Source organism: Panicum virgatum, chromosome 3K, assembly GCF_016808335.1.
Source record: "Panicum virgatum strain AP13 chromosome 3K, P.virgatum_v5, whole genome shotgun sequence".
NCBI lineage: Eukaryota > Viridiplantae > Streptophyta > Magnoliopsida > Poales > Poaceae > Panicum > Panicum virgatum.
In genome coordinates, this window is record NC_053138.1 from 4,668,361 (window position 1) to 4,790,849 (window position 122,489).

General features: G+C 45.8%; 10 protein-coding genes, 2 long non-coding RNA genes and 2 pseudogenes across 24 annotated transcripts in view; 3 read left to right on the forward strand and 11 right to left on the reverse strand.

Moving 5' to 3' along the window:
- The window catches only part of LOC120696959, a 2,730-nt gene extending 2,697 nt beyond the window's left edge, over window positions 1-33 (reverse strand). The window contains exon 1 of the mRNA XM_039980033.1: window positions 1-33. This exon is cut by the window's left edge and continues 2,697 nt beyond it. The gene's annotated coding sequence lies outside the window, so the exon portion shown is untranslated.
- A 16,994-nt stretch (window positions 34-17,027) lies between these two features.
- LOC120696962 lies at window positions 17,028-18,010 on the reverse strand. Its single transcript, XR_005684331.1, has 2 exons — window positions 17,860-18,010; window positions 17,028-17,388 (listed from the first exon to the last, which is right to left on the reverse strand). It is a non-coding gene; the product is annotated as an uncharacterized LOC120696962 (long non-coding RNA).
- Window positions 18,011-18,130: 120 nt separating this feature from the next.
- Window positions 18,131-19,958, forward strand: LOC120696961 (cytochrome b5-like). The gene is made up of 4 exons (XM_039980035.1): window positions 18,131-18,447; window positions 18,564-18,630; window positions 19,405-19,709; window positions 19,754-19,958. Exons 1-3 carry the CDS (start codon window positions 18,358-18,360, stop codon window positions 19,689-19,691), a joined length of 444 nt encoding a protein of 147 aa, XP_039835969.1. The 5' UTR covers window positions 18,131-18,357; the 3' UTR covers window positions 19,692-19,709; window positions 19,754-19,958.
- A 1,931-nt stretch (window positions 19,959-21,889) lies between these two features.
- LOC120696960 (diacylglycerol kinase 2-like) lies at window positions 21,890-26,296 on the reverse strand. Its single transcript, XM_039980034.1, has 8 exons — window positions 26,146-26,296; window positions 24,467-25,601; window positions 23,867-24,242; window positions 23,674-23,750; window positions 23,350-23,469; window positions 23,104-23,268; window positions 22,857-22,994; window positions 21,890-22,529 (listed from the first exon to the last, which is right to left on the reverse strand). The coding sequence occupies exons 2-8, from the start codon at window positions 25,562-25,564 to the stop codon at window positions 22,377-22,379; spliced, it is 2,127 nt and encodes a 708-aa protein (XP_039835968.1). The 5' UTR covers window positions 25,565-25,601; window positions 26,146-26,296; the 3' UTR covers window positions 21,890-22,376.
- A 20,689-nt stretch (window positions 26,297-46,985) lies between these two features.
- Window positions 46,986-48,884, reverse strand: LOC120700841 (xyloglucan galactosyltransferase KATAMARI1 homolog). The gene is made up of 2 exons (XM_039985058.1): window positions 48,349-48,884; window positions 46,986-48,252 (listed from the first exon to the last, which is right to left on the reverse strand). The coding sequence occupies exons 1-2, from the start codon at window positions 48,840-48,842 to the stop codon at window positions 47,127-47,129; spliced, it is 1,620 nt and encodes a 539-aa protein (XP_039840992.1). The 5' UTR covers window positions 48,843-48,884; the 3' UTR covers window positions 46,986-47,126.
- Window positions 48,885-52,061: 3,177 nt separating this feature from the next.
- On the reverse strand, window positions 52,062-59,068 carry LOC120696963 (protein ENHANCED DOWNY MILDEW 2-like). The gene is made up of 13 exons (XM_039980036.1): window positions 58,955-59,068; window positions 58,678-58,842; window positions 58,251-58,297; window positions 57,212-57,311; window positions 57,005-57,118; window positions 56,508-56,755; window positions 56,296-56,435; window positions 55,279-56,207; window positions 54,748-54,974; window positions 53,250-53,296; window positions 52,618-52,714; window positions 52,423-52,530; window positions 52,062-52,142 (listed from the first exon to the last, which is right to left on the reverse strand). The coding sequence occupies exons 2-7, from the start codon at window positions 58,774-58,776 to the stop codon at window positions 56,306-56,308; spliced, it is 738 nt and encodes a 245-aa protein (XP_039835970.1). The 5' UTR covers window positions 58,777-58,842; window positions 58,955-59,068; the 3' UTR covers window positions 52,062-52,142; window positions 52,423-52,530; window positions 52,618-52,714; window positions 53,250-53,296; window positions 54,748-54,974; window positions 55,279-56,207; window positions 56,296-56,305.
- Window positions 59,069-59,295: 227 nt separating this feature from the next.
- Window positions 59,296-61,977, reverse strand: LOC120696969 (mannose/glucose-specific lectin-like). Its single transcript, XM_039980051.1, has 7 exons — window positions 61,859-61,977; window positions 61,484-61,690; window positions 60,898-61,272; window positions 60,615-60,812; window positions 60,182-60,523; window positions 59,893-60,090; window positions 59,296-59,754 (listed from the first exon to the last, which is right to left on the reverse strand). Exons 3-7 carry the CDS (start codon window positions 61,099-61,101, stop codon window positions 59,506-59,508), a joined length of 1,191 nt encoding a protein of 396 aa, XP_039835985.1. The 5' UTR covers window positions 61,102-61,272; window positions 61,484-61,690; window positions 61,859-61,977; the 3' UTR covers window positions 59,296-59,505.
- Window positions 61,978-64,687: 2,710 nt separating this feature from the next.
- LOC120696972 lies at window positions 64,688-67,485 on the reverse strand (annotated as a pseudogene).
- A 2,070-nt stretch (window positions 67,486-69,555) lies between these two features.
- On the reverse strand, window positions 69,556-72,359 carry LOC120696967 (agglutinin-like). Its single transcript, XM_039980048.1, has 7 exons — window positions 72,219-72,359; window positions 71,834-72,034; window positions 71,370-71,666; window positions 71,049-71,246; window positions 70,558-70,929; window positions 70,187-70,441; window positions 69,556-70,097 (listed from the first exon to the last, which is right to left on the reverse strand). Exons 1-7 carry the CDS (start codon window positions 72,219-72,221, stop codon window positions 69,849-69,851), a joined length of 1,575 nt encoding a protein of 524 aa, XP_039835982.1. The 5' UTR covers window positions 72,222-72,359; the 3' UTR covers window positions 69,556-69,848.
- Window positions 72,360-74,797: 2,438 nt separating this feature from the next.
- Window positions 74,798-77,907, reverse strand: LOC120696974 (annotated as a pseudogene).
- Window positions 77,908-80,395: 2,488 nt separating this feature from the next.
- On the reverse strand, window positions 80,396-89,357 carry LOC120696968 (la-related protein 6B-like). Of its 2 annotated transcripts, XM_039980049.1 has the most exons (10): window positions 88,709-89,357; window positions 88,027-88,108; window positions 87,407-87,501; window positions 87,197-87,268; window positions 87,033-87,112; window positions 86,854-86,950; window positions 86,011-86,058; window positions 85,854-85,922; window positions 81,527-81,667; window positions 80,396-80,963 (listed from the first exon to the last, which is right to left on the reverse strand). In XM_039980049.1, the coding sequence occupies exons 1-10, from the start codon at window positions 89,102-89,104 to the stop codon at window positions 80,610-80,612; spliced, it is 1,434 nt and encodes a 477-aa protein (XP_039835983.1). In that variant the 5' UTR covers window positions 89,105-89,357; the 3' UTR covers window positions 80,396-80,609. The 2 variants fall into 2 exon arrangements, with proteins under 2 accessions (XP_039835983.1, XP_039835984.1); XM_039980050.1 differs by lacking the exon at window positions 85,854-85,922 and having other exon boundaries at window positions 88,709-89,279.
- Window positions 89,358-90,429: 1,072 nt separating this feature from the next.
- On the forward strand, window positions 90,430-102,873 carry LOC120696970 (outer envelope pore protein 37, chloroplastic-like). Of its 2 annotated transcripts, XM_039980053.1 has the most exons (7): window positions 90,433-90,904; window positions 92,353-92,499; window positions 93,975-94,064; window positions 94,409-94,579; window positions 94,659-94,753; window positions 94,976-95,096; window positions 102,539-102,873. In XM_039980053.1, exons 1-7 carry the CDS (start codon window positions 90,509-90,511, stop codon window positions 102,668-102,670), a joined length of 1,152 nt encoding a protein of 383 aa, XP_039835987.1. In that variant the 5' UTR covers window positions 90,433-90,508; the 3' UTR covers window positions 102,671-102,873. The 2 variants fall into 2 exon arrangements, with proteins under 2 accessions (XP_039835988.1, XP_039835987.1); XM_039980054.1 differs by lacking the exon at window positions 92,353-92,499 and having other exon boundaries at window positions 90,430-90,904.
- On the reverse strand, window positions 102,854-107,897 carry LOC120696964 (protein FAR1-RELATED SEQUENCE 5-like). Of its 11 annotated transcripts, none has more exons than XM_039980041.1 (7): window positions 107,749-107,897; window positions 105,471-107,631; window positions 104,949-105,145; window positions 104,719-104,854; window positions 103,527-103,600; window positions 103,288-103,447; window positions 102,863-103,197 (listed from the first exon to the last, which is right to left on the reverse strand). In XM_039980041.1, the coding sequence occupies exons 2-3, from the start codon at window positions 107,556-107,558 to the stop codon at window positions 105,095-105,097; spliced, it is 2,139 nt and encodes a 712-aa protein (XP_039835975.1). In that variant the 5' UTR covers window positions 107,559-107,631; window positions 107,749-107,897; the 3' UTR covers window positions 102,863-103,197; window positions 103,288-103,447; window positions 103,527-103,600; window positions 104,719-104,854; window positions 104,949-105,094. The 11 variants fall into 11 exon arrangements, with proteins under 11 accessions (XP_039835981.1, XP_039835980.1, XP_039835978.1 ...); XM_039980045.1 differs by having other exon boundaries at window positions 103,288-103,321; window positions 103,412-103,447; window positions 103,527-104,854; XM_039980047.1 differs by lacking the exon at window positions 103,527-103,600 and having other exon boundaries at window positions 102,854-103,197; window positions 103,288-103,321; window positions 104,719-104,835.
- A 7,656-nt stretch (window positions 107,898-115,553) lies between these two features.
- LOC120696976 lies at window positions 115,554-116,966 on the forward strand. The gene is made up of 3 exons (XR_005684334.1): window positions 115,554-116,113; window positions 116,175-116,265; window positions 116,955-116,966. It is a non-coding gene; the product is annotated as an uncharacterized LOC120696976 (long non-coding RNA).
- Window positions 116,967-122,489: the final 5,523 nt, after the last annotated feature.

Below are 122,489 nucleotides of genomic sequence, written 5' to 3' on the forward strand. Positions count from 1 at the left end.
AGCTGCGTGGTGTGGCATGCATGGATAATATATATATGACCATGATTTACATATATATATATAAATATACTGGATGCATATATATATATATATATATATATATATATATATATATATATATATATATATATATATATATATATATATGGACCGACATCAGCAGCTTGTTGTACCCACTGAATTCATGCACCATAGGAATTGGAATCGCGTGAACGCCAAGAAAAATTTCAGGAAAAGAAAGTGGAAAAAGCACTGGTATATATATTTATTGCACATGGCAGCATGCATGATCTTATTGTCATCAGTATCTTCAATCTTTGTTTTGTACGTGTCTCGATCTACTTTTGCTTTCTGGCAAATTCAAAGTCTCTCTCTCACACACTCTCATTGCAAATTTGCATGTGCTTAGTACCTACTCCCTCCGTCCCACAAAGAATATAATTTTAGCATTAAAATGTTGTACAACAAAGAGTGTAGTTTTAGCTTGTAAGGCCACTCCCAATAGGAGTTTCATAGAGATTTCATGCACATTAATTAGCATGCCATGTAGCATTATATGATGACATGACATAGAATTTAAGAAGAAAGAGAAGAAATCAGTTTCATCTAGATGAAACTCTCTCTACACAAATATCAATACTCTATAAGTCTTGAAATTAAATGTAATATAGACCATAGGAAACTACAACATGAAACTATGCAATGGGAGAGGTAGTTTCAACTATTGTTTCATAGTCTTCTTGCTTATGTGGCTACCTTGGAAACATCAATATGAAACTCTCCACTGGGATTAGCCTAATGAGATCCATCTAATTAAAGTAATACAAAGTATCAAGAAAGCATTGCATAGAAAAACGCACAGAGCCAATCAAATAATTAGTAGATATTATTTTTCTAATTCCAATGCATATGCATTCATTGGGGGATTCAGGCCAGTCTCAGTGGGAGTTTCATGGACACAGTTACCTAGACTGAGAACTATATAACTGTGCCAAACGAGTTTCATGATGATTAAACTCTCCTCATATCCCATGAAACTCCATCATTTTCTCTCCTTGCCATGTCAGCAAAATTGATGGTATTTAATGTCATGAAACCCTCCATGAAACTCCCATTGAGACTGGCCTCAGAAAAATCAAATAAACAACACGGTTTTCAATCACAATTGGTCGAAGTAATTAGGAGTAACAAAGTCATTTCTTTGAAGAGTAATGTGTCTGAAATTCTAAAACTACACTCTTTGCTGACGGAGCAGTAATCGATATCTTTCTTTATGGGGATGTCTTTCTGCTTTGTCTAAATATAGTATATTACTTTGTCTTTTGCGAATTCCAAGGAGCCTTGTTTCATGCTTCCCCCGATATGTCCGGAAGGAATTTGCTTTTATTTTGTTCACCTGCGAGAAGAATATCTGTCACGTGTATACCATGTGCTGATTTAATAATTTTGTTTACTTTTATCTTTTATCTAAGAGGAAAGTGGTCAGGGAATCAAATAAAGCGACCGTGATGCTTATTAGATATACAACGATCAGTACTCTTGTTACAAAGGAAAAACACTATCAATGGGTTTTTTTTTTGAAGAACCGACCGTGATGCTTTGATATATATCACTGTTAATTTATAATATATAAAACCTATCACAAGTGTTTTTTAAATTGATGAACCAGGAGCAAATTAAACCTGAGCCATGGACCCCAAGCCTTTGATTTGGTTCCTCAACAATTATAAATGACATCTTATTTTTCTGGATTTATTCCAAAATTTAACCGGTGCTATTCTTTCACTGATAGGCGACCTGCCTGTCGACAGTGAGAGGCCAGTGGTGACTTCCTCAATCTCGAGGATCTGTCGGCTCAGTCTCTTGGAGGTGCTCATAGGAGTAGGGTCGCGTGGGTATATTCAAAGGAGTAAGTGTGTGCACGTTTGTGAGCGTCTGTATTTGTACTGTGTTTCGACAAAAAAACTTGTTATCGTTACAAGCATATATAAGTATGTTTCCCTAACACATGACTGAATTTATTTTAGAATTTAAATGGCGCTATTGTTACGGTGATAGGTGACATGTCTGTCGATAGTGAGGCGCCAGTGGTGACTTCCTCAATCTCAATCTCGAGAATCTGCTGGCTCAGTCTCTGGGAGATGCTCATAGGAGTAGAGTTGCGTGCATGTATTCAAAGAGGTGAGTGTGCGTGTGTTTGTGACCTTATGCGTTTGTACTGTGTTTAGCAAAAAAAAACTTATTAGTGTTACAATCATATATAAGTCTGTTTCCCCAACACACGACTGGATTTATTTTAGGATTTAACTGGCAACTATTCTTTCGTGCCTGTCGATAGTGAGGTGTCGGTGGTGACTTCCTCAATTTCAAGGATATACTGACTCAGTCTCTTGGAGGTGCTAATAGGAGTAGGTTGCGTGCGTGTATTTAAAGGGGTGAGTGTGTGTGCGTTTGTGAGCGTCTGCGTTTGGAATGTGTTTAGCAAAAAAATACTTATTATTGTTACAATCATATATAAGTCTGTTTCCCCAACACACGACTGGATTTATTTCAGGATTTAACTGGCAACTATTCTTTCAGTGGTAGCCGACGTGTCTGTCGATAATGAGGCGTCAGTGATGACTTCCTCAATCTCGAGGATCTGCTGACTCAGTCTCTTGGAGGCGCTAATAGGAGTAGGTTGCGAGCGTGTATTCAAAGGGGTGAGTGTGCGTGCGTTTGTGAGCGTCTGCGTTTGTAATGTGTTTAGCAAAAAAAACATTATTGCTACAAGTATATATATATATATATAAATCTTTGTTTCCCCAGCACACGAACGTTGCTGAAACAAACAGGGTACAAAAATCACAATTTGACAAAGTACATATATATACATATGTAGTCGATCGAAGTAAAATGAAGGAACGAAGAAGAAATTATAGCTGCTGGTATTAATAAAGTACACCGTGCACGCGGCGGCGGCACAACAGTAATGTGGATACATATAGATGAGAACGTATTAGGTGCAAACCAATTTTTTTGTGCAAATTATGAAAACTTCAATCTGGATCATGATGCCGTGCAATCGACTTGGTCGGTGGCGTAGATCCATTCGTCGTCCATGAGGCCGACGGTGACCGGCTGGCACGTGTAGCTCTGCGCCACCGTGTGCGTCTTCTTCCCCAGCGGGAAGGATGTGACCCATGCGTTGACCTGCACCATGACGCTGAACCTGACCTCCCCGGGGTAGTTGTCCCAGATGTAGCTGGCGTTGGCGCTGAGCCGCTTCTGCATCGTGATGGTCGTCTGCGGCTGCACGGTGAAGTTGCCCAGCTCCAGCTCGCCGATCACCCCGTGCGGGGCCTGCACGTCCAGGAGCCTCACGGTGGTGTTGCTGCAGTCGATCTTGGTGCGGCCGCCGGGGTTCTTGGCGATCAGGATCACGCGGAGGTTCGTCGCCTTGGCCTTCTTCAGCGTCACCTGAGCAGCAGGCCGGCAGCCGAGGGAGCATTCCTTGGGAAGTCCGCCTCCGTTTGATGATGATCCTATATTTGGTAGGATGGTCGGTGCATGCTCTGATTGGCCAGAAGCTACACCGATGGGGAGATCGTCACCGGGGTCGGCTGATGATGATCCTATATTCGGTGAGATGGTCGGATCATCTTCTTCTACCTTGTTAATGGAGCTGCTTGTTGGCTGATTCTCATTCCCTAATGAAGCCGTCCGCCCCCACAGGTTGTCGGCGCCGATGAAGCCGTTGTTGACGGAGAGGCGGACGTCTTCAGAGCGGAGCACGGCGTGGATCACCAGCGCGATCACGGCGATGGCGAGCAGGGTGACCGCGCCCGCCATCGCGTAGCGCACCATCGCCAGGCATGGGAACCTTGTGTAGTGCTCGTCGTCGTCGTCGTCGCCTGCGGCTATAGTATACTTTACGTCACTCATCTGGCTGCGCACTCGATCTTGGCTCTTTTAACTGCTATCTACAAGATTGTAATCAGCAGTGAGCAACGGAGGAGAGGGAAGAAGTGTGTGTGTACTCATGCATGCTGCAGACCCATGCATGCATACTAGCTCTATAAGAACTAGGGGCTTCTTGCTTGTGCCATACAAAAGTAGCGCTAGACATTGCTCACGCAAGCATATGTGCATCATCTTTTTATAGGGCAACAAGAACTGAGTACCTCACAAAACCATGCATGCATACAATGCAAAATTAATGGACAGAGGGTACTTTAAGTTTGAGTCAGCACCAAGCAACGGACGATGCTGACGAAAAGAAAAGGGCAAAGGGATCTACTCCCTCCGTCCCTAAATAAGTGTTGTTGTTGGTGTGCGTGCCATAAGTTTGACTCAATTTGAAGAAAATACGCACAACATTTGTAGCTTCAAATAAATTTATTAAAAAACTAGATTCAAAGATCTTTCTAATGATATTAATTATGTGCCATAAGTATTAATATTTTTAATATATATTTTGTCAAAGTTGTTTCTCGGAAAACGAAAGCGACAATTATTTAGTGAGGGAGGGAGTATGAATTTAAAAGCATACTACTACTTTATTCATCGTATTCTTCAACAGTAATAACAACGAACTTTATTAAATCAGATGGCATTGATTCGGCTACTTTATCATCATCTAAAGCTGGCAGCCCAACTAATCCACATAGTGATCAGTTGGTTATGATCTGATTTACTTACTAATCCATATGTTGCCGCAGATGTTATCATCATCTAAAAAAAATTCCCTCACTGCTATTAGATTTCTGTGGTGCTAGCTTCCAGCCGGTGAGCCTCCAAGTCCAGCTGCTAGTGTATATAAAGATAGCCAATGCACTCCCATATATAGTATATATATAGTTGCTAATGACAAGCAGCTAACCTAGGAGTGCATCTACTACCTCTGCCATGAAGATTTTTCATATCCCTCCTCCAAAAAAATGGAGCCACAGGCACGTCATTCTTGTAACCCTGGTAGGATCCCTGGTGGTCATCGCCATCACCGCTGCCATCTCCATCAGCCTCTCCCCAGCCCACATCTTCTTCTCCATTGAAGACGCGACCACCAACAAAACCGATCAAGAAACCAAGGTCTATAACTTCACCCTGGTGGCCGTCAACAGCAGCCCCCGCATGGAGGTGCACTACGGCGCCCTGAGCGCCGAGCTCTGGTACAGCGACAAGGCATGGGTGCCGGCCGTCGTCGACCGCGGCGCGCTGCTGGACGACGGCACGACGCAGCCGCCGGGAAACGTCACCAGCCTTGCCGTGTCGGCCGAGTACTGGCAGTCGGAATCCAGCACCCCGCCGGCGCCACCAAGCTACGGCGGCGGCCGCGACGAGAAACCGGGGGCCCCGCCGCCGAGCTCGAGCGCGCCGCCCGTCGCCGACACCAACGGGAACGGGACGACGGCGGAGTGGTCCAACAGCACGGTGCTGGTGACGGCCAGCGTGTGGTTCAAGTCTAGGTGGTGGATCAGCACGAGGTGGTACGACGTCAGGGCGATTTGCCCGCAGGTGAACTTCGGCAGTCATCGTAACACCAGTAGCACCGTCCCGTGTAAATAATTAAGTCTGATGATCTCGGCTTGTTTGTTTTTTCCCAGTTATGTTTTTTTTGGAATTTGTTTCTGCCTTTCTGGTCATCATTTTTTTTAATTTTTTTATCCCCATGTCCTTGTTTTGATGCATTGCTTGGAACTTCACAGATCGTTGTTATGAGCGATGTATGTATGTATGTACTGACACAAATGAAATGGAACACATGACGATTTTCTTTAGAGACCATGTGGACCTGCTTTATTTTAGACTGCTAAATTAGAAGGACATGAACTTGTGATACAAGGGAGGACATGGTTCCTCTCTTGCGACTCCCATCTGATAAATGGTACTATTATAAGATGTAGCTGTCTATGGAGCTTTACATACCTTTTTGTTGGGATCTCAGCTTTTTAGATACCCAAACAGGAAGCATGAACAGTATGAAAATGGCAATGAAGGTAGACACTTAATTCTCCAGCAGTAACCAAAAAATTCAACCCTTTACACTGTGGAGAGAGGGGGCTATTTATACCTCTAGCCCTCGGCCAGGTTTTTCTAAATTTCCCCCTTCCAACTCATTTACAGCTCACTTACAATCGGTTTTGGGGTAAAATTACAAGGTTAAAGGTGTACAAATCCGACCTTCTCACGTATTCAGGTGTACAAACCCGACCTTCTCACGTATTCACGTTTTACACGCACGCTTGCTTCAAAAGAAGGTCTTCGTTTCCTTCGGGAAGCTCCGGAGGTCACAGCCCTGAAGGTTCCGTCAACGAGCAATCGGCCGTCACCTTCGTTCCCGAAGGCAATCCCCTTACCCGAAGGTCCTGGTCTTCGAGCTTGTGCTTCTGAGTAGCCATTCGTCACCTTCGGCCGCCCGAAGGTGAGATCATTCATTCACCGAAGGTCTTGGTCTTCGAGCTTGTGCTTCTGAGTGACCATTTGTCACCTTCGGCCGCCCGGAGGTGATATCCTTCATGACACCGAAGGTTTTGGTTTTTATGCTTGTGCTTCTGAGTGACAATTTGTCACCTTCGGGTATGCTCGCCTTCCTCTCGTTGGAGCCCTGCAAATGAGTTAGGGAGCATTTCCGAGGGTGGGGGCTTGACCCGAAGGTCCAATCCCCAACAGTAGCCCCTCGAGGGCGAGGTCCGAAGCTGACGGTCCGAACCCGCGTTAAAGAAGAAGATTGCGTGTAACCTTCGGGAAGCTCCCGAGGAAAAACGTCTCCCGAACCGTCGGCTGCAACGGTCGTTTTTGGTTGTGCACGTGTCAGACTCCGATTGTGTCGCTTGGGCGGCCGACTCCTCGATTTTACCATTGGTACTGTTGCTTTCCCCCCGCCTATATAAGCGGAGGGGTTGGGGGGTAAAACATGTGCCCTCTCGAGCTTTGCTTACCTTCGACGCTTTCTGCTATAAAGCGCTTTTTCCGAAGGTTCCGCTTTGTGCGTGATCAAGCTGCTCGTTTTTCTCGGTGTAAGTAGGATAGTGGTTCATGGCTCGCACTAAGCAAACAGCGAGGCTGATCGAAGGTTTGTTTGAACCCTTTTTTCTAATATGCCTTTCTTTGTTTTCATGTAGATATGGCATTTATTAAGAGGGCGGTTCTCCGCGCAGACTCTGATCCCGTTGAGCACCCCGAAGGATCCGAGGCTTCGCGTCCGATAGTACAACAAGAACAGGCCAGCGGAAGTCTGTCTGGGGTTTCATCGAGTGTTTCCGACCTGATGGGTCCTGAGAAGCGTAAGACCTTGCTCTTCGAGCCATCTGTCGTCTCTCAGAGTACAATCAATTTCTATGTTTCGAAAGGATATTTTCCCGAGGGGGTGTGTCGCCCTCCTGGCCCGGAGATTTTCCCGGTGCCTCAGACTGGAAAGGTGGTTGTTTTTAAGGATTTTTTCGCCGCTGGGTTGCGCATTCCGATGGATCCTGTAGTTCCGAAGCTACTGGAGCCATTCAACGTGAAGCTTCACCATTTCACCCCGAACAGGATAGCAGCATTGTCAAAATTTTTGTGGGTTGTGAGGACGTTCGGAGGTGGGGTGTCCGTTGATGCCTTTTGTAGGCTGTTTCAGTTGCATTGTCAGCCTCGGAAGGTTTTTGTGGATGATGATGAGAAGGAGAGTGAGGTGCAGAATGGGTGTTGCACCTTCGTCCCTCGCAAGTCCAACAAGAAGAAAGGCTTGACGAAGGTTGTGATTGCCGCAGCCCAGAGAAACAAATGGGAGGGGAACTGGCTGGTGTACCGGTTTTATGCCAAAATCAGTTTTCCGGATCCCGAGGGTTCAAGTGAGGAGAAGTACCTGTTAGCTTCGGATATCGAGGCGTTCGATCACACTTATCAACCTGCGTACAACAAGCGTGCGCCGGGCTTTAAGCCGTGTGTGGAAGCCTTCATGATAGCTTGCCAGGTTTGCGGTGGTAGAGATGTGGTGGAAGAGTTTTTGGCCGCGGGGATTTGGCCTTTGTCCGCTGGTTGGGCTCCTCGAGGGTTCAAGCGAAAGCGTTTTGCTGGGATGGAGTATGACTTGACCTCTCCAGTTTTTGGGCTTCGGAGGCCCGAGGGTTCGAGCGATGAGGTGATTGTTGCCGAGTTGGAGTGGGAGGCCTCGGAAATCTTGGGGCCTTGGAATAGGAAGGAATATCTTTCCTAGGTCGAGATTTGCAAAAGGAACCTTCGTTTGAACAGATGTTTGGCGGAGATGGGCGTGGAGTACGGCTCCAAGGGCAAGGCTAAAAAAGAGGTGGTGGGGACTTTTGGCGAAGGTGGCGGGGGTGGTGGTCGGGGTCGCGGGAGGGGAGGAAGCCTTCGAGCTCGAAGGCTTCGGTTGCGAGGGCCGAGAGCATTAAGAGGAAGGCGCGAGACGAGGAGGTTTATTCGGGAGATAGTGGTACGCCCTCCTTTATGGAAGAGATCATGGGGACGGTGGGCGGGGAGATTGTAGTTCCCGAGGAGAGGCTTTTTAGATCCCGTTATGATCTTAGCGATGAGTACGGGACCATGCTTTTTGGTTCCGGCCGTCGGGTTGAGGTGGCGAGGGCACTGATTAACCTTTATTGTCCCCCCCGAAGGTATAACGAAACGTCGGAGGATCCAGAGTCTCGTTAAGACTAGCGCCAAGTCTTCGGACCTTCCGAAGCCGGCTCAGTCGAGACCCGCGGGGCCTGCGGCCGGTGCTCCGAAGGCTCCGGCGCCGGTGTCGGTGGCCGCCATTCCTACCCCTTCGGCTGGCGTCGAGGAGGGGGAGGTTTTGGTTGGTGAGACGCTGCTCTCTCTTAGGGGCGGGGATATCCCGGGTGGGTCCTCGGCTCCACCTGTGGACAACGAGCTGGAGATGCTGGAGGGGTTGAACTTCGATGAACCCGGTAAGCTTCGTTACTTTGTTTTGCGTGGGTGCTTGGTTTGTTTGAGACCTGAGGGCCCCCTTTTTGTTGTCTTTGTAGTTGTGTCTGCGTCGATGCAGCAGCTTTTGGCCGTGTTGCACGGGACTGGCACGTACGGTATTCTTCCTCCTGAAAAGGGTAAGGCGGGACCTGACTGCGTTTGGCTTTTGTTCAATTTGTGGTGTCCCCGAAGGTGATTTTGTGTTTGATTCAGAGTTTATTGCAGCCGTGGCAGAAACATCCACCTCCGATGCTGCCTTCATCGTTGCTGACTTGAGCAAGAAGCTTGCCCAGGCCAGCCGTATTTTGATGCAGAAAGCCAAGGCGGATGCGGACCTTCGGGTCAAGAGCGCCACTGAGAGATTGAGTCTGGCGGACAAACTGCGGCGGGCTGAGGCGGAAGTTATTGCTCTGAAGGACGAAAACAAGCAAATGAAGGCCAAGTGTTCGAAGCTGGAGACAACTGCTTCAGACAATGAGAAGGTTCTAGAGAGCCTTCGGAAGACTGTGGAAAGGGACGCGAACGAGAAGGCTGCCCTCAAGGGAAGGATCGCCGAATTGGAGAAGGTTCACGCTAAAGTGGGTGAGCTCGAGCAAGTCTTCGCTGAGGTCGCTTCGCGAGCCGAGGTAGTGTACCAAGAGTACAAGAAGGCTCTTGCTGCTCTCGGAGCAGAGCCTCTGCCCTTGCCTGAGCCTGCCGAGGGTTCTCAGGTTATCCTTCAGCTTTTGGACTGGTTGCTGTCGGAGTTTGAGGGGCTCGGGGAGGTGATGAGCGTTGCGAATGATAACGCGGCATCCGTCTCCTTCGAGGGGCTTGTAGGGAACCTTCTCCGCGCCGGCGCTGTCGACCTCTTTAAGCTCGGAGGGGGCTTTCAGTACGTCCCCTACGAGGGTTTGTCTGAGGAGGTTAATAGGATTCAGGATGTCAAGATTTCATACTTCGAGCGTTTCTGGGAACCTTCGGGCAAGGTCGCTGTTCGGACCCTCGCGGCTGCTGCGACAGTGGTAAGCTTTTCTTTCGGCTGGCTCTGTGTTTTTTGGTTTTTTGCTTTCCTGTGTTAAAACTTTGTTATTTGTGCAGGAATTAAATCCTAATCAACCTTCTGGGGTCTGTGGTACGCCCGAGGCCAGCAAGTCTCCTTCGGGACGCGACGCGGACGGAACACTGAGGGCTCAGGTGTAAAGATTAGCTTGTAGGGATTTGTTTTGGGAGCTTTAGAATTTGTTTATAAATATTCCCATGCTGCAGGACGCGAACAACTCTAAAGTATCGATGAGCTGGGAGGCTTTCAGCCTTGCTCGTCCCGGATGCAGCATTACATAATACTTATGCTGGTCCGGTCGTGATTCATTGTAACCTCTTTTTCTCTTTCGTCCGAAAGTGACCTTCGCGATGCTTCTCGACGTGTATGTATTCTCGCGATTGTCTTTCCCGGGGCTTCTTATTGCGCATCATTCGGGCTTCCTCTCTGTGTGCATCCTTCGAGATGCCTTTGTGCGGGCATCCTTCGAGATGACTATTTGAATGCGTCCTTCGAGGTGCTGTACGTGTGTGAATACTTTGGGGTGTTTTGATGTGTGCATCCGTCGAGGTGCCTTGTTATGTGCATCCTTCGAGGTGCTGTGTTTTGTGCATCCTTCGAGGCGCCTTGTTGTGGGATTTGCGAGGTGTCTTAAGAAAAACGTCTCCGCCCTTTCTGGTTCATTCCTCCTGGAGGTTTGTTAGGTAATGTGGTACTGGGCGACACGCGAGGTTTTTGTTTTTGGAGAAAAACGTCTCCCCCCTTGCCAGCATGTTGTCCCAGGGGATCTTTTCGAAGGTTGCTTTTTGCAGGGGCAAGTTCCCTTCGGTAAAAATTGGTCGGCTTTTGTTGGTTGATGGACGTGTCCTTCGAGAAGTTGTTGTCATCAGAGGGACACTCGTTAGGGTTGTGTTTCTTTGAAAAATGTCTCCCCCCCTTCCTAACGAGTCGGCACTAATAGATAGATTGTTTGCTAATCGAGGCAACGCGCGGAAATTTTGTATTTTGGGGAAAAACATCTTCGAGGGGTTTTGTTCTTTTGTTTCGGGTAGATCAAATGATTGCTGCCGAGGGTTCAGATGGAAACATATCTCCCCCCTTTCTGGCATCCATCTTTCGATTCTTCCGAGGTTATTTTTGGTTCGGACCTTTTGAAAGGTCGAGGCCCCTTGGCTTTCGTTTCGCACTTTTTGTTTCTTTTGTGCCTAAGGTTTTTTGGTTCAGACCTTTTGAAAGGTCGAAGCCCCTTGGTGCTCGTTTTGCACTTTTTGTGCCTTTTATGCCGAAGGTTTTTTGGTTCAGACCTTTTAAAAGGTCGAAGCCCCTTGGCGTTCCTTTTGCACTTATTGTGCTTTTGGTGGCGAAGGTTTTTTGGTTCGGACCTTTTGAAAGGTCGAAGCCCCTTGGCGTTTGTTTTGCACTTATTGTGCCTTTTGTGCCGAAGGTTTTTTGGTTCGGGCCTTTTGAAAGGTCGAAGCCCCTTGGCGTTCGTTTTGATGAGTATGCAAAGTTTGCGAATTCTGCATGCTTTGCTAACTTATTGTCTTATACAGCATGTAGATGCTGGCCGAAACTTGCCATTTGGGTTGCTTAGGCGAAGGTGACAGTTTGTTAGGGGGAATTCATTGCATTGAAATAGTTTACAATGGGTCCGCCTCGTCAAAAACCTCACATCCGGTGTGGAGTTCCCCCTGTGAGGAAAAGAGTACGTCCCTTTTATAATGTAAAAAGAACTGAAAATATCTGCGAAGGTCCGCAATCGCTTATAGTTTCGCGATGTGGCCTTTTTACAAGCTTAAATGTAGTACTTTTTTAGGCTGTCCGCATTCCAAGGATGCTGCAGCTCATTGCCTTCGGCGTCGGACAGGTGATATGACCCTGGCCTGTTGCTCTTGATTATTAGGAATGGCCCTTCCCACTTGGATTGAAGTTTGCCGGAGGTTTTGGCGTTTGGCTTTCTTTTTAGGACCCAGTCTCCGACTGTGATGCTCTTTTTCACAACCTTCTTGTCCCTCCACTTCGTGGTTTCTTGTTGATACTTTTCTAGGTTTTTCGAGGCTTGTAGGATGTCTAGCTCCATGAGGTCTTTGTCATCCGAGGGAACGGCCTCAACTTGGTGGGTGGCCATTAGGCTTCGGTTTTTAAGTTCATCCGGTGTCATTGCTTCGGCACCGTAGAGTAGCCTGAATGGGGTGAACTTGGTTGTTCTTGATTCTGAGGTGTTGTGGGACCAGATGACCTTCGGGAGTTCATCAGCCCATTTGCCCTTTTTCTGATCAAACATGCACTTTTTGATGCTGCCGAAGATGATGCTGTTGGCTCTTTCTTCGGCCCCGTTGGATTGCGGGTGGTACACCGAGGCAAATATTACCTCGTCTTCTCTCCTCATCCAAATCTGATGGTATCCGAAGAAACAATCCAGCAGAGACATCAGTTGACTGTTTGCCACATCATCGACGACTCTGTCGATTCTTGGCTGCGGGAAGTCATCCTTCGGGCAGGCTTTATTGAGGTCAGAGAAATCGATGCACATGTGCCACTTGCCATTCTTCTTTTTGACCGTCACGGTGTTTGCCAGCCATGTTGGGTATTTGACTTCTCGAATAACATTTGCATCTAGCAGTCTCTGGACTTCAGCATTGACTGCTGCAACTTTTTCATCTGCCATTTTGCGAAGCTTCTGCTTTTTTGGCTTGATGTTTGGGTTGATGTCCAAGCGATGCTCAATGATATCTCTGCTGACACCCTGTAGGTCACTGGCGGACCATGCAAAAACATCTTGATTCTTGCGGAGGAACTCAAGAAGCTCTTTTTCTTCCTCGTGCTCGAGGGTTGCATTGATGGTTACCATTTTGTCGGGTAGATGTACGTCAAGGGGGACCTTCTTGACTTTGCAGTCTTCCTCGAAGGTTGCTTTCTCATGGTCTCTCTGCTGCTCTTTGAAGGTAGGAGACTTGGATTCAGTCCGAAGGTTGTGGACATATTTCTGGCCTGGGGTGTATCCCCGCTCTATGTCCCGCGCAAGCTGCTGGTCCCCGCGGACGGTGATGACCCCCGCGGGAGCTGGAATCTTCATGCACAAGTACAATTGATGAACGATAGCTTCGAACTTGTTGATTGTCCCCCTTCCTAGGATTGCGCAGTATGGGTAGGGCATCTCTACCACATCGAAGGTGATGTGCTCTGTTCTTGCGTTGGCCGTGTCTCCGAAGGACACAGCGAGTGACAGTTTGCCGATTGCGTTCACTCTCTTTCCTCTGAAGCCCATTAAAGGGATATCCGAAGGCTGAAGCAGGCTTCGGTCGATGCCCATCTTGTCAAAGGTGTCGGAGAAGATGATGTCTGCAGAGCTGCTAGTGTCAACTAGTATCTTGCCAATCCTCCAGCCCTGAATGTTTGCCTCGATGACAAGAGCATCTGTGTGTGGGTAGCTGATGAGGTTGACATCTTCTTTGGAGAAGATGATCGGAGAGTGTGACCACTGGGTTCTCTTGATTGGATCTTCGGAGACGATGCAATGGACTTGCCTGAAGTAGTCTCTGCACTGTCTCTTGTTTTCGAAGTCCAGGGTGGATCCTCCGGAGATGGGCATGATCATCCCGAAGGTTGGTAGTGCCACGGGTTGGCTATTTTTGGTTTGGTTTTCTTGTTTTGGTGGGTGGGCTGGGGGCGGTGGTAGCTGCTCTTGTGTTGGTTGAGCTTGGGTGGTGGGTTGACTGGGTTGTGTTTGCGGGTTTGGCTGCGGCTGCCAGTTGTGGTTGTAGTTGAACATGGGTGGGCGGTATGCTTGGGTAAATGGGGGGTGGAACGAACGAAGGTTGTGTGTACTGCATTTGTTGAGGAGCTTGTGGAGTCTGAGGCCATGTAGTGTGCCCAACTAGCTTGGCTTTTTTCTCAGACTCCATTCTGTCAAGGGTCTTCTTTTTCTCCGGGCATTGGTTTGTTCTATGGTCGGAGTCAGACCCGTGGAAGTGACAGAAGAATTTTTTGGGCTCACGCGAAGGTCCACGACCTCGGCCCCTTCCTCTGCCGCGACCTCTGCCTCGTGCTCCGGACGAAGGTTGCATGTCATTTGAGTGTTTGGTTCCGACACTGGTGGTATCATGAAGGGATTGAAGGTTAGGTGTTCCTCATCATCTTGTGAGGGTTCCACAGGTAAAATGAGTTGCTGAGCTGGCTGTTTGTCTTGCTGCCATGTTTGCTGATTGTATTTTTCTGCCTGACGCATGATTCTTCTTTGCTCTACCCTTCTGCGGTGGTCAGCGTCTGACTTCGCGTATTCCTCTGCTTCTGTGTAGAGCTCCTCTAGGGTCCTCGTGGGCTCTCTTGTGAGATGAGAAGCAAGCTGGCCAGGCAGGAGACCTTCGCTGCATTTCTCGATCGCATCTTTCTCTGGGAAGTTTGGTATTTGAGCCTTCTTCTGAACGAACCTCCGGAAATAGTCATAGAGAGGCTCACGGTTGTGTTGTGGGCACTTGAAGTCTTTCACAGTGTTGGTATTTAGCCTTCTGAATCCCTGGAAGTCCTGGAGGAGCCTTCCTTTCAGCTGATACCAGTTATTGATTGATTGTGGGGGAAGATATGAGTACCAGTTGGCCACAGAACCTTCGCAAGCCATGACAAAGGACTTGGCCATGGTTGAGTCGTCACCTCCGGCCGAAGCGATTGCTTCGTAGGCCATGAGGAACTGGGTTGGATCAGTTGTTGCATTGTACTTGGGGAACTGTGTAGGCTTGTAGCCGAGCGGCCATGAAGTTCGCTGTAGAGCGACTGAGAGTGGCGAGGTCGGATCATATGGGAGGTTGACCGGTGGAGGCCTTCGGTCTTCATTGTGAGTGAAGGTTGTCTGGTGGATGATGCGGTTTTCTTGTTGGACAGAACCTTCGGGCATTTCTTGGTATGCCCTCTGCAAATTCTCTACTTCTGCCTCCATTTCTTCTAATTTGCACCTGGCCTTGGCTAGCTTGTTTTCCATGTCCAGTGCCCTCTTTTTGGTGGCGAGCTGAACTTCTATGTTCCTTTTCTTCATTTCAAGGGCCTTGAGCTTGAGTGTTGTTTCTATGAGCTCCGCGGATTGGTTTTGATGAGCTTCGGTGTTTTCGGTGTCATCAACCGGATCTCCATGAAGAATAGCTTCGTTGTTGATGTCTTCAATTAGTGTGTTGGCTTCTTCGTGCTGCTCGTGCTGTTGCTTGTGGTGCCGGCGGAGGCTTTCTTCTTCGCTAGGGCCATCAAAGATTATTTTTCGAGCTGGAACGGTGGGCGCCACTGTTGGGATCTCAGCTTCTTAGATACTCAAACAGGTAGCATGAACAGTATGAAAATGGCAATGAAGGTAGACAATTAATTCTCCAGCAGTAACTAGAAAATTCAACCCTTTATACTGTGGAGAGAGGGGACTATTTATACCTCTAGCCCTCGACCAGATTTTTCTAAATTGCCCCCTTCCAACTCATTTACAGCTCACTTACAACTGGTTTTGGGGTAAATTTACAAGATTAAAGGTGTACAAATCCGACCTTCTCACGTATTCAGGTGTACAAACCCGACCTTCTCACGTATTCACGTTTTACACGCACGGTTGTATCAAACGAAGGTCTTTGTTTCCTTCGGGAAGCTCCGGAGGTCACGGCCCTGAAGGTTCCGTCAACGAGCAATCGGCCGTCACCTTCGTTCCCGAAGGCAATCCCCTTACCCGAAGGTCCTGGTCTTCGAGCTTGTGCTTCTGAGTAGCTATTCGTCACCTTCGGCCGCCCGAAGATGAGATCATTCATTCACCGAAGGTCTTGGTCTTCGAGCTTGCGCTTCTGATTCTGAGTGGCCATTTGTCACCTTCAGCCGCCCGAAGGTGATATCCTTCATGACCCCGAAGATTTTGGTTTTTATGCTTGTGCTTCTGAGTGACCATTTGTCATCTTCGGGTATGCTCGTCTTCCTCTCGTTGGAGCCCTGCAAACGAGTTAGGGAGCATTTTCGAGGGTGGAGGCTTGACCCGAAGGTTCAATCCCCAACACTTTTGCTGCAAAATGAAAGAAACGATTTGTACTAGCTCCTTCACTCAGACTATATATCATCTGGTAAAGAAAAAGATAAACAAAGAATAAAGTAAAAGACAGAGCAAAGCTAATAGTCTTGCTTAAAGCAAACAGATCCACACAGCTCTCTTGTGTGCTCGAGAGAGAAGGTTATTGCTTCCTGACTCGCCATTTCTTCAACGAACAGAGATATCCAAGGTAGAGAACACACTGATAACGCAGACAAGACCTGGCAGAATTTTGACAGAGGCACCAGAACTAAACCTAACAGGTAATGACCATCATGACAAATTTTGGAACACACCAGGGAAGCTACCAAACTACGCTACCAAGTTCATATAATATATCCGACCGGTGTCTGGTAACCACCGGCCTCCGGTACCGGTATACCGGTCCGGTTTGGCCGGTTACAGGTCGGAACCGATGGAATTCAAATTTTGATTCAAATGGCGCAGTTCAACCGGTTTGTACTGGTATACCGGCCAGTTTGACCGGTTTACCGGCCGGTTTGACTGGTAACCGGTCGGTTTGCCTGGTAACCGGTCAAATTCAATTTTTTTTGGGTTTAAATTATGCCCGTAAAGTATACTAAATAAATGTTTGTATAACATATTCTAGACTAAATGAACCCTCCAACCCTCTTTTATACTACTTTTATATTGTATTTGTATATTTTTGTATACACATTTTTTTGTTTAATTTCAAATCCCCGCAAACTATACTAAATGAACGAATTTTTGAGAAAATTTAACACCATTAGATTCGTCGCACCTTGAAGTATTTTTTTAAAAAAATTAGAATTTTTTCATTTTTTTGAATTTGGATTGGTTTGGTACCGGCCCAAACCGGAACCGGTAACCGGTCAAACCGGACCGATTCCCACCGGTTAGGTAAACCCTGGTCTGAAGTAGGAGTAGCATCCATTCGGTCCACAGATCCAATGGATACGGTTGGATCTGCCGTCAGCAACATGAACTTGCTATAGTTATAACCAAATATCTCACAAGAACTCGAGGCATCATTCTGCCTTTACGGCTTCCTGTCTTGCCCTTACTGCTTCGTCATAACCCGGTAAGAATCGAAGCATACCAAGAATTTTTTCAATGTTTGCATTCCCTGGGCCAAGCTGTCGCTCCGCCCATGCCTTTGCTGCTATACAGCAATCCACAGTAACCTTAAGGAGCTCATATTCCTCTTCCTCGTCGCTTTCTTCTTCATCATATTCGGTGAAGAAATATATGAGCAAGAGAACAACAAAAGCGAAGACACTAATCACATAGCGCTCCCTTGCGTTTCTTAGTACGAGCCCATCTTTCTTATTTGGGTATGCACATGCCCGAGAAGACTTTCTTTTCTTGTTCCTGCTAGCCCTGACACCACCTCCATCCGTGCGCGAGCACGCATCTGAAGGTTCGTCCGCCATTTCTACAAATAGAAAGAGCTACATGAAGATTTATATAGGTGGTATGTAGATTCCATTCCCTTCGGCAAGATGATGACTAATTCCAGTAAGAACTAAGAACTGAATTTTGCACCTATACTCACATACACCAAATATCTAGAACACTAACAGTAATGGGGAACCATTCTAAAATAGAAAACCTTGCCTGTTCAGGTAGGAGATTTGGACAAAATCGTATAGATTCCCACAGCAATCCCCAATGGCCTACTTGGAGAGGGGAGTTGCTGTACAAGTTTTCAACTAAACACAAGTACTAGTAATGGAGATCTGTAATCAATCTAAAAGACTAGAAATTTGAGCGCATTCCCATGAGTAGGGATTCGATTCGATTTCCGTAGCCCCTTAGTGCGATGTGACGGGCCGATTGCAACACGGAAGAATCAGTAAAGCAGATACGAGCCGATGAACAAACGCGGTGAGGGAGACGCACGTACCGGGTCAGATCTCGGCGGTGGCACTCCGGCAGGTCACCGGCGGCGACGGCGGCGATTTCGATGCGGGGAAGATTCGAGAGGCGCCTACTGAGAACTTGGGGAGCCAACCGCGCCAAGATTTCCCCTTTTTCAGAGCAAGCCGCGGCAACTGACGACCGCAGCGGGCTGAAGTGGGCTGTGGGCCTTTGACGTCACGGCCTTAGCCCACGCTCGAAATGCGGCCCATTAGCGGCCGGACGGGTGGGCGCCTCGTCGTCTCCGACGAGCCAACCCCAGCGAGGCAGAGGCAGCCACCATCTACCAAGTACCAACCCGTGACCAACCAGAGCAGAGGCAGCTCTCTTGGCGTGCTCTGCTCACCTCAGCTCAGCTTACCTCGGCTTGTTCCAAGATTTTCCCTCACCTGCTCGATATCTGTCTCCTTCCCCCATCCCACCGTAAGGACAAGGGGCGGAGAAGCAAGAAGGGTACAACAAGAGCGCCCGTCGGCGGTCGTCCATGGCGGGGGAGGCCAAGCAGCTCTTCGACGCGTCCGAGGTCGCCCTCCACTCGTCCAGGAAGGACTGCTGGGTAGCCATCAGCGGAAAGGTCAGCGAGAAGGATACCTTTCTTGTACCTTTCTCTTGGTTCACTGGGGGAGACAGAGATCTGATTCGACTTTGTCAGACTCTGACGATTTTGCTGGCCTGTCTTGTTGGTTTCAGGTTTATGATGTGACCAAGTTCTTGGAGGACCACCCTGGGGGAGAGGATGTGCTCCTCCATGCATCAGGTAGGCTAAGGCTGTGCTCCCTGGCTCCCTGCCTTTGCTTTAGTTTTCTTTCGTCTGCTTCATTGTCCTGCATACTTATCTGTTCACAGAAATGTAATCCGTGTACCAAATCATTTTGCTTTCATCATTTCTTATTACTGCTTCAAACTTTTACGCAAACTGAAGTACTGAATTTGATTCGGAAGTTCCCTAACCGATACATGAGAAGTCAGGTTGTAGAACATCTAACTTCTCCTTAGAAGGTGGAACTTGGGATGGTCCAAAAAATGTGCTAAATACACTCGAGTCGATTGTTTGTGTTCCTGGACCCCTGGTTACTCTAAAAGGATTTAACCTCTTATGATATGTTATCACCATGCTGTCCATGACAAAATAAGAATCAATAGCTGGCCGAATTCAAATGTCGACAAAACTAAAACTCAAATCTGAGTATGTCAAAGCTGCTTGCCAACAGTGAGACTAGTGGGTCATGTTGGAACTATGTTTGCCTAGAAGAACAAATGCCTGAAAGTTAACATGTTCTTTATTTCGAATGTTGCATGCATCTAGGTCAAATCTTCAAGCCTTCCAAACTGTGCTAACTTTGTCTTCCCAAATGAAACCAGTGCACTGGTTCCACTATACTTGTTCCCTTTAGATTACAAATTTTATCTGAATTTAACTGAAGAACCAAAACTGTAATGTTTACACTTACTGTATCGTTTTGAACAAGATACTTCCATAACTGGGATTATGCTAAGCTTGGTTTCCTGTGGCTGTCATAAATTCTTGAAGCCTCTGGGGATGCCACGGAGGCATTTGAAGAGGTGGGGCACAGCACGTCAGCCATCAGCATGATGGACAGCTTCCTGATAGGAAGCATCAAGGGCTACGTGCGTCCAAGTGCATCAAAGGCCACAGATCCCTGGGGCCTGGATGCGCCACCAAATTCCAGGTCGATGCAAGGGAACGAAGGCCCTCCTAATCCGAATACATTCCTGGACTTCCTACTCCCGTTATTTGTGCTTGGCCTGGCATTTGCAGCTTGGTATTACCTAACCTTCGTCTCCAAGAACTATTAAGCTCAGTGAGGATTGTAATTATTGCTCACTATTAGATTGCTAGGGTTATATAAGCAAAACATTTAAAGAATGTAAACCTTGTCGTACAGTAACTTGTACTTGAAGAGGTTACTGGCTATGTTTTAGAGAGACAGAGAAGAGAAAGAAATGATTGTATTTTGCTTAATTTTCACGAAGCTGTAGTTTTCTTGGAAATCCTGTTCTTGCATGTAACACCTATGTCAACACACAGATGTTTGAATGAGACAGTTTGTCCTTATTTTTGCTTGGGGTGCCTTTTCTTGTGAAAAATCTTAGTTTGTGGTGAAAGATCCTGATGATATTATATATGCACATTGTATGTATCAACTCATCAAGAGATCACAAAGATACTGTATGTGCGCATGAGGAGATAATGGTTGTATAGTTTTTTCTTTTTGGGCCAACTATGAAGATTAATAGCTGAGAGACATTGTCAAACCTAGGATTTAGATCAGCTGAAGAGTTGCTTTATGTAAAGGCTACTCCAAGAAGGTAAACACTTTCAGATCCTAACTAGTCAATAATCCAAAATGCATTAGTTGCATAGTCGTTGACCTTGACATAGTCATCTAAGCTTTCTTAGCTCATTTACTTGAAAAATGCATGAGGTTAAGAATAATATAGGTTGCTATGGTCTTTGAACTATTTTCCCTCTTTATCTGGATCCCCACTAGAAAGGATATTCTCTCCAAAAAAAATAGAAAGCATATTTTAATTACTTCTTACTCCATGAATTTCCTCATGCCTTGTGCTGTGTATTATCCTTATCACCTGTCTGTCATGACACATCAGAAGTTTTTAACATATCAAGGTAAACCTGACCAGGTGCGAGGTTTGAGGTAGTAAAGAAAAAAAAATCCGTCCATGTCAACCCTATAACAATAATGATATACATACAACTCATTAAGAAGCTATAAGAAAGAGAAATGAAATTTGTCAAAGGATGCGCTATGCAACACATATAAACATTTGTCAATAATGAATGGTTTCCATTACAGTTATTATAGCAAACACTTTCTTTATAGGGAAAATTCTATTCATGCCACCACAACTCCGTGAAATTGGGTTTCATGTTCAAAATCATGCCACTCAATGCATGGATTTCAACATGAAATCCAATTTCAAAAAGTTGTAGTGGCATGGATCCAACTGACCCTTCTTTATACCCTATACAGGGCCGTGCTTACCATCACCAAGAGTTGTCCCAACTCCCAAATACTAAAAAAATTTACTTTGAACAAAAACCAATGTATACATGGCATCATATGATAGAAGCTAGTTGCTGACGACCAAGCCCCAAGACATTCTTTGGCCTCGTCACTTGCGAAACATTTCAAACGACATGCCTTACAGACTTGTGCCTTCCAAGAACATCCTCCTCTTCCTCTCCCTGGCTGGTTAATTATTCCTCCTTTGCATGAGAGCAAAAATGGATGGCCTCATCCCCTTCGTCCTCAAGGCTCTGAAGAAGAAGAAGAAGGCCATGAAGCACTATCGCTCCCTCTTCTCCGACCACCTGGCGCACTTCGACGTCACAGAGGCCCTGCCCCAGGGTTCCCTCTTCATGACGCCTCAGCACCCCAGGGCGTCGAGATGGCTTGATGATGAAGGCGATGGCAATGGTGAGCCGTCTGCTGCTGCTGCAGTTCCGGCGGCCTTGGCGCCATCAGTGGCGTGCGCCAATAGCAGCAGCACGCCGGCGGCTGCTCAGCATGGAGCCGCCGCCGCCGCTCACCGCTGGCCATGAGCGGGGGCTCAGGTACGGTGGGAGCTGCCAGGAGTTTGGGCTTGCTTGTTCATGGAGATGGTTGGTTGCACAGTTGGCTGGCAATCCAATAGACAAGAAAGGAAGCAAAGTGCGCTGTTTTGTTGCACTAAATGTTGATCAATTGCGTGTCTCTAGTTTCTGGCCTTATCTTTAACCAATGGTCGCTGACCTGGACTAATGTTCATCTGGTTGTATCTTGAATAAGCATCCTTGAAGCTTAATTCGAAAGTATCATGTTTTGAAGAGATCAGCGTAGTTATATATCGCTACTAGCTATGGCAGGAAAAGGATTACTGACAGTTTATATTATGAGCTGACAGTAATAATTAGAAAAACATCATGTTTAGTATCTGTTTAAAAACATTGGATTGGTGCCAGTTATAAACAGAGACGCAGAGTGCTGTAGCAGTGATACAGGAGGAACACATCCATCAAGATTATGTAACTACGAATTTCTCCACGACAGCACAACAAAATATCACCTATCAAAGATAGCTAAATTACAGATCTTCTCAGAGAAGTCTGGTTACACTTTGTATCCATATCTTCGGAGCAAAAAAACACTGACACACTCTAGATACACTGCTCATTGAGCCCTATTTGTAGTTACAAAGTGTTCTATGCACTACAAAACTCTTTGTGTGGACTGGCACTCTCTCAACTTGACAGCCACTTTCAACTGCTGCTCAGATGAGCCAAGCCACAAAGAAGCAGAACTATCTTTTAGGTACAGTCAAATGAGAACGTGGGAAATCTTCTATTTCCTCTTTGTATTGTATACATCAACTCGGCCATATGTGCTCTGTGTCTGTGCAACGGAAGCGATTCATCATGCTTGGTATCAGTCAATATAACATGGCGTTAGCTTTTGTCAGACAAGAGGAGCGGACAGTGTGTCAGGAGGATAAGCGGAGTGCTATCTCATGGAGGAGCAATCTCTTCTGAGCTGCGTCGATCACACCATTGCACTCAGCATTGACGAGGACCTCACTCATGATTGCTGCGGCATGCCCAGCGGGTTCTTCAGATGTCCTTCTCAACATGAACATCTGCACAACATTAAGACAGTCCATTAAGCTGTTCTATTAAGTTTACACAAGGTGCTCAAGTTGACATGTAAGTTTATTAGCCAGTTGCCCAGCTTCTACTTTGATTAACCAACTAATAATTGAAGAAAAGCTGATGATTTAAGTTCCCACAGTACGAGTTGATGTTTGGAAATTAACGGAGATTACAATTTCAAGAGATCCCTTGAATAAGCTCACACTAAATCACATTTAGGTATTTCTTCATATAGGGAAGCATCCTCACATGCAAAATGAAAACATATGCAAACTCTACCATGCAGATCCATAGTTACTACAGAGGCAAATTACCTGTCCACGATGAGAAATCTCAAGGCAGCCAGGTGGCTGGATCCATGGTTCACCATCAACCTGAACAGGGAATGAACTGTGGAGGTGCAATCTTATAACCTTTCCTTGGGCCAACCGGTGTGCCCTTGAAAGTCCGACCTATCAACCACAGAAGAAATTATTGTATAATGCTACTTAAGGAGCAGCGGTATATCTAGAAAATGGAAGACAGAATAATTGAAACATTTTAGAGGATCAGTATCAGTACCTGCAGTTTGCCTAGATGCCATGTCCCCGATATACAGACTACCTCAAGCATTTTGTCATGGATTGATTGCAAACTGAAATCATCATCATGGTCATTGTCGTTTTGCCAAAGATCAACACCCCCCATGTAGCTAGGGATATTCATAACAATCACACCTTCTGCATCCTGATGAGGATGCCATATAAGAAAGTTCCTCCAAATCTAAATAACAAAGCTGTGACAGATGAAAGATATAAAGTAGTTTACCTCTGGGATTTCAATGTTCTTTCCATCAACTTCAAGGCTAACATGCCATGGTAAATCAGAACATGATCTGTCCATCATATCCTTAGCACCTTCTCTAGCATATATCAGCTTGTTGACAAACTGCATGGAGAAAATTAAAACAATTATGTTTTCAACCAAAATATATGGTAAGCATAGAAGATAATATATGATCACAACTGTTAAGAATGCACAGATTTCTCAGCAGTTTTCCAGGAATTGAAATAGTTCATTTCCTACAGAAATGTTCAAACATGATCATATCATAAGAGTAAATTGTAAAAGAAAAAAATTGTATTCCCCTACCTGGCTGCAAAATTGATCTGGTTTTTCCTCCCTCGTGGTGTGAAAGTCATAAGCAACCTTTGCATCACATCCGATACCTACAGGACAAAACAAATAAATAATATTCTTTAGCATCTTCTGACTGCAGTAATACATATAAGCATTAACACTAGAAACTGTTGAGTAAGATGGTGGAGTTGAAGGACAAACTTACCTAAATAATTAGTCATAAATTTTACTTGCTTAGTGCATTGACCTTCTGTTCCATTCTTCTCTTTGATGGCCACATTCCAGCGATCAAGCACTGTAACTGCTGCATGGTCAACATCATTTAAAAGTGCACAGACTCCTCCTTGTCGTTCAACAGAAGATAAACCCCCACCCCAGCGCATAACACGCGATAGGTCATTTCCTGTTCCCAAAGGAAGGATGGCAACAGGGGGAGGAGATTCATAGTTCTTCTTTTCAACAGCATCAAGAACCCAAGCTACAGTTCCATCCCCACCACAAACAAGGATTCTGAAGTGTTTCACATTGTTGAACAGTTGCAATCCAACTTCAGGCCCCTGAGAAGCGCTTAGCTCAAATATCTGAAACAAGGATTGGAATAATTAAGCAAAGCTAAGAATATTAATTCTGAATTGCAACATTCATCCAGAACTACTGAACAACCCAAGTAAATTGATGGTTACATCATTTCTGATGATCTATTCATAAAAAGCTAGAACTTGTGAACGAGTTTATTTCACTCAGCAGCTGACAGAATTAATTCTCTACCTTCTTCTAGTAGCTAGATAATAGAAAGATAGATTACCTGTACAGGATTCAACAGCATGTTCAGTCTTCTTCTAAGAGAAGGTCCATTTCGGCCTCCACTCTTGGCATTGATGAAAACCAGCAGTGGCCTTGAATCTTGTGGTAAATCAACAAGTTCATACTTCCTTTTTGCTCCATTAGGAATGCCAGATCCATATGTTTGGTTGACAGAATTTTGAGATAATTTAGGCTTTGCCAGTGCATACTTTCCATCCAGGCCCTGCAATCTAGCAAATCCTTCAAGCACTGAATCAAGGATTGAGCTGTTTGTGGGAGTCGGATCAGTCTTGCCACCGGAATGGTTATTCATGCGCTTCTTGCTGCGTGGCCTCCTGTCCCGACTCCTACGTGATGAATTGACAAGCCCCTCCTTGATCGAGTTCAACACTCCACTGATTGCTGGGCCTTCACTAATTTCTTTCACCGACTGGGGAGGAACAATAAGCCTCCTGAGAAGGCCAAGATCACAAGTGTTCCCGGTCTCCTTCAACAGCTTTGCATGGCAGTCAACATGGATCTGCCGCTGGCACCACAGGCAGCGCCATATAGGAGAGACGCCGAGGAACGGCACACCGCACGGCTCGTCGCAGTAGTAGCAGAAGGAGGATATCTCCGGGTTGTCGTCCAGCTCGACCCACCTCTCGGACCAGTGGTGCAGCAAGGGCGACGCACCCGCCTGCGCGACGCACTTGCAGTCCTTGTCGGCGCCCCTGGAGCAGTAGGAGTGCGCGGCCACCCCGCAAACAGAGCAGCGGTGGACCACGTCGGCCTCGGCGGCCCTGGAGCCCACCACGCCCTGCGCGGAGCCGAGGGACGACAGGCACGCGCAGCACGTCGACGGCTGGCCGCCGCGGAAGTAGTCCTCGGTCCAGGTGTGGCTGGAGCTCGGGCACCGCAGGGTCTTCCAGGCGGCGCGCTTCTCCCTGGCGGCCGCCTTGGTCCAGTAGAGCGAGGCCTCGCGCTGCAGGCGGAGGAGCGCGTAGATGAGCGCGGCGAGGCCGAAGGAGCCCGCGGTGATGAGCCAGCCGAAGAACGGGAGGCCGGGGGCGTCAAGCAAGCCGGCCATGGCCACCAGCAACGGTCCCACCAGGTCCATGGCAGGTCGCCAGGCTTCCTGCGCTCAGGAGCAGAACCTGCAGCAGCAGCAGCAGCAATCGAAGGAGCAAGGTTAATCCGCGAGTCGTATCGCAAGAAGCTCGCATCGCGGGCATACAAAACTTGCGTGCTACTGCACCCTACGCAACAACGCGCTGTCGGATTTCCCTTGATTGATCCGGTGATGAGGAAAGGAAAGGCATATTTGAACGGGAAGCGATCCCCTCCGGTTCGGCAAGCGAAATCGCATCCCCCCCCCCCCCCACGGATCGCGCCTGGAAACAGGAGCGAAATCCAGGTCCCGCCGCTAATCCCTCGATCAGCAAATCAAGCCCCCCTCCGATGAATCATGAGAGGAATTCAAGCACCCCCGAATGATGAACAAGACAAAACAAATCAGACCGGATCCTAACAAAAAGGCGGCCCACCAAACAGCGCGGCGGCGGGGCTGGATCCGCGCCCGCGCGATCCCCGCCGGGATCCCGCATTCCCCGTCCGACGCCGCCGCCGCCGCCCGAGGATTGAATCCAATCCAAGCCAAGCCAAACCCCGCAGATTTGGAGGGACATCGCGAGCGCTCACCTCTGGGGGGGTGTCTCTGCGGTCGGGTGGGGGCGAGCAAACAAACCCTTGCTCCGCTCCTGGGTTCGGCGCTGCGGAGGAGAGGGGGAGGAGAGTCGGCGTCGTGGCGTGCGTTTAAAAAGGAGATGCGTCCGCGGCACTGGCAGGGATGCCTCGCTCCTGGGTCTCCTGGGACCTGGGGAACCGGAGCTCCACGCTTTACGTCACTCGCAAACATTTTTTATAGATATATGTTTAATTGTAAACTGCTCACACAGATACAAGTCTTCTAGATTTATAAACTAGTTTTTCCTTTTTACTGTGTATATACCGTGAACCAATGAAATCATATTTTCGATGGAATCAAGTGCAAAGCATACCAGAGTGCGGATCGGAGCTTCTGAAATTCAAAATCTAACGCCAGGCTACTACCACAGGAGTCGACGTCGATCCACGCGTGACCTAGTCGTTGTTGAGTTTTTCCATGCCCGCTGGCGGGCGTCAAACCAGAGCATCCAACTTCTCTGACTTTACGAAGCGAAGTCACAAAGAGAAATAGTGTTCTGAGTCTGGATAAGTACTGTAGCGATCGATCATATCCATCCATCTCAGAGCGGACAGTCTATAGAGACTCAAAATTCACGAAAACAGTATTCCCTGACTTAGCATTCAGCAAGTCAGGGAATCCAGGTCCGGAGTCTCCGCCGTCGGGCAGCCAGCCCAGCCAGCCACCTGCGACCGCTGCTCAAATGTGTTCTGTTTCTTGTGTGCCGCATTATGTTGCTCGTCTTCTCTGTTATCTCTCGTTCTATGCTGGTACGTCTTTCATTTTAGCCTTAGCTTGCCCGGTGCTGATGATGACGGTGGCTTGTCAATTACAGCATGAGGTAGCTGCGGCTGTTCTGGTTAGCGGTTGCGTGATCGATGTGATCAAGGCAGTGATACCTCTGGGTGGTTGTGGACTCGTAGCGCAAGTATTAAAGAGATCTCTGTCAAGCAAGCAGTTTTATCACTGTACTCCCTCCGGCTTGGTGAAGGAAGTCGTTTCGGATATGGACACGGTCTCTAAAAACATCTTTGATCACTATTTTTTGCAATAAAAGATTTATAAAATATAGTCAATATATATTTTTACGAAACCACATTTCATGATGAATCTACTTGCATCGCTTTCATATTTTTCAAACTCAACTAAAAAAATTTATTTATAGTCAAAGTTTAAAATGTTTGACTTAATACAAACTCAAAACAACTTTTGTTACCAACACCGAGGGAGTAGAATTCAGATGTATTGCAAAAGTGTAATCTCCATCGATCTCATGGACCAACAAACTAAAACGCTAAAAAGAACACAAACATGCCGCTAATCCACTCTCAGCTTTCTCTTCGCTTTCTGGAGGGGAAGAAGCCACTGTACATACATCTATGTATTACAGAAAAATTTGAAGCGTACGTGCATCATGAGCGAAATAAAATTACTAATCAAGAGTGCTTCTGAAGAACCACTGTACATGTGCATATTTTCAGCTTATCTAAAAAAATGTGCATGTTTTCAGAATTAATCAAAAGCCGCCTAACCAAGTGCAAGTGGAAGTGGAAGTGGCCCTTTATTTAGCAATCATCAAAAAATTGTTTTGTTTTCTCAATACGTACATCATACATGGGGAACTCATGAACCCCAATGTTCCCGATTCCCAGCAGGCAGATCCAGCGCGTGAAGAAAGCGAGAACTTTATTTTTTGCGGTGGAAAAGCGTACACGGCGCGGTGCATTCTTAACCCCTAAGACTTTGGAGTCTCGCTCGATTCCTTCTCCCAAATAAATATCCAGCGGCTCAAGTAACCAGTCCCTACCACTAAGCCAAAAGGGTAACATCGATCATGCAATTAAATTAATTAATTAATTAATTAAACGTACTCTCCCTATGATCATATCGATCTCTCTATCTCCTTTTGCACCGGCACCGGCTTTTCGAGGTTACTACAAAAGTTGGCTTAATGATTATTTGTTGTGGAGAGAGAGAGAGAGAGAGAGAGAGAGAGAGAGAGAGAGAGAGAGAGAGAGAGAGAGAGAGAGAGAGAGAGAGAGAGAGAGAGAGAGAGAGAGAGAGAGAAGGTGCAATGATGAAGTGGGAAAAATAAGGGCACGGGAGAGCATCTTGATGAATATCGTTTGAATATAAAACATCCGCAAGTAAGGAGGTCCAGACTACTCCACTTGTATCAACCATACTGTACCCACACCGTACATATAAAGGCATGTCTCTTAGTGTATCCTTATTTCTTGGCAAACACTCTTGAAAGCTTAATAAAGTGATGAAACTTAATTTTACTGACGACGACGACCATACCTGGTTATTAGCTTGCTATAAATAATCACTCCGTTGAAGATCATTCTCCAACGCATGCAACGAGTATATACGTCAACTAGCTTAGCTACTAGTATAGATTCATACGAAACAAACGGAGCGCCGTACGTGTGTATGTGTCAAGAAAGCAAAATGGCTGGAGAGCCAAGAGCTTAGCTAATTCTGCAGGTTGCGTCACTCCTCGGCGAACCATATGAGATTTTTTTATTATATAGGAGTATGATTGAACTTCTTAAGCTTAACCTTCAAGATTCAGTTACCAATGCCGCCGTAATATATATAACCTGCAGCTCTTGCAGCAACTTATTAAATAGTACAGTACGCCATAATTTTTTTTCCTCTACAGATATTATTCCGATCGAAGGCATCAATAAAATAAAATAGATGCTTGAGGCCAATCTCAATAGGAGTGTTATAAGAGTGTCATGGACATTAAATTTGCTAATATGTACTAATAATATGAGGAGAGGGAAAATATGAGTGTCATGAAATGTGAGAGAAGTGTTATCACCATGACACTCTACTGGCACAGTTTTTAAAATTCCAGTTTAGGTAATTGTATCGATGATACTCTCACTGAGTCTGGCCTGAAGCGTTATGATTGCACATGAATGTGGCTGCTCCTACCGGCGGTCTCCGTCGACGGTGTCCACTTTGATTGATGTGCTATAAATTACCGGCTTAATTAAGGTCGCGGGCATCTGTCCAACTGTGCGGTGGGCCCGCGCGCGTGCCACCCCCTGCGCACGAACCCAGATCCTTCCAGAAAGATCCTCCCCCTTTGACTGTGGTGCTGGACATGCTCCCCGCGGTCCAGCGTGTCGCTGTCCGCGTGCTGACGTGTCACGTTCGCGGCCCAAACTGGCGCCCAACTGTCCGTGGGCCCGGCTGCGGGTGCGGGATATTTCCGGTTTCCGGGCGATGGGGACCCTGTCGCCTGTCGGCAAAGCAGCCGCGATTCCTCCACGTGGCGGGCCGTGCGTACAGCTATAGCTTGGGGATTCTTCGTTCTTCCCGTTTGGGTTCTGGAGATTGCCGCTTGATGTGGGGATCTGAGATTCCTTGCGCTCATCATCACCCCATCCGAGACTTAAATTGTTAGTTTGTTACTACAGCTGATGAGGAGGGAACAAGGTCATGCCATGGATCAAAGCAGTTCAAAATGTTGTGCTGTACAATGTACACGGTGGCAGGATAGATAGAATCATGCATCAAGGTATACTAGTATAATTGAAGGCGCCAAGTGATCATAAGGCTAATCCCAGTAGAAAGTTTCATGTTGATGTTTCCAAGGTAGCCACATAAGCAAGAAGACTATGAAATAATGATTGAAACCACATCTCCCAATGCATAGTTTCATATTGTGGTTTCATGAGATCTATGTTGCATTTGATTTTAAGACTCATAGAGTGTTGGTATTTATGTAGAAAGAGTTTCATCTAGAAACTGGTTTTTTCTCTTTCTTCTTAAATTCTATGCCATGTCATCATATAATCCTACATGCCATGCTAATTAATGTGCATGAAACTCCTATGAAACTCACATTGGGAGTGGCCTAATAATAATTAAGAAGAGATTAAAATTGTGGCGGCCATCCGCGTACGGGGTCCCTCCCTCCTCTCCCATGTGGCGGCGTCGTGGGACGGAGCGGACCCATCGGGGATGACGGTGCGAGCGTTTGACCTGAGCTCGATGCATGGACCGGCAGCTTGAACGTGCTCGATAGATCGTAATAATGATCGATGTGATCATGGAAGTAGTAGTATATTTATATACTACATGCTACTTGATGGGTAGTCTTTATATATATACTTTTATCCTGGATGCACATGCATGTGTGTAGAGGCCGGCCGGGTTGACGAACGCAGCACCATTGGCGAAATACGGCGCATGCATGTGGCGCCAACGTGGGACAAGGTCAGGCGATCGATATATCAAGCCCACGACTCCGGATCTGAGATGTATGGATGATCATGATCATGCGCGTGCGTGCAACATGCATGCATGCATGTGTCGTCATAGAGTATGAAGCACGGGCGTGCGTGCGTGAGAGCCTGAGAGGTAACCACGCTGCTGTGGTCGAAGCAGGGTTAATTAACCGCGCGCCCAATTGCGATCCAGACCAGCGTGTCGCTGGTCGACCGGCGCGCCATCCACTCGGGCATCTGGTGTTGACGTGCCGGCCGCTGGTTGGATCGATACTAGTCGTTAGATGTTAGTACTAATTAATTCAGTCCAACAACCGCCCGAACCTGTCCCAACTGTCCGGCCGATTAATCGTCCATTATCCAGACGTGCGGTGCGAGATGGTATGGTAGATGTTTTCCTAGCTTATACTCTGCCGATGGCCGGCGCTTTGTGGAGACCAAAGCAACAGCAACAGCAACAGCAACAGCAACGATTTGATGGGATTGGGGAGCCGACCCTGCCTGTCGGCAAAGGTGACAGCACCGTTGATTCCTCCACGTGGCGGGCTGTACGTACAGCCTGCTCGCTGGGGATCCAAAAATTCGTTTACGTACATGGTTTGGGGTGAATGAGCTGAGCTCTGCAGATTCGTCGTGTCGTGGCTATGGATTCTCTGAGCGAGCTCTGGATCCAATATAATGGAGACTGGAGAGCTTGCATTATTGCATGGTGATCGAAGATCAGACTCAAGGGTTGCATCGATAGAAGCGGACGGACGGATTCGCTCCATCTCATTAATTAGTATAGCTAGCTAGCTAGCCATGCCATCGGATATGTATATGATTGAGGCCAAACGCAAAAAAAAAACACGTCACATCAAATGTTTCGACGCATGCATGGAGTACTAAATGAAGTCTATTTACAAAACTTTTTGCATGGATGGGCTGTAAATCGCGAGACGAATCTAATGAGCCTACTTAATCTATGATTTGCAACAGTGATGCTATAGTGACCATCCGCTAATTATTAATTAATTATGGATTAATTAGCATCATTAGATTCGTCTCGCGATTTATAACCCATCTGTGTAAAAAGTTTTGTAAATAGACTTCATTTAGTACTTTAAATTAGTAAGATTCCATCGCAAAATTTTTTACAAACCATCTAAACACAAACACGGCCTGACGTACTACCACCAACCTCCAACCATGTTCTTCTGACTCAACTTATGTAGCCTTCAGAGAGCTGACGGGTACGTGTTGCGGGGATGCGCGCTCCGGTGCCGACTTGGCGGTCGGCCTCAGCTCCCATCATGATCATGCGGCGGCACCGTGGGAGCCACGCGATGCTGTCGAGAGGATCATGCATGCATGCATCTCAGTGCTCGATCTCATCCAGTCATCGAACCAGGAGCAGCGGCGTTTGACTTTCAGCTCCATCCAGTCAACGGCGCATGCAGCAGATGATCGAGCCCCCATGGCCGGGCATGGTGGGCCCCACCACCCACCATTGGTGGGTGGTGGACTCTGGTGGTGGTGGCATGCACGGCACGGACCACCCACCTCTCGCCTGCGTGCTTCCTTCTATCTAGCGCCCAAACAGACTTGGAGGCCTTCTCTGACATGTGAGAAAGGCCGGACGGACGACCCTCTCATCCTCTGAACTCGACAGGGGGATTAATTATATTACATTTGTGCATGATGCATTTCTGGTGTGATGTTTGCGGGCGTCTCCAAGGGGTGATCGATATTATCAGGTCCGGTCAATCTGCGCCGACGACGTGGCCACGGAAACTTTCCTGTTCGTTACGCACGGCGGCGGCTGCAAGCGGGCAGATGGGAGATGACCGGCCGGCCGCGGCTCGTCAGGGACTAGACCACCAGCTTTTTTTTTTTGAATCATAGACACCACCAGCTTTTACCTTCTCATCATCAGTCCGCAGTCCGTTTAATTTCCAGCACATTTTCATTCCATTCTCGCAGGCCAGCTATAGCAGCACAATATATATTATCTGACTCCAAATCAGCTGGCAAGACCAACTGACCAAGTATAGTTATCTGGTAAGTACACGTGTTAGGAAGCAGTCTGCCTGGCTTATGTCATCAACGCTGAAAAACTCTTTGAATCCGTTCGATGGTCTCCGTGCCCGGCCACCCACTACCACTAGGTTCGTCTCTCCGTCTTTCTAGAACCTCTATCTACTACTCCTAGGTCTTCTACCCGTCATAATAAACTGAAGCAGAGGAAATGTATGCTTTTATTATATTTGGATGCTCATCAATTCAACAACCGTACCTTCACTTGTTCACTAGAAAGCCATGCGCAGCTTTGCTGCGCAGTCAAATTATTGCACCAGTATGTAATCAACGTAGAGCAGATTAGTTCATGTATTTTTTTTAAATGCATATGACGTTTTGGTATGTAAGCTATGTGATTGTTTTTAGTTTCGAAGTAAGTTGGGTTCATATTAGCTACTTGGTCTTTTCCAAAATGTAGGTCATTTGATTTTTTTAGAAACATTGTATTTTCTATATATCTAGACATAATGTCTATCTAGATACATAGTAAATTGAATGTATCTAGAAAAGTCAAAATAACCTATATTTTGAAACGGAGGGAGTACATATTAGCTTATATTTGGACTCTCTATTGTCATGACTCTATTCTTTAAGTTGGGTATGGAAATAGAACTATCTTTTTTTGTTATATTTGTTGTTTCTTGTTGTAGTATTTGTTTAATCATTTTAAAAAAAATATCGTGCAGTAAAGATTTAGGTTATAAAATTTTGAGCAATGTTTGTATTCAAACCTTATTTTTTGACGTAAAGACATTTCAGTCTCCGAATCATAGGTAGAATGGATCCTACGTAAATATTTATGCGGATGAACAAATTTAAAATTGCAGTATGTAATAAAGCTAAAGATTTTGAAATTCTAAGCAACTTTTGTTTTGAACACATTTTGATTTGAAACTGTTTTGGTGTCCAAATCGTAGATACAACAGATCACATGTAGCCATTTGTGCAAACTAAGTGCGAGAGCATTTTGAATTTTAAAATTTGATCTATAATAAAACTGTAGTTTTTGAATTTTTAATCATATTCTATATTGAACAACATTTGAACTCGACATGTTTGATATTCAAATCATACATATAATGCTACTCGTGTAGAAATAATGAATAGAATGGGTTGTGGTTTGACTTAATTGAAAGCCGAAGGTTTTCCTAAAAGAAATCCTAAGAAAGGATCAAGACGGCGGGTTGATTTTATGGAAACTTAAGTTTTTCTTTGTTAATTTTTCAAAACCGGGTAGGTTGGGCTGCGGGTTGATTTCGCTAAATTAGGACTTTTTCAAAAAAAAATTACCTAAGAGAGAAGGTACCACGAGTTGATTTCACTAAAGTTCAAGGGCTTTTGGAAAAATAACCGGGAAATGCAAGATCTCGGCCATCCGTGCGCTCGATCAGACTGCTGAGAAATGCGGACATGGATGACGGAAGGCATACAAATTGACTAAGCACTATTAACTTATTTATCTTTGAATGTTTTCACATGGTATGATGGTGATTTGGTTAATCAACAAGCAAAAATATATTTCTATGAAGTAGAAATCTATAGATATCCGATTAAGCAAAATACTTATATCAAGTAGAGAAATGAGGTGAGCAGTTTGTTTGCCGTTCGGTAACAGGGAAATGGGGCTGAGGCTGTTATTGTTATGTTGCTCAGACACTAAGAATCCCCTGCCATGCTGGGGGATGATTTGTATGAAAGGAAACATAAAGAAGTTTCCCAAATCAGGCATCCAAACCATTAAATGACCCAAAAAGGTGCCACGGCAAAGATAAGTACTTTATTTGATTCATTCTTTCTTTCATGGTAGCCTTGAGCACATTTTTCTTTCTGTTTTTGCATCAGCTACTTCTTAACCCCCTTGAGTTCCTGTTGAGCTATGCAAGCCAGTAGGACATCGGACTGCTACGCCACAACAACTTGACACTCAATCAATCTTGTTGAAGGAGCACACATATTACAGTAATGCGATCAGATTGTTTTCATAAATGCTGAGAGATAATATGTTTAACTATCCTGTTTCACTGACATTGCTACTGTTAACCTCATCCAAATATAAATTCACCTTGTAACGTAATAGAAATTACAGAAATGGCTTCTTTCATCCAAAAAAGATTAATGGAATAAGGATTCATAATGTTGATAATTTCTATTTTTTTACAAGGTGAAATATAAATTCACCTTGTAAAAAAATAGAAATTATAGAAATGGCTTCTTTCATCTAAATGGATTAATGGAATAAGGATTCATAATGTTGATAGTTTGCTTTGCAAGAGCAGAACAATATCACATTGACAGAATATTTGAAAGAAATGGGTTGGGGTGATGGGATTATTGGCACAGCTTGACACCTATACTGTATGCATCCAATTTTTAACTCAATAATGAGAATTGGAGAATAGAGAAACTGACAATTTTGGATATGGTAGAATAAATGTGACTCCTGCTTCATAATGGTATCTCTTCATTTTGCATTCCTATATAGAATTCTCAGGGCCAAAGGTGGGCGATTCAACAGGCTCAATCTTGCCAATTCTTAATCTGACAAATCCAAAAACATATAGAATGTTAGCTTTGAGCTGTTGCAGGTAATGGTTTGGAAGCCACTTCCCTTCCTGTCCACCTTCTGGTGCTGCTGCAGGACATTCCAGCTCCTGGATGGCCATATCTTCGTCACCATGTTGTCCTTCAAGTGCCTAAGCACACTTCATTTTGCAGATGCGGTGCCACAATTAAATCGACACTTGTGCAATTCATCGAATATCTACGGGACATATTATATATTCAGCTTCAATTAGATAATGCAGTAGACGAATAAAAAAGAACAGCGAGAAGCACACCCAGCTGGAAAGAGAATCTTGCGACTCGTGTGCTGCCTCCAAGGCTCCAAGCTGGTGCGCCCTGCTGGGAGGGGCGAGGAAGGCGACGAACGCCAGGACAGGGGCGGGCAGAGGTGATGAGGAAAGGGTGGCAGAAAAGTTACGGGAATGAGGTAATGAGGTCGTGGGTGGTGGTTCCACACCCACGCCATGATGGCCGAGAACGCCGCTTCCACAGCGCCACCGTGCCTGCGCCCGCCGCAAAATCTGGGTTGCCCGGAGCCGCCATGCTCACACAGCCGGCCGCGCCGGGTCCTAGGGTCACAGCGTCCGTACCTCGTTGGGGTCTCTGGGACCCACCCGCGGCGGGATGGCCGTGAACACCGCACCCGCGATGCGCCCTCATCGGGAGGATGAGGGAGGTATGGCGGTGGCGGCGGGTAGCGGGGAGACCGAGTCGTCCGCGAGCGGGTTCGCGAGGAATCGCGAGCACGCGGGTTGACAGCTCAACGGGTGAGAGACCCGCTACGATCCGATCGAACGGTTCACATTGCGTTTTGGCAGGATCCAACGGTTAGCGAGTTAGCGGGTGACGTGAACAGATCCGCCGCCCGCGAAATAACCCAGGTTTCGATTCTTTTTTCAGTGTCAACTTCAGGTACAGTACTGCTTTTCTCGCTGCTTCCGATGCTAACAACCTGCCTAGTCAGGGGGACCTGCAAAATAGTCGTGGTATGAAATGGGCCGTGGACGGCTGGATCTGGCCCATAGTGGGTGGGTTAGGCTAACCACACATTAGATGTTACTAGCAAATATGCTCGTGCGTTGCTACAGGAAGCCATATAAATATATTGATTCAAATTCATTGGATTCAGATAGTTTTTTTTTCTTTACTGGTCTAACATCTGAATCGTCAACATTGTCTGATTTAATGTTAGAAGAATTCATTTTTTTCTGCAAAAATATAGCAACCTAAATTGTGTCAAATCATAATAATCATAAACTACAAATATATGAGCTTGTGCGCTGGTTGCAGGGCAAAACGAATCTACCAACCTTGTGTGCTGGTTGCAGGGCACGATGGAGGGGATCTCCGAGCTGCTCGTGATGGAGTTGTGCCAACAAGGGTTGCAAAGCTCCAGCAGCAGTTCGTGGATGGCGAGGATTTTCATGGACGGCGAGGAGCTTCGCTGCGGAAACACGTCGGAGATTGCCCTACTGCAATTTCAGATGTCTTTGATTGAAAACGATCCTGGACCCCTGCTACTTATGGCAACAACACCACATCGATTCGCAAGGACCTATATTCCGAGTCAATGCGCACCTCGATCCCGACCAGGGTTTGAAATTTCGGCGAAATTTCGCCGAAATCCGGCGAAAAATTTCGTTTTCGCTACTTACCGGGAAAAAAAATTTCGGTATTTTTCGGAAAATTTCGTTTGAAAATTCAAAATTCAAAAAATTTCGGCCAAAAGTCACCGAAATTCGCCGAAATTTACCGAAATTTCGGAACGAAATTTCGTTTCCGCTAAACACCGGGATTTGCAACGAAAACGAAATGGTTAACCCTGATCCCGACACGCAGTAGATCGATGCATCCGTTTTTAATTCCAAAGTGAGGTGCGTGCCGCCAGCAGCACTGCATGCCAGGTCCGGGAACCTTGTTGAAGGCGGGCACGCCGATGCCAAGGTGAGGGGCCGCCACCGCCGTTGTCGCGCACCAGGGACTGCCATGGACGGTGGGGGGCGGCGAGACGGCGTAGACATGGGCGGTGTGGGGTGGGGGCAGCGGCGGACGCAGGCGCGGGAGGTGCGCCGCCGCAGACGAACAGCATCGAGGCGGCGGAGAGGATAGCGTTCCTGCGTGGGAGAGAAAAAAACAAAAACAAAACTGGACAGCGAGGATCTTGGGCCAAAAACAAAAGAGAAACAGGTAGTAGGCCGGGGAGGAGGCTGTGATGAGTTTGGCCCACGAATAAAATTCGGCCCAAGCCCAAAACGGACCAAGAAAACACTCTTTGCTTTAGAAATAGGTAAAGATCTGACTGCGGGACCCAGATGTCGGTCACCTTTCTTTGCCATTTCTGGTTTCTGAACTCTGCACATCCGCAGCTCCACAGCTCTTGAAAACTAGTTTTTTTTCCCCTACGGCCACAGACGACCAAAGCGAAGAGGTTTCCTACCTATAGACGACGAATTTCAAAATGAAACCAACTGCTGCATTGTGTACATGAGTACACTATTAAAATTCATCGTATCATCTCAAGGACTAAAGGTTCTCACACAAACGGAACCTTTTTCCCCCATAAAAACTTAGGCTGAGCTCAGAGTTTCTGGTCACCTAACAACGTACAGCTGCTTCAGAGCACGGAGAAGCCCTGGGTAAGGCAGAGTGAATCGCCTTATCGATGTCAAATTTGGCAATCCAGATATCTCATTTTCTCCAGCTTTAATTTACTCCTTAAAACCTTAGCACAGTGGTGTTCCGAACTACTCTAGTACATTGCAGATTTGGAACAATAAGAACGTAGTAGAGGCAATCAGATGCTCAGAAGAGTTCACAGACATGGCCAGCCCTAGGCATGTTGACTACCAAATTCAGATGTCAATCCTGAATTCGTGAGACCAAGCCATTAGAACTCGTGCTGCTTCTCATGTACTCCCTCTATTCTAAATTATAATTCATTTACCTTTTTTACCCCAAGTTTGACCACTCATTTTTTTTTTCAAAAAAAAAACTGTACAAAATATCACTTCTTTTATCGTGACTTGCTTTATTAATAAAAAATTCTTCAAGAGTGACTTAAATTTGACTATGTTTGCACATTTTTTCTCTCGATGCATTCCCTCTGTTTCAGGGCATTGTTTTTTTTTCTTAAAAGAATTCAGGTGGCTAAGTCATGCTTGTACAGTTCGACTTTTTTGAAGCTAAATTTCTCTCAATGCTTCAGAAGAAGACGTTCAGACTTGGATAGCAGAAACTTAATCAGCATGGAAGAACTTTCAGTACATTTGCCATGGAATTTGACTTCAGGTTTCTCTGTCTCTAAATTTTGCTCCAGTCACCTTAACCCCAAATCTATGTGCTTGAAGATGTTCAGACTTGGACAGCAGAGAATCTCTTGCAAGTGCAAGCTTTCTTCAGCAAATTCAGAGAGCAGGTGGCCCAACAAGAGTACCAGAAAAAAGGAATGAACAACACATGGCTTTTGGCAGACAAAAGAGACCAATGTTCAGGAATCCATAATCATCACTGTAACGTTTTTTTTCAGACAAAAGAAGTCTGAAAAATGCAGAAGCCCTTGTCATTTCTTCAGAGTCAAGACTGAGATGACCATTTTTAGCTGCTTTTCTTGAATTGCCTTGTAAAATATCAGAAATTTCTCCGGGACATTTCAACCGACTTTCACTCCATGGGAGTGCACAAATCTTGGGAATAAGAAAACAATCAAACATCGACGGACACCTTCATAGTGAGGAAGAGAAGACATTCTTCTGTACTTCTTCGCAATTTTCAGTAAGCAGGTTCAGTTCAGATTGAATCAGTGCCTGCTTCTTCCTGCAATTCCAGCCTGCACAGTGACTGTACGCTGTTGGGGTTCAGGCTTCATCGTTCAGCTAGAAGAGAAGGGGCGTTCCTTTAGAAGCGAAATCTTACGGCGGTGCTGAGAGCCTGAGACTAGTGAAGCTGCTGACGCCCGCGCTGCCGGGAGCCGGGAGGTGAGATCAGCCGGTGTGTGTAGCCGCACTCCGGGTAACATGCCGCCGCGTCGCATGGAAGAGAGGTGGGGCTTTCCCCCGACGCCGGAGCAACTTTGGGGTGGCAACTACGGCGGTGACGGTGAGTGGTCGCGGCGGCCTCGGGCGCCGCGGAATCCATGGCACAGGGGGGGGGGGCAAGGTGATGCGCAGAGGATCAACTTGTAGACCTTGCGCGCGGGTTGCGACGGCTCCGGACGGGTGTGTCGCAGCCGGCCGATGCTGCCCTCCCCCCCCCCCCCCCCCCCCCCCCCCCCGCGGCTGTCGAAGGAAGCAGCACCACCGCCGTCCTCGAGCAGCGCCGCCGCCGCCGAGCTCCGCCATCGGGCTCCCGGGATCGGAGACGACGACCAAGCCAACTAGCCTGCGACCCTGTCAAATCTGGGCCGCACGTGTCGGATCGAACGGGCATCAGTGACTCAAGGGGTGGACGGTAAACGAAATACCGTCCACCACCGACTCCACAAGCGCTTCCTCTGCTTGACGCCCCGGCTCGCCAGAGCGCCGCCGCGTTCAAGGCCCTAGCCGCCTCCGTATCCTTGCTCCCGGTGGTCGGATTGGGCCCGCTTGCACCGCCTCCCCGGTCAAGAATTAGGCCGGCTTGCTTGGGCGCACCATGGATGAGCCACGATTCGTCGTGAGATCATGGACGACGCCTGCGTGGCCGGCGCCGTGGACGACGGCGTAGAGAGAACACTTCCTGCTACGATTGAAGGGACGACGACGGAGTCACCATGGAGATGGGCTGGAGCTCCCACGGAGCACGCCGCCCCACGCGCCATGCTTGCGCGACCCACCGCGCCATCAGGCCCCATAGAACGACGACGACCAAGTCAAGGCTCCAACTCTGCCGAATCCGAGCCGCACATATCCGATCGAACGGCCTCATGGTACCCAAGGGGTGGACGGTAAATGAAATACCGTCCACCCCCGACCTGGGTTCGTGACTCCGTTTGCCAGAGCGCCGCCGCGTTCCCACAGTATACTTGCTTCCGGAGGCCGACGTCCATGGCGGACCCGGTTTCATTGGCCACCAGAGCGGTTAGAGGCGCAAGCAGTGTCCTGTTCCTCGCGCCATGCATGGCGGGATGCTGCCTCGCCATGGCCGCCGATGTCGTCCTATACTATGTGTTCGGGCACAACGCCGATGCCGATGAGATGAAGCACGGTGTTTTGCTCCGGCCGCTAGAGCTCGGGGGATCCGGCCGTGTGTCTAATTCAGCGCTGTTCACTCTCGATTGAATCGAGATCAGAGAAGACATCAATGTCGTCAAGTCATCAGCGGAAGCATGCCTTTTGGGGAAAATTGGCTGCGATTGAAATTTCAGCGCCAGATTAGCTGCAATCCCGACCCTGACTGGCATCTGTAGCTGGTTCAGAGTTGAGACCCTAACCATTGAAAATTCAGCGCCGGATTAGCTTGCTATTCATGGAGGCATCGGACGCCGCGGCATCCACGGCGCAGGGCAAGGTCGCGGCGCGGCGCAGAGGCTCGTCATGCAGGTGCCCAGGTCCTTGCGTGTTGCCTGTTGCGTTGGCTTTCGTCGCCTTTAACCCGCCCGAGTGTCTGTCGAAGAATGCGGCGGCGGGACTGCCGGCGTCCTCGAGCAGCATGGCCGCCGCCGTCGAGCTCCGCCGCTCGCCATCCTGGCGCGATGCGCTCAACCTTCGGCTCTCGAGGCCAGAAACGACCCAGTCAAACTGTGATCGTGTCAAATCTGGGCCGCACATGCGTGATCGAACAGCCACCAGGACCCAAGGGGTGGACGGTAAATGAAATACCGTCCACCCCCGATCCCGGATGGCCGTCCACGAGCGCGGCCTCAGCTTCGTGCCGCGGCTCGCCACGCCGCCGCCGCGTTCCCGCCGCCGTATCCGTGCTCCACTTTCTCTTCTGCGGATTCTGGCAGGCCCTTCCTTGTACGCAATCCTCACCCTGAGCGACCTGTGCAGTTCGTTCAGAGTTGAAGACGAAGACGCCCTTATTCATGTGCTGCAGGGTCTTCAACGTTGCTGAGCTCGCAAAAGAGAAGAGCACTACAGAACAAACTTGACAAGCATTGGCATGATGCAGAAGAATCCGATCATTGCTCCTTCTGCGCGCTGAAACGATTTGCACAAACTACCTGAAAGCTGTGTTGCCGCTCACCATTGGTCATGCTTCAGCTTGAGGAGGGCGTTCCTGGTCCAGGCATGGCCTCTTGGGGTCGAGGATGACCTCGAAAACCAGGCGAGCTCGCTGGTTATGGCGGCCGGCATCCACGGCGCAGGGGCGCAGAGGCTCGTCATGCAGGTGCCAAGGTCCTTGCGTTTTGCGTCCGCTGTCGTCGCCGTTGACCCGCCTGAATGTCTGTCTAAGGACTTGGCGATGGGACTACCGGAGTCCTCGAGCAGCGTGGCCGCCGTCGAGCTCCGCCGCTCACCATTCTTTTTCCGCGCCATGCTGTCCTGTCCGTTATGCATTTCCGTGCCGTGCGTGCGTGCCTGCCTGCCTGCCGGATTCGGTTTCAGTTTGCTGCAGAGCGCGCGCTGAGCACCAACGAATCAACAGCCTTCTGCGACGCAAGCCGAGCAAATCGCGCGCGCTAGGAATAGATGCCTCCGCGATTTGGGTCTATTTGTATATAGACCTCTAAACATTTTCAAATAACCCTCTAATTCGGACTGGTAGTGCCTGGGTGCGGTAGTGGGCGTAGTTGTCTGCGACTGCAGCCTGCAGGATGCCGACGCGCGTGTACTGTTCCTCATTGCTTTTGGATTTTCAGACTTCGCCGCCAGTGTGTGTCCGATGAAACCTTTCCCGTTTTACTCGATATCTTGACGCACGCCACTCGTTGATCCCCTTTAATCCGCACCTGTCATTCTGTTAACATGCATGTGCGTGTACGATCAGTCTTAGTTTCTAGTTGTGATCTGCTTCATGACAGCCTCAGTTCCTATTCCTACTGAATAGTAGACACGGGGCAAAATGCAAGGCCGTTCCAGAATGTGTAAGCCTGAAAGTCGTGTTCAATCTCATCAAGATCAGGAATTGGCACTAGGAGATTTAATTTTCAGTAGCAATAGGAAATCCAGGTTCAATCATATCATATCTTAATTAGCTGATCCAACTTCTTCTGATAACAGATGGCTCTGAATCAACTAGAATCCAAACATGCATTTTTCAGCCAAGATGCGCTTCATTGCATGTTCTTCAGTTGAAACGCGAAAAACCTTTAATCTGACTAAGGCCTTGTTTAGTTCCTGAAATTTTTTGGGATTTGACACAGTAACACTTTCGTTGTTATTTGCCAATTAATGTCTAATTATGGACTAATTAGTCTTAAAATATTCGTCTCGTGCTAATCAGTTAGACTGTGTAATTAGTTATTTTTTCAACTACATTTAATGCTTTATGCATGTGTCCAAAAATTCGATGTGACGGGTACTGTAGAAAACTTTTTGGGAACTAAACGGGGCCTAATGTTTTAAGCTGAGTAATGTTCTTCCATCCTGCAGAATGTTCAGGTTTCAAGCTTCATTCTTCAGCTAGAGGATCGGAGAAGGGCGCTCCTGTACAAGCTTCAGAAGCGAGATCGATGGACCATACCTGACGCGCTGCTGTTTCGCTCATGGTTGCAAATGCAACTTGCAGACTAGCATCGGGGCTAGTGAAGCTGCAGACGGCGCATGGACAACACCGGTCAACAAAAGCCGCGACGCCGCCATGAGGAAGTAGCTGGAGTGACGCGGCGAGATCAGACCCTGCTGGTTACGTCGGCTGTCGACTGCCATCGCTGACGGCCGACGCCGTGTCGTCGCGGGGACGTCGCGTGGAGGGCGGCGTTCTGGGGAGGAGCGGAGGATGCGTTCGTTCGCTTCGTTGCTGCTCCAAGCGGCGTCGAGGCGATGGTGGCGACGCGTTCCACGGACTGGCGAACTGCCATTTCCATTCGCCGCGGCGTCCTCGAGCAGCGCCACCGCAGCCGAGCTTCGCCATCAGGCTCTCGGGAACGGGGACGACGACCACGCCAGCTAGCCTGCGCCCCTGTCAAATTCTGGCCGCACGTGTCCCATCGAACGGGGATCAGTGACTCAAGGGGGGGACGGTAAACGAAATACCGTCCACCCCCGACTCCTCGAGCGCTTCCTCCGCTTGGCGGCCCGGCTCGCCAGAGCGCCGCCACGTTCAAGACCCGACCCACCTCCGCATCCTTGCTCCCTGTGGCCGGCTTGGGCCTGCTTGCACCGCCTCCCCGGTCAAGAATTATGCCGGCTTTTGGCCGCGCCATGGATGAGCCACGGTTCGTCGTGAGATCATGGACGACGCCTGCGTGTCCGGCGCCGTGGAGCATCCCAGGCCGCGGCGGAGTTGACGGCTGACAGCGGCGTAGAGAGAACCCTTTCTGATACGATTGAAGGGACGACGACGGAGTCACCAACGCCATGGAGACGGGCTGGAGCTCCAAACGGAGCACGCCGCCCACGCGTGCGTGCCATGCTTGCGCCACCCACCGCGCCATCAGGCCCCCGAGAACGATGACGACCAAGTCAATGCTCCGACTCTGCCTAATCCGAGCCGTACATATCCGATCGAACGGCCTCCAAGTTACCCAAGGTGGACGGTAAACGAAATACCGTCCACCCCCCGACCTGGGTTTGCGCCTCCGCTTGCCAGAGCGCCGCCGCGTTCCCACCGTATACTTGCTTCCGGAGGCCGACGTCCATGGCGGACCGGTTGCGTAGGCGGCCGGAGTAGTTAGAGGCGCATGCACTGGCCTCCAACACGGGCGAGGGGAGACCATCCTGTACTCCTCGCCATGGCCGCCGACGCCGTCCTGTACTATGCGTTCGTGCACAACACCGATGCCGATGAGATGAGCCATGAGGCACGGGGCTTTGCTCCGGCCGCTAGAGCTCGGGGGTCCCGGCCGGGTGTCTAATTCGGCGCTGTTCGCTGTCGATTGAGTCGTGATCAGAGAAGACGGCAATGGCGTCATCAGCGGAAGCATGCCTTTTGGGGGAAAATTGGCTGCGATTGAAAATTCAGCGCCAAATTAGCTGCGATCCTAACCCTGACGAAGCCTGAACCATTGAAGACAGCCTTGTTCGTGTGCTGCAGGGTCTTCAGCGTGCAGAACGTGGCTGAGCTCGCAAAAGAGAAGAGCGCTACTGAAGAAACTTGACAAGCATTGGCATGATGCAGAACAATCCAAGCATTGCTCATTCTGAAACGATTGAAGCGTGTCCGGAATCGATTTGCACAACTACCTGAAGCTGTGTTGTCTCTCACCGTTGGGCACGCTTTAGCTTGAGGAGGGCGTTCGTGGTCCAGGAATGGCCTCTTTGGGTCGAGGATGACCTCGGAAACGAGGCGAGCTCGCTGGTTATGGCTGCCGGCATCCACGGCGCAGGAGCATAGGGAAAGGTCACGCGCAGCGCAGCTCGTCATGCAGGTGCGCAGGTTCTTGCGTTGTGTCGGCTGTCGTTGCCGTTGACACGACCGAGTGTCTGTCCATGGACGTGGCGGCGGGACTGCCGGCTTCCTCGAGCAGCGTGGCCGCCGTCGAGTTCCGCCGCTCGCCATCCTGGCGCGAAGCGCCCAACCCAACCTCCGGCTCTCGAGGCCGGGAACGACCAAGTCAGACCGCGACCATGTCCAATCCGAGCCGCACATGACGGATCGTACGGCCCACATAACCCAAGGGGTGGACGGTAAATGAAATACCGTCCACCTCCGATCCCGGATGGCCGTCCACGAGCGTCGCCTCAGGTTGGCGCCGCGGCTAGCCACGCCGCGCCGCGTTCCCGCCGCTACCCACCTCCGTATCCTTTGCTCCCAGCAGCCGACATCCATGGCGCTGCGCCGTCTGCGGCAACGTCGACAGCTCACAAGACAAACACGGCGCTGTTGGTGCAGCGGCTGCGAGAGGCGAGGACGAAGGCATGGCGGCATGGCGCCATGCCAGTGCCGAATGTTTAGCTCTAGACCAGACCTCCGCACGTACTCATGCGGTTCCGGCGGCTCGATCTCTGCTCGCCAAGCTCGATGGCTTAAGGGCATGTATAGTGGTGTAGACGGTTGTTGTCTGTAAATGTCTAGAACACCGTATACAGACAATAAAAAAGACAACATGTACAGTGGAGTGTCTGTGAGCCTATCTACAAGTTATTTAATGCAAACTTGGACACATAATACAAGATGATCAAGTCTAAATTGGATCTTTGTATGTTTTTTTGTTGCATGTACAAAATAATACTACGAAATAATACTTTGTGAACTAAATGAAATGAATTGTGCTGTCTGGTGCACGTAAGATAGAAAACACAAGAACATAGGGGCGATCGAAGTACAATATTCAGTTCAACTGTTCAAGAGTAACTAGCTTCACAGTCGCCGGCGAGGGGGCGGTCGAAGCGGAGCTGCGGCCGGGAGTATTCCTCAATCGCCTCCTCCTCCCTCTGCATCTCGCTGCCTCCGCCTTGGCTTCCATCTCAGCAGTCTTGCTCTCCGCGCCACCAGCTGCTGCGGTCGCTGCTTCCTCCGCCACCGCTGCTATTGCGCGCTCGGCTCTCGTCCGGCTTGGGATTTCAAGGGGTTTCTGCCTCTCTTCCGGTCGTGCTCCGCGGTTGCAGGTAGAAGCTTCCGTGGCGCCGCAGCCTCCTGCCGCTGCGTCCGTATCGCTTCTTCTGCTCTACCGCTGCAACTGCTCCTCCGGGTGGGATACGGTGGAGGGGATGGATAGGGTGGGAAAAGCGCAAGCTCACGGGAGGTTTTTGCTACCATCGACAGATTCGCAAGCGCGCGCTGCCGCGGGGAGCAGGGGATCCTCTCGTCGCCATCGCTGGGTGGAAACGGATGCTACAACGTGGGAGGAAACGTCTGTATAGCGTGGGAGCACGAGCCGGTGCCGTCGTCTCGCTAGACGACGGCATCGGCCGGTTCGGCATTTCAGCGCGTGGAAAAACATAAAAAACCAAACATAGCCGGCTCATTAATCAGCGTTGTACATGCCCTAAGAATAATGAAGTCTGATTCTGAAAACTGTGCAGGTAGGGAGCTGGGGTTGCAGCACAAGAACAGGGGCGTCATGCCTCTCTCGCCCCTCGCAGTCCGCGGCCGCCTGCGCTATCAGTGGACTGAATTTTCAGTTGCAACCAATCGTGGTTCGTCAGAGGACTAGCGAGCCACGGCATGCTACTCAAGCTCGCAAAAGACAAGAACACTACAGAACAAACTTGACAAGCATCGGCATGATGCAGAAGAATCCGAACATGCATTGCTCCTTCTGCGCGCTGAAACGATTTGCACAAACTACCTGAACCTGAAGCTGTGTTGCCACTCACCATTGGTCATGCTTCAGCTTGAGGAGGGCGTTCCTGGTCCAGGCATGGCCTCTTGGGGTCGAGGATGACCTCGATAACCAGGCGAGCTCGCAGGTTTTGGCGGCCGGCATCCACGGCGCAAGGGCGCAGTGCAAGGTCACGCGCAGCGCAGAGGCTCGTCATGCAGGTGCGAAGGTCCTTGCGTTCGGCAGTCTTCTCCGTTGACCCGCCTGAATGTCTGTCTAAGGACGCGGCGGCGGGACTGCCGGCGTCCTCGAGCAGCGTGGCCGCCGTCGAGCTCCGCCGCTCACCATCCTGGCGCGATGCGCCCGACCTCCGGCTCCCAAGGCCGGAAACGACCAAGTCAAACCGCGACCTTGTTGAATCCAAGCTGCACATATGCGATCGAACGGCCCTCAGGTACCCAAGGGGTGGACGGTAAATGAAATACCGTCCACCCCCGACCCCAGCAACGCCGTCCACGAGCGCCACCTCAGCTTTGTGCCCCGGCTCGCCACGCCGCCGCCGCGTTCCCGCCGCTACTCGCCACCGTATCCTTGCTCCCGGCGGCCAACTGCCGTCTGAGGATGTTTCACATTGCTGGTTGCGTCGTATCTTCTTATCTTATCAAACTGCAACTATACGATTAATAACTAGCATAATACACATAACGCATCACAGCAACAAAACTACTACTTCTACTACTACTCTTGTACCATCACATCACATGAACACACACACACACACAAGAAGAAGTTTGAGCCAATGTCATGAATCATTGGCACCCATAGCCTCATCACTGTCGTCGCCCTTCAGTGTCACATCCTCCCCGTTCCTGATCCTCCTCATCCTGTCCATCACCCCGTCCATGGTGCTGTCGAAGGCGTCCCTCATCTCCCCCTCGAACCTCGCCCTGGGGTCCCTGTACAGGAACCTCGGGATCATCCTGATCACCTCCTCCCGCATGGCGGCCACCTCCTCGTCGCTGTACCTGCTCAGCTCCTCCTCGATGTCCACCCTCCCTTCCAGCACGTCGTCGGAGTTGAGCAGCACGTAGTACCTGCCGCGGTGGCCGCTCCTGCCGCCCGGCCCCGGTCCCGCCGGCTCGTGCCACCGGTACTGCGCCTCCAGGGTGGAGGCCCGGTGGAAGAAGACGGGGATGCACCCGGCCATGACGCTGTCGATGGACGAGCGGCGCATGAACGAGTCCCCCCGCGGCTGCAGGCAGAAGCGCGCCGAGGTGAAGAGGGCGACGAGCTTCGCCGCCGTCCGGCAGGTGATGCTGCCCTCGAGGCCATGGCTGCAATCCACCAGCCCGCACCGCCCACGCCACGCCGCCGCCTCGCACACGTCAAAGACACGGTCGCGGATGACCAGCTGCCCCTTGAGGCGCCGCGCGCCGGCGAACGCGAACAGGAACGGCCGCGGCGCCGCCCGCGCGCGCGCCTGCCACGCGGCCACCTCGCCGGCCGACGACGGGTGGAAGTAGCTCGGGTACGGCACGGCGATGTCGCGCGGCGCCCAGATGTTGGACTCGTAGGTGAGCACCGTCATGTTGCCGGTCTCGGGCTGGCCCAGGAAATTGTTGCCGCACCCGTCGTCTCCCCCGCCGGGCTCGCGCCGGAACATCCACGTCGTCTTGGCGGCCACCATGAAGTGGTCACGCCCGCCCAGCGCCGCCCACGTCGGCTGCGCCGACAGCCACCGCAGGAACGCCTCCGACGGGCCGTCGCGCGCCGTCGTGTTGAACCCGCACAGGTGCTGGTGCAGCTCCAGCGCCGGGTAGTAGGGCACGTACACCGCCGTCGCCGCCGCCGGGTCGTCGGTCAGGCAGTCGTACCGCCGCATCCAGTGGTGGAAGATCACCTCCAGCGCGTACTGGTCCGTGCTGTACCTGCAACACATTTATTTGTAATTTTGTACACACATCACCGACAATTAATGTGCATCGATCAGTACAACGTGCTTGCTTGAAGAAGCTTATTATTACCATCCTGTGCTGGGGATGATGCCGGAGTCACCGTCGCTGCCGTTGCCGGTGGCGGGGACAACCTTGGGGCCGAGCCCGGCATTGACCGTGATCGCGCACCAGCTCCACATGTCGTCGAACAACGGCGAGCCGGCGACGCAGTCCCAGAGCATGTCGAACCGAGACGGCAAGTCGAGCATGTACACGTACCGCCCCTCGCACGACGGCGGCGGCGGCGGCGGCGGCGATGACGGCGAAGGAGACGCCGCCACCGGCGCTGCCGACCACCGCTTGTCGTCAGCCTCGACGGCCGGGGCCGGGAGGAAGCTGGCGTCCAGCGCGGCGGGGAGCACGACCAGCGCGGCGCGGCGGGGGGCGGCAATGGAGGAGGAGAGCGAGAGGTGCATGTACTGGAAGTGGAGGAGGCAGGAGATGAGCCATGAGCCGGCGATGAGGAGGCAGTAGAGGAGGTACTTGGGGTAGTGAGCTTCCATGGCTGGAACTGGAAGATGCATGGACGCCTCCCCAGCTAGCTCTGGGGTTTAGTAGGGGGGCTAATGGAGGCTTAAGGTCTGAGCTAAGAGCTTACAGCCCCATTGTGTGCTAGGGCTTTGTGTGACGATCCATAATTTTTGTGACCTTTGACCATGGACGTAAGCCAGCCATTAAGATGCGTAGCAACAAGCCTACAACCAGTGATGCATGTGTATGATCTTCGGGCAATGGCCCTAATAACTATCTGTTTTTTTTTTGTATTTCTTATTAAGTGGAGTGGTGCAGCATGGTACATTGGATCCAAGTCTGACCTTGTCCCTCTTTTTGGTCTCATTGGTGCCTCCTGTGTTTCTGCAGTTCAATTTGGTTGTCAAGCATTGTTTATACGGTAGGTCGATTGTTATATGTTGTGTGTGATCTATGACCGCTCGTGTGGAGCATGTTGACATCATGCATGGCAGCACGGCACTTGTGGACTAGCTAAGATTACAGCTGCTAGTATTTGATATGTAGTGTTTTACATTTGTATTTGGCCATTTCATCACAATCTCAGTGGTTTTTTTTTTGTCGAATTGGAATGTTTGAAGAATATTGTTGTTAATCACTTCTGATATTCCGTATTCGAAGCACTGCGTTTGTGGTTGAGCGTACCTCCGTCTCTCCCCCCTATTCAAATAGTTTGAAATTAAACATGAATATGCAGAGATGGCCGTAATACAGCAATGTAAGCATGAGCTGAATATCTTGATGATTTCTCATTTTCTTGTATGCAAAATATATGTGAATAAGCAAAGAAGTGAAGAATTTGATGAGTAGTTCGTGTGCATGCCCCTATCAGCCCGCATTGTAAAATTAACTCATTTGTCTTCTCAATACTACACAACTCCTGATTAAAAAAAAATACTACACAGCTCTCCGGCATATCCTATAAAAGAAAAAAAGAGAGAAAAAAGGACTAGTATGATTTAATATCGTGCCATGAAGATCTTCTTGGAACTGTGAATATATAAGATCGCGCGACGAACAGCTAATAATCTAATGTGAACTTTTTTTTTTGCGGGTATCTAGTGTGAACTGTTTCCTTCATGTTTACTTCTTTGCTTTGAACAGTGTGCCTATTGTCTCCTTCAGAGTTCAGATGCACTCCACTTCGTGCAGAAAAACCCTGACGCATCGTCGGATCCAAAAACCAAGCTGTGGGCGTCTCTCAGATTTGTAACCGAGATTATTATGTGGCATTCCTACGCAATTGACTTGAGTTGTCAATCTGATTTGCTCATTGGGATTCTCAGTAGTCTTCCAGAGGATCAGTGTCAAGATTCCAGGGGCTAATTTTTATAGAGTTCCTGTCCCAGTGGCTATTAATATGGAGATTATAAAAGTGCTTAGAAGTTCTTGTTTCCGTGCCTGAGAGGCCTGGGAGTTGATTGAATATTTGGGGGGCAACTCCAAGACAGTGGCCTTCGGGTTTGCTGATCCTCTCGCTGACTTTCATAGCTGGGCCGGCCTGGGTGCCACACTGCCACTTGCAGAGCAGAGTATCAGGAGTGTGTATAGGAGAGCTGCATGGATCCTTATAAGTTATCAGCGTTTATTTTTTTTCCTCGTTGGGTCAAGTAATTGCATGAAAAATAAAGGAGTGATTTGTGCCTTGCTTGCAAATTCACATCACCTGTGGATGACAAAGTGGGCCCAGTGAGTCAGTGCCCTGGGAATATACACTGCAGACGATCAAGAGGTTCTAGAATCTGAGGATCTGCCATCCTCCTTCGTCTGAGCATATGAACAATTCCAGGTACACAAGTACTACATTCAGCAGTGTGCTGCTCACCAGGCATACTCTGTCACAGCAGGATCTTATATGGAAATGCTCCACCAGGCAACGAGTACTAGTTCTTGAAATGTTCATTTGGAAGAAGCCAAATGGTGGAAATTCTTATATGGACTCACCCTCTGTCAGAACCATTTGCCTGGATCATCTCAAGGTCAAGCATCGATGGCAATTTCTAAAGGGTAATGCAGTTATAGGGCACAATTTTTCCATACATCTGAAGGAAAATAATATCACCAATGACAATTTACTGAATACTATCAATCCAAGAAAAGAAATATTATAAACAATTCAGTAATAACTCTCCATATGCTAGCAGTTTTCCCATTCATGGTTAATCTGCATCTAATAAGAGAGCCGTCGGTTCTAGGTAAATCCAAAATCACATTTGACTTTAATCTCCAAAATTCTCTGGATGGGGTTTATGTCATATGCAACCCACAGCATCACTCTATACTGCAGGGGCTGTCTACCATGTCACATAAACAAGAACACATGTTTATCCACCATCATTGTAGATGGGGGCCGGCCACTTGGACTCGGATAGGCTATCAGCTTTCTACAAATTGCGTTTTCTGATATCTAACAAACCCAAGCTACCAATGTCTTGGCGCATTGCGAAGGATCTGTCACTATTGGTATCATCTACAAGGGGCGGGATAGGATGGTCAGTCATCGACCCAACCACATGACCCTGCGTATGGATCGGTATACAAGGAACTTGGTGCAAATGAGTCCATAGGATTGGAGCGGAAGCACTGATTCTGGACGGTTGCAGGTGGCGGTGGAGTCTGAGATGGTTCAGATGCTGGGTGGCCAAGTAGCTCTTGTTCGAACAAAATATCTTGTTCTTTCGGTGTACTTTCTGGATCTTTGGGTGCAAAAAAATTTTTGGCCTCAGGAAAGATGATAAGTTTCCTCCTGGGAATCCCTAGCTCTTTTATGATCTCATGCTTCCTGCAAAGGATCCAATATAATCAAGTCACACGTGTGCAGCAGATAGCTGACAAAGGTGAGAGAATCAACATACATGCAGTATATCAGAATTTGATCACGAAGAATGCCATCCCACGCCCTTTGAAAAATGTAGCCATTGGGGCCTTCCTTCGCTGCAAAGGGGATATCACTGGGAAAAAAGGATAAACAAGGAAAAGAAATACCAGTTTAATCAATACGTATTTTGAAGGGAACAGGGCAGACGATTACAGAGGCCCCTTTAATTCTCCAGTATAATGGAAAACCTGGGCAAACACTTCCGGTGATATGTTGTTGGGCAGAGCCTGCATACTGCAAACTGCATATCCTTATCATCCTTATTCTCTTCTCCATGACACACACTACATTTATGCACATGACACAGGAATTTCAGTCCAGCAGCAACATGCTGTTCGAAAAGGGAGGCCCGGACTTTGCTATCAGGATGTCGCAGTTCAGAAATACACTTAGGGTGGTAAAAATGACCACAGGCATAGTCCTTACATTTGAATACCTGAGAAGAAATGCAGAAGTTAACAATGAATTACATCTGTTCAGATGAGAACGTACAAAATAAAATTTGCCAAACATTTGAATTACATCTTGATATTTTATTTGAAACAAAAAGGGAATCTTGATATACTTGTTGATTCTTTCTTTCTACAAGAAATTGAGCTGTCCTTTTTCACACACTGTTTCTGACTCAGGTATACCATGTATTATTTATTCATCTTTTCCAGAAAATACAAATACAAAATCCAGTTAACATAATCAAACATAGATGGTAAGCCTACCTCAGCTCCTGATGATAAGTCTGAAGACCCCAATAATCCACAAGCAGAACACTGATGTTGCTTATACTTACAGTTCTTGCATATAAAGGCTTTCTTACCAATTATCATCTGAGTTATCAATGAAAAGAATGAAGCACTTCGCACATAGAAAAGCAAGCATGAGTTTAAAGAGCCAGCAACTCAATTAAGAGGTACCTTTGCTTGTTCACTAGTAAGCCCAAGGGATGGGCACTTGGAACCCTCACCATGTTCTTCAGTTAGGTGGAAAGACCTCAGACATCCACCATCACAGCTGAAATAAAACCAAGGAAAGAAGTGATAAGCATTGAAATAAGATTTAAGAAAAACATTGCTCCAAAAATCTCTTTATCTTAGCAAAGGGCAAAAGAGATATAATATTAATACGACTGAAGGGAATATTTTTATAAGCATGTAACGCATTAAAAGTGCAAGACTTCACAGACAATTTAATGCATCATTTGTGGCACATTCCAAAATGAGATTTTATAAATTATCATTTACGTCTATCTGTAACCACTGAATGGGAAATAGGACAGGACAGCTGGGAGGATGTGGCAAACTCATGTTTTAGTGTTTGAACTCAGCTTTAATATAGATACAAGATATGGTTTGTTCTTGGAAACTGTTGGAGTATATTGAGCCCATGTATAGAGGCCCATCTAGAGGCCCATGTATAGGAACTATATATCCCACCCTTCTAGGGTTTGGAGGAATACAAGCCATCATTTCCTCCTACAGAAATAATGATTAGCTCATATAAAGGAGAGGAAGCCAAACCACTGAAACTTTAGTATCAGAATACCTACCAAGTTACGAAGCCACCATCGTCACAAATTGCACAAACATCATCTCCCTGCAAAAAGAGCATATTAATCTTAATGTTGTGAAATTGGAAGAATTACACCGGTAAAAAAAATAACACAGAACAAAGTTACTATTTAGAGAAGACAGTAAATCTCAAAAATTTGAAAAAAAAAAAATATGGTGATCTTTGTGTCGTCAACGGAATGAATTTTTAGTCCAAAACAATGCTTTGGTGAACACTCTGCACCAGGTTTAGCGTCATGCAGTGTTACCCGAACACCCATATCCTTTTTTTTTTGCCAACTCAGACACCTCGCTCTTGTGTCAGATTCATAGCGGTATGTATTTGGCGTGTCCACAAAAAACTTGCTGATTTGGATACCCGCATCCGAACTCAAGCATCCATGTCCATGTAACACCAGCGGTCCAGCGCCATGTTCCTCTCCTTACAGCTTAGAGTCATGAAAATTATGAGATGGCAACCAGTATTGGCTAGGTAGGACAACAACTCGAAGAATAGAATTTGGGAGTTTTGGGACAGTGCGTGACCACATATGGCCCTTTCATTTACACCTTTGTCTGGGATGACACCTTGTACAATTCAATCAAGCACGTCCAAATTATGCCCCATGCATGCCGCTGGACAATACTGGCTGCCATCTCAGAGCTCTTAATGGTTTTTGGATGGGCACCGAACAAAAATCATAGTAATAGGAGCAGCGGTTCAAAGAGAAATTTTATGCCACATAAACCTCCCTTGCGCAGACTGCAATTCACTTAAAAAAATATTTTTAAAACATCATTCAAGATTTCTTTTATCATTATGGGGTAGTGGAATTGAATATTGTCTTATAAAAAGAAGCATTCACAGAAAATAAATTCAGGTCTTTAGTATCTACGATTATCTTACCAAACAGATCGCATGACAGTCAAAAAACTGTTTATTAGCAACTATTCTGGAGATGTTCAAGTCAACTTAAGAACAAGGCAAAAAGGTCATTGTGTCCATAAAGGTAGGGACAGGGACCACGAACCACATAATGACCCACCCCCCAGCAAACATAATAACCAAACATGTGAGGACATTAGCTTAGCTTTCCCAATTTGTAGCATCTTGCGGATATTTACCAAACAGTAGAACAATGACTGTGCTTTATGTTAATCATCACATAGTGGTAAACTTTTTTTCTTTCCTAATCTAGTATGCCTATTAAAACTTCCTCTGTTTTAGATGTTACACCTAAGCCACAACAAGAGAGATAAGTTTGCTACACAACATAGTATTGTGTCCAAGTGACACGACGATTTAAGGAGAATCCATTTCTCCAGATTGATTACCTGCATTTTACTAGTACCCAGCTGAGCAAGCAAAACTACCTAATCAATGCAGCACCATGCTAAAGTTATATTAAAGTGATCCGGAACGCTACATAACCAATTTTCCCAATTAATAAACGGAAGAAACAACAAAAAAAAATACAAGGTTGTGAGCTCGTTTACATCTTGAGGTTCTGCCTTGCGCTTGTTCTTGCTCTTTCGCTTGATGTCACGAGCTTTTCTTGGTGTCCGGAGCACATGGCCTGACTTCTCTACTCCATCCATGGCCTGCCTCCCCTCACAATTCATTTATCAGGCAGGCTGGTTTGCTGCCAAGAACAAGAACCCGTTCCCAGTATGAGCTACTGATGGACCGATCAGAACCCCAGGTTGTTTCTCCTCGAAGTACCCTGGTCAAAGACAACAGATTTCTGCTCAGCGAATAAGAATCACCAGAGCCAACCACCGCTGGCTTTGCGTTGCGCCGGGGTGGGGGTGGGGGCGGCATCATCTACACCTAAAAGGCTAAAACCCCAATTCTAAGTTTTGGGAAACAAAATTGCACCCGCACATGGATCCCCAAAACCTACGGCATCAACTGAGATCGATCGGCGGCTGCGGTCCCAACTCTAGTCGAATCGAACCCCAAACATGGTGAAGAATTACGGCACCAAGAGATGGCTTATCCATGCTTAGCATGATTGGGTTCCTTACCTCAGCATTCCGGATGCATCTCCGTCCCGCGCATCCGGCTGGAGAGAGAGAGAGAGAGAGGGAGAGAGAGAGAGAGAGCTGGGTTGGGCAGGACACTACTCACTGGTGGGTGAAAGTGAAACGGCGCCTGTGTGAATGCAGTACGGCTGTTCTGGAAGGAGCAGATAACCGATTGGATTCTATAGCCTGTTTGGGAAATGGAAACGGGGCGTAGGATTCGAATAAAATTTCCGAAGGCAACCAGAAATCAAATCAATCAATAGACTGAGGTCTAGCTCTCCAGCTTAAGGCTTGAATCACACAACAGCAAGTGAAACTTGTCACTGAGCATTGAGAAAGGAAATGATCACACAGCACACAGCGAAATAAAGATCTTGGTCAGCATTTATAACGGTAAATCTCTGAAAACCTCTGATACTAGTCATAAGCAGGCTCTATAGCTTCTGGCACATATCACTGAGTATTATGGAAATTTAGTTGCACAAGATGTCACCCTAAATTTCCAAAGTAATCTAACAAGCCAGTCCAACCTGCCCATCACCCTGAACTGTCGGTCTGTCTACCTCCGCACACCAACAGAAAGAACAGGTAGTCTGAAACGTGTGGAAGCTACTCATTTACATGAAACGTGTGGAAGCTACTCATTTCCAAGCCAGCCACAAGTTCCTGGATGTGGATGGGTAAACGAGGATCCTGATGCAAACAAGTCGATAGGACTGGAACATAAGCACTGGTTCTCATCGCTTGCAACTGACGGAGGAGATTGAGGTGGTTCAGGCGAGGCGTTGTCGAGCAGCTCTTCTTCCTCGGGTATATCTTCCTCATTGAGTTGTTCTATGAGCATTTTGGGTACACGTTGTTTTTTGGCATCTGGAAAGACGATGTGATTCCTCTTGGGAGTTCCTAACTTTTTTACGATCCCATGCTTCCTGCAAAAGATTTTAACAAATGCAATAAATCTGGAGTGGTAACTGTGGACAACAGCCAACCAGGAGCAAGGTGGGCGAATTAACACACGTGCAGTAGATCAAAATTCGATCACGAGGAATGACACGTCCATCTGGTGTGGTGCCTCCAACTCATCCCACACCCTTTGCATGTAGCCATTGGGACCTTCCTTTGTTTCAAAGGGGATGTCACTGCCAAAAATGTATAAACTGTCGGCAAAAGAAACTCATGTTTTTATCAATAGAACATAACAAGAAAGGGACAGGAGTACGGAGGAAAACCTTGGCAAGCACCCCCGGTGGTATGTAGTCGGGCAGCTTCTGCATACTGCAAATTGCATGTTCTTATCATTCTTGTTCTCTTCTCCCTTGCACACAATACATTCATGAATAGGGCAAGTGAAATTTTGTCTGGCTGCAACTTGGTCCCCAAAAAGTGATCCCTCGAGTTCGTTATCCGGGTAGAGCAATTCAGCAACACACTTAGGGTGGTAAAAGCACCCACAATCATCAACCTCACATTGGAACACCTGACGAGTCAAGCAGAAAGGAAAATATGTATTCAAATGAGAACGTGCAGGTAACAGAATTTCTTGAACATTTTGAGCATATACGCATTCTGGTGCATACTGGGATACCTGTGCATTCCTATACCAAAAGAAAAGGTCCCTCTCTCTTTTTTATCCTAATCTCTAAGTAATACTATTTTCCATTTCTTTAAATCTTTCAAATTAAATTAAGTTCAAACTCTTGACAAAACAGGATTGTACCATGCCTACCTCAGTTTCAGATGACAAGTCAGAAGATCCCAGCTTTCCACAAGCAAAACATTGATGTTGCTTATACTTGCAGTTCTTGCATATAAAATCTTTATCATCAGCAGCAAGTATCATCTGAATTATCAATGGAAAACATCACTATATCAATTTATTTTAGACATACAAAAGCAAATGCAAACTTAAAGAAAGAGGCAACTAGATAGATACTTCTGCCTGTTCTTTGGTTAGCCCAAGCATTAATCTGCACCTAGATCCTTCACTGTTCTCATCAGTTAGGTGGAAAGACCTCCCACATCCACCATCGCAGCTAAAAAATATCAAGGTAAGAAGAGATGTTCACATGAAACATGGGACAAGATTGAACCCTTGTGTTACTCCAGAAATTTTGTAACATCAATGCAGTTGAGTTGATAAATGATAGTGTTTAGAGGTCCATGTCAAATTCTATAATCTGGGTACTATATTTATTGTGCATTGTTTAGGTGTATTAATGATTTAAGGGAAACCGGACAGCTGGTCGAAATGCAGTGATGTGTCACGCTGTAGAAGGTTTTATCCCTAGCCTACCCAAACTGGATTGGGACTAAAAGGTTTGCAAGAGAGAAAAAAAAAGGAAACTGTAATGCTGATTCAGCATTGTTTGAACACAGCAGAATATAGAAAAAAGTATATGATGTTCTCAGAAATAAATTATTCGCCTAACTACATGAATCATATTGAAGACATGTGAGTGTAAATCAGTAGGTTTAGATTGTGCCTGGACAATGCTAGTACAAAAGTCAGAAGTAAATTTATTTTTTGATGGTCACCCTCTATCTTTGTACGACACAAAAGGAGATTGTTTGTTTATTTGGTGACTCAAACTCTATCATTATAAATGCTGCTTGAAGCATATGGTGAGATTGAAAATTTTGGCCTGGAGAAGGGCTATCTAGCATTCTTGCCTACTGATAGAGTATGGTGCACATACACTTCAAAGTTCAAACTTAATCATTTTAAAGTAGGTTTTGTGATACAAAAACGAAAACACAAGATTCATATTTTAAAATACTTTCCTACAGTCATGATTTTGTCATGAACAATATACCACTAGAGAAACTTGTGGTTCAAGTTTAGTTTCTGAACACTACTCGGAGTGAAATTGCATCTTACAGTTGATCAAAATTTCAAATTGCGAACGATCCTTAAGAGAAATATAGTAAATCATCATAGCTGCGGAAAAAGGAGACAAGCAATAAAAACCTACCAAGTTACATTACCACCATTGTCACATATTGCACAAAGATCATCTCCCTGCACAAAGAGCAGATTCACCTTAACTTTGTGTAACTGAACAAGCTACACCGGAAGAAAATGAACATATAAAATGGTTAGCCACTTCTTTTTTCTTAAGCCAGTGCCAATCTAATATGGTAATTATAAATCCTGCACGTGTGCTTCCCTATTTTATTTTATTTTTGGTAGCAAATGGCAGGAGCTCTGCCTTTCAATTAAGAAGAAACGTGTGCTTCCGCTATGAACTACTCTGCACCGTGAAGTCCACTAATCATATAACAACGCGTAGACACTCTCATGAAAGGCCACAGCTAAAGCTGCTATTTTTGGCGTACATCAACGTGAACAAGCAAACTGACAAAGTAATAATTAACTAGGCAAAGTGCTCGCTCGCTTACATCAAGTCGCGGCTTGGGCTTGCTGCTCTCTTGGTCGGTGCCCCCACCTCTCCCCAGCCTCCTAAGGTCGCTTCGCTGCGAGCTACCTACTGGAGCCATGGTCTCCTCTGCCCCCACGAGAATCAGGCGGGCAGGCTGCTTGCGCGCAGATGGTTTATCCCTTCCCTGAAGCAGGGGCGGACATTGGGTCAGATCCCAATACAAATGGCACACATTAGGGGTTTGGATGCTCATTTCGCACAGCAGGAAGGGAAGGGAAGGGAATGCGCTGGCGTACCTGCTCGCCGCCGGCGAAGCTCTCGACGAAGAAGTGGGCCAAGGGCGGCGCCACTGGCCCTGTAGTCGCCGCTATCGAGAGAGAGAGAAGCAGCAGTTTCGTCGCCGCTATGAAACTGGCCCACGGCCCAACCCGCCTTCTGCTCCTACGGGCCGTGGGCACACCCAAAGCAGGAGCAGAAGGCCCAGTTTGGCCCAACGCGCGAGAAAGGTGGGTAACTATGGCCAAATATCTCAAATTAATCTCAAACAAGCAAAGGTGGGTGAGTGAAACCGGGAAGAATTTATTTAGTTCCCAATACAAGTGGCGTACACAAGTTAATAAAATGGACTTTTCCGGAATGAACATGTTTGGCCAACACCACAATCCCATAGAAATCTTATTCCACACCATAGGTGACAAAAAGGAAAGACACTCTGAATACACAAAAGCACTCACAAACACTGACCACATGCTGATGATGCTTGATCATCTTATTACGACTGAAACAGTGGGAATCTGAACTCGCAGAGGATGAAAATCCTGATTTTATTTTAGGCGCCTTTTCCAGACTAGTTTGGGATGGAACCACCCACGTAAACGCCGATTGCTCCAAGAAGGTTGTCAGAGAGTCCAAAGAAGCCCACAACGCTAGCATTCTTAGGGAGGGGAATGCTGAAAGGCACGCTCTGCTCCTTCCCATACGGTCCATACACCCCTAAGTTGGTTTCGATCTTCAGCGACGCCACAACCGGTGATCCAACATAAGTACCAGTTGTTCCAGAGAAATGCTTCACATACTCTGTTGGTTCAAGCTGGATCTGCAGGAAGAAAAATAATTTTGCCTGAAGATTAGTACTATGCACCTCTGTATAAATTATAATCAACAAGGTAGAACAAACATATTAATATAGGTAAAGTTTTTTTCTGCAGACGTGCTGCTTGCAAAGTTTACTCACCGTGGTAAGACTCCCACCTCTGCCACCGGATGGACCTACAGTGTGCTTCTTACCAGCTTGATCAGTATAGGAAAATCCAAATGAATCAATGATGTCGCCAGCTTGAATCATCACACTATCGAGGCGCTTAGGTGGCTCTGTAACATCAAACTCTATCCCTTCACCCAAACCCCACACCCCAATCTTGATAGGAAAGGTCTGCGCAAATTATAGACGAAGAACAAATTTTTTCAAAGAGAAATAAAGGTAACAAAGGTGCGTGATGATGAGCAAATCAAGGCACACCTACCTGTTGTCCAGCAGTGATGGTTTCTGGTTCTGTGGAAGCAGTGGCTTTCTTCTGCGTGGCTTCTTCATCTTTGTCACTAGACGTCTCTCCAGTTGCGTCAGTGAAGGGGGATCTGGAGTAGCCTATGTAAACACCAATGGCATCAAGAAACTTCCCAGCACGCCCGAAGAATCCCACGATGCTGACATTCTCTGGTAACGGGATGCTGAATGGGTAGTCGTTGTGCGCTTTCCCGTATGGCCCATACGTTTTGATGTTTGTCTCAATCTCTAGCGATGCCACAAAAGACCGAAAAATTGTTCCAGAAAATTTCCTCACATACTCCTCTGCTGCAAACTCGATCTGCATGAAAAAAAACTTAATTAGCAACATCACTAAACTTTTGTATGAGTATGGATTGCAACTTTGCAAGCCTGGACAGTTAGCTCAGTACCGTTGTAGGTTGCCCACCAGTACCGCCAAACGGACCTACACTGTGCTTCTGGCCTTCTTCATCAACGTAGGAAAATCCGATCGAATCAACAGAATCGCCAGCACGAACAGTCATGCTTTCAAGGCGCTTGGGTGGCTCCGTGACATCGAACTCTGTCCCTCCATCCCCACCCCATGCTCCAATCTTGATGGGAACAGCCTGCAAATAAATCAGAGGCAAAGCAACATGGTTGAAACTAGGTAGAGAGAAAAGGTGATCAAGGAGATGAGCTAAGTTTCTGCACCTCGGCAACCATGAAGATTGGTTCATCTGGGGAATAATCATCCAGGTTGATTCCTGTTTCTTGTTCTGTGTTTGTGTTAGCTGATTTCATTTTCACGTAGACGCCAATGGCATCAAGATTATCGCCCCCTGCACGGCCGAAGAATCCCACAATGCTAGTGTTCTCTGGCACAGGGACGCTGAAGGGAATTTGCTTCTCTGGCATGAGGATGCCGAGGAAACCTGGCAGGGACTGAAAGAGGTCCGTCCCTTCGTCATACAGCTCGTATGATTTCAGGTTCGTTTCAATCCTGAGCTATGTCACAATCCATGTTCCTTTTGTGAGACCAACGGATCCAGAGAATTCCTTCACATACTCCGTTGGTTCAAACTGGATCTGCACGGGGGAAATGGAAAAGAGCAAGAGAAGGCTATGATTGGTTAGCATATACCTCTGACATGATCATCAGAACAAGCAGCAACATATCAGCTTGCTTGCAAGCTTATTCTGTTGATGCCTGGAAAATTAATCAAACTGAACATTGATCGAAACCACCCACAAAGACAACAATGTACCTAGGTAGCCAGTTTAGAGTTGGATCACTTACCGTAACAAGCTTCCCACCGTTACCGCCAACTGGACCAACAGTGTGCTTCCGGCCTGCCGGATCAACATAGCTGAAACCAAATGAACTGACGAATGTGCCGACCCGAGCCGTCACGCTCACGAGACGCTTGGGTTCCTCTATGATGTCAAATGGAACCCCTCTGCTCCCACCCCATGGTCCAACCTTGATGGAAAGGGTCTCTACAGTCTGCAAATTTAATTTGAGAGATTTTGAATTGCAACGTCATTTTAAGGTCGCCGAACAATGCAACTCAGATTCAATCACGGTCTGCAGCATGTGCATGCATTGTTCAAAGAATACCACACGGGCACTAGAACTGGCTGGAAATGAGCAATGCAGGTGCAGGACATGTACCTCTCCATCCATGATGGGTGATCGCAGGGAGGAGGAGGAAGTGGCTTCTGTCTACTTGGTTTCCGGCGTGTTGTGTCTGTGTGGAAGAATAATGGAAGCAGGACGTATTTATAGAGCGGGAGCTAGTTAGTTACGAAAAATGTCACATATTAGGCTCCTTTAAGCCTTCAATAAATCCTAAATGTGCACTCTAAAAAATAACGAAATCATAAAATCAGAAACATCGGCCATCAATCAAACAACTCTAACCGTAATAGCTATTGGACCTGTTATCTTTTCTAACAAATTACCTATCTCTATCATTATAAAAAAAATCTAAAGTAATTGATAATCTAAAATTAGCAAAGCACAGATGGTTACGCTAGTACTTTATAATTATATATAATGGATCTGCACAATCATCTAACTTATGGCCGGATCAGAGGTGCCTGACATCAAGGATATCATGTGAGTACTTCCGATCCGATTCAACATAGATTTACTCGTTCTTGACAGGTGTATACGTGTCTTTTGGCATGTATGCATGTGCAGAAAGTGAAGCTCTTGCATGTCTAATCCGAGTATGCTAGTAGTACCAGCATGAGCTGACGAGCCGGAGGATAAAGAAACACTATTGCTATACAGTGATCGAGTACGGTGATTATTGGGTCTGTCTTGTTGGTTTCTTCGATGAATCAGATCAGTACATTCCGGACAGCAAAGCTGTTGGCGTTTTTTTTAAAAAAATTCTTCAATGAATAGGCATGTCAAAGTGTGGTGTGGACGAACAGTCCCTGAGCTAATTAGCGCATGTGTCAAGCTATAGGCATATCACGTCGATCTAGCACTGTAGAATGCGTGATTTATGGCGACATGCATGATGGTAAAAGGCGACAGCCACAACTATTCCAACAAGTGACAGCACGCGACACTAGCTCTAAGAGTCTTTATGGGGATCTATATGGTTTTCATTTTCACGTGCTGGAGAGATCGAGGCATCTGCTCTCGGTAAATTAAACTTCTCTCGCAATACATCGTTTTCAGACTTTGGTTCTTTTTGTTGCTGTCAAGTTTTTAAGTCTGTTTAGTAGAATAAGTGCTGCAGGGTCGTGTGGTTTTTTCGAGAACCTCTCGCGGTTCATGTTTGCAGAGACCGGATTCTTTCTTTTAATAAAAAAACATCATTTTTCATGTGGCCGAAAGCCTCGTACCGTATGCATCGTCCCTCACCAAAAACTCTCCTATCCTCAGAATAATTGTGATGTTTCAGGGATTAGCAGTAACTTCACAATCTTGAGGTTCTATCTATCCTATAGTTAGTTGATCCACCAACAGCATAAATAAAAGAAAGCGGCACCATACACTATGATTCATTTACAAAGGACGACATGATGTTTCGTGTTTTGGTGCCGTCGAGTTCATTCACCAGATTGATGATCTGTAGTCTTAGCAGCTAGCGATGATATGATGCTTCGTTCCTGTTAGTTAACGGTACAACGAGACGCCGCGCCGTGATGAAAGGACGCTAACGTTGCTACAGTGACATGACCTGTCAAAGAGAGTGGAGAAATCCTAGCTATTGCTGCACTAATTGTTTGAGTCTGGCCTATCAAACAATTAATAATTAATTGTTTGGGGTACATATATAGTTTATTATTTATTCCTGATATCTTACTATTATTAATTGGAGGTTCTTTTAAGCCTTCACGTGAGCTATCTAGGATCCTAGGTGGACACTTAAAAATAAAAAAAAACTCAAAAAATAAAAAACATCCGCCCATCAATCCGGCAACTCTAATCATAAAAGTCATTGGATTTATTATCTATTCCAAATAAATTACCCACCTCTCATAGTATAAAAATGGACAAAGTACCCCTTAAACATGTATCTAAATTACCCACCCCTACAATTATTATAAAAAATTCAAAGTAATCCCCTAATCTTTGTGTAAATTGCCCACCTATGCTACTATATAAAAATAATGCAAATAACCCCTAAATTTATATATAAATTATCCAATTATATCATTATTAAAAGTTGAAGTAACCTCTAAATCTGAATCTAAGTTATATATAAATTATCCAATTATATCATTATTTTTTGTCATTATTATTATATTATTTATATTATTGTTTATATAAAATACTACTCATGATATGTGTCGCCATTTATCAATGTACGATAGAAGAGATAAATCACCCTGTTAGGATGGTTGGGGCTTATTACTGTAGCAGCTGATTCAATAGTATTTTGTGAGAGGATGTGGTACTGTATCGGCTGCTACTGGCTAGTTACTGTAGTGGCTGGTAGCTGTATGGACTCAAAATCTATAATTCATCAATACATATAGGTATTGTAGTTATAGAGATATTGTAGCACCAGCCATACGAACGGGCTGAATATCATTTCACAGACAAATAGTTCAATTATATATATATCGAACATATATATAGAAGTGTGATGCAAAAATAAATCTATTGCAACTAGATAATGATAAATATATTTTGGAGTATGTTAGAATATTTAACAGATGAAAAAGATCGTGAGATAGATAATTGAGAATGTGATCTCCGGCGCTCCTGGCTTTGCTCTTCATCATCATCAGGTGCATGCAAAACGACGATCTGTGAATTGTGAGATCCATCGATTAACTGGTGACTCGTCGGTTCACAAAACATCTCTAGCGTATGGACAACTAGAAATATTGGCGCGCTAACGCCGCGCTTGCAGGTTATATGCGTGTATATAGTTGTGTAACATGTGAGGGATCATTTGCTATAGCATAGAATGTGCCGGACATGGTATGATGGTGGGTGACAGGGCAGTAAGTAGACTGACAGTAAGTAGACTGACATAATGAATGGACAACTCTAATTTTTACTATTGAAAATAAATATGATAGTTCTTTGTTCATATACAGCAGGTGAGCCTCATCAAACTTAATAGATGGTGATGTCTAACAGGAAAAAAAATACTGCAAATGATCATTTTCCTGTACATTCTTGATCTGAAGCACGAAAAAAGATACACGCAGCAAACTATCTCGAAGCAGGAACTCTATGCCTTCGATTAGCAAGCAACACAGCATATAGAGGAAAAAGCCTGCACCAAATGTGAAGATATTAAATGCAATGATATTCACAGCCCTGGTTCAATTCGACAAATGAATGAGTCCATGCAGTGTGCTTCTTGAACTCCGGATTACTATAACAATGTGTGCTGGCATACATCAACCACCCTGCACAATAGAATCGTGTTTAGGATAAAGATAACTCCTATCTGGCTTATAGCGGGCTTTGAATGTCTTAGGTAGCCAAGCTACTAATGATCTGAATGGTCCATTTTTTCTATTGTGCATAGTAGTTGCTAACATCACCAACTGTTCAGTTGGTGATGTTAGCTCCAGAATGACAGTTCAGTTGGTGATGTTGGCTCTAGAATGACAAAGTAAATAAGCTCAGTTTCCTACCTATCTTTCAGTAAAGATTGAGTCTTAAAATCAGTGATAGGAACTCACTGAGTCACCCAACTACTTGCGATTAGTCAAGCAAACACATTTTCAAAACTTTGGGTGTCTGGTTCTTGAAAAAGCATCTACTAAGCCAATATAATTCATCCAGTAAATTAACCCTAAATGATCCTTAGTACATTGAAAAAACAAAGGAATATTCGTATTCAGGAAGCAAATATTGGGCAATTGGATAAGGATATCACATAATGGCATATACAGATTAGTATTCCGCGTAATGAAAGACAAATATCCTACTTCATATTATATTTCTATATATACATAGATTCCATTACAGTTCTAACAGGCCTTACACTAATTTTTGGGGTGAGGAGAGGTCGTGGTACCAAACAAGTTTACCAGTACGGCATCAAGTGTGGGATATATATACCATAAGAAAAGAACTTGATTGAAATTCGCTATTTTTATGCCACTTTAGATGTACTGCTCATTGCATGAACAAACTTAAACACCATGTCTAAACCACAAGGCACAAACATTTTGAATATATTGACCACCAATAGCTGGTAATAAAATCAGAGAAACCACAGCATCACTTACCTTTGAATAAGCTCCTAATTATCCACAACAACAACAACAACCAGAACATCAATAGTAATGGCACTCATTTCCTTCTTCTGAGTGATTGCAAATCGTCTTGACATCGCAACATTGTAAAATCTCCTCATATGCTCAGACAATCGATGTATCGCACCAAGGTTGCCTACAGCTGATAAACGCAGCATTATAGCATCAAACTTCTTGTATGAAAGTTTGATGTCACGGTTTATAACCTCATCTAGAAGAGCACTTGCATCTTCTGCTCTTCTGCAGTCAAACAGACCATCAATCATTATTTCGTAGGTATCAATAGCACGTCTACATCCCCTTCTGTCCATCTCATGCCAGATATCTAAAGCTCTATGTGCCTCTCCCATCTCAAAGAACATCACCATCAGCATGTTATAGATATGAACACTGGGCTCGCAATGCGGCCTCTATCATTCTCTCAAGTGCATCCTCAGCCTTTCGAAGACTGCAGAGAACCTTAAGAAAGCAATTGTAGGTGACAATGTCAGGAGGAAATCCAGCCTTTCTCATCTCCTCCAACACACGATAGGCAGCATCCAGTTTACGCACCAAGCACATCCCTTCAATCAAATCTTTGTAAGTCGAAACATCAGGCATACACCCACTACTTCTCATATCTGAAATCAGCTCAAAAGACTCCTCCATCCGATCAGCCTTTGCTAGCGCAACAATCATAATCGAATAGACCTTGGCTGTGGGTGATGATATCGTTGATCCTTCAGTCCTCATGAAGCCCCTCAGTCCTCAGGGAGGCGGCGAGCGTGCCGGGCTGCGAGTGCATGCCGTCGGAGAGGTCGAGGCGGTACCACTGCTCCGACGCCAGGCTGAGGACGCTGCCATCCGGCAGGTGGCGTACGTCCGCCACCTGCAACACGGGGCGCCACCTCGACGGCGGCGACCTCCACAGCGCCGCCACGGCCCCGTGCGGATCCGGCCGCCGCCGTCGTGGCCCCGCGCGGAGAAGGCCGGAGATGGAAGAAGGTCGCGCGGCGGCGACGACCTCGCGGTCGGTGACTTGGAGCCCAGAGGAAGCGCAGGCGTGGGGGAGGCCGGAGCACCACCGCCGGAGAAGGAACAAGAAATCCGGTCGCCGCCCCTGCAAGCTCGCCGTGCGCTGGAGTCATGCCCGCCCGCCAGCTGCCGCAGCCCTAGGCATGCCGCTGCTCCTTGTCCTGGGCGCGCCGCAGCTCGGCGGCGAAGGACGGGCCGCGCGCGGAGGGAGTTGCCGCCGGATCTGGCCGGCCCCTGCTTCCGCCATAGCCGACGTCGCCGTGGGCCTCTGTCTCCGCCGGCGGGCAGGCGAGCGAGCAGATCCGCCCCGGAGAGCTTGGGAGCGCGCCGAGCGTGGGGGTGGCGCTACTCGCCGCCGGAGAGGAGGGAGAAGGAGGCGGCGGATCCGGCCGCGGCAGATCTCGAGCAAGCTCGCCAGCGGCGAGGGGGCTGCGAGGCCGACGGAGAGAGGAGGCTTGGGGGCGGCGCGCCGTGGAGAGAGAGGGGGGCAGGGGTGGATGGGGAAAGAAAAATGAGGAGAGAAGAAAAGTGAGTTATGTGCCAGTGTCTCGCGTCCTCGATTCGGTGAAGAGGCAAGAACGTCACCCCTGGACCCGGAGCGACCAAGCGGCGGCCGCCTGACCTGTGCTGCGCGTAAAGCGAACGCGAGTGAGTGGAGTCTATCAGTTTGGTGGACACGCGGCGCAGCAGGAGTGGGCAAAAGCTGAGAGGCTCCCACAGAGCTCCTTTTGGTTCCGCGATATGGATCTACATACATATAAAGTGGACATCTACTTCTTGTTTCGGAGACTTGCATGCGAGCGTGGCGTGCTATCGGGCAGCGGCGATTTCTGGCATGCCAGTGGCATGCATGCGGGCACGGCGACAACCCTAGCATGGCGCACCAGACGAGGAGGCGCGGTGACGTACACAGGGCGGGCCCAGAGAGTGGCAAGGTATGCCGTGGTATACTCTAAGCCAGCACTCCTCTTTCTAATGACTTCTTTAACTCGAATTGATAAAATTTGAATTACAACTTGATAACTATATTGATGACACTAGATATGAGGAAAATTTATAGGTCTTACGAATGTTGTTGACCTCTCAATTCTAGTTCAAACTGGAAGGCATAAGGTTTATGATATGATTTATAATCTTCTAAAATTGGTCTTGCTTCTACCGGTGGCAATATTTTTTTACCAAAACCAGTTTTTCACTAGTATAGATCTAAAAACACATTCTCTCTACTTTTACTGGCTTTTGGGCATACAAATTACCCACCTGCCATTGATTATGTAGATACCAGTTCGTGTTCTTTTTTTACCTCATTCTCTCCTCCCTCTCGCGACCCTTCCTCTCCGGGGCCTCTCGCCTCCCCTCCCGCCAGTGTGTCACGAGCCTTGTCCAGCGGCTGCACAACCCTACTTTGGTGAGCGCGCGGCTCTGCCTTCATCGTCGGGGGGCTGCTGCTGTGCTTGCGCGGACGGGCAAGAGGCCTTGGCGCCGGGCGCCGCTCCACCCTGATCCCCAGCTTCCCTCCGTGCCTTGGCTAGCGAGAGAAAGAAGAAGGGGATGACGAGCGGGGTTGTAAGAGAGAGGGAGAGAGTTGAGTGAGGATGGTTGTGGATGATATGTAGATTCCCTTAACATTTTTTCAAAAATCATAGCTGCCCAACCAAATGGCCTTCTACTTTTCTCACAGTTGTTTTTCCACAGCCCACAGCTCACAACAACTTTTTCAAAAGCCACAGCTCAACCAAACACCCTTTTAATTTGCTTCTACTATTTATATTGTAACTTATGCAAGTATTAAACCTAATTACTTATATATTGAATTGCTCGCGAATTTTTCTTATTGTGCACTGGTTTTTTTAGATTGTACCGAATACCGAATTGTATATTGAAATTTTGACATGGGATACCCTAAATTTCAATCCTAGGTCTGTCACTCGTAGCCGTGCATGCCTTGAGACGTAGCCGAATAGAATACCGGTCGGCGTTGATGACGAAGATCTGGCAGCGATCGGAGTCGGACGGCAGACGCCTCCGGCCGGCCGCACCGCGCGCGATCGATCGAAGATGCGGCATGCTAAGGCCGTCATCTTCTGCTCGCTGCATGCCTGCTTCTCGATCGGATTATTCAAGCCACCCATCCGCTGGGCGCTGGTCGTCGTTGATGAGTAACAACTAGAGATTTGGACGGCGGCGAGCGATCGTCGACGCCGGCACGTGGCTGTCCCGCTCCCGTCGGCGGCGCACGAGCAGGAGCCAGGAGGGGATCATCAGCTCGCCTGAAGCCGGCAGCTCCAACTTGTGCCGGCAGGAAGAGATCGATGGAGCTGTGATCCCTGATCCCTTCAGCGCTCCCTCCTTGGCCGCCGCCGCCGCCGCGGTGATTCGTGTTTTCTTGCTCACTGCATGCGTCCTCCAACTAACCGACGACTAAGTTTAACGAATCAATTCCTTCTTCTTTCTTGTTTCTTCGTTTCTTACACTATCTGGGTTGAGGAATGGATTTGTAAATTTGCCCCCCTTTTTTGCCTTTTGGTAAAAACTCAGCTTACTACTATCTTACTATAGTAAGATGAGCTTTTACAAAAAAAAAACAATGTACGAACAATATCAAAATTTTCAGCATCCAACACACACAATCCCATGCACAGAAATTTTATTCCACATCACAGGTTACAACAAAATTAAAGCACTCTCGACATGAAACAAAAACACTCGCATTACACCGTCGTCAACAAGGGATCCGCAGGACCGCCCCTGCTGTGGCAAACAAGTACAGACCACGCTCATATCATGCATGATCATCTTTATTTCTGCTGAAACAAAGTACTGGAAAGCTGAACTCGCTGAGGACGCAAGTCCTGACTTATTTAATTTGAGGTGCCTTTTCAAGCAGGTGGCCGCTCGGACTAGTTTGAGATGAAACGGCTCACGTAAACGCCGATCGCATCAAGATGGTTCTCAGCAGTTCCAAAGAAGCCCACAATGCTGGCGTCCTCAGGGAGGGGAACGCTGAAATGCTTTTCCTGATCTTTCCCATACGGCCCATACACCCGTAAGTTGGTTTCCATCGTTAGGGACGCCACAGCCGGTGATCCGACATAGTTACCAGTTGTTCCAGAGAAATGCTTCACATACTCTGATGGTTCAAGCTGGATCTGCAGGGGAAAAGATTTGCTTGTAGGTTAATCAATGCTTCTGACCATAAGGTAAGGTAAGACTCACTGCTTGCGAAGTTTTTACTCACCGTGGTAAGACTCCCACCACTCCCGCCATAAGGACCTACAGTGTGCTTCTGACCAGCTTCATCAGTGTAGGAAAAGCCAAATGCGTCGATGATGTCACCAGACTGAATCATCACACTGTCGAGGCGCTTAGGTGGCTCTGTGGCATCAAACTCCGTCGGGCTCGGGCGTCCACCCCAACCCAAGATTCCAAACGTCTCTTCTAAGACCGAAGATTTTTTCGCCGAACCCCACGGCCCAATCTTGATAGGAACGGTCTGCGAATTATGGAAGCAACATTTTTTTTTTGCAAAGAGAAAGTTACTTGTATGTATAAAGGTAATAAGGTGCTAACAAGGTAGGTAATGGCGAGCAATGAAGGGGCATGAAATACCTGTCCAGTGATGGTGAGTGGTGGTGGGGAAGCAGCTGTAACGGTTGCGTTCTTTGGGGTTTCTTCATCTTTGTTACCTGATGTTTCTTCAGGTTCATGAGCCCTGGGCAGCCTGAGGGATTTGTAAGCTATGTAAACACCAATGGCGTCAAGAAGATTCCCCGCGCGTCCGAAGAACCCCACGACGCAAACGTTCCCCGGCAACGTGATGCTGAACTGATCGTCGCTGGTCAGCCTTCTCCCGTACGGCCCGTACGTTCTGATGTTTGTTCCGATCTGTAGCGATGCCACAAACGTCCTTGATTCAGAGCCAAAAGCTTGACCAATTGTTCCGGAAAGTCTCTGCACATACTCCACAGGTGCAAGCTTTATCTGCATGTACGTAGGAAATTAAGTCCTCAGCCACATTACTGCACCTTTGTATTAGACAGAAAATTGTATACAACTACTACTAGATTGATTGCAAGACTTGACAGTTAGTAGTTTGGTACCGTTGCAAGTTGCCCGCCGGTACCGCCAAATGGGCCTACACTGTGCTTGTGGCCTGTTTCATCGACGTAGGAAAATCCAAGTGAATCAATGGAGTCGCCAGCGCGGATGGTCATGCTTTCAAGGCGCATGGGTGGCTGTGTGACATCAAACTCCGTCCCTCCACCCCCACCCCATGCTCCAATCTTGGCCGCAGCAACCTGCAAAGTAGAGATGGATGCATAGGCAGGGTATGAGGTTTAGATTAAAGGAACACAAGAGCAAATAAGTGGGCGAGTATGATCATGAGCATGATCATCTGGGGAAGAAGTGCCATGGCTTTCCTGTGTTGTGTCTGTGTCGAGGGAACTGGATGGTTTCACATAAACGCCAATGGCATTAAGATTGTCCCCTTGACGTCCAAAGAATCCCACAATGCTGGTGTTCTCCGGCAGAGGGACGCTGAAAGGAAATGCAGTCTCTACTGCGCTAGTGTTCGCTTGGGCGTTCAGCCCTGTGCCATGTATCTCGTATGTTTCTAAGTTTGTCCGAATCCTGAGATACGTCACAACAAATGTTCCTTTGGTGTCACCAATTGATCCGGCGAATTCCGTTACATACTCTGTTGGTGCAAACTCGATCTGCGTGGGGGGAAAGAAAAGGAAAACTATCATTGGTTAGTATACTAGCTCTAACGAGATAGAACAAGAATTGCAGCTTGCTTAGCTTGGAAGGTAAACATTGAAAAACAACTCGCAACGTCCACAAAGACAATCCTAGCTTATTGCAGAGTTTAGAGTTCACTTACCGTGGTAAGTTCTCCACGGCCGTCACCGTCAACTGGCCCAACAGTGTGCTTCTGGCTTATTGCATCAACATAGGTGAAACCAAATGAATTGATGACTCTGCCAAACTGAATTGCCACGCTTTCGAGACGCTCGAATGGCCTTGTGATGTCAAACGGACTCCCATTGCTCCCACCCCATGGTCCAACCTTGATAGGAGGGGTCTGCAAATTTGAGAGATTTTAATTTGAATGAGAAAATTTTACAGTGACCAAACAATAATATTTGAATCAGGAGCTGCATATGCCCTGTGTTCAAAGTACATTGGATACACATCTGGCTGTACATTAGTGAGTACTACCACGGCCACTATAGAACTACTGGGAAATGAGCAATGCATGTACCAACCATGATTTGTGGTCTCTCAGGGAAGAAGTGGATTTTCTACTTAGTTTCTTGGGTGTTGTGTCTGTGCGGAAGAATGGAAGGACGCAGCACCTATTTATACAGGTGGTAGCAGCAGGGAAGAAGTGGTCGCAGGGGGAAAAAAAATAGTAGTAGTCTATTCTCTAGAAGAGGCGCAGGTTTTTTTTTTTTTTGCCGCCATACATGCTCGACCACCTAATGGCAGAAAAAAGAAAAATAACCAACCGGTTACAGAGGCTAGGATGCATATATGATTAAAATAATTTCTGTATGCTATGTCTATTATTTGTCAGACTATCTACGATAAATTTTATCAATTTGTTGGAGGGGAAAAAATCCATTTTACTACCTCACCAATGCACTTAAATTTGTCCGTTTTACTCCCCTAACAAAATTTATGATCAATTTACTTTCTCAAACTATTTTGTTTGCTCCAATCGACACATTTGTTTTTTCTTTGTTTCTCCATGTACAAGTTCTTGTAAAAAAACTGGCAATGACACTCAAGCAGCTTGCTTACTGTTGATTAATTACAAACCAAGCTGAAACGCATTGTCTAAGAAATATGATGGGTAGCATCCAACTTTATTTGTAATGAGACTATCGATGTCTTATCGTGGTGAAATGTGATATGATTCATGCTAAACTAGTCTATCAACCCATGCTCCCGCATGGACCAGTTAGAGATATCTAATAATTATCTATTTCACACTCTCTTTAACCAATTAAATATTCTAATTCAATACTATAAAGATACATATTTATCATTATTTAATTATAATAAATGTGATAGATTTAGTTACTAATAAATTTTTCTCACTTTGCATCATACCTCTATATATGTTTGATATGTATTTAATTGAACACTTTGTTTGAGCTACGTGAACAACATGAAAATTGGTATTCTTATCTCTTCTCTTATATATGATTATATGTTGACACACACATTATGGTTAGTATTTTTATATAAATAATATACTAATAATGATAGAAATAGTAATTTAGAATTTTATATTAATGTGCTTTAAGATTTTATTATAAAAATATAATTTAGATTTAGATTCGGATAATATATATCATTGGATAATATATATAAAAATTTAGGAGGTATTTGATATTATTTTATAATGGCATAAGTGAGTATTTTACATGAAGATTAGGGGGTTACTTTAAATTATTTTTTATGATGGCAGAGGTGGATAATTTAGATACATGTAGGGGATTACTTTAGTCTATTTTTCATAATGGCAAATGTGGGTAATTTATTAGAAAAAAAATAACAAATCCAATTGCTATTATGATTAGAATTGCCGAATTGATGGCTAGATGTTTCTGATTTTTGTGTAGAATTTCTCTATTTTTTTTTACTGTCCACCTAGGATGGTGCCAATGTGCCATTACATGGAGACTTCAAAAGAAACCTCCAATTAGTAATAGTAAGATAGAAGAGATGATTCTTGAGTAGTAGTTATCACATTTTCCTGCAGTTGGTTTGGAATGTATGCATGTGCAGACAGTGAAGCTGACATGTGGTACTAGTAGCACTACTGCAGTGAGATGAGCAAGGGGATAAAGAAACACTATTGTTGTACAGTTATCGAGTACGATGATTATTTGGTCGGTCGTCTGTGTTGTTGATTTCTTCAATGAATAGGCATGTCAAAAATGTGGCGTGACTGAACGAACAGTCCCAAGCTAGCTAGGCAGATCACGTTCTGCACTATACAGTTCGTTTGGCAATGAGCCAATGACAACGGCATCGTGATAACAAGCGATTGGCACCAGCAGACTCGAAAGTTTATATGAGCTATCATTCAAAAAAAAAAAGTTTATATGAGCTGCTGGTTCAGGAGAGCTAGAGTGAGAAGCATATGTTGGCTTTTGCATCAGAGCATGTAGGAAAAGATATTGATCTAATGGTGCTTTCCTCGAAAACGAAAATATCTAACTAATGGTGTTGGTTCTGCCCACCAGCACAAGGGAAAGTGGCACCGTGGAGTCCATCTCCAGATTGATCTGTCATAGCAGTGATGCTTTTTTAATTTCCTGTTAGTTGGCTTGCATGCATGGCCAAACAGTTAGTGCTGCAACGAGACATGGTAACAATGAAAGGACGTTGGTGCTACAGTGACATAACCCACTCGAGGAGTGAGTGAGAAACACTATTGCTACACTAATTGTTTGAGTCTGGCCAATCGAAGAATTATTGTCTGGCAACAGATCTTGTCGTTCAGCTCTGATGCACCTGTTTCTCCATTCAATTATGATGTGCCTTGCTTAGTACTCACAGAACTTCAATATATTTTAGATTGTTTTAATGCATTGTTATATTTCAAGGTTTGAACCAGTATTTTTTTTGAAATTAAGGCAGGAGCACTGCCAATGCATTTAATATTATTGAACCAGTATTGTTATCTGTCTCGGTCCAGGGCAAGAACTTTTCCAAAATATCAGCATCTGGACCTCACAAAATTAGCCAAAAATAAATAAATCTAGAACCGGAGGCCACCCTCTGCCTCCTGCGATCACTAGAAATAACATGGATCATTTGACGCTCAAGGTGAAACATTAACCAAGCGACTGAATATATAAAAGACAGCCTGCACAGCAGATGACAGTAGAACCTCTACCGACAGAGCAAGATGGACGTCTCAGATTGCTGACAGTAGAATATCTATCTTTGGTTGGTGACAAAGAACCTGGACTCAGCCATTGATTTTAGAGCGAGCAGGAGACGGGAGTGAAATAGGAGATAATGGTACACGCTATGTTGCACTGGGCTTAAACTGCCTCCATGATAACCACCGGTTATGTGCAACATGCTACAAAATGAAACCAAATGATTGCAATGACGACAGAAGAATTCAGGTTTTGTCGCATCTAACCAACACAAACTGTAGATCTACATGCATTTTTGCAGAGGACGACCTGTAAACTTCTGGTTTCTGTCGTCTACTGTCTACGAGATACAGAGGTTGTATGGAGTATGATCAGTCATCAGCATCGAGCCAACCGCAAGAGCCTGGATATGGTTGTGTGAACAAGGAGCTTGGAGCGAATGAGAGGGGGCTGGAACAGGAGCACTGGTTCTGGTCACTCGCAGCCGGTGGAGGCGCTTTAATTTGCTCGGAAGAGGGTTGATGGTCGTGCACCTCAATTTCCTCAGGCTCATCTTGTTCCATGGGTGCACCTTCAAGCAGTGGCGGATGCAGGATGAGAGACAAGGGGGGGCTGAAACAATGGAGATGTTGATTTGTGTGAAGATTTAATAGTGATTTGATGATTTTGCTACAGTGTTTTACGTGTAATTAGGGGCTCTTAGGGGGGGCTTGAGCCCCCCTCCTGGATCCGCCGCTGCCTTCAAGCGTTTTCGGCACATGGAGTTCATTGGCTTTAGGAAAGATGATATGGTTCCTCTCCGGTGTTCGGAGTTTCCTTACTATCTTATGCTTCCTGCAAAAGTTTTTTTTTTGCAGAATTCAGTTATCTAGTGGGGAAAATAGGGATAACAGGCAAAGACAGGGCTGAGCATAAATATGAGTAACAAATGTAAGAGAATTAACATACATGCAGAATATTAAAATTTGGTCAGGAAGAATATCGTCCCACGCCCTTTGCAGCGAACCATTGGGACCTTTCCTCGATTTGAAAATGATATCACTGCAAAAACAGCAAGAACAAAATCTCAGGAAAAAAGGGTCCCATTTTCAGGTAGAACATGAAGGAACAGAGTATAAGGACATGTCCATTATCAAGGAAAACAAACCTAGGCAAGCACTTCCGGTGATATACAGTTGGGCAGCGTCTGCAGACTGCAAACTGCATGCTCCTATCATTCTTATTCTCTGCACCCTTGCACACCATACATTCATGCATAGGACAAGTGAATTTCTCTCTGGCAGCAGCAACTTCAACCTCAAAATGTGTGGCCTCTTCACTATTTGGGTATAGCAGTTGAGCAATACATTTAGGGTGGTAAAAGTGTGCACAATTGTCATGCGAACATTGGAATACCTGACAAGCAATGCAGGAAATTAGCAAAGAATAAGATCTAGGAAAAGGGATTTTTTCCCTTCTGTTTCATCTCTTCAGAAGTAAATCAAGTTCAAAGGTTTCAAGAAAACATGATCAAACTTATATGAACACTGATTTGAAATAGAATGATCCACCTTTTACAATGTCCTCTCTTACCTCAGGTTGAGATGATGTGTCATCAGAAGACCCCAACAATCCACAAGCGAAACACTGATGTTGCTTGTACTGGCAGTTCTTACATATAAAACCTTCCTCCATGTTGATAATCATCTGAATTATCAATGAGAAATATGAAACACTGTGTCAATTGTAGACATATACAAAGTAATAGTGAACTTTAAAGAACCTGGTAACTCAAACAGGAGATACCTCTGCCTGTTCCAAAGTTAGCCCAAGTTTTTCTCTGCAATCCGCATGTTCTCATCATCGTCAACTAGGTGGAAAGACCTTTGACAACCACCATCGCAGCTAAAATTTGTAAAGGATAAAACATATTAGTATTAAGCATGGAACTATGATTTTATTCACACATCGCTGCAGAATATACTCTCTTTTTTTTATCTTAGTAAAGGAGAAGAAGTGGATCAGTGAAACTTTATAATGAATACACTCACCAAAGTACAGAACCACCATCATCACAAATCGCACAAACATCATATTCCTACAAGAAGAGCACATTGATTTTAATTTTTTTCAAACAGGATAACCACACAGAGCAGAAAATGGACATAAGAACTGTATTAAAGAAGACAATATAAAAAGAAAACCTGAAAACCAATTTAAAAGACACATAGTCTAGGCGTGCTTTAACATGTGTAGTCAGTAAACTGACTAAGTTTTAGTCGAGATTAAAAAGAATAGCTGAGTAAATCGAACTCCAAAACTCCTCTTTGGGCCACCTGCCCACCTCTAAATCAAAACCTGGGTGCAATGCATGTTTAGGAACAAAGAGGTGATGCAAAGAGGAGTTTCTCTGCAGGAATGGATATAAATCCTGGCACATATATAGCACAACACATATACACAATTAAGAATTTGTTGAAACTTAAAACACTGACAATCTTGAGGTCCATTGCCTCGATTGGGGCACTGACCTGTTCTGCCTTGAGGCTGTTTTTCCTTTGCTTGATTTCACGAGTCTTCTTGATCCTCTGGGCCTCCTCTTTAGTCACCTTTGTCCGAGCCATGGTCTCCTCCAAGAATGGAGAACTCGGGGTTTGGTTGCCAAGAACAGAACCTCCAGTTTCCTGGTTGGAACTTTGCAGATGCTCTGCCCTAGCTTGATCGGGATTCCCTGCACAAAGGCAAGAATGTTCAGCTGTTGATCAGTTCGAACGGGGGCACACATCACCGAAATCAATGGCGACACGCCGCATCGAGACAAAGAAAGGCTAATCGAGCCGGGATAGGAGGACGGATCGACAGGTTTGAAGAAAGAATACACTACTACGAATAATCAGAACGGGAATCCGCCATCCATCCGTACTGGCGAACGAAGGAATTAATCAAATCCAGGTAGGCCCGATCAGGACGCCGATTTGGACGGCGGCGAAGACGGAAATCCAAGGGGCAAGGGGTCCAGGTGCGGCTGGTGCGGTTTGGAGGACATGGTGGAAGGAGGCGGCGCGACCGTATATACGAAGCGTCTCGACAGGACGGGGCGGCGGCGCGTATGGTGCAGAAACGGATACGAGCCCGCTCCGGATTCGGACTCGGCGGATGCAAATTCGAATACGAAATCAAACTCAAGTGCGCCGTAAGATGATTGATCCTAAAATACACTTTACTTCACATACTACTCCCTCCATTTTAAATGGTAAGTCATTCTAACTTTCTTAGAGAGTCAAAACATTTCAAATTTAATCAAATTTCTACAATAAAATACTAACATTTATAAAACTAAATAAGTATTATTAGATTTTTCATTAAATATATTTTTATATAGTATATCTATTTGGTGCTATAAATTTTTATAATACTTTCTATAATTTTGATTAAATATAAAAATATTTTGACTCTTCAAAAAAGTTGTGATGACTTACAATATGAAATGGAGGGTATATACATAATAAAATGCTTCCATGGTGGAATTTAACGGTCAATTTTTCTTGACGGAAAAGCTGCAACATACCTAAGCATTGTAGACATACTGAGTAATCTGTTCTTGGCTTCTTCATCCCCCACTTCATCTTTAGCACCCTTCTAGGGTTTGGATTCGGGGCTCCCTGGAGTCCCGCAAGCAAATCGAGATTATTGTGTTGGTCCATATTGGCAGTGGTGGTATATTTAGGTATACCGGGGGTGTCACAGCGAAATTAAGTTCGTGTGGCAACGAAAGGTATGGGTAAATCCGGAGATAGGACCTGCCAAAATCAAGGAAGAAGAGCGAGGTAGGGGCGAGGATGCTGCAAAAATGGAAGAAAAAAGATGGCGGCGGCGGAAGGTGCGATAATTCGCTAAAACGACTACCCAATGCTAGAGGTGAGCAACGAGTGCTAGTTTTTCCTTTTGCGGCGGTGCAGTTCGCATCGGGAGGAAGGGGGTGAAGTGACGAGAGGAAAGCTAGGGCTTTATATATGCTCAGTGGTGTAAACATGAGTTGTCCAATATTAAATCCAACAGTTTAGGTGAAGGGGTAGGTCATAGGCTAGGGTTATGTTTAGACAGAGTGGACGAGAGCCATCCAGTTAATATGCAACGGATGTGATAAGTTGTAAAATGTCTGTTCGGAATATTGAAATAACTTTTCTCTATCTAAACATAACCCTGCAGGACACGCAGGCCATGGCCCGCCCTGAAATAACTTTGAAATTTGCATTCTTCTTGAAGTATTGTGGGCTTGTAAGCTACATTAAGCATATTTCAAACTTATTTAATTGGAAAAAGTCTTATTTATCTCTCTGAACTATAGGTCAAGTTTACATTTCTACCTTAAACTCACCGGATATTTTGCCTCCTCGAACTCGCGAAACCGGACATATGACCTCCCTGGATGGTTTTTCTTAGTGCGTTTTCTTTTTTTATTTTATGATTATTTTGGATAAATATTTAAAAGTTATAGTAAATCACAAAAAAAATATAAAATGAAAATCAAATTTTGTTGGACTCCACGTGAGTAGGTCTATGCAGTAAACATATGATATGATATAATTTAGTAAAAATTATATTTTTAGTTTTAGGTATATATTTTTCTATAATTAATTTATATCTACATTTTCTTTGGCCCAATTATGGTGAAATTTTTATTATGGTATAATAATTAAATAATCGAGCTATAGTAAAAATTCCATGGTCATTGAATCATTTATACCTGAGTTACAAATTCAGGTGTTTAATTCCAAGCTAAACCAGACTCTTCAATTATGATCCGATGACCATGAAATTTTTACTGCAACTTAAAAATATAATTATTAGCTCATCATAAAAATTTCACCACAATTGGACCAAGTAATATGTAGATATGAATTAATTATAGAAAATTAAATATTAAATTTAAAAATATAATTTTTACTAAATTATATCATACAATATGTTCAATGCATAGATCTACTCTTATGGAGTGCAACAAAATTTAATTTTTCATTTTATGATTCTTTTGTGTTTTACTATGACTTTTCAAAAATTCATCCAAAATAACATAAAAAAGAGAAAAGCCACTAAGAAAACTATCCAGGGAGGTAAATATGACGTTTTCCTATTTAATTTAAAAAATTAAATATATTTCTCTCTGATAATGTTGTGTTTGGTAAATTCTATATTCTATACTTGCATGTTGGTGTATTACGTTCATAGTTTTTGAAAAAAATTATTAAGTTGGATCACCCTGTCTTTAAAATTCTAACTGCACCACGAACATGAACCGTCAAATCTCAACCCAATGGTTAGAAGTGTAGCTTGCGTAAGAATGTGCCACCTACGCTAAGGTTCACACTACAAGTCTGCAACACATCGACGAATGCATCCAGCTCCAGCTACGCCCCAACCTCTCCGTTTTCCGATCCCCAGCGCTCCAATAGTCTCGCACGCAGAGATCCCGATGCCGGTGCTCGTACGAATCAACTAGAGCTCACGATGCATAACAGCATAAACCCTCCGGTGACCACTCAGTGGCCTCCACGCACACAAAAGAAAAATACGATAGACAACTACAGAGGTAGAATCTTGTCTCGACGTACAAAACACCGACTCACCGTACAGGCGTACATAATTTAACAAGACGTCGAAACACTTTCGCACGCATCCATCTGGAAACAAGTCTTTTGACACAGAAATTCACCCGCCGTAAGGTATACAAACAAGAGCAGCAATAAGCAATGCCTCTCGCTCACCACCAACATTTTAAGGCTCCCCAACAGCACACAGACCTGGCAGCACAGCTTGCAGCTTCCCTCTGCCCATGGCGAAACCCCGGGTACCATCAGGCATGCGGGGCCCCAGAGGAAGCTTGCTGGCCCCAATCGGCAGCTGCTGATGCTGCTCGGGCTTGTTTATCAGGTTGTGCACCGGAGTTCCAACCGGGTGGGCACCACCGCGGTTGCCACCGTGGTTGTTGCCGTGGTGATTGTAGTGCGGCTGGTGGTTCTGGTACTGCTGGTTGTTGTACTGGTGGTTGCCACGCCCGCGCCCCCTGCCACCTCGACCGCGTCCTCTGCCACGTTTTGGAACTTCCTTCTCATTGAAGGTCTCGTCAAACTGTACATTAAAAATGCCAGGCGAAGTTATTCTCTTTTGTATTGTAAGGATAAGGATAATGCATAAGCATACATGAATTGACTGGATCAGAGAGACATCAACCACTAAAATTGCACAATATGCAGTCAAGCACAAATTTTTATGAAAGAAATTAAGGTACCCTCAATATTGGAATATAATTCACCCAACAAAAAAGCTATAATAGCTACATCCAAGGGAACTTTAGACAGGCAAGTGGAATCTAATCCACCGAGCAGTTTGATCCACAAAGAAAACCCATGGGGAAAATCACAAGCAGAAAAGATTACCTAAATCAGCATACGTTGCTCATAACTGTATTATATAGTTACTAACTAAAGCTAAATAGCCCAAAATGTGATTATAATCTTCAGATATATAAAACAAGAACAAAAATCATACTTCATATCCTTCTTTGCATCTACAGGACACAAGTGCTACACTGTATTCAGAACATAAATAAATTTGGGCTAAGTTCCTTTTTGCTCTAATACTGTTTTCAAGTTCAAGAAAAAAAAAAGAATATCAGAACAGTAGACTCTTACCAAGTGCTCTGGCAACACATCTAACAGTTGAGAGGATTCTTCAGACTGTTTCTCATTTGATTGGTTCGAAATGGAGACATCTTCCTCAGCATTTCCATTAGTTTCATGTGCTTCCTTTTTGCTCTTGCCTGTCCCCTTTGCCTAAATCCGAGAAAGTCGTGTAGATTAAGTGTACAAGAAGTGGAACAGAAATTTCAAACTTCTCAATATCTGAACAGCAATCTAGGATGCAGATATGGATTTCATCTAGGCTATAAAATCATAGCAGGTTACAAATGGCCAGAAAGGTCACAATGGACCAGACAGGAAAGCAGATCAATCAAGACAACAAATAGTCACTGTTTTAAAACGCAAGATGCACCAAATAAGAAATGCAAGGAGCACAATTATCAAAAGAAAATGCTGAAGTAATTGAAAGAGAGAGAGTAGGAGAGAATAATGCTTGTATTCCTCCAAACCCTAGAAGGGTGGGTATATAAGGATCCTATACATGGGCCTCTATACATGGGCTCAATATACTCCAACACTCCCCCGCAGTCTGAACTACCGGCGCAGCGGTGTTCAAGACTGGACAACAAGAAAGCTAACACCCCCTGCAGTCTGAACAACCGACGCAGCGGTGTTCAAGACTGGACAAGATGAGAGTACAAGTGGAGCACAAAAGGGCTAATACCCCCCCGCAGCCACAACTAGCCACCGGCTACGTTGAGGCTGGATCGAAACTCCGAGAAGGTCGACGAGGGCAGCCCCTTGGTGAAGATGTCAGCAAACTGGGAGGTAGTCGGGACATGGAGTACCCGAACATCGCCGATGGCGACTCTGTCGCGCACGAAGTGTAGGTCGATCTCCACGTGCTTCGTCCGCTGATGCTGGACGGGGTTGGTGGAGAGATACACGGCGCTGACATTGTCGCAGTAGACGAGCGTGCTCTTGGCGAGCGGGCTGTGGAGCTCCGCCAAGAGCTGTCGTAGCCATGACGCCTCCGCCACGCCGTTAGCGACAGCACGGTACTCCGCCTCGGCACTGGAGCGGGAGACAACCAGGTTGCCGCCCAGGAAGACGGCGTAGCCGGAAGTGGAGCGACGAGTGTCCGGGCAGCCAGCCCAGTCAGCGTCGGTGTAGACCACCAGCTCAGCAGAGGAGCGGTGAAGTACCAGACCGAGGTCCACAGTGCCACGGACGTACCGGAGGAGACGCTTCAGCGCAGCAAGGTGTGACTCTCGGGGATCATGCATATGGAGACAGACCTGCTGAACAGCGTAGGTGAGGTCCGGCCTGGTGAAGGTGAGGTACTGCAAAGCGCCGGCCAGACTCCGGTAGGCAGTAGGATCAGCCACCGGAGCACCCAGATCAGCAGACAGCTTCGCCTGAGTGTCGACAGGAGTGGAGCAGGGCTTGCAATCAGTCATCCCAGCCCGCTCCAGAATATCAAGTGCGTACTGCCGCTGGTGAAGGAGAAGACCAGACGGGCGAGGCTCAACAGTGACGCCCAAGAAGTGGTGGAGCTGACCGAGATCCTTCATAGCGAACTCCCGCTGCAGTGAGGAGATGACACTCTGAAGCAACTGCTGACTGGAAGCTGTGAGCACAATGTCGTTGACATATAGCAGCAGATAGGCAGTCTCATCCCCACGGCGGTAGATGAAGAGAGACGTGTCAGACTTGGCCTCGGTGAATCCCAGTGTCATCAAGAACGTGGCGAACCGAGAGTACCAAGCCCGAGGAGCCTGCTTCAGTCCATACAGAGACTTGTTGAGCCGGCAGACCATATTCGGACGACTCGAGTCCACAAATCCCGCTGGCTGAGAGCAGTATACAGTCTCTGAGAGAATGCCGTGAAGAAATGCATTCTTCACGTCCAGCTGGTGCACAGGCCAGGAGCGCGAGAGCGCAAGCGAGAGGACCGTGCGCACCGTAGCGGGCTTCACGACCGGGCTGAAAGTCTCGTCATAGTCCACACCAGGCCGCTGAGTGAACCCTCGGAGAACCCAGCGAGCCTTGTAGCGCTCCAGTGTGCCGTCAGCCCGACGCTTGTGCGTCCAGATCCACTTGCCAGTCACCACATTGCAACCAGACGGACGCGGCACGAGGTCCCACGTCTGGTTTGCAAGAAGAGCCGCGTACTCCTCTTCCATCGCGCGACGCCAGTGAGGATCCGCCAAGGCGTCGCGGACAGAGGATGGTACCGGAGAGACCCGCGGCTCTCCCTCAGTGGCGGAGAGAGTCGCGGCCTGGGACGCCATCCGCCGAGTCACCATGGGATGGATATGCCGAGGATCCCGATGGATGACGTCGCGGCCAGGGTGACCAAGACGGCGGTGCCAAGTGGTGGAAGACGGTGTCGCGGCAAAAGCGGCAGACCAAGACGGCCAGGGCGAAGAAGAAGACGAGAGTGGTGCAGCGGAAGAAGGCGAAGGGTGTAAAGGGGCCCCGTGCTGTCACACCGGAGTAGCGGACGCCGGGAGGCCGAATCCTTTACAGTGAGGCCAGAAGAATCAAACTCGATGGAACAAGAATTGTCAGCTGTAAACTGACGAATGGAAAGAAGGTTATGAACCATCTGAGGAGCAACAAGGACAACAAGGACATTGGGGAGACGAAAAGAGCCAGGAGCAGAACCCACGGCGGTGACAGGAAGGCAAGAGCCGTCACCAACCATGATGGAAGAAGGACAAGAGGGGTGTGGGGGTCGGACAGACGAGAGGATACCGGCATGTGGGGTGGTGTGGAAGGAGGCACCCGAGTCGGCGATCCACTCGGTGCAGACCGGCGGCGTCCGCCCCATGGCGCTGAAGGACTGAGCCAGTGCAGCCTGGTCGCACCCCCCAGGCCAGGTCGGCTGCTGGCTGGGTGGAGCGGGCAGTGTCCAGAACGGCGCGAACAAGGGAGCAGCAGCGGCGGCGAGCATGGCCGCCGGCTGGGGCCGCGGACGAGGGCCCGCGCCGGCCTGGACCGGTGCGGCATGCGCGGCGGGCGCGACAGCCTGCGCAGCGGCGAGAGAGGCAGCAGCCCGCGCAGGGTCCCTGGGTGCGACGGCCTGGGCGGCGTGTGCGGCGGGCGCGACGGCCTGCGCAGCGTGCGCGGCGGCGAGGGAGGCGGCGGCCCGCGCGGCGGGCGCGACGGCGGCCAGGTCTGCGGGCGCGACGGCGTGAGCCTGCGCGACTTGCGCGGCGCGGCCCGCGCCCTGGGGCCACGCCACGCCGTGAGCAGGGGCGGCGGCGGTGGCCCAGGGTGCGGCAGCGGCAGCCCAGGGGGAGGAGGCCCACGGGGAAGGAGTCCCTGCGTCGGCGGCATATCGGGCCGGGCAAGGCCACACGCCCGCGGCCGGAGCAGACGGGGCCATGGCGCCCGCAGGGGCAGCAGCGACAGGATGGTGCCACGCGCGCGGCGCCTCTCGCACGGGATGGGCATCAGGGGCTTCGGCATCAGCGCCCGCGCCCTGCCCGCCCTGGACAGCTGCTGCGCCAGCCCCTGCACCGCCATGGACAGCGGCAAGGGCGGCGGCGGCGGTAGTTCCCACCCGGGGGCCAGGTCGAGCGGCGGCCAGGGCCCTCCCGGCGGCGGATCCCGCGCCCAGGGCGGTGTCCGCGGCCCCTGCCGCGGCGGCGGTATCCGCGGCGGCCAGGGCGGCGGTGGATCGGGCCGCGGCCCCTGCTGCAGCGGTGCTCGGCACAGGGAAGGGCCTGGGAGAGGAGGCGGCGGCGCCCAGTACACGGGAGACGGCGCCCACCCCGCGCAGGGCCCTCCCGGCGGCGGATCCCGCGCCCATGGAGGTGTCCGCGGCCCCTGCTGCGGCGGCGGCGTCCGCGGCGGCCAGGGCGGCGGTGGATCGGGCCGCGGCCCCTGCTGCAGCGGCGCTCGGCGCAGGGGAGGAGGGGGCCGGCCTGGGAGAGGAGGCAGCGGCGCCCAGGACAGGGGAGACGGCGCCCACCCCGCGCGTGCCAGCAGGTGCTGCGGCGGCAGGGGGCTGGACGGGCGGAAGCAGAGGCCAGGGAACAGAGGAGCTCCCCGCGCCAGATCCCGGCCAGATGAGGGCCGCGCCAGAGGCAGGGGTAGCGGCGGCGGCAGGAGCAGAGGGAAGAGAAGGGAAGGAGGAGAGGGGAAGAGGCTCCGGCGGCCGGCAGCCGGCCATGGCGGCGGCGGCGGCGCCGGTGGCAACTAGAGGAGGAAGAGAAGGCTAGCTGATACCATGAAAGAGAGAGAGTAGGAGAGAATAATGCTTGTATTCCTCCAAACCCTAGAAGGGTGGGTATATAAGGATCCTATACATGGGCCTCTAGATGAGCCTCTATACATGGGCTCAATATACTCCAACAGTAATGTTTACCGAGCAAGCATTCAGCAAGCGGACTCTAAGTCCATTTCTCCAGTTTTCCTCATCACTAAGCGCCACAATCTGCATGAAACCAACCAAATGTTTAGAACTAGGTGTGCACTGCAAAGGTACTGCTTGCAAGCAATCTACATCATGTACAGATACATACTGCCTTCTCAGCATCCTCAGGTGTCTCGTACTCCACGAAAGCATGCAGCTGTTTTCAAGGGAAAGTTTATTAGTTCATTAGTAAACAATGAACAAGAGCTAATGCAAACATGCATGCAATAAAACTATTCTAAAAAACACGAGTACAACCACAGAGCTATATGAATAGCAAAGAAAAAAGAATTCTTCCTGTTCCAGGGCCATACCACCATGGGCATAGATAAAAAGAGAGCCTACAACTCTTGTCAAAGTGAAACTTCTCAAGTCCATGTGATTTCTTACGAGTTACAAACACACGGAAGCCTAAAACATAAGTATCAATATTAATTCGTAGTACAGTCATAAATGCACTTAAGAAAACAACTGATTGGGGTGTCACAAGTAGATGACAGTGTAGGTGGGGATTGGATAACAAGTTCGTATTTGTAGTCAACGCTAAAATATTTCCTTCAGTAAACATAGTAACAGAAATTCCATTTGAGAAGAGATTATTATCTTAATCTGTCAAACAAGATGCACCGCAGATGCACATGATTTGTTTGGCATAATGTTAAGTCATTATTAGCCAACCCAACAAGAGAAAAATGTTTCTTGTAGTTTCCAAATTTAATTAGGAAAGATTCATAATATAAATATATTTGGCATTATAAGATTTGAACAGTTTTTTCTATCAAATCTTTATCTGAGGCTTTAAATCCGTAAAACCATGCTTATACAGCATGCTTTGCATGTTGTTTTGGCACAGGTGCTGGACACTAGCAATAAGACGGTTAACGAAGGTTTTCCCCATATGTAAGATACCTAGTCTACACAGATAGTACTTAAGCAGTGAAATTGCAGTTACCTTGTTACTAAAAAGCATATCTAGCTTGGCAGATCTATTAGTTGCAGGACCAGAGCCATTTGGAGTCTGAGGATAGCAAGTGCGGATTGAAATCACACTGGAACATGACAAAACTATTAGTTTTACAATGATTCTGGGAAGACAAAAGGAAGGGTGCTGGCATGTTGCAATGACCATACCTGCCAACAGCTGAAAATATCTTCTTAAGATTCTGGTACGAAGGATCACCAGGAAGATTTTCTGCAACAACAATTCGGGACTACAGGAGAAGAAACCAATGAATCAATTCCAATCTCAAATTTTTTATAAAATAAAATATACAGTACAGAGAATTCATTAATACCTTGAGCTCCTGCAAATCAGATTCAGTAAATGGCTGTTGACGTTTGACCCTTTTTCCATCATCACTTACAACCTGCAACATGAAGTACATAAGCAAATATACATGTAATTTGCTGCAAAATCAGTACTTCAGTAGGTATTAAGTGCCTAGCTGAAATCCAAAGATCAAGAACGATGGCTTCACAGGACAGTTAGGCATGGAGAAACTTACAAGTTTTGATGAGGCTCGGAGAGCTGCAGCAAGCATGGAGTTATTACGCACAGAAGCTTTTACTTTCTTGAAGCCAGCAATAACTGATATTGGCACTGCAATTTACAAGGAATCTTTTTATGGTGCTATTTACAAGAAAATTAGTAATGCGAAAACATAACATACAATTTCTCTGCCTGACTGCTAGCTGGAGGTTAAGATTCCTAAACACAAAACACGCAGAGGCCAGGGGGACAAAACCTCAGCCTTAATAACCAGTATGTAAGAGTTCATCGATATTATCACGATCACAAAAATTCCAGGCACGATTTTTTTTCCCTTTTCATATCTCGGGAAATAATAGAAGCTATAGAAAAAGTAACATGGCCATACAATGATAACCAAGCAAGATAGGGTAAGATTGAGATAAAATGCCCAACAAAGGTGCCAACAAAAAAGAAAAAAATTATAAAAAAAAATGGAAAGGCATTAATTAAAGTGATTCAGCTAAAAAGTTTTGCCCCATTTTTTTAAAAAAAATGAAAACTGATGTCACAAACACCAATAAGAATGTGTAGATTCCACCATCCAAATATTAAATTTACTTTTAGATCTAGCTAAAATACAAATATAAAACTCACCATATCCCTCAGGATCTTTGGAGATGAATCTCATCAAATGTTCTGTGGTAGTCAGATTTATATCACTAAAATAGTACTCCACCTACAAAATTGCAATACAGAAATAGCACCTAGAGTTAATAAAACATACAAGTAAAAGCAAACAGAAAAGAAGGAAAATGTTGTCCTAAATAAAACAAGTAAAGAGCAATATAATGTCCATGTCCTAAACTTGATCCTCTTTAGCACTACAAATAATTTTACAATCTAGTTGATACTGTCTGAGGAAAAATACTGATACAGTTATAATCCAAATAAATCACTTGTAGGCAAGACTAACATGAATTTCAGAATGCTCAGTTCAATAGCCAAATGCATGATGTCAGATTCTCGCATAACTTGGGCAAATGTCTAGTACCAAGCGACCTCAGCACTGCGATATCTCGGATGCTAATGTTTGCCGCCTCTGGATAAAATTGGTGTATTGACCAAATACCTGTACAAAATTTCTAGCTTGCCCAAAATAGCATAAAGCCGTATTGCTGATCCTAAACAGGGAGCCATACTAACACTTGACTAGGTCTTGATCTAAAGACGAATTTGATCAACATAATGCCAGACTATGTTTTCAAATCGACGAAACATCTCCTAGTAATATTTGCGTCTGATCTGAACATAACAACCGGGAAAACAACACCCCCACCTGCTTGGTGATCTTGTGCACCACCTCATCCTCGAGCCCGTCCACTACCGGCTCCGCCTGCGCCGCGGGCGGGATCAGCTCCACATCCGGCTCTGGCTCCAGCACCTGCCGCTCCTTGGTGGTAAATCCGGCGCGTCCCCCCACCGGCGCGAAGTACTCGAACGGCCGGGGCGGGGGCGCCGCGAAGAAGGCGGCGCGCGGCGGCGGGGGCGGCGCGGCGAACACTCGGATCACCTGCGGCGGCGGCGGTGGCACCACGACCGCGGGCGCCGGCGACGGCGGCCCCCGCGGCACGAACTCCGGCGCCTGCGCGTTGAGGCGGCTGGACGAGCCGCTCCTCGGCAGGCCCCCCGGCCGCTCGGCCGCCGAGTCGGCGGCCCCCACCATATACGGCATCGGGGGGTTAGGGTTGGCGAGCACTGGCACGGCCGGAGCGGCACCCGATAGCGACCGCTCGCTGCTGCTAGCTCTCGTTGTAGGCGCGCGGGTGGAAGCTCCCTAGCAGCAGCGGCGGCGGCGGGTGGGGGGATACAGGGGGGAGGCTTGGGTAGCGGCGGAGAAGGGGAGTTCTCAAAGGGTGGGGTTCCGGCGAGGTCGGATTTTTATAGCGCTGACCCTGGCGGGCTTCGCCCGGCGGAGACGCGGCGGCGACTCGTGGTGGCGGCGGGGGTGCGCCCGGTGTACCGTGAGGTGGACCATCTGCCGTCCGATGCACGTCAAGATTCGTGGCCGTGGTACTGGTGTTTGGGTGCGGTCTACGGGAGGGGTCGGGTGAAACGCTGAGCCGGCTGTGTCACTGGGCGTGGGGCCGGTCGTGTATGATGGAAAATGGTATTATTATGCAACACCAAAACAAACAATTGCCCTCGAACAACGTCAATTAATATTATTATTATGCAACCTTATGCTCTCAAATAATTGCTAAGATGCCATCCTTTTTTTTACACATTCCTCCTCCTATGCTATACTTTTATTCCATCCCGCAAAGCGCAACACCAAAAGTTGAATCTTATATTACCTTTCGCGATTCATTTGGAAGGAACTTATAGAAACCACCATCATTGTGCGCATACAACCATAGTCTCCTATGAAGCACTTCAGAGTATCATTCAAATAAATCATCTCCTCATCACTAGAGAGATTATAGCTTAGGTGTCTAAAAGTCTTTATATTTTGTTCGAACTAATTCCAAAAAAAACAGTCATTCTAGAATTTAAAATTTATTCAAAAATAAATCATCTGACACTATTTAAAAAATACATGTGCATGCAAGAATTAATTAGTGATATATGAGTAATAAATAAGGGTAAACATAATTATTTTATCTTTTTATTAGTTTGTTCTAAAATTTCTATGATAGACTTTTTTTGGACGGAGGGAGTAGGTCAATTGATTATTTTGAACGATTAAGATATTAAGCTTGCACACGTTAGAATAAAACTACGTGATTTGTCGTGGGATCTATACCCAACATGCAAAATGAGCACAATTTAGTTGCAAGGCTTTGATTTTTGAAGAAAAGAAAATTTTGAAATATACTTCTCTCATGTTCTAGCGAGCAACAAGACAAAGTTGAGAGTCGTTATCTTGTGAGATAAGGCGAAAATTGCGTGAGAATTCACATCCACTCTAGACAATTTATTGAAGAAATGCACTTTTTTAAAGAGAGAGAAAAAAAAAGAGATCCACAAGATTCTATGGCATCCTTCACTGTTTAGCTCGTGCCACGGACACCACGTGTCCTCTTCACTTCCTTCCTCCTCTCGCCGAGACCCCACCTTACCCACCTCGCCGCATCGCATGGCGGCGCCCGCACTCCTCCCTCCCCCTCCCATGGACGAAGGCAGCGCCGCTCCGCCCGCCCCCGCGTCCCTGGACCTGGCACCGCCCCCACAGGAGCCGGAGCCCCCACTCCTGCTCCGTCGTCCGCCCATCCGGGTGACCTCGGAGTTCGACAGTGAGCAGCGGCTCTTCTCCCACCGCCTCTCCTGCCGCGTCCTCGACGGCTTTGCCAAGCTCCGCCTCCGAGTCAGCCACGCCGCCGGGGGAGGAGGGATCGCCTGGGGCCCGCCCGATTTCGCGCTCCTGGCACGGAACTTCTCCGTCGTCGTCGACCCCGCGTCCCGCGGCGCCGTGCTGCGGGGCGCCGCCGACCTCGCCGGCTCGCTGCGCCTGCAAGCCTCGCACAGCACCAAGGTGCGGCCTCTGATTGAGTGCCGCTTTTTCCACCGCGAATTTTGTTGCTGCCTCTGGTAGTTGCTGTGACGGGACTCGGGATTAGTAATTGGGAATGGTCAGATACGCGGTAAATTAATATGACTAGTTGCTTTCCAGCATTTGGAAGCGAGAGGGGACTATATGATTTTGTAGTTCTGAAATGTGAAAACGAAACACAAAAGTTTCTGGAAATTAAATGAGACAAATTTGTCCAGAGTTCACTTTGTCAGGAATGAATGAAACGTGATACTACATAGCACTAGAGTTAGGTGCTAGTACGAGTTGTGTTTGTACAAATGTGCACTTTAAAGTGTCAGGGAATTAATCTAGGAATACCAGAAAACGCTAAGACTAGACATTCTTGCTTTGTTTGGGGAGGAAAAACAAAAGGGCATCCCAGGTCTGCTTTGTGCCTTTGTGACATGAGACAGCATGTCTTCCTCTAGAAGTATGTTTCTATGAGGCTGGGTTCAGTTCTAGTGCATAAAGGTCGGACCTTTTGCTTCTGTGGTGTGTCACTCAGGGTTCTCTTAACTTGTGGTATGGCTGCATAAAATTGTATGTTGAGAACTGTTTTCTTGATGAACCCACATCATGTAGGATAGGGCACCATCAACAAAGTTTCTGTTGGATCATAGTTCAGTTGAGAGTATCAGTATATAAGTTGAAAGTATACTAGCTTATGTTGAAATAGTTAAGCTTGTACATATCAATGAGCAGGTCCTACTCAAACTAGGTTAAATGGATTGGAGAGCTCCTACTCTAATTTTAAGAAATGTACTGGAAATAGTTCGTGTAAGCTTCAATATAATGATCTAAGAATTGTGTTTTTCCAATATTCATGTGATGCTAAACAAGTCGAGTTACCCATTAAAGAACGGAATCGGGCATATAGGAACAAGTAAGCACTTGGTAGTGGTTAAGAATTGAATATTACTTACGATCTCACATAAGTAAGATCTTTGATTCATGTAAACATGGAGTTTCCTTGAGGAATCAGTCTTAGAATATTGTAGTCTATGTCAGATATATTGCTATTCTAACAAGTAGGATCTTTGATTAATGTGAACGATTGTGTTAGACTGTTAGTCTTTTTCTTGTTGTCCAAATAATTGTGAATGTGATGCATGACCACTGCAAATTATTGTGTCATCACTCCCCTAACAAATATGAATACAAGTTCATTAGGGCATAGTGTAGCTTAGCACTACGAAATGCCTGCTGTCTATTCTAAGTGCATATTCATGTCTTATGCCTATTTTCTTATATTTGTGGCGGTAGAAGTTTCTTTTGATGCATTATGCCTATTTTCTGCTCAAAATTTTTCTTTTCATGATTGGAACTCTGAGGTTAGAAGTGATTTCTGTTGTTTATATTTGGTTCTACAGCAGTACCGTGTGACTTTCTGAATCTGGCTTGTGTTTCAGAATTGCCAGAGTGGAGAACAATCATATATTCATGTCGGCTGTTCAGCACACTGTTTATCTGTGTCTTGCAACTATGAATATAACAAATCTATTGTTTCTTGCATTCACTTGGATAGGTGCTTTCAATTCAAGTACGAAAGTAGAAAGGTGTGCCCTGCTCAATTGAAATGTTTTGATAACTACGTCATGTTCATGTGGTGAATCTTCGAGGAGTATTCTCTTTGAGTTTGGCCATGTATTATATGTTTTGAGAATTTTGCCTTCACCTGGATTCCATGTGCTTTTCTTCCTCATGTATCTTTTATCGAAACTAAAATTGACCCATGGCAAAAAAAATGTGTAATGAAAGAAGGCTTTTCATCTGTACTAAGCATAGATTAATATCTATCAGACTTGCTCTGTGGAGCTAACTTTGATCAAGTGAAACTTCATACCATGCCTATTTATGAGTTGTGAGGGGATGTCATTTTGGTTGTTATAAATGAAGCTCATGCTTTAATTGCTAAATCTTTAAACTATTCAGTTGAAAGTTTTTTTTTTTTTTTGACTGAGGTTGAGTGAATCGGAAAAGCACATCATTCTTTTTTAACGGACTACCACATGCATTCGAATGATTCTGATTTTCTTATGCGAAAACATGTTTTTCTCCTTTTCTATTTGGATGTCTCTTTGATGTGCTCTGAAATGCAGAATGACTTGACAGTTTGTGTAAATTAAAGAGTTCCATTTAACTTCTTCGATGAATGTATTGTTCATTTGTCTTGATATACAATAGGTTTATGTTCAGATGGCAACTTGCAAAGCTATTCTTCTTTGTTATCCTATTATGCTGAAGAATAATTGCTAACAATCAGTATATCTACAAATAATTTGTTCAAAGTTCCTGGGACATCATCAAGGCAGTGGGGCCTCATGGTCTGTAGCAGTGGAACTTTTTTGTCTTTCTTATCGAGTCAGTAGCTTTAAAGGAAAGTGGAATTAGTTTCCAGGATTTTTTTAGTAAACCTCTGTGGTGTTGTGTATGCAGTTTAGACCAGCCCGGTCAACTACTTCTCCTTTCCTGACCTTTAAAAAAAATTCTCTCTCCTTTCCCTTGCGTCTCTTATCTTCATGTATTCACGATGGAGGGACTAGTGGCTTAATGGTCATTAATATCATGATTAACAGGCGGAGCATGCATTAATGCTTGATTTGATGAAGTTTAATGCATGATAAAGATACTTTTGAATCTGCCAGCAAAACTTTTGTGTGTTCTCTCCACTTTTCTTAGATGCTTCTCATTCAAGGTTGGACAAATACTAATGAATACCATCATGCAAGTGTTACAAAATGCGTTCTATACTTTGTTTGGTTTTCTGTTTCATTCTGCCAATAAAAAAATCTGCCAGCTAAATGCTATAAGACTACATCTTTGCCACTAAAATGGTAAATATGCTGCTGAACCTTACATGTTATTCATTGTGTTCTCTTGGAAAATGAAATTTCACATCTTGGTAAGCATGTCACAACTCACAAAGCGTTTGAATTGTTGTATCATTTTTTTTTTGTCTAAAGGTATTAGAAACTGTACTACATTTACACACTTCATAATTTAGGTTACCCTTTTTTTTCTCAATTCTCAGGAGCAACAAGGAGAAGTGTCAGTTACTGCAAATTTGGGAGATTCACCATGCAAGATTGAATTGTCATCTCTGGTTCCTCCTAGTGGACCGGTCAGTGTTTCACAAATTGGAGAAATAAAAGAGATCTATACAAATGTTAATCCTGAAATTTGCCTATAGTTGAAGCCATTATTCTTCGAAAATTATGCAAACAGCTATGAAAATTTTTCCATTAATGACTCTATCAACACAAATATAAAAAGCTATACAGTTGTGTAGTCCTGAAGATGGCCTACGAATGGTGAAATTTTGCTTTTGAAATTATTTGGACAACTATGAATTTTTGCAAATAATGGTCATGCAAATGCTATAACCTTTGCTGAGCCTAAGTTCAATGGTAACATGCATGAGTTGATCACACTAACGAAAATAAATTATACATATCTTTCCTGTAGCCAAGAGCAACATTCTTCTTTCCAAAGGGTGAAGTTTCAATAAAAGAGAAGATATTGGATGAGGGTGACAGAATTTTGTCAGTAAATGGCCTAGTGAAGTCACATGTTTTGAATGGAGTTTGCACAGCTGCGTACAGTGATAATGCAATGAAAATTAAATACCGCTACAAGGTAAGGCTTGTCTCTGCTTGTTTTGTTTCACTTATATTTACTACGTGCAACTCAGTGGTTCATTGATCATATTTTATAGGATGATGAGATATCATTTATCCCCAGCATCTCTTTACCATCCAATTCCCTATCATTCGCATTCAAGCGCCAACTAACGCCATCGGACAAGTTGAGGTAACTGCAATGACATAATTTTTTTTGACACATAATGTCTTGAAATTCAAACATTTATGAGAGATTGAGAAATGATAGAAACACTATATAATTATGTCTCAGATGCATGCATGAGACTGTCGCACAATATTTGGACCTGGGGCATTAGAATGCATCTAAAGGCTTGAGGATGATGTTTATAGGTGAACCCATTGGACTTATGAAACTTCTTGTTGTTTCCAGCTATTGGTACAATTTCGACACAAACTACTGGGGTGTCATCTACAAGCACAAGGAAAATAAGCATCTCAAGTGGAAAGCTGGTTACGAGTCAGACAACAGGCTTGGATATGCATCACTTTGGGTAAGGCATTCGTCCACATTTTAATGAGCTACACACGAATGAGTGGACACCTTTTCTGTTTCTGTTTTCAAAGTGTGAACGCCTTTTGCCCCTTTTCTAGCATTTTTTTTGCTAAGAGAATTTCTGATAAGGCCAGGGAATGAACCTTTATTAGATGGAAAATGGTCGAAGTACTGAGGGCAGCTTGAGCTTGATCCCCTCCACTGAGATCTGTGCTCAATTCTTGCCTGGCTACCCTTCTACATGAGCTGGCTTATATGATGCTGAGCCCAACTACCAAATCTAGAGACCCTAACAACTATTAGCAGAATATCCCTTGGCCAACTAACTGAATGTGATGCCCTTGGCCGCCAGTGATCAACCTGTTAGATATCTAGGCAATTTTCGGTATATTTTAATTCCAAAATTAAATGTATAAACTAACAATATTTCTATGACTTTAAGGAGTAAAATAAAACATGTGAACATGTTTATACTTATCACACATATAAGCATAAACAATATAAATAACCAAAGTTTCAGGGAGTACCCTGAAGCGGGGCCGTTGCCAGAGGCATTGGCTGCGCTGTTACCAACTGGAGTAGACATCTACTCGGTTGGCCTCAGTCGAAGTAGTCGAACTAAATCGGTGCAGGAAGAAGTTCGCAGTGCAGTCCCGCGAACGGTCACCAAGATGTAGTCGACGTAGTCGTTCGGCTCGTCCACCAGGAAGTAGTCGTACAATCGGGCAAAGCCTTAGTATTTTTGAGCAGTCACGCTAAAGCGTTACCCAAAAACCTGATTGCCCGCCTATCCCGTGCAGGATCTCAAGGCGAGCAAGGTTTCGGAGGCCTGCTCACGCTAATTCTGTGCGCGCAGAAATTAGCGTTGGGGAACTCAGTTGTTGCAACTGGAGAGGGAGAAGAGAGGAGCCGAGTTGCCTCAGTGCTCTGGTGCAGAATGGATGAGGGGAATGGCACTCCTTATATAGTGACTCAGGTGCTCAGGATCGTTGAACCTGGACACCATCAGAGTCATTTAGGTGATGCGGTTATGGCCATTAATTACAGATTTAATTGCACGTTTAATCGCACGATTAATTGCTGTCAACGGCAAAATAGCCATCACATCGCGCCACGCCGCACCGCACCGCACCTGCACGTCACGTCCGGCCGCGCACGCGCACCACACCGGCCGGCCGGCCGGCCGGCCGCGCCGCGCCGCGCCTCGCCTCGCCTCGTCTCGGCCACGGCCCGGCCCGGCCCGGCGAGGCGAGCGAGCGCGCGCGCGCGTGTGGTTCACCGTCCTCCTCTTACCGGCTTCACAAGTGGTGTACACGAAGTCCACCTTTTAAGTCGGTTGAGATCCTCCTCAATTCCCGGTACGGAATTAAGCATTGATTCCCTAGCATTAATAGTGGGCTTTAAATTCTTTTAATGTTTTAGAATGAATGGGCCAAGCCCATTACTCCAACAATCCCCACCAAGAAATTCAAGCCACACTAGAAATACCCTCATTCCCTCATTGATATACCAGTATTCGACAGAGACTGTTAAGTTGAACTTCCATCTAGGACAAAGGCTACACTTATTCACAACTGTGCAATGGACTATGCCTTGAATTGCCAGTTTTGTGCAAACAAGTTTGACCAGAGCCCTACACTGGTACTAGGCTGCATAAGCATCCCCGCGGTTTGGAGCTTATAAGTCATACTCCAGGCCCTTCATGAGTTTCTAGAGAATACCCAATTCTCATAGACCATGACCAGTGGTCAAACTCATATAGGTGTGTTCCTTTCAGATGTTCTGTAGGACAACATCTTTGTTTCAAGAAAACAACTCATTTGTTTAAAAGAAACCACCTGGCACACATTAAGGTATAGACCAACCTGCCATACAGATTAGAAGAGAAATACACCTTATACACGGAATGAGCCCTTTTCACAAAGGTTCTCTTCTCACAGTCAGACTTTAGTTTGTTTCACCATTCTAATTCACGGGATCTCCGATCACATAGGACAGGTTTCCACTATAGAATGACTCACGTGGGTCTCAAGCCCAATTCCATAGATGCATTGTCTATCACATTTCGTGAAAGACCCTTTGTAAACTGATCTGCCAGATTTTTAGCCGTCTGAACATAGTCCAGGGCTATAACTCCGGAGTTTCTCAATTTTCTGACAGATTTCAACCGCCTTTTCACATGTCTAGATGACTTCATGTTATCCTTAGAACTATTCACCTTGACAATTACCGTTTGATTGTCACAGTTCATTAGGATTGCCAGTAACGGTTTTTCAACTATCGGCAAGTCCATAAGGAGCTCACGAAACCACTCAGCCTCAACAGTGGCGGTATCTAATGCTGTGAGTTCTGCTTCCATAGTTGACCTCGTTAAGATGGTCTGCATGCAAGACTTCCAGGAAACAGCTCCACCACCAAGTGTAAACACATATCCACTTGTGGCCTTTATCTCATCAGCATCAGAAATCCAATTTGAATCACTATACCCTTCTAGTACCCTTGGGTACCCGGTGTAGTGAATTCCATAGTTCATTGTCCCCTTCAGATAGCGCATTACTCTTTCAAGAGCCTTCCAATGATCATCTCCCGGGTTTGAAACAAACCGGCTCAGTTTGCTTACAGCAAACGAGATGTCAGGTCTTGTAGCGCTCGCTAAATACATTAATGAACCAATGATCTGAGAATATCTCAGCTGATCTCGCATTATCCTTTTGTTCTTTCTAAGAATTAAACTGGCATCATATGGTGTTGAGACAGGTTTATAGTCGCTATAACCAAAGCGACTTAACACCTTCTCCACATAGTGAGACTGTGTAAGAATCACCCCACCATTGATCTCTTTTACCAGTTTTATATTAAAGATAACATCAGCTTCTCCCAGATCCTTCATCTCAAAATTTTGAGATAAAAACTCTTTGACTTCCTTAATCACATTAAGGCTAGTGCCAAAGATCAGTATGTCATCCACATACAAGCACAAAATCACTCCTTCAGCCCCACCATAGCGATAGTACACACATCTGTCAGCTTCGTTCACAACAAAGCCGGCAGAGGTCAAAGTTCTATCAAACTTTTCATGCCACTGCTTAGGCGCTTGCTTGAGACCATATAAAGATTTTAACAACTTACAAACCATTCCTTCTTGACCCTTTGATACAAACCCATCCGGCTGATCCATATAGATCTCCTCTTCTAACTCTCCATTGAGGAAAGCCGTCTTAACGTCCATCTGATGAACGAGAAGACCATAAGAGGCTGCCAGGGAAAGTAACACCCGAATTGTGGTCAATCGGGCAACTGGTGAATAAGTGTCAAAGAAATCTTCTCCTTCTTTTTGGGTATAACCCTTGGACACAAGCCTAGCCTTGTACTTTTCAATAGTACCATCTGGCCTAAGCTTTTTCTTGAACACCCACTTGCATCCAACCGGTTTACATCCATAAGGACGTTCAACGACCTCCCAGGTTCCATTAGACATAATAGAATCCATCTCACTCCTTACTGCTTCCTTCCAATAGTCAGCATCAGGAGATGAATATGCCTCTTCAATGGTTCTGGGTGTATCATCTATGAGGTATACAATGAAATCATCACCAAAAGACTTTACAGTCCTTTGTCTCTTGCTCTTTCTCGGAGCATCATTGTTATTCTCCTCAAGATTTTCTACAAGTGTATGTTCATTGTGTTCTATCGGCTCAGCAGAGCCATCATCCTCGATGAACTCTTGTCTAGATGAACTTGTTTCATCTCTCATGGGAAAAATGTTTTCAAAAAATGTAGCATCTCTGGACTCCATTATAGTACCAACATGCATGTCAGGTACTCCAGATTTCACTATTAAAAATCTATATCCAACGCTGTGAATAGCATAACCTAGAAAGATACAATCCACAGTTTTAGGTCCAAGCTTACGTTTCTTGGTTATTGGCACACTCACTTTTGCCAAACAACCCCATGTACGTAAGTATGACAGTGTTGGCCTTTTCTTCTCCCATTCCTCGAATGGAGTTATCTCTTTATTCTTTGTAGGAACACGATTTAGGACATGACATGCAGTCAATATAGCCTCACCCCACCATTCCTTGGAAAGCCCCGCTGTATCTAACATGGCGTTAACCAAATCCGTTAGAGTGCGGTTCTTTCTTTCGGCAACCCCATTTGACTGAGGTGAATAGGGAGGCGTCCTCTCATGAATAATACCATGTTCCTCGCAGAATAAAGTAAATAAATTTGAGAAATACTCGCCACCACGATCTGACCTAACTCTTTTGATCTTTCTCTCAAGTTGGTTTTCTACTTCAGCTTTATAGATTTTAAAGTAGTATAAAGCTTCATCTTTTGACTTCAACAAATAGATGTAACAAAATCTAGTACTATCATCAATCAAAGTCATGAAATATTTTTTACCACCTTTTGTCAACACTCCATTCATTTCGCACAAATCGAAATGAATTAATTCTAAGGGTGCCAAGCTCCTTGCCTCCGCGGTCTTATGAGGCTTACGAGTTTGTTTTGATTCAACACATACATGACACTTAGAATTTTTGACAAAAGTGAACTTTGGAATTAAGCTCAAATTAGCTAAGCGCATCATACAACCAAAATTAACGTGACAAAGCCTCGAATGCCAAACATTTATTTCATCAACGTTAATAACATTGTATGCAATTTTATTACAAACATCTGACAAAGAAAGACGGAACAAGCCTCCGCTTTCATAACCTTTTCCAACAAAAGTACCAAACTTAGACAAGATACATTTATTGGACTCAAAGACTAATTTGAAACCATCTCTACACAGTAGAGAGCCGCTGACTAAATTCTTCTTGATGGTGGGGACATGCTGTACGTTCTTCAGCTGCACGGTCTTCCCCGAAGTAAACTTCAGATTTACCGTACCAACACCAAGAACACGCGCATGTGATCCGTTCCCCATCAGCAAGGAGGAAGTCCCGCCGGTCTGGTAAGAAGAGAACAAAGAAGCATCAGCACAAACATGAATATTAGCACCAGTGTCAACCCACCACTCGGGTGAACCAAACACTGAAAGAACAGTAGGTAATAAATTACCGTACCCCGATGTTCCTCCAGGCTCGCTAATAACCATGTTGGCGGAGTCGTTGCCTTTGCGGTTCGGACACTTTGCAGCAAAGTGATCCGTACTAGCGCACACATAGCAAGCTCCCGTCTTCTTCTTCTTCTTAAAAGTGGTTGTCTTCTTAGTCTTTGGTTGGTTCTGCGGTGGCTTTTTCTTGTTCTTGTGGGAGTTGTTCTTCTGAACAAGATTGGCACTTGAAGCACCAACAACTCCTTTCCCACGTATGTCCTTTGCTCTCGCCTTCTCATCAACATCAAGAGTCCCTATGAGTCCATCTATTGTGAACTCCTGTCTCTTGTGTTTTAGAGAAGTAGCAAAGTCCCTCCAAGAAGGTGGCAGCTTAGAGATTATACCTCCAGTCACAAACTTATTGGGTAACACACATGGGGACTCTTTGCTGCAATTTTTGAGATCTTTTGCCAGAGTATGTATTTCATGAGCCTGTTCCACTACAGAACGGTCTTCGACCATCCTGTACTCAAGGAACTGCTCCATGATATACAACTCACTCCCGGCGTCAGATACTCCATATTGAGCCTCAAGAGCATCCCACAATGCTTTGCCAGTTGGCAGCCGGATATAAGAATCCACCAGGTTATCACTAAGAACACTAATGATCAAGCCTCGAAAGAGGATATCAGCCTCATCGAACGCACTCCCTTCCTCTGGAGAGAATTGTTCAGGCTTACCCTCTTTCACATGGATCACTCTCGATAGTGTTAACCACAGTATAAGCCGCTCTTGCCAACGTTTGTAATTTGAACCATCACAAAAGGTGATGGTTTGATTGATGCAGCAAAGCTAGATACCGAAAGCCTATTAACACAATCAGGTTTTTGGATTGTTAGATATCTAGGCAATTTTCGGTATATTTTAATTCCAAAATTAAATGTATAAACTAACAATATTTCTATGACTTTAAGGAGTAAAATAAAACATGTGAACATGTTTATACTTATCACACATATAAGCATAAACAATATAAATAACCAAAGTTTCAGGGAGTACCCTGAAGCGGGGCCGTTGCCGGAGGCATTGGCTGCGCTGTTACCAACTGGAGTAGACATCTACTCGGTTGGCCTCAGTCGAAGTAGTCGAACTAAATCGGTGCAGGAAGAAGTTCGCAGTGCAGTCCCGCGAACGGTCACCAAGATGTAGTCGACGTAGTCGTTCGGCCACCAGAATGTAGTCGACGTAGTCGTTCGGCTCGTCCACCAGGAAGTAGTCGTACAATCGGGCAAAGCCTTAGTATTTTTGAGCAGTCACGCTAAAGCGTTACCCAAAAACCTGATTGCCCGCCTATCCCGTGCAGGATCTCAAGGCGAGCAAGGTTTCGGAGGCCTGCTCACGCTAATTCTGTGCGCGCAGAAATTAACGTTGGGGAACTCAGTTGTTGCAACTGGAGAGGGAGAAGAGAGGAGCCGAGTTGGAGAAGAGAGGAGCCGAGTTGCCTCAGTGCTCTGGTGCAGAATGGATGAGGGGAATGGCACTCCTTATATAGTGACTCAGGTGCTCAGGATCGTTGAACCTGGACACCATCAGAGTCATTTAGGTGATGCGGTTATGGCCATTAATTACAGATTTAATTGCACGATTAATTGCTGTCAACGGCAAAATATCCATCACATCGCGCCGCACCGCACCTGCACGTCACGTCCGGCCGGGCCTCGTCTCGGCCACGGCCCGGCTCGGCGAGGCGAGCGAGCGCGCGCGTGGTTCACCGTCCTCCTCTTACCGGCTTCACAAGTGGTGTACACGAAGTCCACCTTTTAAGTCGGTTGAGATCCTCCTCAATTCCCGGTACGGAATTAAGCATTGATTCCCTAGCATTAATAGTGGGCTTTAAATTCTTTTAATGTTTTAGAATGAATGGGCCAAGCCCATTACTCCAACACAACCGCGATGTGAGATCAAGCACAAGAACACCAGATTCAATCGGGGAGGGCGATGAACCCTGAACCCCTTCTCTGTTCGAGAGTATTTTCCATAGAAGCAAAGTCTGCTTTCCCCGTTACAACTCGGCACAGTATATAGCACTGGCCTGTCACTGACCCATAGGGTCCACAACGCACGCCTCACACGTGTTCACCAGAATACGTTACAGAGATACCAAAACGTAATACGCCTTTACACCGACGCCACGACACTGAACTCCTCGCTGCCTACACCTGCTGCTCTGCCGATGAAGTAGAGGCTTCGGCCTCTTTCTTCTTGCGACCCTACTGGCCATACATCTGGCCCACGTATGCATCCATAACAATTTCTCAATTATGAATCAAATGACATTTTTTTTGCCTTTCACTGAAATATTGGAATTAACTGATATAAAATATGGCATGTAGGTTGGAGATGCTGGCGGCAGTACAAAGGAGGTGCCTTTGAAGGCCAAAGTTCATTTCACACTTAAGGTTCCTCAGGACAACGTACAGAATTCTGTTGTAGTGTTTCACGTGAAGAAAAGATGGGATTTTTAGGTTCTAACCATGTAAGCATGTGCACACAGATAAAAGAGAGAACCAACAGGGAACTGGAATGCATGTAAATTTGTTGTCCAGCTAATTTGTTACATGCAGATGCCATGAATAAAATATGTGATGTTTTTTTCCAGTCGCATTCGCATTGGTGGCCAACAGGAATATTTTGATAAGCTATTCACAGAAGCATAATGTCATGAAGATGAATTTTGATGGTTTATCTGGGTTTTACTGATACATTTCCTGTAATCACACTTGATTCCCTTTGGAGTTATCAAAGTCCGAACAAGAAATCTCCGAATCTCAATTATCAATAAGATAACAGCGACATATTTTGCGCTGGTATACTTATTTGCAGATGCTGCTTCTACATTTATCATCACAGGTCCTTGCCTCCACCAGAACTCAGTTTCCATTGGCATCTAAGGCTAGGCTGGTGTCCATTGAAGTTGGACAGGGTGTGGCTAGATGCCACCCGGCACATCTCTGTTGGGGTCAAGTAGCATTCTCGCTCTTTCTGGGCAGTCCTGGAGCCAACAAAATGCGAAGACCATGAGGAAGAAAGTTGAGACTCTTCAGAGGCTTTTCTGTTATCGAATTCATCAGATCCTAGTTACCTGCAATGTTCAAACCTTGTGTTGCCTCGTCATCCTGCGAGGCATCACAATAGACTCAGCAGGATTCAATGGACCAAGCTCCGACATAGATAAAATATAATTGTGTTGCAATTTTTTTAGAAACCTTTCATCAGGAAAACAAATCTCCAGCAGCTCTGACCTAATTAAAAAACGGTTTGGCAACATGATTAGAGTAGACTAAAGATATCAAAAGTTCTCCTCAACAAGACCAGTGCTACCTTTTCTCTTCAGCACCAAAGCAAGAACTTCCCTGCCTCTAAGATGTGCCTATGAAGACTATCTTTCGTAAACACTGAATTAATGAAAACAAATAGCATCTCTTTGAGAAATATTCTGCCCTTTTTCCCAAAGAAAATATATTAGTTTTTGGTTTCATCTTTGCAACTTTTGACCAAAGATTAGTCAAATTATGTGTGTTTCTTGTACAAAGATTAGTCAACAGGTTCTCATTTCAGGGACATCTAAGATGATGTTAATTCTGTAGCAACTGACAATATATTGCAAAAGAAATTAAATGTCAAAAATCTACTTTTGAAGACTTCTCTACAAAAAATACGCCCTACGTTAATGGAAAGAGATAGTAATAGTATAAGTGGGAAATTTTGCATTTATCAAAGGAAAAATCTATCCAAGGTCTCTCATTTTCTCCAGCAGCTGCTGCAAAACCGGATAGCTCCAACTGTCAAAATTACGCAAACCATGTCCTAAGGTCACTATATATAAAATGCATGCTTAGATTGCTGCTTTGCCTGAAGCATAAGCACCACCCTCCTTGAAGGGTGAGCAACTATGCTAGGTGTTTGAGTCCTAAATGGACCACTTAGCACTTGTGCCACCACATATATGCTGCTTGAATCCTCGTTTTTTTCATTCTCATGTTGCCCACATAAGCTAGCTCATGTTGTTGGTACTACTTGATACTCAGTACATAAATGTAAATGAAGTTTTCACATGTCAGAGGTATATTAGCGAGTCACATTGTACTAAACAAATCTAAGGCATTATTTTACTTTTATATCTCTGTGCAAATAGACAGTTTAATTATCAGTATTAACCGTTTGTTCTGTGCTTATTGTTCTTTTGCATGTGTATTTTGCATATACCATTCACGTGTTGCTCTGGTCTGTTGGGGTAGGGGAGGAATAAAGTGTTCCTGGCATGTGGGTGCAAGTTGATGGTATGATTATTAACATGGCTGAAAGATCATTCAAAAACACCAACTCGGCCTTGTTATGTAATCTACACTGGTTTCGATGTTTTGGGGGATATGTGAGGAATAGGGTTGCACATGAGTGATTGACAGAAGGAAACTAAACCATAGGACGAGTTTGAGGGACCACAACGGATGTACTTTTTATGAAAAGAAATCTAAAACCTGAGTAGCAAATAATTCGGTGTTCACATACTCACCTTCAGCAGCTTCAGACATACAGGCAGCACCATACAGCCTATTGAGTATTGACGCAACAAAGACTTCATTACATTCAGAAATGATCTGGCATCTTCAAACAAAATTGTCCTTATTTCCTACAATCAGGCGGACATCCTGAAAATTGGGGCATTATCATTGCTCATGGGAAACTTATCATGGTAATGGAATGTTGCACAGTGCTAACACCCTAATAATTAGTTCTATTTACCTATGTCAGCGACATCCATTTCATGTTGAAAAGTCCACATGCTGTTTTCCTCTACCCAATTCAAAATAGAAATTACATGCCAATCATGACGGATGATAATGCTGGTAAATTGCATTTTCATCTCCAAAGATATGATAAGAAAAATATCAGACTGGAGACCAAGAGGAATCAAGAAACTGGCCTAGTAGATTAGTCACCTGAAAAGGCAAACATAAATGTATCATTCTTTGTGCAAAATTGATATATGTAAATCAGAAAGGTCTATCATTTAGTTAGCACTTGGATTGAAAAAGGAGAAATATATAGTAAGTTTCAGTGGGACGTTCTTCTCATCTGAGAAGGTTCAGAACACAATGCAACTTCTGTTTACATACTTTTCAATTAGAAAGTACACAACCAGTAAAAGATATCATTTCCAGCAATTAAGGAAAATCAGTACCATCTACTGAACTTGCACCAATAGCACAGAATAATATTGAGAAGAATTCTCCTGATGAATTTATAGTATAATATTAAGTGTACCTTCCGTCCAGAATCTGGCATAGATTGATCATTCATTGCATCATCTATTGTGACATCCTCATTGATGTTAATGTCATCCCTTTGTGAACCCCGACCAGGATTTCTTTCATAAGCAATAATCTCTTGATATGCCTTCTGTAAGATATCTTTTGTTGCTTTGTAGACTTCCTCTGATCCAGCTCCTTTCTCAGCACATCTAATGGCATCAACACATAAAACATTGTAACGGCTAGTAATGGACTCAGAAGGATCCTCATCATGATAATTGTTGTAATCTTCCAACAAAGCATCATCATCTCTGGCTTTCCTTGTCCATCTTCTCAAAAAGTAATCAGGAGGAAGTGTACGTGGATCAACTATTATGTATACTCCAAGAATATGACGGCACAAAATACCTGAGAGTTCAAAATATTTGCAACTACATTTTGCCATCTTATTCGAAGCATTATAAGTCACGTAGAATGTTTCGGTTGGATCTTCATCTTTCCTGATTGTGTATTTGCTTATACAACCATCACCAGTTTTCTGAATAATAAAACCCAGAGACTCTGTGAACTCCTCCTGAAATTTACTGAAGATTGCTTTGGTATAGGTGCTTGCTGCCTGTTTCTCTATTAGGGATGCAGTTTTTGTAGTTGCCTTGTTCAAGTAGGTGTCCATATCAGCTTTTGCTTCATCCTCATATTGGCTTGCCATGCTCAAATTGAACTGATTAAGAAAAACTTCCAGTGTTGTTTTTGTATTAAAATATTTCCTATAGAAATCACTCATGGATTCCAATTTCCATGTGGGCGCAATTTCTGCAAAGAATGTATCCATCAAGTACAAAGGAACCCACTTTTGGCGGATGTTGTATATTGCTTGAAGCCATGAATTCTTTCTCAAGTCATATTTATCAATGATCGACGCCCATTTTGTTTCAAATGTGGCAATAGTTTCAGACTCGAGAACACAGCTTTCAAGTTCATATCTTAGGGTTGGATGCTCTGTGTATACATGGGTCAGCTTTTGTTTGGTTCTACTCAAAATATTCCACTTACAGAAACGGTGACAGGAATTCGGAAAAACCTTCACAATTGCAGCCTTCATGGCCCTGTTTTGGTCAGTGACTAGTGAGCATGGCGCCTTCCCTCCCATTGCTGATAGCCATGTTTCAAATAGCCAAACAAACGAGAACTCAGTCTCCTCCATAAGCAATGCACATCCAAAAATAACAGGCTGCAGATGATGGTTGACTCCTGAGAAAGTAACAAAGGGCATCATGTACTTGTTCTTTTTGTACGACGTGTCGAATGTAACAGCATCCCCAAAATGCCGATAAGCTGCTTTGGCCCTAGCATCAGCCCAGAAAACATTCACCACACAGCCGTTCTTGTCAACCTGTATGGCATGGGAGAAAGCAGGGTCATTGGCTTGTGCCTTCTTGAGATAATCAATAAGGCCTTGAGCATCTCCTCCTTCCCCAAGAACATTCTGCCTAAGAAATGCCATGTCGTCAGGTCCCAACATAGTGACCTTATCAGATCCACCTAGCAAACCTCTAGCACGAAGATACCCAACCTTGGTACTGCAAGTGCCCAGGTCATGATTATGTGCCTTCTCAAGCTTGGAGACAACCCAATGGTCTGACTCCCTGACCACCTCCATCATAGCATTGCAACCTTCCCGCATTGACATCCTCTCACGCTTCCTTGTAGCCTCATCCGGTGAGGTCTGTTTCTTCTTGTACACCCCTTCCCTGGAGCAAACGAACCTCTTCATGACAACTACCTCCTCAGTGCCCTTGGAGCGCCGAGACCTGCCAACACGAAAGGGGAAACCGAGCCGCCTGGCATACTCATTGTAGAACGCCTTTGCAGCCTCGTCAGACTCGAATGTCATGCCGAGCACAGGCTCATTGGGGTCCTCAGCAGAAGCAAAATCTCTCATGGCATCCGCCTCCGTTCCGCCTCCAGCCGCCCCTTCCACAACAGGAGCACCGAGAATGAGAGCATCGCTCGGGCCAGCCCGAGCGTTGGTGTCCAGAGACATGAGGCAATCGACATAATCGTCAATCAGCTCATCGCCTTCGGTCCGTTCTCCCTCCATCCTATCAAGAACTCAACATCCCGCACAAGCATCCATCGCCAAAGTACACTGCTTCTGTAACCAGGGGCGGACTCTGTGCAGGAAATGGATGGTTTTTGCACAAAATCGAAATTAGTAGGTACTATTGTAGATATACTGTAATTGGGTCGGTTTCACAAATTAGGGAGGGCAGTGAAAGGGGAGGGCGTACCAAGCGGGTGTTCTTCGCCTCCGACGAAGACCTGCGAAGGGCGCCACCGCTCGCCGAGTCGTCGCAGGGAGAGAGAGAGAGAGAGAGAGAGAGAGAGAGGGCGGGAGAGGGTGGGGTGAAAGGGGAGAACGAAGCAGGACTGTTCTAAAGTGTTCAGATTGCAGTAAGGGTCTGTTTAGTTGCCAAAAAAATTCTACAATATCCATCACATGAAATCTTCGAAAATATGCATGAAGCACTAAATACAGTTAAAAAATAACTAATTACACAGTTTAACTGATTTAGACGAGATGAATCTTTTGAGCCTAATTAGTCTATAATTAAATATTAATTGTCAAATAATTAGTACCAAAATCCAAACTTTTTCATCATCTATTACTATCTAACTAGCCTATCAACCCGTGCGGATGGATTATCCTTACAACTATTGAGCAATTGTCCGGTCTCAAAATTAATTACCATAAAAGTGAATTGTATTGTTTTGGCGATGCGAAACAGATGTAGGACAGTTATGTGGGTACTTTTGGATATCAAGTGGCTGAAACTCCCTTCACTTATTTAGGTATACCGCTTCATCATAAGCGAATCCGTAACAAAGACTGGAAAGTAATAGAGGATGGGTTTGAGCGGCGGTTGAGCACGTGGAAAAGCAAATTGCTCTCTTATGGAGGTAGGTTTACCTTAATTAATTCAGTGCTGAGTAATCTATCTGTATATATGCTTTCCTTCTTTGATTCCAAAAGAAGTCTTTAAGAAACTTAATTTTTTAAGGTTAAGGTTCTTTTCGCAAGGGAATGGAGTGATGGACACAAAAGAAAATGCAGATTCTCCAAATGGAGTGTTTTTTATATAGGCCTTGGGACTAAGGCGGCCTAGATATTGTGAATTTGGAGATCCAAAACAAATGCCTCTTAAGTAAACTACTATTTAAGTTTATTAATGAAGATGGCATTTCGCAGCGACTCCTTCTTAACAAATATCTTGGTTCTAAATCTCTCACACAGGTCATGAGAAAACCTGGGGACTCCTAATTCTGGGCAGGCCTAATGAAGGTGAAAGATGACTTCATAAAATGAATGTCATTCAAAATTCAAAATGGTGAACAAACAAGGTTCGGGGGGGGGGGGGGGACAAATAGTTGGGGAACACCAGCTTAAAACTCCAATACCCAAACTTATACAACTTAGCTTACTACAAGAATGATACTGTTCACAAGGTACTAAGTACAATCCCGCTGATTGTCTCTTTTAAGAGGAACTCACAGAGGAACAACTTAAAAGATTGGCTACAGATAGTATCCAAAGTTGCCGATACGGAACTCGTGCAGGGGCATGACATTGGCATTTGAACCTTACAACAAAATGGCTTGTTCTCTGTGCACTCCATGTATTTAGCACTTATGGATGACAATATCGTACCAATTAATAGACCACTATGGAAGCTAAGATTCCTCTCAAAGTAAAAGTTTTCATTTGGCTGCTGCACTGTGGTGTTATTTTAACTAAAGATAACTTAGCTAAACGAAACTGGCAGGGAACTCGACAATGTTGTTTTTGTCCAGTAATGAAACAATTGCACATCTGTTCTTTGATTGTCATGTAGCTAGGTTACTTTGGCGTTTAATTCACATCACGTCTGGCCTACAAAGACCTAGTAACATTGTCCATATGTTTGGGATTTGGTTGAATGGAATGCAGTGGGCACACAAAAAATAGTTAATGCAGGTTTATGTGCTCTTTGTTGGGCTATTTGGCTTAACAGAAATGATATTATTTTCCTTAAGTCTCAAAAACAAACTTATTTACAGATTCTTTTCAAGGCGACATACCTAGTTAGAATGTGGATGCCGCTGCAAAAGGAGGAGGACATGGATACTATATCAACTGCTTGCCGGGCTATGAGTCAACTGCAATGGAAATCTTTGCAAGGAATGAGTGGCAGTTTAGTAATAGTATATGCTTATAATTTGTTTCTCATTTACTTCTGAGCTGTGACTTTTAATAATGGCTGGATATATCATTTCCATATAGAGGATGGGATATTCATATTCCTTTATCTAAAAAATTAGATGTCTTGGCCTATCAAACAATGATTGTGCCTCTAAGAACCTCAAATTCTCCGACACCCCAAAGTACATTCATCTCGATCGTATGTCTCAAGGACCCCATCGGCAAAATTCAGTGCACCCAATAAATTAAGCAAGATTTATCTACTTTAACTTGGACAGCTTGACTAATACTATCTTTTGACAAATAAATTTATATTATGCCATCGTACTGCTACTAGAAGGTTAACTTAACTATGGAGTAAGTGTTCCAGAGAACAAGCAAAAGGCCCTATGGTGTTTCATTATTCAAGATCTTTTTTTTTGAAAGAGGCATTATTCAAGATCTAGGACTGCCGTGCCCATCTTAAGTAAATGCACAGCTCGCAATCAATTCTACCATGACGAAGTAGAAGAAAAGAACAATTTCTAAACCACCACTTATCAAACAGCAAAAAGAAAAGGAATCGGCCCATTTCACTAATCAAATAATGTACTCTTTTACCTGCCTTTCTTACCTTCAATTGTTCAAAACCGTGATTCTTAAGAATTATAAACCGGTCCTGAATATGATTCCAGCTCTAACTTGTACCAACAAATACATAGTGTAACTTTGGCATTCAAAATGGATCAAAGTGCGGATTAGAGAGAGGGCTAGCCTAGCATGGTGGAAGAGAATCACTCGCTTAGCCAAGAATGGCCGCCATCATCCACATTTCATCCATCATGGGGGATTCCCCGATGAACCAAATAGTAGAGATAGGCAAGCCATTCTTGGCTAAGAGAGATAGGCTCTACATCGCCATGTAAGGCATCCCTCCTTATCATCACTAGTTTACCCATGCTGGCTTGTTTAATTTGACATTCAGGCAACCCAGCACCAAGTATTTATGGTGTGGGCAGGAAGAGGGATCCGACCAGGTAGCGTGCTGGGCTGCCCTGTTGCAATTTGCATCGTATAGCACTGACCTTTCCCTCTGCATGGAATATATTCTATGCCAAGCAGTCTTTTCAAGAAAATCCTAGCTTAGCCAAATCTGTTCTGAATGGATAAGTACGCATGTGGGGGGTTTGCGTTATGTCAATTACACTAGCCACATGATTACAAAAAAATTTTACCAATATTTTTTCAGAATTGCTTGGACTTTTAGATGATTTTTGAGACAAGTTCCTATGATGCACTGGGAGCTTATAGACAGAAACGAATCGGTTTAAACAGTCCCTTGTGGCTCCGCAACGGATCCGGAAGGACCTGCTTCACTAGGTGAACCCCTAACAGGGGGTGATCCATAGCTTGTACAACTGAAGGGCCCGATGCTAATACTGCCATGAAACTAGCAAACTAGCCAGAGCTAGTAGTCTGGCCACATTTGCCGGATGAATCTGTTCACTGCCAGCTTCTCTATCGCACTGGAAGACAGCCTAGAAAAAGTGCAAACAGGAAGCATAGATCCTTAATTTCCTCCTTTCTTTTTTTCTTCTTTCTATAGTGGAGATAGTCGCACGTAATGACAGATCACGGCCAGCCCCAAAAGTGCCACCCTATTTTGGTAAAATAAGATATGCGTAGCGCTTCATATGAACATGCCTCTATCAATTGAGAGGCTCTAACTGAGCTCTTGAATGCTCTTAGGCTACCGTAACGATAAGAATGAATTCCGATGCGAGCATTCCATCTTACAGTAATCCCTTCCTTTTTCCCTATTGATTGATTATCCGATTTGAACCCACAATTCATCCTTATGGAAAAGAAGGGATGCTACTTTCCGTGTCGTGATTACCCACCACTTGTCCTTCTACGCGGTACGTTACTTCGACCAGGATTACTATCTTAGATCACTAACTCAGATAAGCAGAATTGAAGACAAGCGATCGGGTACTTGGGGTGGCAACCCCGTATGAGTATACTGGTCAGAGGGGGGATCTACTAGCCCTAGATCTTGCGTTTAACTATCCTTCGGGCCAGTGCTATCAGATTCCACTAAATTGACTAGTGAAAAAACCCGTACTAGACTCCAACTACTAGTACCTGATCAGTAGGTGTCCTGTTTTCGGGTTCTCTTTCAGGGGATGAGGATATTTCGATGATTTCTCCCTCCGTAGGTGGAAAACGCGTGGGTGAGTAGAGTCTGTGCTTTGCTTTCGGGGGCACCGGCAAGAAGCTTCTCGGTCTTCCCCTTTTTTAAATAGATAACCCCTTAAAGGAGTCACTGTAGAACCAATTGATTTAGCATACTTTAACTCTTCGCTAAAGTACACTCCTATAAATCGACCCGTTGGAAATATCTGCACTGCTTACTCTGCTGAACCAGACATTGTATATGAGGAGTGTCGATCATCTGTAACAGGCACTTCGCTCTTTGTACCTGTGGTTATTTGAAGCAGTAATTGAATTGATCTGGCACAACTTTGTTGGGGTGCCATCTTTGAAGGAATTGAATCATCAACTGACTTATTTGAGGAATAAATCAATCTGTAAAAGATGAAAAGAAAGGATACCTTTTTAAGTCAAGAAAAGAAAGGAAAGGGCTATTTATGTAGATGACCTTTTTAAGTCAAGAAAAGAAAGGAAAGGGCTATTTATGTAGATGAAGTTTCAGATTCTTGGATGAGCGGAACATCTTTGAGACAAATCATGATAAATATTGCATATTTTTGTGTGGCCATTCCCTAGTCTTATACACCAGATCACTTACAAAGCAACTTCTCTGAGCTCCACTCTTAGAGGCTAATGAATAAGAGTTCTTCCAGAACATTGGGTATCATCACCAGGACTGCGACTAACCCATTTAATTGTTAGGCTAATATTCTCGAGTTCTCGATGTTGTCTTGGAATGCTATTCATTCCTTAATTGCTAAAGCTAGAAGTTGTGGTTTTATTTCCAGATAAAGGAAGGCAAACATGAGATGGTATTGCACTAGTACTTATTCGAGTTCAATGTTTTACATTTGATCATTAATTTTTTTGGAACAAAATGCAACCTCGAATTTTTAGGTTCCTTATTTTTTTACTGTTAATTATGATATTATTGTGTGATTCTCAATGCCAGGGTAGTATAAGAACCTAAAGGCGTTGAATTTGAGAAAAAAATTAGAGTAAATGTGCACCAAGTGTTAATTATTAGGAAATTTCATGGGAAGACCAGGAGATTATTCTATGCACAAACGGTTTCTGAAATGAATGTTTGACACATCATTGCAGCTTGATAGAAGGCACACAGACCTAATTTCCCCTTTTGAAAAATAAAACTGGCCCCTGTAAGATTTGCATATATACCCCATTTCCCTTTTTGCTTGTTCCTTCAGTGGACATCATTTTCAACTGGGGCAAATGCTACAAATAACCATGGAATTGACAAAGGAAGGAGCAATAAACTCGAGGCAGATACGTTTGACATTAAGATCCCTGCCTAGGCTTGGTGGCCTCCTGCAACTGGTTGATGTGAACTTTGAGATGCCATGCCAGAATGAAAGAGTCAAAGTATCAAAGAATCTGCAGCAAACTTTTCAAAGCAAGGATCCAATATCGGGTTGCTTCCAAGTGCCAACTGTCTCTGTTATGCTTGCAGGTGGCCAAGTTTCTTCTAGTGGAAGAATAATATATCGGCAGCATCTTGATTCGGAACATTGTACTGATATAGTCAACAGACCTGCATGTCAAACTATGATGGTTCACCGGGACACATCTTTTTCTAGAGTTATCTATATCTTTATGATCAACTTGACCACCTTTCGACCTTCATTTTTTATTCTCCTTTTATTTTGTAGTTCCTGAAACAATATCATTTATGATTTTCACTAGTTGGGGAGCTTTCTTCCTTTTTATCCTGCGAGTATGAATTTTAAACTGAACAAAAGTCATCGTGGATTATTAGGTGTAGGTGCACTACAAGGTTGAAAATGGAAACACAAGCTTTACCATAAACATGGAAAAGGGGTAACTTAAATGGACCCTAATAATGTAAAAAGTAAGTTCAATTATGATGGAGGAAAAGGTGAGGACTGACTGAAAGATAGTATTCTGTTAGCCTCTTGAGAGAACTGAAGAGCTACTGCCTTTAGCCCTCTATAGTGTGCTCTTCAGAAAAAAAAGACATTGAGGCATGGAGAATATATTGCTTTTATTAAAATGGAATATTTTTTTCTTAAAGTACCTCGTGATATGGTAAATAGTAACCTTCTTTACAACTCCGGTGCTGGCATAAACAAAGCTTAAATTAACTCCAACATTATGTTTTTCATCAACCACAATCTTTGGTTCACTAGTAGTTGCCCTTCGACGTTAGAGAATGACAAATTATGCCACCCACATAGAAATTCCCATATATTTGAATTTTCTTTCCAATCTTCACTCTCAAAGGTTACTCATGGTGGTGGTTAAAACATTAACAATGAAAAACAATCTGCTATGGATATATCAAGCCGCACGCAGAACAACAAAACGTCAAGACTCCGATTGTTACACCTTAAAAGGCGAGTAATTGAACTTTCAGTTAGAACCAAAGAGAAATACATTTAGAATGATAACAAAATTCATTGTCTGATTTGTGACCAAGCTTTCCTGTCATGTTCTCCGTCGACAACATTTTGTGACATATCTAGTGCTAAATCTTGAATTGTGATTGGATTCAACCTCGAGGTCTACCATTTTGTGCCAGAAGGAGCTTCCACTCGGGGCTGACCAGGGGACATCTTATTTTTCATCAATTATGGAGACACAATAGCTTTACCATAAACATGGAAAAAGGTGCTCAATCTGCTATGAATTATGACATCTTATTTTAGCTAGCCAAAAAGAGCTTCCACTCGGGGCTGCCCAGGGGACAAAATGCTAGACTAGCTAAAATAAGATTGAATTCTACTATTTTGAGGTCTAATTATTGCCGTTTTACATGGGAGAAGATAGAGTAGGCCCGTGCTGCAGCACGCCCAGCACGGGCCCTGTCTCCACCCGACCACCCCTGGACATGATGGCATTCTCTGAAATGTAAACCCTTTGGCATTTAAATGAAACTTCTGGTCCCTGTATTAATGAGATCATAATGCATCACACATCATAAAAGAATCGTACTCCCTTCATATAGGAAATAGATGATGTTTAGAACAATGACACGGTCTTCAAAACATAACTTTGACCGCTTTTTTATAAAAATATTTGTTGAAAAGTGATATATGTAAATTTTTATGAAAGTGTTTCTTAAGACAAATCTATTCATATAATTTTCACTCAAACTCAATAACTTAAAAGTTATTCATGACTTATATTCCCAATGTTTGACTCAAATCTTGTCCAAAACGTCATCTAAATTCTATATGGAGGGAGTACCAAGGAAATATAGACACCTGAATATGGAGGCAAACATATCTATCTCTACTACTAAAAAAAGTTTAGGGTGACGTTTTGTTAGGCCCTGTTTAGTTGCGAAAATATTTGAGTTTTGACACTGTAGCACTTTTGTTATTATTTGCCAATTAATGTCTAATTATTGACTAATTAGGCTTAAAAGATTTGTCTCGTACTAATCAGTTAGACCGTGTAATTAGTTATTTTTTCAACTACATTTAATGCTACATGCATGTGTCCAAAAATTTGATGTGACATGTACTATAGAATATTTTTTGGGAACTAAACAGGGCTCAATATAGGAAATCTTAAATTTTGAACCTTTGCTCGCTGGCACTATTCATTAACGGCGGCACTATTCTGTCACCGCCCCCGACCTATCGTTTGCCGCTTCGTCGTCCGGCCTCGGGCTAATCACGGTCATCCGCTCGCGCCGAGTGCTTCGTCGTCCGGCCTCAGGCTAATCACGGTCGTCCGCTCGCGCCGCGCAGGATCCCGCCCGCCCGACGCCCGATAATCCGGTGACGCATCGCGCTACCCTCGCCCGCCCCCCGCCCGCCGCGCCATCGCACCGCCGCCGCGGTCTCTAGCTTCCGGCCACTCCGCGCCACCGCGTCGCCGCCGCTCTGTCCAGTCTTCCGGCCACGCCGGCCCCTCCGCGCCATCACGCCGCCACCGCTCCGTCCCCGGCTTCCGGGCACTCCGCGCCATCGCGCCGCCGCCGCTCCGTCCCAGGCTTCCGGCTACGCCACGCCGGCGTGCAGTTCCCGAGGCCCGTCGCCCAGTCGGCGGTCGCTCATGTCCGTCGTCCCCGGCCTCACATCGTCACCGGCCTCTCGTCGCTGCGCCGCCACCGCGGACTCCCTGGCCTCACGTCGTACATAAGGGCCCGCTCGCTTGCAGGTGCCAGAAGCAGTTCGCGCAGTACACCAGCCCTCCGACGCAACTCCCGGTACTGCTCGCTCCCGTGCTACAAGGTGCGGCCTCCTCTCGGGTCTCGTCTGTTCTGGTTTCTCTCTCAGAATGCTTACATACCAGGGTTGCCTTCTGCCGACGCCCACAAGGTGTTCGTCGAATTGCCACAGTGATTTTGAAAGCTTCTAGACAAGACAGTCTCTGATAGATAATTGTCAGTGACATAGGGTGTGTTTAGTTAGCGAAAAGTTTGCGAAAAAATTGCTGTAGCACATTTCGGCTTTATTTGGCAACTATTGTCCAACCATGGAGTAATTAGTCTCAAAAGATTCGTCTCGTCATTTACAACCAAACTGTGCAATTAGTTATATTTTTTAACTACATTTAATACTCCATGCATGTATCGTAAGATTCGATGTGATGTGCGTCAGTGAAAAATTTTGGGAACTTTTCGCGGAACTAAACACAGCCATACACTACATTTCCTTGTCATTCACCCTACCTGCAAGGGAATTATTAGCTTTGCCGCAATGCAGTTACTGTTTCCCTCTTTGAATTTTAAATTTGTGGAATCTGTCTGATTGAATGTTATTGTGGTACTGTTGATCCATAGAACTTTGCAACGTTTAGTTGTGGATGACTCTGTTAGGATTTGGTTACTAGATGTGGGATTATTCAGACTATGCAGTCGTTGAACATGGGTTTAAATAAGTACACGGAGTCACGGATAAAAAGTATCTGGGGGATATAAAACATTACTATATCTGAAAACATGGTGACTTTTTCTTGTATCTTTGTAAGTTACTTATATTGTTTGCCTCCCTGATATTGATCATTTTACAATCATACTGATATTGTGGATTTGTAGAACTTCTGATGGTTAATTGTATGTGTTCTTGTCAGGCATGAGATGTATGTTAAGGCCTATATACTCTAGGCCCATATGGCCACTGCTGGATATATACGCTTCCTCTAAGTTTATTCCGCATCTTCCCCAAAAGGTAACATGGCACCAGAGCAAGGTTAGGGTTCCCGTCGCCCGCCCCTGCCGTCGCCGTCGTCGCCTGTCGCGGCCCCGTTACGGCCGCCGCACGTGCGGCGCAGTCGTCTTCGTCCCGCCGCTAGTTGCGGCCGGGCGCCGTCGTCCCCTCCGTCCGGCCGCCCGTCGCGGCTGGGTGTCGCCATCCAGCCGCCCGTCGCGGCCCCATTCCCGCTGCCCGTTGCGGCCGCCGTTTGCGGCTCGCGGCCCGTCGCCGCCACGCCGTCAGGCGGCCCCTGTCCGCTCCGTCCCCGTCGCGGATCCGCCCGCCCGCTCGTCGCGCCGTCATCCCCGCCGCCCATCTGCGCCGTCTTCCGCGCGTCGTCCTCGGCTCGTCGCCTCTGCTCCGTCCGTCAGTGACGTCCGTCCGCCCCTGCTTCGTCCGTCCGTCGCGGATTCGATCTGGGCCTCCCGTCTGCTGCTGCTGTGGTGATTCCGCCTCCTCTGTGGTCCTCTGCTACTCTTCATCATGTCTCAGATTAATGCCATTGTCATTAATATCACTCTAGATGGTCAGAATTATCCTGAATGGGCTTTTTCAGTCGAAACTGCACTAAGGGGATGTGGGTTACTTCCTCATTTGTCTGAAGATAAACCTGTGCTTAAAGATGATAGTAGTAATGCTGATGCTGTTAGAACCTGGGAGACTAATGATGGAAAAGTAATGGCTGCTATGGTTAACAGCACTAAACAATCCATAATTATGAGTCTTCGTAAGTTTAAAACAGCCAAAGGCATATGGAACTATCTGAAACAACGATATGTTCAGGACAGTGGAGCTCTTTTACATACTCTCATGCAGCAAACTCATGTCATTGAGCTGCATGACATGTCCATTGATGAGTATTATTCCGCTTTTGATCGCCTAATGGGTGCATTGACCTCTATGGTGCCCGAGTGTACTGCAGATCCATGTCCAGCACATCAATTCATTGAGAAGTTCCTTACATACAGATTTGTTATGGGTGTTCGGGCTGAGTTTGATTCTCTTCGCACAAGGCTACTTCAGAGTTCTTCTAATCTCACCATGTCACAGGCCTTGTCTGAGTTGCTTGCAGAAGAGACCCGTCTTAAATCCATGTCAGTTGCTCCTGGTTTCAGTTCCTCTAGTGTGTTGGGCTGTTGGCAGCTCCTCAGAGATATGGTACACACAAGGCTTCCTCTTCAGAGCCTTGTAAGCATTGTGGCAAGACCAATCACACTTCAGACAATTGTTTCTCTCAGCATCCAGAGAAGTTAGCTGATTTTCGTGCACGCCGTGCTGCCCGGGCTGCCCGCAACAATGGTACTGGATCTCAGTCTAGAGGCTCTGGTAGTAATGGTACTGGCTCTCAGCCTAGAGGCTCTGTATCTATTGCTGTAGTTTCCCCTGCTACTTCATCACCATCTTGGTTTCTTGATTCAGGGGCCTCCTTTCATGTGACATCTGATCAGTCTCAGTTAGCTTCTTGCAAGCCAGCCATGGATGGTGCTTTTGTTCAGACCGCTGATGGTACATCTTGCTCCATAACTCATAAGGGTTCACTCTGTGATTCTCGTTTTAGTGTACCCAATGTTTCTTTTGTACCTCAACTGTCTATGAATCTTCTTTCAGTAGGACAAGTTACAGATCATAATTGCTTTGTTGGATTTGATGACTCATCTTGTTTTGTTCAGGATCGTCAGAGCGGGGCTGTGATTGGGACTGGCCGTCGCCGTAAAGGTGCTCCTAGCCTCTACGTCTTGGATACCTTACGTCTTCCTTCATCCAATGTGTCTTCAGCTCGTGTCTTCTGCTGCATCGGCTTCCACTTCATCTTTTGCTCAGTGGCACCATCGTCTAGGTCACCTATGTGGATCCCGCTTGTCCAACTTGATAGAGTCAGGATGCTTAGGTCACACCTCTGTACAGTCTAGCTTTCATTGTAAGGGTTGTAAGCTTGGAAAGCAAATACAACTTTCATATTCATCTAGTGTTTCACATTCTGCTAGGCCTTTTGACCTTGTTCACTCTGATGTCTGGGGTCCTACTCCTTTTGTTTCCAAGGGTGGTCATAAATATTATGTCATTTTTATTGATGATCATTCTCGTTATACATGGATTTATTTTATGAAACATCGTTCACAATTGTGTTCCATATATCAGTCGTTTGCCCGTATGGTTCACACCCAGTTCTCTACACCTATCAGAGTTTTTCGTTCTGACTCTGGTGGAGAGTATTTGTCTGATATTTTCCGCCAGTTTTTGACATCTGAGGGTACTTTTGCTCAGCTTTCTTGTCCTGGAGCCCATGCCCAGAATGGTGTTGCAGAACGCAAACATCGCCATCTCATAGAGACAGCTCGCACACTTTTGATCTCCTCTTTTGTTCCTTCGCATTTTTGGGGTGAAGCTGTTTCTACGGCTGTCTATCTCATAAATAGACAGCCATCCTCCAAATTATCTGGTCAATCTCCTGGTGAAGTACTTTTTGGTACTCCGCCTCGATATGATCATCTTCGTGTTTTTGGATGCACGTGCTATGTTTTGCTTGCGCCACGTGAGCGGACTAAGTTGACTGCACAATCTGTTGAATGTGTTTTTCTAGGGTACAGTCATGAGCATAAGGGTTATCGGTGTTATGATCCTTCCTCACGTCGCATACGCATTTCTCGTGATGTGACCTTTGTTGAGGACCGTCCTTTCTTTTATAACTCTTCAACTCGGTCTTCTAATTCACCCACAGAGTCCACCTCCTTTATGTGTCTTCCTCATACTTCTTCCACTGATGATATTGCTGCACCATCCCCACCCACTCCACCTCTTTCTCATCCTTTTTCCAAACCACCTGTCACACAAGTTTATGTTCGTCGCCGTACCACTACCTCCACAGAGTCTCCATCCAGCTCTCCTACCTTGGCCAGTCCTGATGCGCCCGCTGTTGATGTTTTCACTAACATTGATGAGTCACAGGTTGGCCTGCGATATAATCTACGAGATCGTGCTACTGTCAAGCCTCCTGATAAATATGGGTTTTCGCGTGTGAATGCTGTTATTGATGAGCCAACAAGTTATAAAGAAGCTTCTTGTATTCCTGAATGGCAGTCTGCTATGTCTGAGGAACTGGCTGCTCTTGATCGCACAGGCACTTGGGATCTTGTTCCACTACCATCACATGTTGTACCCATTACATCCAAGTGGGTGTTCAAAATTAAGACCAAGTCTGATGGGTCTATTGAAAGATATAAAGCTCGTCTTGTGGTTCGAGGATTTCAGCAGACTCAGGGACGAGATTATGATGAGACATTTGCTCCTGTTGCTCACATGACCATAGTTCGCACTTTGGTTGCAGTAGCTGCCTCTTCCTCATGGACTATCTCTCAAATGGGTGTAAAAAATGCTTTTCTTCATGGTGACTTGCGTGAAGAAGTTTATATGCATCCACCTCCTGGAGTTGATGCTCCTCCAGGATATGTCTGTCGTCTTCGTCGTGCTCTCTATGGTCTCAAGCAGACTCCTCGTGCTTGGTTTGAGCGCTTTGTCTCTGTGATCAAAGCTGCTGGTTTTTCACCAAGTGATCATGACCCTGCTTTATTTATTCATCTCTCACCACGTGGCCGTACTTTGCTTCTTCTCTATGTGGATGATATGTTAATCACAGGTGATGATGTTGAACACATTTCCCATGTGAAGAAACAGCTTAGCGAGCAATTTCAGATGTCTGATTTGGGCCCTCTTAGCTATTTTCTAGGTATTGAGGTGCTGCGTACTGCAAAGGGATACTATCTTTCTCAGTGTAAATATATCCAAGACCTTATTGCTCGTTCTGGCATTAGTGATAATCGAACAGCTACAACACCCATGGAACTTCATCTCCAACTTCTACCAACTGATGGCTCCCCTCTTGAGGATCCCTCTCGCTATCGACACATTGTGGGCAGCCTTGTTTACCTCACTGTTACCAGGCCCGACGTTGCTCATGCAGTCCACATCCTGAGTCAATTTGTGAGCGCTCCTACTTCAGTCCATCATGGCCATTTGTTACGTGTGCTGCGATACTTAAGGGGGACATCATCCCGCTGCTTATTCTATGCATCTGATAGTCCGCTTCAGCTCCATGCTTACTCGGACTCCACTTGGGCAAGTAATCCAGCTGATCGTCGATCGGTCATTGGTTACTGTATTCTTCTTGGCTCTTCCCCACTTGCATGGAAATCCAAGAAGCAGGCAGCTGTATCGCGTTCTAGTACCGAGGCGGAGCTTCGAGCACTTGCCACCACCACTTCAGAGATTGTGTGGCTTCGGTGGTTATTGGCTGATTTTGGTATCTCTTGTGATGCTCCTACACCTCTTTTATGTGATAATACTGGAGCTATACGGATTGCCAATGATCCTGTGAAGCATGAACTTACAAAACATATTGGTGTTGATGCCTTCTTTACTCGGTCACATTGTCAGCAAAATACAATTGCTCTTCAGTACGTGCCTTCAGAATTGCAAGTGGCAGATTTCTTTACTAAAGCACAAACTCAAGAGCAACACCGGCTTCACTTGCTCAAACTCAATGCTTCAGATCCTCCACTTCCACCTTGAGTTTGAAGGGGGGTGTTAAGGCCCATATACTCTAGGCCCATATGGCCACTGCTGGATATATATACGCTTCCTCACGCTTCCTCTGAGTTTATTCCGCATCTTCCCCAAAAGGTAACAATGTAAACCAGTGCAGTGCGAAGTTTCTGCGCAACTGCAAGGTCAGGACTGATCAGATCTTACTAGAGGGCAACAACAAGAGGAAAATAGCAAGGGGAAGGCTGCTGATCCTCCAAGATGAAAGCAAGGGAGAAGCTTATCACCCTGTCTATTGCGAGGTTGGAGTGTTTGACGAGGATGTCTACCACTTGTCCACTTCTTTAATTTCATCCCTAGCAATTCCTGAATTTTAGCGACGTTGTTCTGTTAATCGCTGCTGTAGAAGTTTGTCCATCCATGTACGCTGTAGTTATATTTGGATCGTATTTACTCCTTGTGTCGATAATCACTCTGCAACTTCATGCTGTAGTAGTTCAATATACTCTGTTGCTTATTGTTCTGAATGCACGCTTGTCATAGTGGTACAAAGATAAATAACTTAATTTTCTGTATTACAGGAATAAGTATTTAATTTTTGGATGGTAAGGATCTAATTTGCATCTGGTGGGGTGTATTACAGATATGAGCTAGCTGGATCAAGATAAGAATAAATAAATAAATTTCCCACCCTCCGGAGAGAACCACTTTGTTTCTGCAGAAGGACCAGAAGAAAACACAATCAGCGAGGACCACAAGGGGGAGTAGGAGGTTGCATCAATCAGCGAGCTTAATAGGTGAGCAATGTTTCTTCTCTACATTTTCCTTTCTTCTTTTCTTCTCTCGCTGATGTGTTGGTTGATGAGCATAAGGA

Coding starts and splice junctions, on each gene's coding strand:
- LOC120696964 (XM_039980047.1), bottom strand. CDS start 107,558: ATGGAGGGAGAACGGACCGAAGGCGATGAGCTGATTGACGATTATGTC. Junction 105,146..105,470: donor TGCCAGATTCTGGACGGAAG/GTACACTTAATA, acceptor TTGCCTTTTCAG/GTGACTAATCTACTAGGCCA.
- LOC120696970 (XM_039980053.1), top strand. CDS start 90,509: ATGGCGGCGCCCGCACTCCTCCCTCCCCCTCCCATGGACGAAGGCAGC. Junction 92,500..93,974: donor TCAAGTACGAAAGTAGAAAG/GTGTGCCCTGCT, acceptor CTCAATTCTCAG/GAGCAACAAGGAGAAGTGTC. Junction 94,065..94,408: donor TGGTTCCTCCTAGTGGACCG/GTCAGTGTTTCA, acceptor TCTTTCCTGTAG/CCAAGAGCAACATTCTTCTT.
- LOC120696963 (XM_039980036.1), bottom strand. CDS start 58,776: ATGGCTCCAGTAGGTAGCTCGCAGCGAAGCGACCTTAGGAGGCTGGGG. Junction 57,312..58,250: donor AATGGTGGTAATGTAACTTG/GTAGGTTTTTAT, acceptor GATATTTTTTAG/CTGCGATGGTGGATGTGGGA. Junction 57,119..57,211: donor TAACCAAAGAACAGGCAGAA/GTATCTATCTAG, acceptor TTGATAATTCAG/ATGATACTTGCTGCTGATGA.
- LOC120696961 (XM_039980035.1), top strand. CDS start 18,358: ATGGCGGGGGAGGCCAAGCAGCTCTTCGACGCGTCCGAGGTCGCCCTC. Junction 18,448..18,563: donor GGGTAGCCATCAGCGGAAAG/GTCAGCGAGAAG, acceptor TGTTGGTTTCAG/GTTTATGATGTGACCAAGTT. Junction 18,631..19,404: donor TGTGCTCCTCCATGCATCAG/GTAGGCTAAGGC, acceptor AAATTCTTGAAG/CCTCTGGGGATGCCACGGAG.
- LOC120696968 (XM_039980049.1), bottom strand. CDS start 89,104: ATGCCGTATATGGTGGGGGCCGCCGACTCGGCGGCCGAGCGGCCGGGG. Junction 86,951..87,032: donor ATATTTTCAGCTGTTGGCAG/GTATGGTCATTG, acceptor GTCATGTTCCAG/TGTGATTTCAATCCGCACTT. Junction 80,964..81,526: donor ATGTGTTGCCAGAGCACTTG/GTAAGAGTCTAC, acceptor TTTAATGTACAG/TTTGACGAGACCTTCAATGA.
- LOC120696960 (XM_039980034.1), bottom strand. CDS start 25,564: ATGGACCTGGTGGGACCGTTGCTGGTGGCCATGGCCGGCTTGCTTGAC. Junction 23,269..23,349: donor AGAACATTGAAATCCCAGAG/GTAAACTACTTT, acceptor CATCCTCATCAG/GATGCAGAAGGTGTGATTGT. Junction 22,530..22,856: donor AGATTTCTCATCGTGGACAG/GTAATTTGCCTC, acceptor AATGTTGTGCAG/ATGTTCATGTTGAGAAGGAC.
- LOC120696967 (XM_039980048.1), bottom strand. Junction 71,667..71,833: donor GCCGTGGAGAACTTACCACG/GTAAGTGAACTC, acceptor CCCCCCACGCAG/ATCGAGTTTGCACCAACAGA. Junction 70,442..70,557: donor CACTCACCATCACTGGACAG/GTATTTCATGCC, acceptor CATAATTCGCAG/ACCGTTCCTATCAAGATTGG.
- LOC120696969 (XM_039980051.1), bottom strand. CDS start 61,101: ATGCCAGAGAAGCAAATTCCCTTCAGCGTCCCTGTGCCAGAGAACACT. Junction 60,524..60,614: donor CTGGTGGGCAACCTACAACG/GTACTGAGCTAA, acceptor TTTTTCATGCAG/ATCGAGTTTGCAGCAGAGGA. Junction 59,755..59,892: donor GAGGTGGGAGTCTTACCACG/GTGAGTAAACTT, acceptor TTCTTCCTGCAG/ATCCAGCTTGAACCAACAGA.
- LOC120700841 (XM_039985058.1), bottom strand. CDS start 48,842: ATGCATCTTCCAGTTCCAGCCATGGAAGCTCACTACCCCAAGTACCTC. Junction 48,253..48,348: donor ATCATCCCCAGCACAGGATG/GTAATAATAAGC, acceptor AATGTGTTGCAG/GTACAGCACGGACCAGTACG.